Source organism: Oryctolagus cuniculus, chromosome X, assembly GCF_964237555.1.
Source record: "Oryctolagus cuniculus chromosome X, mOryCun1.1, whole genome shotgun sequence".
Lineage (NCBI taxonomy): Eukaryota > Metazoa > Chordata > Mammalia > Lagomorpha > Leporidae > Oryctolagus > Oryctolagus cuniculus.
Genome location: NC_091453.1, coordinates 24196367 through 24318262, shown reverse-complemented (window position 1 = coordinate 24318262; position 121896 = coordinate 24196367). Strand labels below are relative to the sequence as shown.

The 121896-nt window shown below is 44.0% G+C and overlaps 2 protein-coding genes and 1 pseudogene across 7 annotated transcripts in view; 1 reads left to right on the top strand and 2 right to left on the bottom strand.

The window, feature by feature from the left end:
• Positions 1 to 290: 290 nt before the first annotated feature.
• LOC100339095 (exosome complex component RRP40-like) lies at positions 291 to 14397 on the bottom strand (annotated as a pseudogene).
• On the top strand, positions 14243 to 103237 carry SRPX (sushi repeat containing protein X-linked). 2 transcript variants are annotated; one of them, XM_070066532.1, is made up of 10 exons: positions 14243 to 14501; positions 67262 to 67321; positions 73041 to 73232; positions 75794 to 75970; positions 87411 to 87537; positions 92672 to 92793; positions 93267 to 93446; positions 95524 to 95657; positions 98826 to 98947; positions 102699 to 103237. In XM_070066532.1, exons 1-10 carry the CDS (start codon positions 14396 to 14398, stop codon positions 102880 to 102882), a joined length of 1404 nt encoding a protein of 467 aa, XP_069922633.1. In that variant the 5' UTR covers positions 14243 to 14395; the 3' UTR covers positions 102883 to 103237. The 2 variants fall into 2 exon arrangements, with proteins under 2 accessions (XP_069922633.1, XP_069922634.1); XM_070066533.1 differs by lacking the exon at positions 67262 to 67321 and having other exon boundaries at positions 14263 to 14501.
• An 18650-nt stretch (positions 103238 to 121887) lies between these two features.
• SYTL5 (synaptotagmin like 5) overlaps positions 121888 to 121896 on the bottom strand; it is a 323995-nt gene continuing 323986 nt past the window's right edge. For all 5 annotated transcript variants that reach the window (XM_051827009.2, XM_051827010.2, XM_070066530.1 and 2 more), the window contains one exon: positions 121888 to 121896. This exon is cut by the window's right edge and continues 3228 nt beyond it. The gene's annotated coding sequence lies outside the window, so the exon portion shown is untranslated.

Sequence of the window (121896 nt, the reverse complement as noted above, 5' to 3'; positions counted from 1 at the left end):
CTATTAACACATCTGAGTCCTCCCATTCCCTCCTCCCGGAGATGGAAGCCCTAACATCTGTTAGTGGGAACTGGGCTGCTTCATGCTGAAAAGGGGCATCTTTGGGAAAGGGAGTCAAGACAGGGTTGCAGCAAGAGGTGGCTTCTCCAGGGGGATGCAGTGCTTCCATCAGAGGGGATGCAGAAACTGCTTCCATCAGAGGTTTCATGTGCATGGCCACCTAGAATTTTAAGTTTTTAAGTCCAGAGAAAACGAATCTAACAAGCAGTTTACACTCACAGGATCTAAAATCACAAGATCTAAAACAGAAGACAGAGTCATTATTAGAGGTCCTAAAAAAAGTGTCTAAACCATGAACAAGCTTTTTCATTGAGAGGCAAATACAAACTGACAGAAAGGGCTTGAAAATAATTAGGTGGGTTTAAGGCCTTGTCAGTTATGAGACTCAGACCTATCTAAATTTCTTTACATGTGTACATCATAAGGGAGGTACCCTGTTGACTTGTATTACCTAGCTGGCCTGGAGGAAAGCTGGCTTGGAGAGAAGGTAGGTGGCATTTCTTTTTTATTTTTCCAAAAATTTATTTATTTGTTTGAAAGTCAGAGTTACAAGAGAGAGAGAAAGAGAGGCAGAGAGAAGTCTTCCATCTGCTGGTTCACTCCCCAGATGGCTGCAACAGCTGGAGCTGTGCTGATCCGAAGCCAGGAGCCAGGAGCTTCTTCCAGGTTTCCCACATGGGTGCAGGGGCCCAAGGACCTGGGCCATCCTCCACTGCTTTGCCAGGCCATAGCAGAGAGGTGGATTGGAAGTGGAGCAGCCGGGGTTCGAACCGGCGCCCATATGGGATGCTGGCACTGCAGGCAGCAGCTCTATCCACTACGCCACAGTGGGTAGGTGGCATTTCTAAAAGGAAAACATTTATTAGTTAATACACAGTTCTGCCTGTAATGTTGTTGACCCTACTTGGCCATCCCCTCGACAGCAGTGGTTACTTTGGAAGCTGGGGCGAGCAAAGGGCTTTTCAGCTTAGAGCAAACAAGGTCTGTGCATGCCAATTTTATGCTTAAAAAAATACCCTCAGTGGATGCCCATATATCAGATTATGGATCATTTATATCTTTTTGTTTTACTTTTTTCTTTCTCCAACCCACCCAGAAAACAACAGATGCACGTAAGGAGGAGAAGGGCACCCAGGCAGGATAGGGAAATCAGGCTATCCAAAACCATGTGTTTTTGACAACCCCAGGATGACATACTGCATTCTCAGTGTGAATCACTTATCTGTAGGCTCTAGGGTTAAGTGGACTTTAGCCTGCTCCTCACAGACCCAGGTAACACAGCTCTGGTTTCCCTATGCAGCTGCTTCTCCCACTGTTCCCCACATGACTCTTCTGTTCTATCTTATTTCCCTTACACACATCTACTTTCCTGCTTCTGGTCATGTTACTCCCTGTGCCTCCATTCTTTAAAATCTGCTTTAAGGTTCACCCCCTCCATAATGGCTTTCCTGACCACTCCAGCCCACTTCTCATTGACCTTACCACAAATTGTGTCACCCATCAGGTTCTCAGCAGTAACACAAACCTTCTAAACTGCTAGCTAAGAGGTCAAATGTAGTTATTTCTATATGTGTACCTAAGCGCATTTTGATCATCAAGTCATTCCTGGATGTGACTACACATCACGTTGATATCCAAAAAGACACAGAAGGGGCCAGCACTGGGACATAGCAGGTGAAGCTGCCGCCTGCAGTGCTGGGACGCCATATGGGTTCTGGTTCAAGTCCCGGCTGCTCCACTTCCAATCCAGCTCTCTGCTATGGCCTAGGAAAGCAGTGGAAGACTGCCCAAGTCCTTGGGCTCCTGTACCCCTGTGGGAGACCTGGAGGAAGCACCTGGCTCCTGGCTTCAGATTGGTGCAGCGCGCCGGCCGTAGCAGCCATTTAGGGGGTGAACCAATGGAAGGAAGACCTTTCTCTCTGTCTCTCTCTGTCACTATTTAACTCTGCCTGTCAAAAATAAAAAAGTGTCTTTGCTCATGGTCTACAAATATTTGGAAAATAAATGTTAAATCATCATTCACTATGCTTTGAGTCAATAATTTTTTAGTGAGACATGTCATCTCAAACATGCATTAAATAGTTCCACAATTAGATATATCGTTAGATATATTGAAGTGTTTATTCAATACTTCATGTAGGAAAGTTTTAAAAACTTGTTCCAAAACACTAGGAATTCATTCATTTATTAATTTTTTTAAAGATTTGCTTATTTCATTTGAAAGGCAGAGTGATAAAGATGAGAGAGAGGGAGAGAGAGATCTTCTCTCTACTGGTTCACTCCCCAAATGGCCACAACAGCTGCGGTTGGGCCAGGCCAAAGCTAGGAGCCTGGAACTGCATTCTAGGTCTCCCACGCAGGTGGCAGGGACCCCAAGCACTGAGGTCATCTTTCACTGCTTTCCCAGGCACATTAGCAGGGATCTGGAGCAGTAGTAGAGCAGCTGGGACTTGAACTGACATTCATATGTGATGCCGGCATTGCAGGCAGTGGCTTAACCCGCTGCCCTACAATGCTAGTCCCTTGACTGATTAATTACTAAAAATGTTTTTGAGTACTTATAATGTGCTCTTTGTTAGTGCTATAAATACAATAATGAGCAAATAAGACACTGTATCAAATAAATTATGTAATCTATCCAGGAATTCACATATTATTCAAATGCTTTACACAAATAGACAAATACTATGATGAGTTCAATTTGTACAAATGGATACTTGCCATGCTATGAAGCACATGTTTCAGTTCTATATTGCTGTAAAAATAATCATCGCAAAATTTATTGGCTTAAAAGAACTATCATTTATCATTTATTGGGTTAACTTGGCTCAGCTAAGCAGTTCTTGCTCAAGGTCTCATGCAGCTGTAGTTTTTTTTTTTTTTTACTTTTTAGTAAACTTTATTTACAGAACAAAAAAGTTACAATTTTATAGTTATTTTCACACCCACATAGCATGAGTAAAAACCAGTAAGTTTCTTACAAAAATATTTAGAACTAATAATTAGACAATGTACATTTACATCTCCTGAAGATTTGATAGGGAGAGGTTTACCTGAGAAAAGTTTCCAGTAAACCCACAGTCTCTTGGCTCAGCTGACTCATTAAGAAAGTCCACATACATCAACTTTCTGCAAATCTGGCTAATACTTGTTGTTATATGTTCACAAGCTTCTAAAATGTTTGCTAAAATTAACATCTGCTGCATGGTCTTTGCCTTAACCCATATTCTTCCATTCATTCCAAATATCTCCAGGGGATAGAGTTTTCCCATTTCCTGTATGATCTCACAATCTGGAGCTAACAGCTTTCTTTCTTTCTTTCTTTCTTTCTTTCTTTCTTTCTTTCTTTCTTTCTTTCTTTCTTTTTTATTTGACAGGTAGAGTTATAGACAATGAGAGAGAGAGACAGAGAGAAAGGTCTTCCTTCCGTTGGTTCACTCCCCTAATGGCCACTACGGCGAAGCCAGGAGCCAGATGCTTCCTCCTGGTCTCCCATGCCGGTGCAGGGACCCAAGCGCCTGGGCCATCCTCCACTGCCCTCCCGGGCCACAGCAGAGAGCTGGACTGGAAGAGGAGCAACCGGGACCAGTACCCAGAGCCCCAACTGGGACTAGAACTCTGGGGTGCTGGCGCCGCAGGCGGAGGATTAGCCAAGTGAGCCACGGTACCAGCCAGAGCTAACAGCTTTCTAATTCAACTCAAAGTCACTTTATAAAGCAGCCCATCTTGTCCAATCACACTCATCTCATTGGCTCATCCACAGCTGTCAATGCAGACCATCTCTGGTTTCATGTCTTTGTAAGCATCCACAAACTGGATTTAGATGAGGTCGCCAACCTGTACCTTAGGTCGGTTTCTTTTACTTGCACGTTCACATGCCAAGAAAGACAAGCTGGCTCACTCCTTCCAGCATCAACTTTGACTATATCTCCAGATTTAGCTGTCACTATGCCAATCACATGGTCTCCTTTCACTGGAACGTACTGCTTCTGCTGCGAGTCCAGCCAGTCAACACCACCGCCACGGCCGCTGCTGGCCTCCTGTGGCCGAGGCGGCCGCACTTGGTGGCCAATCAGGCGGTCCCCAGAGCGGCAGCAAGCCCGGGCCGCACACCACGCGGAGGAGCGAGCTCACTCCAGCATTCAGGCCTACCGGTCGCTCCCCGGCACTGCCAGTGCCTTCTGCGTCCTCCTGTTCCGGCAGCAGCAGCTCCTCTCCTGGCAGCACCACCTGGTTCAGAACCGTGCGCGCCACCCACGCCCTGCCGCCCGCGAGAGACTGAGCTGTGACGGGCTGCAGCTGTAGTCTGACAGTGACTGAGGTTATTACAGTCTTGAAGGCTTCCTCGCTGCCATGTCTGGCAGCTGATTCTAAGTGCCAACTGGGATCTCAGTAACTCCTCCGTGCAGCCTCCTCACAGCATGGCTGCTGGCTTCCCAGAGGAGCTAAAAAAAAAAAAAAAAAAAAAAAAAAAAAAAAAAAAAAAGACCAGGCGAAAGCAGCATCACCTTTTGAACCCTAGCCTTTCTGACATAGTTCACAGAACCATCTTGATTCAAGGGGATGGAACAAAGAACCCCCTCGACAGAAGGAGTAGCGGTGTGACACTGTAAGAGAAGTAAAAGGTTTAGGAGCTATTGTTACAGCCATCTTGCAGAATACGTGACACATAAGACGGACAACCTTGTCTGCTAGGGAGTCAAGAAAAGCTTTCCTAAGGAAGTGTCATTTAAGGTAAGATCTGAAAATCAGGAGATGTTACCTAGACTGAGGAGTAGCAAAAGCAAGCAGGCAGAGGAGTATGTGCAACGACTCAGACAAGGAAAGGGACAGAGCAGATACTGAAAGAAGGTCAGTGTGACTGCAGTACAAAGAGTGAGGGGAAGGGTGGTGAGAGTCGAGGCTCAATAGATAGACAGGGTCCAAATCTAACAGGACAGAGTCTTATTTTTTAATTGACAAATACCAGTAACTTATCAAAGGGTTTTAAACTGGTGATGGTTTTCTCTGACTGCAGCAAGTGGAAATTATACTGAGATCGTAGGAGAGACAGGAGTGGCACTTGAAAAGTGATGGGATATAGCACTAAGTGGGTTGTAGTGAAGTTGGGGAGACGAGGCTGGGTTGAAGTATCAGAAGGCGGAAAATCGGCCGGCGCCGTGGCTCACTAGGCTAATCCTCCGCCTTGCGGCACCGGCACACCGGGTTCTAGTCCCGGTCGGGGCGCCGGATTCTGTCCCGGTTGCCCCTCTTCCAGGCCAGCTCTCTGCTGTGGCCAGGGAGTGCAGTGGAGGGTGGCCCAGGTGCTTGGGCCCTGCACCCCATGGGAGACCAGGAGAAGCACCTGGCTCCTGCCATCGGATCAGCGCGGTGCACCGGCCGCGGCGGCCATTGGAGGGTGAACCAATGGCAAAGGAAGACCTTTCTCTCTGTCTCTCTCTCTCTCACTGTCTACTCTGCCTGTCAAAAAAAAAAAGGGGGGGGGCGGAAAATCAACAGGACTTAGGAATGGGTTGAGTGGGATGGGGTGTGGGCAAGAAAGGAGATATGGATGAATAGTGGGGTCAGCCATGGAGACACAGAGGAACAACTTGGTTTGCAGAGAAGAGGTCCTGGAATTTGTTCTATATGTGTGGAGTTGGAGATGCATTTGAACTATCAAAATAAGATATATGTATGTGTATGCATCACACACACACACACACAAAAGGAGTTTCAGAATATTCTTGGAAAAAAAAAAGAAATAAAAAGATAACCCAAAATTTCCATGCACTTTTTTAAGCCCTCTCATATAATAAGATCAGGAACACGGAGCAGAGCCTGAAGCTACAGATCTATGAGTTCTCAGTGTTTAGCTGGTAATTAAAGCCATAAGTGTGGATGACATCACCAAAGGAGAGATTATAGAAATTCTTGTGGATCCAATTCTTGATGGTTGCCTAGAGACTGATAGGCTGCCAAAAAGACTAAGAAGCATCCAGAAATGTTGGAGGTAGGATGATATGGAGCCCTGGAAGTTAAAAGTGTTTAGTGTTACTAGAAATGAGAAGTGGTTATTAGTGTTGAATGCTTCTGGGAGGTGTATACAGATGAGTACTAAAACATGTCTATTGGTGCCAAGAACATGCAGATCATGACAGCAAGAATTATTTCAGAGCAACAAGGTGGGAAGACACTTTTGCAGTGGAGTGATGGAAGCAGAGTTTAGACTGCTTATTTTCGAAAGAGAAAGAGAGAGTTGTGGGGAAGCTATATAATATGACTACTATGGAATAACAGTCATTTGAGAATTAAAATGTACTAAAGGTTCAGTTTCACATGTAGATCATACACTCAAGAGCCAAAATCGCTGTGTTCTCCTCTTCAGAGAAGGAAGCACCAGGCACATGGGGGATGTTCTATCTCCTACATGTTTCTAGATGAGTAGAACTTGGACCCTCTTCACCAGAAAAAAGGAGAAAGAGGGAGAGGGAGAGGGAGATAGAGAAAAGCCTCAAGGGCCGGCACCGCAGCTCACTAGGCTAATCCTCCACCTAGTGGCGCCGGCACACCGGGTTCTAGTCCCGGTCGGGGCGCCGGATTCTGTCCCCGTTGCCCCTCTTCCAGGCCAGCTCTCTGCTGTGGCCAGGGAGTGCAGTGGAGGATGGCCCAAGTACTTGGGCCCTGCACCGCATGGGAGACCAGGATAAGTACCTGGCTCCTGCCATCAGATCAGCGCTGTGCGCCGGCCGCAGCGCGCCAGCCGTGGCGGCCATTGGAGGGTGAACCAACAGCAAAAGGAGGACCTTTCTCTCTGTCTCTCTCTCTCTCACTATCCACTCTGCCTGTCCAAAAAAAAAAAAAAAAAAAAAGCCTCAAGAAGCCGAAGAGAAAAGGAGAGCAGAGCAGTAGGCGAAAGCTTCAAGAATCCTAAAGCCGGTAGGTCAGAATCTTTATTCAGCTGGGGTGTGTTCAGCTCTTATGGGTCTTTATGCAAATCTTGTAACTTTTCCACGCATCAACTTTTCTTTGGCTGTTTAGTAGGGTCAGAGAAATATTAATCCTTGGAAAGCATTAGGAACAAAACGTTCAACAGGACTTGACTAAATGAAACATTTGATTAGTTATCACTAACAGGATGATGCAACCCAGGAAAGACTATTAACTCATTGTTACTAAACTTGGCTTGTGTTTTGTACTTGGCTCCAGCTCTCAGAGCTCTGGCCAAACATCAGGATTTCTGCATGTGCTCTGGCCTCCCGGAGGACCTCACAATGATCCAGAAACTCTCAGCATCCAAGAGAGATCTTTAGAAAAAGGAGGAGAAAGGGCATGGGTACTGCCTCAAAGGAGAGGCAGGCTATACTGAGTACACACTTGGAGGCAGTGAGGAGGGTGGGGTAAAACAAGAGATGCACTTTAGCTGTTCTTGGAGCTGGAAGCCATTCTCTAACCTCCCGGACTAATTTTCCAGTCTAAGTGCTGGCAGTGATGCTGACCATTGGTTGATTACAAGAAAGTAAATGAAAAGTTTTCCCTCTCGTCCAACACATCCTTCTTTGACTTGTAACATGTGACAAAGCTGTTACCTCGAGCCAACGGTTTCTGGATGAATCAGCATTCTGAAAGACCGATGCTCTAGGATGTGCCAAAGTATCACAGACTCGGCATGGGGTGAGAAGGGAGAGGGGAGAGACCGTTCTCTGGATGTGCGCTGGCCTCCTGAGGACCTCACAATGATCCAGCAACTCTCAGCACCCATGAGAGGTCTTTAGAAGCAGGAGGAGAAAGGGCATGGGCACTGCCTCAAAGGAGAGGCAGGCTATTCTGGGTACACACTTGGAGGCAGTGGGGAGGGTGGAGTAAGACCATCCTCAAAGTTGGCAGCACAGGAGTCTTGTTGGAAATAAAAATTGTGTGAAAGGGTCAGGACATCCTCAGCAGGACCCGGAGCAGACCCTGAGTGGGCCTTGGACTGGGTCTTTTTCAGAAATCAATATCATAATTGTTGGATGGAGATGTATAGATAATGTATACTATTTATGCAAAAGAGTTCTGTCCACACCAGTTGCACTGTTTTAAAACATATAGCCTGGTGGAACGAATTGCTTCCTCATTACCACATTGCAGTACTCCTGCCTCAGAAGCTTCCTGCTTCTCTGCTCCACTACTAGGCAGTGAAAGTAATGCCACAACGCACATTGCAACCTAAGCGAAGGGCTTTGCATTTGTGGGGATCATCCTCATAGGAAAAGGACTTAGCCCCCCAAAATAACTATGTTTCCTCACTCTGTCCCATTTTCTTTCCACCTCTAGTCCTGGGTAATGGTCCCTTGTTTATATGCCCTTAGGTCCTGTTTGGGGCGGAAAAAGTCCTTCCCCCTTAGCACTCAGGTATCTCCAATCAAGATCCAGACACTGCTGCTTTCTATGGCTTCCTTCACTCTCTGGTCTTCAAGTTGCCTGTCTTCTTTCCTCATTACTTCCTTTTCCTCCAGTGTCCTCAAGGATCTCATCTATTGCAGTTACTTCAGCTTTTACCTCCATGCAAGCATTTCAAACACACACCGCCTCCTCATTCATCTCTCCTACTGAATTGCAAATGGTCTTACTTTTAACAACATTGTTGTTCCACTTGCGATGCTATCTTCACATGTTCACAACCAAACTCAATTTCTTCCCACCCTGGCTCCTCACCTGTTTGAGTCCAAGATCACCTGGAGAAGCAGAAGCAGAGAATACATGAGTACGTTGCACAAGGCCAACCTGGGTTTGTTACAGGGAATTGCCTTTATGCAACTGTGGAGCTGGTGTAGCAGTCTGTGTATGGCTGTTGTCTCTGTCTTTTGCTAGAGCTTGATGCTCATGGGGCAGAGGAGGGGTGAGATGTTTAAAGTGAGGGAGATCAAAAACAGGCTGAAACCAACAAGCAAAAGCTACAACTCCATGAAGAAGAATTGAAATCCACGTTCTTGTTGCCTCTGACCTTGGTGATGAAAACATCCAATAAAAGTGGGAGGCTCTGTTTAATGTTTGCTGTAGCTGTTGGTGCCAGAGGCTTCACATACCTCTAGTGTCTTTGTTTTGGCCTTCCATGTTGACTTTGGGCTTCCCTAATACTCCTCCTCAGAGGGAGTCTGCATTTTGCTGCTCCCTTGGCTGAAATCCACCAGCATTGTATGAGGGTCCGGTTGGTGCCATCAGAAGATGTCAGGGAGGAAAAGCAGGCTACAAACTTATGATGAAATCCTACTCTTTTAATGGGTCTGCATCTTTGGGCTATGACTTTCACAGGTGCTTCCTGGCTCTATTTTTCCTTTCTTCAGTGAGAGAGAAGGCTTCCTCAATGTGGAATACGGTTCTGGTGAAGTATTTCCCCTTGAAGAATACTCCTTTCAGATGGAGCAGTCTCTGAGCATATTTCAAATGATTAATCTTCCCCTCGTGCCACCAGAGTAGGAAGGCCCTTTCTTAGATCTTCATCATGAAAGAAGCCTGGTAGAGAACGTGGAGGTAGAGGCCACAACAGCGTGGGGGGTCCTCATTATGACTTCAGCGCCCACAAGTCTCTGACTCTTCTAGTAGATCATACTCAGCTCATAGCAATTTTTCTAAATTACCATTTAAGTTCATGGTTCTAGCATGTCCTCTGTCCCAGGTGAGCAAATCTCTGCTGTGACTATCTGAACTTGCCTGTATTTCCAGATGGAAACAACTGTATTTCCAGTTGCAATTTACCCTGCAACTCGGTTCTCTGTTGAGCTCATGACAAGTCATGGGGTGTTCACTCTGCCCAGCGTTTTATTGTTGTAAAGATAAGAATGATGGCTTCCAAGCATGTGGTACCTGAAACTGAATCACATTCATTTCTTTTTTTTATCTCTGCATTCTTATATTTCTTTTTTGTATTTAAAAGCAAGGTTTATTTAAGTCAGAGACCTCCAACCAGAAACATGGGACAATGGGACAATGATTGCTTTGGCTTCTTCAAGCTGAGTAGGGGCGGAATAAGGAGCAGTAGTCACGACAGGGTTCCAGCAGGAGGTGGCCTCTCAAGGGGGATGCAGTGCCAGTTTGCAGAAACCGCTTCCATACAAGGTTTCACGTACGGCCATCTAGAATTTCACTGTTTCAAATCTGGAGAAAATGAATCGAACAAGCAGATCAAATACATAGGGTCTAAAACGAAGGACAGTCATTATTAGAGGACCTAAGAAAGGTGTAGTCCAAGCCATGAGGAAGTTTTCCCATTGAGAGGAAAATAGAAACTGACGGGAGGGGCCTGATAACAATCAGATGGGTGTTAAGGCCTGGCCAGGTATGAGATCCAGATCTATCTATCGCTTCACATGGGGTGCTGGAAGAGACATCATAAGGGAGGTGTGAACCTCCTTAGGGAAGGCACCCTGCTGACTTCCGTTTCCTAGGTGGCCTGGGAGGAGAGCTGTCCTGAATAGAAGGTGGGTGGCATCTCTACAAGGAAATTTACAGTTTCGCCGTACTGACCCCATTTGGCCATCCCCTCAACAGTGGCGGTTACTTTGGAAGCTGGGTTGAGTGAAGGGCTTTTTCAGCTCAGAGCCAATAGGGTCTCTGGTTCTGACCAGGGAGTCCTTTGACTCCAGCGCAGGTCCATTTCCATTGACCCAGCTCTTGGCTGGCAGAGCTGCCAGGGCTCTTCATAAACTGACCTCTGTGTTCAATCTGAAGCCCTGGCTTTCCACATGTCCTTAATGTGTTGTACTATGAGAATTAACGGTAAAACTTGTCTTCAAACAGTACTGTATACTTTGTGTGTCTGTGTGGGTGCAAATTGTAGAAGTCTTAGTATAGAGCTGGTCTTCTGTATATAAAGATAATTAAGGCCGGCGCCGCGGCTCACTAGGCTAATCCTCCACCTTGCGGCGCTGGCACACCGGGTTCTAGTCCCGGTCAGGGCGCCGGATTCTGTCCCGGTTGCCCCTCTTCCAGGCCAGCTCTCTGCTGTGGCCAGGGAGTGCAGTGGAGGATGGCCCAAGTCCTTGGGCCCTGCACCCCATGGGAGACCAGGAGAAGCACCTGGCTCCCGCCTTCGGATCAGCGCGGTGGGCCGGCCGCAGCGCGCTGGCCGCGGCGGCCATTGGAGGGTGAACCAACGGCAAAGGAAGACCTTTCTGTCTCTCTCTCTGTCCACTCTGCCTGTCAAAAAAAAAAAAAAAAAAAAAAAAAAAAAAAAGATAATTAAAAATGAATCTTAATGAAGAATGGAATGGGAGAGGGAGTAGGAGGTGGGATGGGAGTGGGGGTGGGAGAGCAGGTATGGGGGAAAGAACCACTATATCCCTAAGGCGGTACCTATGAAATTTATATTTATTAAATAAAAACTTTCTTTAAAAAAGTGAGCATTAAAAAAAAGACAACCAATGCCATTTGGGGTGTCCTGGCCTGTTGGGGCTCCTTGATGGCAGACTGCTCTGTAAAGCCTTACATTGCTCCCGCTGTCTAGCTTGCTCCTTTTCCTACTGCTTTCTGAGAAAGTAGACCACGGAGGCAGCCTTTCATGTTGGCCAAGAGGACGCTCAGTCCCATCCCTAATCTTTGGTGGGCTTTCTTATATTTTTTGATTCTTCATATGACTCCCTATTCCTATTTTATAAAAGTATTTTCCTTCTATCTTTTGCTGAAAAAATTCTTAAAAAAGATTTCTTATTTGAATAGTTTATTTTTTATAACAGAGGCTTGTTTTCCTATGAATATTTAGAGTAAAAATGTTCCCTTTTCCTTGTGCTGCAGATTTTTTCAACTGCTAGAGCTTGTGTTGTTTCACTCTGAGTATTTATCTTAGAAAGAGACAAAAAAGTCTTTAAACCAAGGGATTATAATCAGATACTATTTTTGGATAGTTCTTTGCTTCTTTGATCTTGAACTTGAGCATTCTCACTTTAACCCTCTCAGAGCTTGATTTTTAATAGACAGTTATGAGGAAAAATTACCACCCCAACTTATACCACTCATCTGGCATTCATTGAGCATGAGTCTGTTAGACTTGGGCCAAAATCACCTTATGCTTCCATTCTTGCATTCTCGCAAAGTCTGATGCAGTACGTAATTTATACAGGTGCAGTATGAGAAAGACTAAATCCACTGTAACTAGGCTACTCAAAGTGTGGTCCCTAGACTGATGCTGCTCACTGAACTGCTTGGTACTGGTGTGCAGTGAGCTCAGTACAGACATGGAGCATAAGATATGAGAAACTGGTCCAGAAATTGCATAGGATAACCTGATATCTGTGCAATCTAAGAATAAAAACCTGGGCCTTCATTTTGTATGTCTTGACTTTACAAAAGTGAGGATCCATGATGGATTGGAAATTTAAAAAATAGTCCCTTGCCACACATAGTTTGAGATGCACTGCCCTAGAGTACATCTCTCCTCCGTGTCCCCTTGACTTTTACTTTACTAGCATTCACTTTCTCAAGGAACGGTGAGCCACTAACTGTCCCCTGAAACTTCCATCCCTTTATTGTGAAAGAACATGGAAAGAGAACTGATTTGAGAGGGTAGATTAATAAGATAAGGGAAGATGGGAGGGACACGGAGGGGATTTTTTTTTAAATCCCTCTCTTGCAGTTGATGGGTTATCTTTGAAGGTTTCTTGTCAATTCACAGTTCTTGACTACAGATATGTCTGGAACCTTTCTCTTGCCCTCTTGTCATGTCTCACACCAGAAATGTCTTTTTCTAGTTCATTAACAATAACATCAGGCAGGAAAGGAATGAGATCAAAGCTGGTTTGACAGTTTGCAGAGTGACTTAACTACCTTATTGTGCACCTAGACGTTGTGAGATGAGCTGATAGCCTCTTCCATCCACCTTTCCTCTGCCTCCATCCTTTCTATGAGAGAGAGGCTTGGAATGATCATAATAAAAGTCCAGTTTAAATTTTCTCTATGGTAGCCAAGAGAGCAACTCTAATAGCTGACATGGTGTTTCTTGTGATGGAGCCAGAATCAGGCGATGTGAGCGACCAGATGTTCCTTCTCAGCCCAGCAATAGCCTGTGTGTTGGTGTTTGGGAGGAAACGAAGGCAGCTGCACAGGCTAACTTGGACCTGGAATGTGAGGTCTTTATTAACCTTCGTTCATGGTCCTAGAGCAGTGGTTTTAACTGGGGCAGGGGGAGGATTCCTGACCCCGGGGGACATCTGGCAATATCTAGAGACTTTTTTTGGTGGTCTCAACTGGGGAGTGAGGAATTGCTTCTGGTATCTGGTGCAAGCAGGCCAATGATGCTGCTAAAAACCCTTCAATACTTAGAGCAGCCCCCTCCCCCAACAGCCAGCCCCAATAGTTGTCCAGCTCTCATGTGGAATTACTCCACTTTAAAACTTGTACCGCTGAACAAGGAGGAACAAAGATATGTATCTGGTCAGACCCCAAGTCACGTCCCTAAAGATTCTGATTTCACTGGTCTGGGGTAGAGGCTGGGCGCGGCATTTGCAAAAAGCTCTCCTGGTGAACTGTGTGAGGACAGGATACAGAATTGTTTTCGGGAGAGTCTGGTCCAATGGCAGCCACAGAAGAGCCTAACTCTATTTTCATTTGGATGACCATTGTTTTCGCCCTGAAGCGGTAGCAGCAATGGTGAAAGTCACAGGCGATGGACAGGAGTCCCCCAAAGCGCTGGAGAGGTTAAGAGGGCAGTTCAAGCCTGGGGCTAAAGCCCTGTCCTGTGGATTTTGGCGCCGGCAGTACCACACTACTAAATCCTAAGCCCCGTTGCGTCCTACACAGAGCGGAACCCGGGGCAAGTTTCTAAGTGTCGGTTTCTTCTTGGTGGAGTGGGCATGGTGCTCGTGAACTTAGGGCATGAGAGTGAGGCTGAAACCAGCGAACTGGCCACAGTAATGCAGCAGCAACGGGCACCTCTGGACCCCTTCGGTTGCCCCTCATCTTTCTGTGAGACTCGCCAGCATCGTGCTGGGGGCCTGCATCTGTGAGCCAGTGGAGGCACCCGTGTCTGTATTTAGGGTGTGGGAGGGTACGCAAATGTTGCAGAGCAAGATACTCCAGGGTATCTTTCGGTTTGCTAGGGTACGTCCCTAACAAAGAACACACACCGGCTCAAAAGGAGAGACTGGTGGGTGGGAGCTTCGAAAGGCTCCCTGTTCCGCGGGAGGCGGAGAGAGGAGGGCAGGCCCCAGGCTGGAGGGAGGGAGGGAGGGAGGGAGACGAGAGAGAAGGCGAGAGGAGGAGTTTTTCCGCCCTACCCTCGCCAGCCCTCAGCGCAGCCCCTGGGTCTCCTAGGTCTCCTTGGCCGCCGCCCGCCCCCGGGAAGCGCGCTGCGCTACGCAGCCCCGCGAAGCGCCGGCTCGCCATGGGGAGCCCCGCACTCTGGCCCGCGCCCTTCCCGCGGCCGCCGCCGCCGCTGTTGCTGCTGTTGCTGCTGCTGCTGCGAGTCCCGCCGAGCCGCGGCTTCCCAGGTAGGAACCCGAAGTGGGGCTGCCTCTCGGACTCCTGGCTCTGGACCGAGGGAGGTGTGGGGGCGCCCTTTGTTTGCGCCGAACTCGACTTTCGCTGCCGGAGGGAAGGAATGACGTGGAACAGGGCTCGCGTCTGGGCACGTGGAGGAGAGAGCGCACTGTCCCATGGCCAGACGCGGGGCGTCCTCGTGGCGCCGGGAGCCCGAGCACTCTCTGCAGGATTCCAGGGTTCTAGTCGAATCCATGTTGGCCTAGGAAGCTAAGGAGAGAGAGATTGGCCACGAGTTAGTTGCTTAACAAGCGGACTGTTGCCTCTCACACTGCCAGGACCCGCGGGGCTGGCAGCTTGTCTTGGAAGGAGCCCTTACCCCACTCCCGCTTGAAGTCCCAGGCCACCCCTGGAGGTGCAGGGCACGAGCCAAGGTAAAGCGACTCTTGTGGACAGCATGGGTGGGGCCTCCCCGGCATCCCCTAACCTCCTCTCCCCACACCGCCCCCGCTGAGGATTCCGAGAAAGTCTGAGCCTCTTGGGGGAGAGTTGCCAGCTGAGAGTGGTGACATGTGGCATGCACTTGGTTAGCCCCAGGGCAAGCGGGAGACGTGCAGCGCAGGGCTCTGCTGAGCAGAGCTGTGCAGCTACTTATTGCCAGAAGGCAAGCGCTATGGCACCTAAGGCGATCCTAGTGTTTACGGGGGGTGCCCTTCATGGTGTGGACAAAATCCGCTTTGAAGATGCCCTTTTAAAACTTCCAGCCAGCTTCTTCACCCCCAATTCTTGTGTTGGGCAATAGCTTTGGGGGAGCAGGGCAACGTGCCATGCCCCCGTGGCCTCGGAATGCAGAGAAAATCCGTGGATGCGATATAATTCAGTGCTAATGGGGAAGTGGGTAACATGGACTGTAAGGCGTGCGAATATTTGGCTTTGCGCTCAACAACACTGTAGGTTGTTTAAACCGAGGGTCTGAGAAACCAGAGTTCTTGTAGGAAGGACTGGTCTGTGTTTGGCAGAGGTAGGAGGATGGGGGAGGGGTGGAGGGTGTGGGTGGGTAGGTGGGTGATGGAATTCCCAGATGGCTTAAAAGATGTAGGGATGCCTGCTGGAAATCCTCAGCTGAATGAATGGATAGAGCAAATGTGTAAACTAATAAACAGGAACAGTTGTGTTTTGAACTGACTCTTGTGAGTTTTGAGCTGTCTGGTAGGAACTGACTCAGCACGGAGTGGAAAGGAGACTTTATCCTCAGTGCCAGGCAACTGGCATTCCCATGGTGTGCTACTGCCACCCCCTTTAGCAGGAGTCAGGTTCCAGTGAACCAGGAGGGGGAAGGAAGTTTGGAAGCGGACAAGGTGCCGCTTTGCGGGAGCAAGGGCAGACGCTCAGAGGCTGGAGGCAGCTTTGCGCACTGCGAGGCGCCCGAGTGGTGGGATCTCAGCTTCTAGTTGAGCCTTTCTCAGGCGAGGGGCTCCTTCTGCTGTCTAGCTGGCCTCTCTCCCCTGTCCTGGCTCTCGGCTCCTACTCTTCTATGGTGTGGCTTGCCGCCAGGGCCCAGCCAGCCACACAGTCACGGGCTTCCCACTGCCTCTCCTAACTCCTTGCCGCCACTGATTCCCAAGCTGCCCTCTGGCTCTGTTTGCACCTCAGATGAGCTCAGGCTGATAGGAGCGGTTAGAGACGCTCTCCTTTTGAACGTCACTTGGCACCTCTCAATGGAGAGTCTCAGGAAGCGTGCCCTGCTGGGGCTGTCAAGTCCAGAGGCGGGGATTTCAGTCCAAGCCGGTGGTTTTGGATGGCTGTGGAGGGAGCCTCTAGGCCCATGGGTGTGAAGGCAAATCACATCAGCTGGGTTCACCCTAAGTGCCAGGTGGCAGATTTTAAAGATCATTTCAGGAGCACATTCTTCACAAGTGGAAATCATGAAGTTAAGAGGCCTTGAAACTGCAAGAGCAGGGAAGGTACAAAGCCTGAATTGCAGTGGGTGCCGCTGGCATCCCATATCGGAGTGTGAGTTCAAATCCCAGCTACTCCGCTTCTGCTGCAGCTTCCTGCAATGCACCTGGGAATGCAGCAGCAGATGGCCCAAGTGCTTGCATCCCTACCACCCACATGGGAGACCTGGTGGAGCGCCTGCCTTCAGCCTGGCCTCGCCCCAGCCATTGCAGCCATCTGGGGAGTGAATCAGCAGCTGAAAGATATCTCTCTCTTTCAAATAAATAACTCTTTTTAAGATGCCTTGAATCTGGAACATCTAGAAGAATGAGATGGGGACCTGGGGCCTCATCAGCATCCCCATTTGCTATAAAAGCTCAGATAAACGTCTTTTATAGCAAATCTTGCTTTTCTAGAGAATTTGTCAGCGTGAGAGTAAATCAATCCCATTCCCACTTTGCCACTCCTAGAAGGCCTCTGGAGTTCTTCCATCTTCTAATTCGATGCAGCTTTTCTGGCCCTCTAATTGATTCTTTGCACTCTAGCAAAGATGTAATGTCTAAAAAGCCACATGAAGAGAATGGAAAGTTCATCATGAACTTGTCTATGATTGTGTTTGGATGGTTATAAGGCGATAGGAGTTTTGATTCTGTTCCTAAAAGAACTCATGAAACCTATTGACACCTGAGGATTTTTGAAGGTCCTCTTCACTTCCTTCTGCAGCAAGGCTGGAGATGGAGCATGCGTGTGGTGGCCGCTCAGAAAAGCTTCATGAATCTTTTTACATGTGGGGAAAACTGGTGCTGTAGTGGTTTCGCCAGTTAGGGAAACCAAGCGAGGTCTGCTGAAAGCCAGAGAAGACCTTGTCAGCCAAAGAAGTATTCTGGAATACCACGTTTGGAGATAAGCATTAGGGCCTGAGCACCTGGCTCCGGATATACAATTAAGGTCTCACCAGAAGCAGGCTAGAAATTTCTATTTGGATTGGAAACATGTAATCGAGTGACAAAAATCACTGTGCAATAGAAAAGGAGACATGCAGGGGAGAGCAGGACGTTTGTGTCTGGCATTGTCTTCATTAGTAACACTTCCTGTGCAAGGTCACCACTTCTCATTTCACAGGCTTGTGCGCTGCGTGGCACACTTGCGTTCCTACCTGGTCAGCCCTCACCCTGTAACTGCAGCTCAGCCTTTCTCTTCTGGATAATTACTATAACATCCTCACTTTGAGTCTCTCACTCTGATGCATTCTACTTTCTCTGGTCTTTTAAGTATATTTATTTTGTACTTGTTTAATCACAGCACTCCCTTGCCCGCAAAGTTAGAACAACAGCCCCCCTTTGTTCTCTCTTGAGTTAAGTAGAAAGTTCTCAGTTGATTTCAGGGGGCTACACAGTTTGCTTCCAGCTTAATTTTCCAGTTTGTCTTCCCTGGTTTCCTAAAATCTAACCAAAATAGACTACGTGTCCTTATACAACTTGGGTCACGTTTTCCTTCTTCTTGGCAGGTGCTTCTTTCTGAACCTCGAATGCTTCCCCTCAGGCACTTCTCTGTCCAAATTCGGCCCCACGTGGAGTGATGACCTCATTTTGATGAAACCTTTCCTTCTTCTTCACATGGGAAAGCCTTCTGCCTTCTTTGAATACCCACAGCTCTTCACTCTCTCATGTGGTGTAAATTTATGCTCTCCTCTTGGACTCTGAGCCTTTGAAGGCAGAAGTCATGCTGTGTCTTACTCTTATTTGTATTTCCCACAGGGCCTAGCAGAGTACCTTGTGCCGTGCAGGTATTTGTGTTGTTGACTTAACAATTCCCTGTAATGCCAATGTTGGGCCATAGGACTGGAAAGGAGCTGAGAGAAACATGTGCACAGGTAAATAGGGCTTTGTGCCTCCATGAGTCTACATGCATGGAAACTGTGGCCTGCTGGTGACAGAGGTTGCTTTTCTATCCACGAACATCCTCTGTTTAAGCAATAACCTCCTCTGTTGGGGGCTGTGAGATGAGAGCCTGACTGCAGCCACAAGCTGGAGTTTGCATTTATTATTTTTGTTGGCCACTTTGCTCTGGGCCCTTCCAAAGTAGTTGAATGGTTTCCTCAGTAAACGCAAATATGCATGCTACATCCATTCCCCTTTCAGAGAGCACAACTGAAATTGGTAATTGAAAGTGAAGAGGGAGTTTAAAAAGAAGGTGTACTTTTGCCAGGCGATAGCATAGTATGAAACTTGTAGCTTCCAAGTAATGATTAATGCCCAGGTTAAAGATTACCTTCCAAAATGGCAGTGTGAATAATAACCTCTCCCAGGTTTCTGTTCATAGTGACTTTCTCTAGCCAGCACCTTGGTTCTTGATTGTGTGACTTTTTTGACTGCTAGCTTTTATGTGCTGTTCGATTTTTGGAGAAGGTGGTTTATTTTATTATTTTAAAATAGATTTTATTAATTTATATGAGAGGCAGAATTGCAGACAGAGGAAGAGGCAGAGAGAAAGATCTTCCGTCTGCTGGTTCACTCCCCAGATAGCCACAATGGCAGAGCTGTACCAATCCAAAGCCAGGAGCCTGGAGCTTCCTCCAGGTCTCCTACGTGGGTGCAGGGGCCCAGGCACTTGGGCCAACTTCCACTGCTTTCCTAGGCACATTAACCAGGAGCTGGATCAGAAGAGGAATAGCAGGGACATGAATTGGCACCCATATGGGATGCCGGTGCCACAGGCAGAGTCTTAGCCTACAACGCCACAGCCCTGCCCTGAGGATGGTCTTTTAAACCTGGTCTTTCTCTGGGAAAATTAGATTTAGTTCTGTCATTTCTAATGATTCCTGAGCTCTACCTAGAAACTTACTTTTTAAAATGGATGCTTTGGGGCCAGCGCTGTGGTGCAGCAGATTAATGCCCTGGCCTGAAATGCTGGCATCCCATATGGGCGCTGGTTCTAGTCCCGGCTGCTCCTCTTCCGATCCAGCTCTCTGCTGTGGCCTGGGAAAGCAGTAGAAGATGGCCCAAGTCCTCAGGCCCCTGCATCCGTCTGGAAGAAGCTCCTGACTCCTGGCTTCGGACTGGGTCAGCTCTGGCAGTTGCAGCCAATTGGGGAGTGAACCAGTGGATGGAAGACCTCTCTCTCTCTCTGCTTCTCCTCTCTCTGTGTAACTCTGACTTTCAAATAAATAAATAAATCTTTAGAAAAATAAATGGATGCTTAATATAAGATAGTTTTAGAGAGTTTTCAAAAAATTCACAGAAGATGCATATTATGAAAAATGCACAGATTTCAATTTTTGCACCTGAATCTTTTGATTTAATTTTTCCACAGACTTTCATAAGTGCTCTTATATACTTGAAATACAAGGATGAAGAGTGTATATAATTATTTTTCAAATATTTATTTATTTATTTGAAAGGAGATAGAAAGAGAGGGAGAGATGTCTTCCATCCAATGGTTTACTTTCCAGATAGCCATAATGGCTGGGGCTGGGCCAGGCTAAAGCCAGAAGCCTGGAATTCCATCCAGGTTTTTCACTTGGGTGTCAGGGGTCCGAATACCTGTTGCTTTCCCAGTGACATTAGCAGGAATCTGGATCAGAAGTGGAGCAGCCAGGATTGGAACTGGTGCTCTGATATGGGCTGTTGGTATCACAAGCAGCAGGTTCACCCACTACCACAGCTCCGGTCCCAGAAGGTATGTAATTCTGTCTCTCCAGGACTTTTCTGTCTTGTGGGGAAATAGACACAGAGGTATCTCAGTTGGTAAATGTTATAATACAAATAGGTCAACAGACCGTGGGAGCGCAGAGAGGAACCACGCAGGAACACTGTGCCTGGATGTTGAACGATGAAGCTGAGAAATGGCGATGCTGAGAAGGTGATGCTAAATGTCTAAGGAACATGCAGGTAGAAGATCGGTGGGCTTAGGAAAGAACATTCTGAAGTGGGCAACAAAAGTCTAGGGGAGGGTCCTTTTTCTGGGCGAAGGCCCTACCCCAATTCAAAACACTTCTCACTCCATTATCTTCATGAGTTTGGTGAAAAAGTGTGCACTTAATGGACACAAAAATCAACATACAGAGTAAGATGAAATTCACAGGGTGGGCAAACTGAACCAGTAAGCAGCCTGCCTTTCCATTTATAGTCTGCTGACAGTTTTCCAGTTCAGCTCATTTAAAAAGCAGCACCAAACAAGACAGCTGCCATCATAGATTATCGTTGCCTTCAGGCCTCGGCTGGCAACTTGTTGCACCCTCCATGTAGCACAGTGTCTGGGACCTGGGGGAAGACCTTCAGTCACCATTTGTAGATGGATAGTTTGATTGAAATAATCACAGCAGGGCATTAAGCCATTCTATTTCAAATATCCCTGTGAGATTTAATCACATTTTCCGAGATAATACTTCCCAAAGAAAAAGAAATGCAAGATAACAAAATGTCAGAGGAAATTTGCAGTTCTCAGAACAAGAGATCCATTCGGACAGGCAACAAGTCAGGGCCTAGTTAATTGCTAAGGATCTTGGCTGTCAAATCACCCCAGGACACTGTTCTAAGAGATTTAGAAACTCTAAGGAGTTATGGCAGCAGGATTTTCAGATCAGGATTTAAGGGAAAAGTGTGTGCTAGAGAAGTCATTGGTAGCACTGCTAAGCTCCCAAGTTTGCCAGATGGTAATTGATTGCACCTGGATGTTACCGGAGTATGGCACACTCTGGCCTCAGAGACCTCTGGAGCACTCATTCCCGAACTGAATGATTCACTCGCCCGTAATCCTTAGCTCATGCTGGATGCCTCTTTACGCATTGTTCTCCAAGGAGAAGATAAATGGATTTGGACATAATGACTTGGATTATCCCAGAGATTTGGGGTTGTAAATTGCATAGACTGGTTTTAAAACTTTTTTTATGAGTAATAGATAGATCCAAACATAGAATTTAGGGGCAGACTTTCTGCCTTAGCCTTGAAATATTGCTAGGGCAGCTTGTGGTGCAGTGGGTTCGGCCTGCACGCCTGCATCCCATAATGCAATGCCAGCTATTCTGCTTCCAATCCAGCTGACTCCTTAAGGATCTTGGGTGGCAGCAGATGATGGCCCAAGTACTTGGGTTCCTGCTACCCCTGGGGGTGACCCGGATGGAGTTCTGGGCTCTTGACTTCAGCCTGGCCCAGCCCTGACTATTGCAGGCGTTTAACAAGTGAATCAGTGGATGGAAGGTCTCTCCATCTTTCTGTCATTCTGCCTTTCAAGAGGATAGAAATAAACATTTTTTATAAAAGGAAATATCATTGCAATATTTATTCTGTGCTGTTCTTACATTTTCCTGTAGTGTGATGGGTGTGACTTGTTTCTTCTTCTGTCACTGTCTGCAGTGTCCATCTAGTTGTACTTATTGAGTATCTCTTCAATGTTGATTTCATCCCAGGATCTTCTAGCAGAAGACCCTGACCTGTCACTCATTGTGTGGGTGGCTGAGATGAATGGCCTTGCCAGTTGCAAGGATCCAAGAATATTCAACACCACTGGTTAAATTAGGGCCACAGGATGAGACTTGAGCCAAGGTTTGGCAGGCCCATTGTGAAGTGGTGAGGAAGTGGTGGTGTGGCCACATCCCCCACCTACAGAAACTCTGCCCCAGAGCGGCTATTCCTTATAGGAACACCACCAGACACTGACTCAGCGTTTGTCAGACCAAGGCTCCGATTCCTTTCAATACCCAATGTTGAAATTCTGTTTCCACTTAGATGTTAACTCAGCTTTCTAAAGGATAGGATCTTATCCTATCACCATTAGCTATTCATGGATCCAGTGCCCTCAGCCACAAGAGTAGGTGGTGGGGTCTTACTTATTTTTATATCCTTGTGCCCTAGCAAGGGATTGGTGGGAGGCTCTCTGTGGGTCTGGTTAATGACATCTCCCATCTTCTGATTCATGCCCCAAATGACCATAATGGCCGGAATTATGCCAGGCTGAAGCCAGGAGCCAGGAGCTTCTTTTGGGTCTCCCACATGGGTGCAGGGGCCCAAGCACTTGGGCCATCTGCTGCTGCTTTCTCAGGCGCATTAGCAGGGAGCTGGATTGGAAGTGGAGCAACCGGATCTCCAACCAGTACCATATAGGATGCTGGTGTAAGGCAGTGGCTTAACCCACTGCGCCACAAAGCCAGTGCTGCTATCTGGATTTTTGCAAGAGTTTCCTCTCATCCAGTCCCCTGCATGGACTGTCTAATTCATGGAACCTCAGACTAGGAGGACCCCTGAGATGGTAACTGCCTGCATTTCAGGGAGCAGCTTGTGAGGCTCAGTGAGTTTGAGAGGATTTATCTGGGGTCACACAGGAGTTAAAAGTAGAGCTGGAATTACAGCTCAGTCCTAGACTCTGGAATTCCCTTCACTATATCACAGGCATGTATTGAATTCAGTGCTTGAGTGGCCACCACATGTCAGGCACCATGCCAGGCCCCAGTGATAGGCGGGCAAGAATAAATAGCACCAGGGCACTCGGCAAGTCCTTGTGCAGGATTTTGCTCAGCATTGCAGTCTGCGGTGACACTTGGCTGCCCTCTGAGAGTCTCATGTCTGGGGCTGCTTGCATGCTACTCAGGAGTCCTGAGAAGTTGCTGCCCCAAGGCCAGTTCTTGGTCACTTTGGAAGGTACTGGGGTCCCAAAGGCTTCCCTGTCTACATCACTTGCTTTGTACTCCTTACCTGATTTGTGATGACGTTTTAAACAGATTTATTGAGATATAATTCATATACCATACAGCTCATGCATTTAAACTATAAAACTCAGTAGTGCTCATATTCAGAGTTGTAAATTTATCACCACAATCAATTTTAGAATAGTCTCTCATTACTCCTAAAAGAAATCCTATGTCCCTTAGCCATCACTCCCCAGTTCCCCTCTCTCCAGCCTTAGGCAACCTCTAGTTTTCTTTTTTTTTTTTTTTCTGTCTCTATAGATTTTCCTATTCTTGACATTCCATAGAAATAAAATACTTGTCTACATAAAGTACAAAATTTTCCTTTTGTGTGTGTCTTCTTTCCCATAAGCACAGTGTTTTCATGGTTCATCCATGTAGCATGCATCAGTACTTGATTCTTTTTTATAAGGTCAAGTACTGTTCCATTGTGTGGGTATACAACATTTTATGTAACCATCTGTCAGTGGGCATTTGACTTGTTTGTACTTTAAGGCTATTAGAGACAGTGCTGCAGTGAGCATTTGTATACACATTTGTGTGTGGTCATATGTTTGTATTTCTCCTGGGTAGATACCTAGGAATGGAACTGTTGGGTCATATGGTAACTCTATGTTAAGCCATCAGCAGCAGTACCAGACTATTTTCCAAAGTGACTGCATCCTTTTACCTGCCCACTAGCAGAGTGCGCTAATTCTAGCATCTCTGTATCCTTGCCGACCCAATTGTCTGTCTTTTTAATTAAGTGAAATCATTTTATCTCGGCTCATTAACAATTCTACGCAGGGGCTCAGTGACAAAGCCGTGTCTGTCCTGCCAGCCATGGTAAGATACTAGCAAGGGTCAGCCAGTGGTGCCTGCTACCCTCTCACTGCTCACTGCACGACCATTACAAGTGTGTAAATTGCCTTTCAGTGAATTAGGAAAAGGCACCCTGTCTGGTTACATATAGTTCCTTGGACCCAGGGCTTGGTCACAAGACAGACTTTGGGCTAATCAGGAAAAATCCCCGGACTCAAGACTTGGAGAGTGATGGGCAGGCTGGATTTGAGGGCCCACTTGCTCTTTTGGTGAGTGTGACAGTGGTGTAGGAATTGCCGGCCAACCATATATGCAGTCCTGGATGTCAGTGGCTTAGCTCTGAGTGAGAGCGAGCTCTGGGCCTCGTGTTCTCTTATGGTTATTTAAAAGGAGAACAAAACAGAAAGCTGTGCTTGCGTGTCAGCAGCATCCTTACATCCCTAGGTTTCCTGGAACCAAGTCAGAAATGCAAACTTTGGAACCCATCCAAGACCAACTGAATCCGCCTCTGCATTTTAGCAAACGTGCTCAGGTGACTCTTAAACGCACTGAAATTTGAGAAGCACTTGTCCGAAGAATGAGTGCAACCCTTTGCCAAGACAGGGTGGCTTACCTGTTTGTAACTGCCACGTGGTAGCTCGCTTTCCCTCTCCCTTTTCTTTCTCACTGAATCCTCTGAACTCCCTTTCCTAAGTCCCTGACATTCCTGAGATAAGCATGTGGGGCCTTTAGGTTTCTACTCCCTTCTCTAACTGAAAAACAAACCCAACCCTTTGGGGGCCCTTAACTTAATCTCCTTTTAGGTCTTCTTGCCAGGAGTGCGGCTCTTGTAACGTGGGCCTTCGATGGCTAGTCCCTAAAGTTAAGGTGTACCTCATGGGGGCTGGCATTGTGGCACAACCTGCAAAGCCGGGATCCCATATCAGGCTGCTCGCTCAAGTCCCAGCTGTTCCACCTCTGACCCAGCTCCCTGCTAATGCACCTGGGAAAGCAGTGGAAGATGGCCCAAGTGCTTGGTCTGAGGGAGACTGAGATGAAGTTCCAGGCTCCTGTCTTCCACCTGGCCCAGCCCTGGCCTTTGTGGTCATTAAAGGATTGAACCAGTGGGTGGAAGAGCTCTCTGAATGTCTCTCCCTCTCTGTCACTCTGCCTTTCAAATACTTGTTTTTAAAACATGTACCTTGGAAGAACTCCAGCTCCTTAAGGAAACCAGGCTCGTTTGATAAGGGCTGCACTGCCTCTCCCATAAGACCTTGTCCTGAGGCTGAGAATTCCTGGAATTGACCATTCCTGAAGACATGGGGGACTACCTATCTTTGTACCAGAAATCAGTGCTACTGGACTTAGGGTTGGGAAGAATGTCCCACCTTAGAGGGTAGGTGAGAGTAAAACCAGCGGGAAGGTCAGCAGAGCACACCCAGACCCCCATGTTAAGTCCTCCAGCCTACAAGTTGTGCAGGTCAGGAAGGCTAAATTGTTAACAGCACTTAAAGGGGGCCTCTTACCTTTTCAGGAAGCTGGGTGGGTAAGTGGTTCCCACTGATAGGTGGACAAACTGAAGATTACCTGGGGAGCCTGATGAAATGAGATTTCCGGCCCCATCTCTGTGTGTTTTGATTTGGTAAATCTGGGGTAAGGACCAGGAATCTGGGGTGGGGCAGGAGTTGCTCTGCACACTAAGTGCGAGCGGACCAATTTGGCCCACTGCCTGTTTTAATATGATTGCTTGAGGTAAGGATGATTTTAAATACCTTAAATGGTTGAGAAGAGTAAAAGGAAGATATTTATATATATAAATATATTTAAAGATTTATTTATTTATTTGAAAGGCAGAGTTAGGGAGAGACAGAGCGAGAGAGAGACTTTCCATATGCTGATTCACTCCCCAAATAGCTGCAATAACTGGGGTTGGGCCAGGCTGAAGCCAGGAGCCAGGAGCTTCATCCAAGTCTCCCATGTGGGTGCAGGGGCCCAAGCACTTCAGCCATATTCTGCTGCTTTCCCACGTGCATTAGCAGGGAGCTGGTTTGGAAGTGGAGCAGCCAGGACTCTAACTAGTACCCATACCGGATGTGTCATAGCAGGCAGTGGCTTCACCCATTATGCCACAACCCAGGAAAATAATATTTTATGGCATATATAAGTAATAAAAAATTGAAATTTCCATGTCACTGGAACAAAGCCATATTCATTCATCTGGGTATTATCTATGTTTACTTGGTGCTACAATGGCGGAGTTGAGTGGTTGTGATAGAAAACATAGGGTCCTCAAAGTTGAAAAACTATCTTTTATGGAAAAAGTTTGCCAACTCCTAACCCAGCCCTTGTCATTCAAAGTGTGTGGTTCAAGGACCAACCTCACCTGAGAGCTTTATAGAAATGTAGCTGTTCTTAAATGCCATCTCAGACTTAAGTCAAAAGTTACTTTTTAACGGGAGCCTAGGTATTTAGGGCTGCTTCCTGCCTACCCTGAGGCTCAACTCAGAATTCCCTGTGAAGGTCTAGGCCAGCATGCTGTAACTACCATTTTAGACCATGCTGTTCATTTGTCTGATCCATGACTGGGTATCTCATTCTTTAAATGCTGACGCTTGATAACCTCTGAATCTTTTAGATGCTTAAGAAACTGTCTCTGTTTTATTCTCACTAATTCTTCTCTAAGAACCAACTTCCTAATCCAATGCCAGAGGTGGCCTGGCCTTTGCTACTTACTGACAGACTTCCTTGCTAACTGCCAGGATTTCTGGGAAGCAGGCTTAGATGTCTCCAGTTCTGCTGCTCTGCCCGGATCCTGCCGTGTGCTCTGCCCTACAGCTCTCCATAGCCTCCTACACCTTCTCTGCTTCCCAGAGAGGCTCTCAGATGTGCTATGGGCAGTAGGATGCATGGTAGCTCAGTTGTAAGTGATGGATGCTATGGTTTGTCCTCTCTGAACTTAAGTTGAAACTTGATTGCCACTGTGATGGTGTTGAGGGTGGGATCTTTGAGAGATGATTCACTTGTTAAGAGGGATCAGTGTCTTTCTCACCAGAGTGAGTGCTTACTCTTCTGGGACTGTATTGGCTTTTTCAAGAGTGGGTTATTTTTTGAGATTTTCATTTGTTTATTTGATAGGCAGAACAACAGTGAGAGAGAAAGAGAGACAGAGACAGATCTGGGCCAGGCTGAAGTGAGAAGCCAGAAACTCCATTCTGGTCTCCCACATGAGTGACAGAGGGCCAAGTTCTTGGGCCGTCTTCCACTGCATCTGGTTCCGAAGCAGAGTAGCCGGGACTTGAACTGGCACTCTGGTATGGGATGCAGGCCTTGCAAGTGGCAGCTTAACCCACTGCACAACGATGCTGGCCAAGGGTGGGTTATTATTAAAGCAAGGCTGTCTCTCTTGTCCTGCCTCTTTGCACGTGCCCACTTGCCCTTACCCTCATTGTCGTGCAATGAAGCAGGACAAAGCCCTTACCTGGTGTAACCACCCCATCTTGGACTTCCCAACCTCTAGAAATGAGCCAAAATAAATCTCTTTTCTTTGTAAATCATCCAGTCTCAGGTGTTGTGTTATAGGAAGAGAAAATGGACAGAGGCACTGGTTTAAGTAAGTTTCTTTATGGAAGGACTGCCCAGGGTTATTCCTGTGCTTAGATACCTTATTACCCTGCAAGAGAAGACGCAGAGGAACAGCAAAATCTCACAGAATCTCGAAGTGTGATCCTCAGAGCAGGAGCAGTAGTAGCAACACCTGGGAACTTACTAGATGTATAAATTCTTAACCAACACCCCCCCCCCCCAAGCTACACAATCAGGAGCTCAGCGTGGGAGAAGTGGAGCCCAGCAGTCTGTTTTAATAGGCTCTCCCAGTAGTTCGCATGCATGCTCAAGTGTGTGAACCACTTGTGTGGACATTTCCAAATTATTTTCTCAGAGCATCTCATTAGACTAATGTTCCACATTTGTACGTTTGTTGTTTTTCATAAGAACTCTGCTTTTGGTTTCAGCACAGGGCATTTGGGAACATGACATTGAGTTCCATGAAGCATTTACTTGTGGCGGTGACCACTGCAGGCTTGGTGGGAACGAGAAAACTTTGGGCAGCATCATCTGTCCCACATCTGTCCCCCTAAGCATTTATGTGCATACTTGGTCAAAGGATGTTTCCTCAAGTTGAAAGCCATCTACTTTTGATTGCTGCAAACATGTGTTCTTTAAACTGTGTTTTTGTGTATTAAAATGTGAAGGGGACTGGGGAACAGCATGTGAGCTATTTCTCTTCCTCTGTACACTGTTTCCTTTCAGAATTCTCCCTTCTTCTCTTGTGAAGAATTTCCTCATCCAAGTCCCAAAGCCATCTTTCTTGGCCAGCCAAGTCCAAATGTCACCAGTGCACTACTTGGCAGCGCAGGGCCCTTCTGTCCCTGGAAGACCTCAGGATGGAGGCTGCACTGTCCCTAGGCAGTGACTCTTAGCCAGGGTGGCTGAGCTGCCCTTCTCAGAGCTCAACTCACTTCCTCTCGGTCTAGGACTTCTTCCTTTGCCATTCTCTATCATGGCCAGTGGTGACAAAGCCTTGGGCCTTCATCGAACACTTTTCTTTATTTGCCGTCAGATGGTTTGTAACTTAGTTTAAAAGTCTCAGTGACCCGGGGGCTTGCAGATGAGGTGAGAGGAACCACTAAGTGATTGGACTTCCTCTGTGGGTTGGCTGCTGAGGACAACAGAGGGGAGTGAGTGATGGGAGAGCCACCCAGACCTTGATTTTCAGAAAAAATATGAGACAACTGACAACTTCCATTTCTTTTTAAAATTTTAATTGACATATAATTGTACTTATTTTTGGGGTATACTATTATAATTTAATATATGTATGTAATGTGTAATAATCAAGTCAGGGTAGTAAGCACTTCCATCTCCTCAAATATCATTGGTTGCCTGTGTTGTGAACCTTCAAAGTCTTCTCCTCAAGTTATTTTGAAATGCATAATTATTTCTAGACTTCCTTTGGGAGCAGAAAATAGAACTCTTATGTTATAGTTTACTTTTCTGGGCCTGGTGGTCAGAGTTGCTATGCCTGTCTTTAAATTTGCCCATTTGATGTTAAAGGTAAGCTGATACGCTCTTCTGATGGAAATGCTTTTTTTTAAAGGGATTTTTTTTTTTATTTGACAGATAGAGTTACAGACAGTAAGAGAGACAGGCAGAGAGAAAGGTCTTCCTTCCATTGGTTCACTCCCCAAATGGCTGTTGCAGCTGGCGCTGCGCCGATCTGAAGCTGGGAGCCAGGTGTTTCTTCCTGGTCTCCCATGCGGGTGCAGAGGCCCAAGCACCTGGGCCATCCTCCACTGCCTTCCCGGGCCACAGCAGAGAGCTGGACTGGAAGAGGAGCAACCAGGACTAGAACCCGGCGCCCATACGGGATGCTGGCGCCACAAGCGGAGGATTAACCAAGCGAGGCACGGCGCCGGCCCCGGAAATGCTTTTTAAAATGATAAAAGTTGGGGCACAGTAGTTAGGATACTTCTTGGGATGCCTGTATCCCATATTAGAGTGCCTGGGTTTGACTTCTGCTCTGCTCTGATCCAGCTTCTTTTTAATACACACCCTGGGAGGCAGCAGATGATGGCTCAAGTGGTTGGATCCTTGCCACCTATGTGCGAGACCCAGATTGAGTTCCTGGCTCCTGGCTTCAGCCTGGCCTAGCCGCAGCTGTTGCAGGTGTTGTGGGGATTGAACTAGTAGGTGGAAAATCTCTCTTTCTCTCTGTCTTGCTCTGTCTTTTAAATTAAAATAAGTAAATTTTTAAAATTATGAAGGTAAAACATGTTCCTTGTGAAAATATTCAAATATAGGGCTGGTGCTCAATAGGCTAATCCTCCACCTGCGGCGCCGGCACCCTGGGTTCTAGTCCTGGTTGGGGCGCCGGATTCTGTCCCAGTTGCCCCTCTTCCAGTCCAGCTCTCTGCTGTGGCCTGGGAGTGCAGTGGAGGATGGCCCAAGTGCTTGGGCCCTGCACCCCATGGGAGACCAGGAGAAGCACCTGGCTCCTGGCTTCGGATCAGCGCGATGCGCTGGCCACAGCGTGCTGGCCGCAGTGGCCATTGGATGGTGAATCAACGGAAGGAAGACCTTTCTCTCTGTCTCTCTCTCACTGTCCACTCTGCCTGTCAAAAAATAAATAAATAAATAAAAGAAGATATTCAAATACAGGCCTCAAAAGATGAAGGTAGGCCCACCCCTCATTTTCTTTCTTACTACTTTATTTCTTCTTCTCCAGTTGCCACTTTTAATCGTTTCTTAGAAGCTTCTAGACCTTTCTCTATGCATGTGATTTTTAAAGAAACAAAAACAGGTGAGCAAAAATGTACTGCCAAATACAGCAACAGGGATGACTCTCACAGACATAATGTTGAGTGAAAAAAACCAGACACGCACAAAAAATACATGACTATTCCATTTATGTGAAGTTCAACAACAATGTGCAACACTAGTGTGTGGTATTAGAAGTAAGCATAGCAGTTGTCTTTGGGGGTAGCAACTTGGAGGGGCCACAAGGGAGTCTTCTAAGATGCTGGGACTGTTCTGTATCTTGATTTAGATAGTAGTTTCATGAGTACCTATGTATATAAACATGTATCGAGCATGGGGTGGGTATTGTGGTGCTGTGGGTCAAGCCACCAATTGGGGTGCCTGCATCCCATGTCAGAATGCCAGGTTCTAATCTTGGCTACTCTGCCCTCTACCCAGCTTCCTGCTAATGTGATCCTGGGAGGCAGCAGGTGATGGCTCAAGTGGTTGAGTCTCTGAGTTGAAAGACTCAGTGTGTGGACTTTTGAGAACCTGGCTTCGGCCTGGCCAGCCCTGGCTGTTGTGATCATTTGGGAATTGAACTGGCAGATGGAAGATCTCTCTCTCTCTCTCTCTCTCTCTCTCTCTTTCTCTCTTTCTCTCTTTCTCTCTTTCTCTCTTTCTCTCTCTCTCTCTGTAACAAATACAAATAATAAACAAGCTTTAAAAATGTAATGAGCTGTATATACTTATGATTCAGGCATTTTACTGCATATGTTTAATTCAGCCATAAACAATACCCACATAGGTATGCGTGGATAGGACACAAATGCATTTAAGAAAGTTCTGCAACTTACTTTTTCACTGAAAAAATATGTCATGGTTATACTTCCATGTCATCACCTCAGAGGGCATTTGGAAATACACGTTGCAATTTTCACTGTCACGGTGGAGGGGAAGGAGCCCTACTGGCATTCAGTGGGCACAGGCTACGAGTCTTCAACACCTTTGAACGTGTAGAACAGAGCTGCACAATAAGGAACTAGCCCCCTTGAAATGTCCATATCTACCACATTGGGACATACTGTTTTGAATGTTTGCAGAGTGTTCTATGGTGCAGGTGTTCTTAACAGGCACACCTTGAAAGAGTTTGGTTTAGATCTTTGCTCTGTCTTTAAGAGCTGATGTCGATGCATGAGTTCTTGATTTTTTTTTTTTTTTTGGTTTTCTGAACAAAGTTGTAAAGGCTTTTCATTTACTAGGAAAGAGAAGCAATTTGATGACCCCAAATGCCAATGTGATGCAAGAGAGGGCTCTTTCTCAGCTCAGAGTCTCCCTGCACTGCTCTGTAGCTCTTGGATACCACGTGGCCTCAGCCAGTGCTTTGGTCTGGGATCTTCTGCTTCAGGCCTGGCTGCAGCTACCCTTCCTGTCCTGCGTTTCTACTGTGTCCTGACTGTCCTCTGTGGAAGGCAGTTAAGCCTTTCAAGGAACATGTGCCACATCACAAATTGATTTTGTTTGGATGTCTGGTTTTACTTTAAAAGCGAGCCCTCTTTTTTGTCTGTCTGTGTTGAATGGAGACAGACTGCATGGCTTTGGGAATGCCCCTGGATAGGAACAGGAGTTGGCATGTGTTGAGGACCCCTGCTTTGGGCTGACCTCCTCAGATGTAGGCGCCTGTCTTTTCCAAAAGCATTCCTCTACTATCCTAGCTCTAGGCAGTGGGCACAGACACACTTTGGCTCCTCATAATAGTAAACAATAGAAGGAGACTAAATTGGAAAAAAGATTGTTTTTTCACTTGGAACAGAGTAATGCTTTGATTTATAAAATTACCCTTTTAACTTTCTTTTGGTAAGCTCTGTAAAATATGGCTGCAGTTAATTTTCACAGGCCACGTGCTATCTTCATTGTCTTTGCTAATTAGAGACAGATTGCCTAGGGACTGAGGGTCCATTGATTCTACCTAGAGTCTTGCTTTCGAGGTCTTGTGTGGAAGAGTTAGAATAAAGGACAGAGCATTTTCCCACGTGAAACAGCTGTAGAAGCAAGGCTGTGTCTTAGAGCTCCTGTCTGTCAGGGATCGCTCTCTTACCAGCCACCAATTCTGCTATTCCATTTTTCTAGATGAAATGAAGTTAAAGTGGACATTTAAGAATAGCCTTAATGAGGCAAAAAGTGACATAGAGGTGATATTTGGGTGCAGGAGAGGGAGAAAGAGTCCCAGGTAGGGTGGAGCTCCCCTTGTCCATAGTGGTGAGCCACAGCAGTTGCCTGGTTAGCGGAATCCTTACTCTCTGGCTGGCTGTCCTCTCTCTGTCTCTCTCTTCCAGTCTTATTGTGCTTCCTGTGATCTCTTCCCAAATGAACCTCTTGTACTTTGTCTTTGAGCCTGGTTTTGGAGGATCTCACCCAGACAGTGACTAAGCTGCAATGTAAGCCAGGATTTTGGTGTCTGATCCAAAGTTCTTTCTACTGCTGAATTGGTCTCTGCTGAATACAGCTACCTAGGTCAGTGACTGGACTGTAAGGGAGGCATCTGTGATTGAAACGTGGAAATTGTGTCACTTATCTATTGCAGTGTAAGCAACCAGTATAGCACTTGGAATTTAAATCAGCAACAGCTATTTATTTGCTTATGATTCCGCAGTTGGGGAAGGGCTCAGGGAGATGGCTCATCTCGTGTGGCTCATCTAGGGCCGGAGGACCCAAGATGGCTCCACTCACATGTGTGGCACTTTGTCTGGGACGACTGAAATGACTGAGATGGTTGGGCCTCTCTCTTTATTTCCTGGCATTCCTGCATTGTCTAGGTCTTCTCTACCTCTGTGTGCTGGCTTTCTTTTTTTTTTTTTAAGATTTTTATTTATTTGAAAGTCAGAGATACATACACACACACACACACACACACACAGATAGAGAGAGAGAGAGAGGTCTTCCATCCACTGGTTCACTCCCCAATTGACTGCAATGGCCAGAGCTGCACCAATCTGAAGCCAGGAGCCAGGAGCTTCCTCCACGTCTCTCACACAGGTGCAGGGGCCCAAGGACTTCGGCCATCTTCCACTGCTTTCCCAGGCCACAGCAGAGAGCTGGATCAGAAGTGGAGCATCCGGGACTCGAACCAGCACCCATATGGGATGCTGGCATTGCAGGTGGCAGCTTTACCCGCTATGCAACAGCGCCGGCCCCAGTAATTGCACTTCTTTACATGCCACTAGCTTCTTAGTGGATGAAATTCAAAACTTCCAGGATGCCTAAGGCATGGGTCCAGAACTATCGTAGCATCACTTCTGTCCCATTGTATTAGTTAAAATAGATCACAAGGCAGGCCCAGATGTGGGCTGGTGGTGACAGTATATAGACTCCTACACAAGTACAAAGTGGAAGGAATTCTTGGCAGCAGACTTTGCAGGCAAACCACTGCAGAGCTGGTTGGGGTGGACATTGTAGAGATGTGACTTTGATTTTCCAGCAAGTTTACTGGGTGCATTTTCATTAAGTGCTAGACCCTAGGTTTGCTGTTTAAGTATATTAAGCTATTTAGCAACAGAATTTGGCATGCCTAGGTTCACTGAGAGTTCATAGAACTGAATAAGTCTGTAGCACTTGGAATGCCCAAGGTTCATTCCCCAAAGGCTGCTGGTACTAGCACCGCCTCCCTCCCTCAGTCCCCCAGAGTTTTCTTTGCCTTTCATCAGAGGTAAAGACTTTAGTAAACAAACATTGACTCAAAATAGATCATGATCCTAAATATGAAACCTGTAAGTATAAAACTTCTTGACAATAATATGGGAGAAAATCTTTGAACTTGAGTTAGGCAAATATTTCTTAGATATGACATCAAAAGCATGTTCTATGAAAGGTATGATTAATAACTTATACTTCATCCAGATTTAGAACTTCAGTTCTTCAAAAGACACTGTTAAAAGAATGAAAAGACAGACCACAGACTGGGTGAAAATATTCACAAATGACATATCTGATAAAGAACTTTTATCCAGAATACATAAAAAATTCTTTAAACTCAATAGCAAGAAAACAAGCAATTTGGTTTTTAAAATGGGTAAAATATTTGAACAGAAACTTAGAGAAGATATATGGGAAGCTGTTCAACATTATTATCCATCAGTTAACTGAATGAACTTGGCCAACTTCTGCTTGCATCTGCTAAACGTAAACAAAACCACCTGCTCTCCTAGGAAGGTGATTTGTGATGTACATTGCAAATATAAAGAATGGATACAATTCCCCCAAAACAACTTGCATGTATTTCTGTTCCTTGTAGCGGCTGACTAGCTATTTTCTCTGTGTCTCTCTCACTGGTCTTTATGTGACACACCCACAAATTGCTAGCTGTGACCATTAAGTGACCACTGGCCACCAGCAATTTGAAGCAGATCATTTACTGTAAGCCCAAGTGGTCGTGGGTGTCTGCCACCATGTTTTTCTAAGCCAGTCTGGTTCGTAGGGCTCCCTAAAAAATCTTTCACTGCCTGCTTGTTCTCCCCTCAAGTATCCTAATGTCCTTTCATTTCAAGGAACTTGCATCATTTGGGCTCCGTAACAAAGGACACTGGTGTTCCTCAGTACTGTTAATACATAAGAGGTTTCCTTTGGTATTGATTGTTTCTTCAAATTCATTTGTAATCAGTGATAAAGTCTGAAATATATTATGTTATATTATCATTTATTATTTTCCACCGGGACCTAATGTTAAATTTAATGCTGCATGCTTAATAAGAACACTGAATATGTGAACAAAACATTTTCCTTTTAGTTTCTAAGTTTGGGAAAAGAAGCTTGGATGAACAGCTGCAATGTCCCAAATAATCTTCCATTTCTGGGAATACAAAAGGCCCCTTTTCACGCATTTAACATTCCTGAAATGCCTGGAATTAAAAAAAAAAAACTGTGAGAAGAACCTACAAGCGTTTTTAAAAGCAGCTTTATATTTGACGTATACGTGGTACAAAACGAACTCCACTGAATTACTTTTGTACTCTTTTTCAAAAGTTAATTGATATGGCCAGCGCTGCGGCTCAATAGGCTAATCCTCCTCCGCCTGTGGCAGCAGCACCCCAGGTTCTAGTCCCGGTTGGGGCGCCGGATTCTGTCCCGGTTGCTCCTCTTCCAGGCCAGCTCTCTGCTGTGGCCAGGGAGTGCAGTGGAGGATGGCCCAAGTGCTTGGGGCCTGCACCCCATGGGAGACCAGGAGAAGCACCTGGCTCCTGGCTTTGGATCAGTGCAGCGCGCCAGCCGCAGCGGCCATTGAGGGGGTGAATCAACGGCAAAGGAAGACCTTTCTCTCTGTCTCTCTCTCTCACTGTCCACTCTGCCTGTCAAAAAAAAAGTTAATTGATAATGTTTGTGCAGATCTGTTTCTGGGTCCTTTAGTCCATTGATCTATATGCCCATACCTTCACAACCACCAGTACTGTCCTGATAACTGTAGCTTTGTAATATATCTTAAAATAGGATAATGTGATAGCTCCAATTGGTCTCCTTTTCCAAACTTGTTTTGGCTATTAATTCTATATAAATTTAAGAATTGGGGTGAGAATTTAGTGAAGTGGTCAAGGCACTGCATGAGACACCCACATCCCACATCAGAGTACCTGGATTTGAGTCTTCACCCCACTTTCAATCCAGCTTCCTGCTAATATGCACCCCTGGAAGAAGTGGGTGATGGCTTATGTACTTGGGTCCTTGCCATTCACAAGGAAGACTCAGATTGAGTTCTGGGCTCCTGGCTGTTCTGTGCATTTGGGGAGAGAGCCACTGGATGAAAGAACTCTCTCTCTCTCCCTCTCTCTCCATGTGTGCCTTTCCACTTTAAAAAAATTAAGAATCATTTTGTCTATAAGAACAAACCTGGGATGAGTGTTATGGTACAGTAGGTTAAGCCACTGTTTGTGATGTTGGCATCCCATATCAGCTGCTCCACTTCTGATCCAACTTCCTGCTAATGTGTCTGAGAAGGCAGCAGATGATGGTCCAAGTGCTTGGGCCCCTGTCACCCATGTGGGAGACTAGGAAGGAGTTCCTGGCTCCTGGCTTCAGCCTGGCCCAGAATTGGCTGTTATGGGCATTGTTAAGAGTGAACCAGCAGATGGAAAAATCTCCCTCTCTTTCTGTCACTCTGCCTTTTAAATAAATAAATAAATAAACAAATAAATAAATCTTAAAAACAAATGAACCTGCTCACATTCTGATCAGAATTCTGCTAAATCTGGGGCTGCTGTTCTGGCATGGGTAAAGCTGCCGCCTGTGATGCTGGCATCCCGTATGGGCACGGGCTCGTGTCCTGGCTGCTTCACTTCCAATTCAACTCCCAGCTAATAGCCTGAGAAAAACAGCAGAAGATACTTCAGGTGTTTGGGCTCCTGTCAGCCATGTGGGAGACCTGGATGAGGCTTTTGGCTCCTGGTTTTGGCCTGGCCCAGCACTGGCCATGGCCATTGTGGCCATCTAGGGAGTGAACCAGTGGATGGAAGATCTCTCTCTCTCTCTCTCCTTCAAAATAAATAAATAAATATTTTTAAAAGGATTGTGATAAATCTATTGATCAATTTGAAGAGATGACATCTTTGCTATTTAAATCTTTCACTCTATTAACACAATGTATCTCTCCATTTATTAGCTTTTATTTGATTTCCTTAATCAACATTTTGTAGTTTGCAGTTTGTTGATACAATGTATGTTTTGTTAGCTTTATCACTGTTTCATTTTCTAGTGTTATTGAGAATTTTAAAAAATTTTTTCTGATTTGTTATTTTGAAGATTTTGAAGGATTTCCTATGTAGATAATTTTGTCATCTATGATTAGGGACATGTTTATTTCCTTCTTTCCAATCTTCATGTCTTCTGTGTCTTTCTTTTCTTATCAAACTGGCAAGGACTACCTGTATAAGGCTGAATAGGAGTAGTGCGAGTGGAGTTCACTGTGGTGTTCCCAGTCTTATGGGGCCAGCACCTCAGTCTTTTGCCATCAAATATGATGTTAATTATATGCCTTCTGTGTTTCCCCTCCATCAAGTTGAGGAAATTCTCTTCCTAGTTTACTGCAAGCTTGTAAGCATGAATAAATGTTAAATTTTGTTAAATGCATTTTCTTTCTTTTTTTAAGATTTTTTTTTATTTGTTTATTTGAGAGAGAGAGTTACAGACAGTGAGAGGGAGAGACAGAGAGAAGGTCTTCCTTCCATTGGTTCACCCCCCAAATGTCCGCTACGGCCGGAGCTACGCTGATCCAAAGCCAGGAGCCAGGAGTTCCTCCTGGTCTCCCATGCGGGTGCAGGGCCCAAGGACTTGGGCCATCCTCCACTGCCCTCCCGGGCCACAGCAGAGAGCTGGACTGGAAGAGGAGCAACCGGGACTAGAACCCGGCGCTCATATGGGATTCCAGCGCCGTATGTGGAGGATTAGCCAAGTGAGGCACGGCGCCGGCCCCCAAATGCATTTTCTTTATCAACTGTACAGACATATGGCTTTTTTTTTAATTTAAGCTATTAAAATAGTGGATTACATTGATTGATTTTTAAATGCTAAGCTGGCTTTACATTCTCAGAATTTATGTCGTTTGATGTTGGCAATTATTCTTTTTACGCATCAGTAGGCTTTATTTGTTAATGTTTTCTCAAGGGTTTTTACATATGTGTTCATGACAGATACTGTTCTGTAGTTTTATTTTCATTTAATACCTTTCTCCTCTCTTGGCAGCAGAGTAATGCTGGTCTTACAAAATGAGTTGGAAGATAGCCTCTCTACTTCTAGTGTGTGAAAGAGAATTTTTAGAATTGCTGCTCTTTCTTTTTAAAATTGTTGGTATATTACCAATAAAACCATCTGGGCTTGAGGATTTCTTTTTAGGACTATTATCTGTTTCATCTCGGGTGAGTTTTGATAGTTGGTGATTTTTGAAAAATTGGCTGATTTCTTCTAATTTTCTTTGTCCATCTTGCTATAGTTTTGTTGAATACTTTCAAAGAAACAGGCTTTGGTTTGGTTTGGTACATATTTCTCTCACATATTCTCTGCGTTGGTTCACTGATTTCTGCTTTTACTTTTCTCATTTCCTCCTGCTTACTTTGGCTTTATTTAATTCTTATTTTCTTAAAGTGGAAGCCGAGAATGTTGTTTCCAGGCCTTTTCGCTTTTCTAATGTAAGCATCTGATGCTATAAGTTTCCCTCTGAGCACTGCTTTAGCTGAATCCCATTGCATTCTTTCTGCTCTCCTTCTTGAACTCTAATGACTTGAATGTTAGACCCTTTGATCATTTCCCACAAGGTCTCTGAGCAACTGACAGAGGAAAAAGAATTAAAAAAAATAAACAAACTGAGCTATAGAATACAGTGAAAACAAAAATGTGGAGCAGGCAGGAAGGGCTGCCTACTTCCTGCAGACCACATCTTTCCCAGAGAGAAAGATTCCCCTTTGCTGGAGTTTTAGGTATCTCCAGGCCCCTACTGCAACTGTTAGAACAGCTACTGCTGTCACTTCTGCCCATTGCATGGGGACTGGGTTATAATAGAATGGAGAACACAAATGTGAAAGAAAACCTTGGATTTTCCCCCATTCTCTCTGAAACATTAGAAATTCCCTTTCCCACTCCTAGAGTTAGAGTCTAGTTCATAAAGAATACTGGAGGAAAAGTGGGAAAGTCACCCTCAGTTCAGTGCTATTTCCAAACTCAGTCTTTCTGTTAACTCTGTATGCTAATGTTCTCTTTTCAGAGTCCTCAAATAGCTGTTCGATGACTTATTCATACTTTCTTAGCTGGTTTGTCAGGAAAGATGGAGTGGCATGTGATGACTCCATTTTACCCAGAACTGGAATGTTGGAACCTTATGTAATTTTTTTATTATCTTTTCCATGGTAGCTGAAAAAGTTATTTTCTTCTTCCATTCTGTTTCTTTCTCTCCTTTGTTCCTTTTTTTTCTTTCCTCCTCTTAACTGTGGTGCCAAATATATTGTTAGACCTTGACAAGACTTCTGACTTATCTTTGTTGCTTATGGTGAAAAGCCTCTTGCTTGATATTTTATAAATATCACAGTTTAGAGAAATGATTGGAATGCTTATCAATGGAAAACACTTGCTGATTTCTAAAGATAATCTAGTACGATGAGAGAAGGAAAAATCACAATCTAAAACTGGAGAATTGTGGGGCTGGTGCTGTGGCACAGTGGGCTAATCCTCCAACTGCAGTGCTGGTATCCCATAAGAGTGCTGGTTTGAGTCCCAACTGCTCCACTTCCCATCCAGCTCTCTGCTGTGGCCTGGGGAGGCAGTAGAAGATGACCCAAGTCCTTGGGCCCCTGCTCCCATGTGAGAGAACCAGAAGAAGCTCCTGGCTCCTGGCTTCAGATCGGCCCAGCTCCAGCTGTTAACGTCCATTTGGGGAGTGAACCAGTAGATTTATGACCTCTCTCTCTCTCTGCCTCTGTGTAACTCTGCCTTTCAAGCACATAAATAAGTAAACCTTTAAAAAAAATTGGAGAGTAGTGGTCCAATAGAGTCACCCTGAAAGGATGATACTATATCTGCACCTGTTAAATTTGTTCATTTAAGTAAACCCAGTGCTATCTAATGCCTTTTTCTCATGAAGTAATACCAATAAATAAATACATGTTGTTAAAAACAAAAGGGAAGACCTTTCTCTCTCTCTCTCTCTCTCTCACTGTCCACTCTGCCTGTCAAAAAAAAAAAAAAAAAAGGAACATAACCATGAAGAAGGATTATGCATCAAATGCTATCTTCCCTTCTGCTTTATGAGATGGGCAATCCTATCAGAGAAATAGAATTGTGGTATTGGGAGAGATTCAGTAAAAGATGGTCTTTCATACAGAGAAGGCTTCTGCTTAACTTTTCGATTCCTTGCTTTGTATTTTGCCCTATTATTAGTCTCATAAAACATTAAACGGCGTTAAAAGATGAATGAAATCTTAGTCATTCATGGATGAATGAGTGAACTGGGAGGAGCTGTGTGGTTTCTTTCGCAGCGCACTCAGGTGACTCCACTTCTGCAGCAGACCCACGAGCTGAGAAAGTCGTGCGAGAGGTAGCCCTTGCTCAGGTCTTGCCGTCAGCATCCTGCTCCAGCCAAGCTACTTTCAATCACGGTTGGTTTAACTAGCCCCACTTCCTCATTTTGAGCAGACATCTGAAGTTGACTTCAGTTTAATTTCAGTCACAGCTGATGTTTGCAAAACAGCATGTGTGTTAACATCTAAGTTCTGTTCAAACGTCAACCAAAGTCAAATCCTCAATTTAATAAGCTCTTTTGATCCAACAGTGTTGACATATAATTCATTTACTCATAAAAACCCTTCAGGAATATAAATTACAATTGAAGTCTAAAATACAGTCATGCTGCTTCCAACTAGAGTTCTCAATCCTGGTATCTGAGACCTTATCTTTTCTCCAGCCCCTCTGTCATTTTATCAATCCCATGTCCCTCCTCACATAATACTTCTGCTCACACTCTAGAAGCCAAGGCTTTCCATCTGCTATAACTCTTGTGTCTTTTTTTAAAAAAGATTTTATTTATTTATTTGAGAGGCAGAATTACAGACAGGGAGAGGGAGAGACAGAGAGAGAGGTCTCACACCTGCTGGTTCACTCCCTAATGGCCACAAAGGCCAGAGCTGAGCCGATCCGAAGCCAGGAGCCAGGAGCTTCTTCTGGGTCTCCCACACTGGTGCAGGGGCCCAAACACTTGGGACATCTTCCACTGCTTTCGCAGGCCACAGCAGAAAGCTGGATCAGAAGAAGAGCAGCTAGGACTAGAACCTGCGCCCATAAAGGATGGCGTTGCCACAGGTGGAGGCATATCCCACTATGCCACAGTGCTGGCCCCTCATGTGTTAATTTTTAAAATCTGCAATAGAATACAATTACACATTTAAAGAAGCAGAAACTAAGGCTCCTGAGACTCGATGGTGCTGGATAAAGTCTTGTTACTAGCTAGTAGCAGAGCTAGGTGAAGATTCGTACCATCTCAGTCCATCCTACTCCTACGCTTCTAGAAAGACTGTGCTATTACCAGATTCTCACCTTTTTGAAAATCCCATGCTGAGTTTTCAATCTACTCCCAACTTTCAATACTTTAGAAGCATGTGCAAGAAAACAACTCATGTTAAAAGTCGGGATAGTGGCGGAATCCTGGTCATCTTCTGCTTGATCTTAGCTGTTACGTGGACAAGATCAGTTTGTGTCAATTCACTGAACTGTGTACTACTTCTTTTTTGTTATAAAAACATTTATAAAATGAGTAAAAAAAAGGGGGAAACTTCAGTGGTGGACATATTGGGGAAAATGCCCTAGAGGAGACCAGTGGCTTATGGCACGGTCCCTGATTTTTGCTTGGGCCCAAGAACTTAATGTTCTACTAATGACATTAATTATGCTACAAGTTGCCACCCTCTTCAATCTTAAAAATTCCTTTTCTTCTTAAGACCCCTTTTTGCTTCTCTCCACGGTACTTTTGCTTCCTGATGCCTGCGTAATGTTTATACCTTCAGTGCTGCAGAGTCCTTCAAAAGAGGCCTTTGCCACAGTGCAGAATTTGCCACAGTGATAATCAAGGAGTGATATTGGCTTTCACCCCAGGGTGTGTGCTTGTTTAATATTTGCTGTTTCCCTAACAAGCCAGGGCACATCAGGATTCATAGTTGGCCTTACATCTGCGCGTCAAGGCTCCAACAGTATGTGTGATAAAGAGTCTGTAATCTGTTTTCTTAATGACAGCCCTGAAACCTCTTGGTTTTCTCTTTTTTTACATTGGATTAGAGACACATAAAATTAGCATTCTCTGAGAAGCCTCTTCTCCTCTCACTTTTACAGCAGGGGAAGGGGCAGCCCAAGTTTATAACCAGCAATGAACTGAAAGCCATAGATCCTTCCCTCCTCCCCCTGGCTGAGGAGATGAGCTTTTGTGGGTGTTCATCGCTCTGCCTTTTTATTATTTCCCTCTCTTATTTTCAGAGTTTTGTTTCATCTGTCCTTTCGTTTTTCTGTTCTCCGTCTCCAAAGATTGCTTTTCCATGACATGAAAATCAATATGGGGGTCCCCAGCACTGTGGCGTAGCAGTAAAGTCACTGCCTGCAGTGCCGGCATCCTATATGGGTGCCAATTTGAGTCCTGGCTGCTCTACTTCTGATCCAGCTCCCTGCTAATGCTCCTGGGAAAGCAGAGGAAGATGGCCCAGGTGCTTGGGCCCCTGCACCCATGTGGGAGACCTGAAAGAAGCTCTAGGCTCCTGGCTTCAGATCGGCCCAGCTCTGGCCTTTGTGGCCATTTGGGGAGTGAATCAGCAGATGGAAGACCTCTCTCTCTATGGCCTCTGCCTCTGCTTCTCTGTAAGTCTGCCTTTAAAATAAACAAATAATCTTTTAAACAAAATCAGTATGGGAACTGATAGTCCCCAGTGCAGGAATGCCCCCAACTTCCCCTTCTTACTAGCCTTCTCTAGCCTTGTGGGAAAACATCCAGGTTCAGTAAGCTTTTGGAGATGTCTCAAGACAATCTTGGAGCTATAGAAAAATCCTGCCTCACACCTGGCTGAAACCATCTCTGTATAACTGTTAGCTGTTGTCCCTGTTTCTCAATTTTGGAGCTACACAGAGTAAGAAGTCTCTCTCTATAAGTGGTCTTCCTAAAGTTCATGGAGGGGAGGGCATTTGGTGTAGCAGTTAAAATACTTCTTAGGATACTTGCATCCAAAGTAAGGATGCTTGGGTTTAAGTCCTGGCTCTGCTCTCAATTCCAGCTTCCTGCTAATGTGCACCCTGGGAGGCAGCAGGTGATGGCTCAAGTACTTGGGTCCCTGCCACCCACATGGGAGACCCAGATTGATTTCCTGACTCCTGGCTTCAGGTTGGCTCAGTCCCAGCTGTTGTGAGCATTTGGAGAATGAACCAATGAATGAGAGATCTCTGTATCTCTCATGTCTCTCTCAGACAAATAAAATAAATAATTTTTAAAGTCCATGGAAAATGCATATTATGAAAAAAATGCATGATTTCAAAATTTTTATACCAAAATAAACTTATCTTTTGATTTTTTCCATGAATTTTCTGAAGTACCCTCATTTTTATTCATGTGAGGGCCATTAAGAAATCGGAACAGGGACAGGTGTTGTGGCACTGTGGGTTAAGCTGCCATAATGCCAGCTTTTCGTATGAACAGCAGCTCAAGTCCCAGTTGCTCCACTTTCCAATTCAGTTTCCTGCTAAGGCACCTGAGAAAGCAGCAGAAGATGGTCCAAATGCCTGGGCCCCTGCCACCCACACGGGAGACCTGGAAGGAGTTCCAGGCTTCTGGCTCTGGCCTGGCCTAGTCACAGTTGTTGTGGCCATTTGGGGAGTGAACCAATGGTTGGAAGATTTCTCTCTGTGTCTTCCTCCCTCTGTATAATGCTGTCTTTCAAATAAATAAATAAAAAAGAAATCAGAACAGAGACATTCTATATTCCTTAGGTATAATTTTCTTCAGAGTACAAATGTCAAGTTTCTTTACTATTTAATAAACTTTAAAAAATTTGTTTACTTATTTGTTATGAAAGCTAGACCATATCGATGACCTTCTGGTTTTCTTTCTAGCATCTTCCAGTGTGATTTTGTCCTTTTGCAAAATATGGTCCCAAGTACTGGCCTAAATGACCTGGTACTCTAGTGTGGTTAGTTCAGTCCAGGATGAACTAGACGTCAGTGGGTTAGCCTCTGACCTCTTGTAGGCTACTGTTGCCGTCTCTTTGTTAGAAGCTACTGTACCTGTTGGCTCACAACCTGAGATGCTCTGTAAGTCTGCCAGGGTGTATAGCTTAGTGTGGGAAGAGAAATACAAGTCTTCATGTTTATAATCTCTATGAAGTTCCTCCTTGGAGATTTCAAGCCAGCCACTGCCAATAATGATTGCTTCATTTGTCATTTTTGGCCATCTATAGCCAGTGCTGCTAATGCCCTGTGCCATCTCCCTTCAGCTCACCTCTGCACGCATGGGCTACTGAGATGGATGTGTCCCTAGATGCTGACAGCTTCTCTCCTGAGATGGCCACGTGGCTCAGAAGCTTTGCCTTCAGGTGGGAGCTGGCTCAGCAGGAATATCTGGAGGAGTTAAACTTTGACAGCCCTGAGGCCAGCCCTCAGCCAAGAAGGGGCAGGAGTCAGTGGATAAATAACTCTGCTTCCATGTTCCTGGGTTGCGTGTAACTGTTCATTAGCTCACTTCAATGGCATTTCTCCTGTTTCCTCTCTCTCTCCTTCTCGAGTAAGCCAAAGAAAGGTTACTTTGGTTTGACTTGTTCTTTTTGACCAATGCGGAGTCTAAATGATCATCTTTCTAAAAAAGTTCTGCTTAATCTTGTCAATAATATCTTCTAAAATAAAGCTTATGTTAGAATTGAAAATTTTCACATCTTTAGTTTCCACATTCCATGCTTTGGGCAGTTTGAAAACTGCATCTATAGTCTTTGACACTCCTTTGGTTTTCCATCTCTTTTTACTTAAACTTTTAGTTATTCAGTTTTTATTTTGTTTGGAATGGGGAGGGGAGGGAGGGAGGGAGAGGAAGAGGGACAGAGAGAGAGAGAGAGAGAGAGAGAGAGAGAGAGAGAATTTCCATCTGCTGGTTTGTTCTGTAAATGTCCACAATAGCCAAGGCTGTGCCAGGTTTAGGGCAGGAGCCCAGAACTCAATCCAGGTCTTCCATGTGAGTGGCAGAGGTCCAAACACTTGAGCCATCATTTGCTGCCTCCCAGGGTACACATTACCAGGAAGCTGAAATCAGGAGTGGAGCCGAGAGTCGAACCCAGGCCCTCTAATATGGGATGTGGGCATCCCAAGCAGCATCTTAACTGTTGTGCCAAATGCCCATACCACGGTTTCCCTTCATTTTCAAGTGATTAAGCATAATTCCATTCCTTCAGGCCCTGCGATTTCTAGCCCCTGGAGCTAGAAATTTGAGCTCAGCAAGCTGGAGGCTCACTGCTCTTGAGTTTCTTCTGAGTTCATGGCTTTCTCTATCATACACATTACAGCAAGAAAAAATTTAAGTAGAATTTAAGGAAGATCTTCTGACAGTCCTAGAGGTAAATGTTCAGAGCAGCTTAAGAGTAAATTGGGTGTCTGTGTTTCCCAACTGAGTTTTCACTGAAACACTCTGAGTCCTTGAGGCTGGTGCCTGCATCAAATTATCTCCCACGAACTTTTCCAGATCTAAGACACTCTCATTTTATTGGCAAAGCATGCCTTTTAGTTGGAGGCCCAAATGACCATTCTTAGGAACTTCTAGAATAAACAAGTTCTTATAATTGCAAACAAATGAGAAATAAATCTAACAAACTCTTTGCTCCAAAGACATTTTAATTGCTCTGGTTTCTTTCTTTCTTTCTTTCTTTCTTTCTTTCTTTCTTTCTTTCTTTCTTTCTTTCTTTCTTTCTTTCTTTCTTTCTTTCTTTCTTTCTAGTTAAACACTGAGTAGAACAAAAGAATATTTATATAATATGGATGCCATTGAAAAACTCCAACACCTCTGTATTTGCCAATCAGTTTAATAAAAAGACCATTACTGTAAAGCGAACATGAATATTACCTTTCAATCTTTGCTGTTCTCCTGGATTCCAACCCTTTCCCTATCTCCTCAGAGGTAATCACTATACTAAATCCTGTGTTTACCATTCCTCTGATTATAGTGTTATTGCCTCTGGTTTTATCTCTAACAATGTATTATTTACTTTTGCATTCATTTGACTTGTGTAAAGGGACTCATACTGAATGTGTTCTCTACGACTTGCTTTTATTCACTCAACATTAGAGTCTTGTGATTTGTTCATAATATTGTATGTGATTGTGGATTGATTGTTCATTCAAATTCCTGTATAGTACTCCATTGTATAAATATGCTAGAGTTTATCTGGGCATTTGGGTTGTTCGTAGCTCTTACATATAGTATTGTTGGAAAGATTCTTGTCCATTTCCCAGGAACAATGTGCAGAAATTTCTCCAGAATGAAGAGCTAGGAGTGAAATTGATAGATCAAAGTTCATGTGTACCTTTGACTTCATTCAGTAATACCAAATTGTTTGCTAAAGAGCGTATACCAACTCAAATTTCTATCAGCATATTTCTGTTGCCCAATGTCCTTGTCAACACTTGATCTTTTTTTTTTAAAGATTTATTTATTTATTTGAAAGGCAGAGTTACAGAAAGGCAGAGGCAGAGAGTGAGAAAGGTCTTCCATCAGTTGGTTCACTCCTCAGATGGCCATAATGGCCGGAGCTGCACTAATCCAAAACCAGGAGCTTCTTCCAGGTCTCCCACGAGGGTACAGGGGCCCAAGGACTTGGGTCATCTTCCACTGCTTTCTCAGGCCATAGCAGAGAGCTGGATTGGAAGTGGAGCAACCAGGACTCGAACTGGCGCCTGTATGGGATGTAAGCACTGCAGGCAGCAGTTTTACCCGCTATGCCACAGCGCTGGTCCCCAGCACTTGATATTTTTAAGAAAATTTTTCAACTTTTTCAAAACTAATGATTGTGAAATGGTATCATGGTAATTTTAATTAGTATTAATGAGATTTTAATAACAATATAATAGTAATAATAATATTCTCATGAATTCTTTTTTTTTTTCTTTTTCTACTCAGTGCCAGGGTACAAGATAAGAACTTTTCTTTGTAGTCCTCATACATAGGATGACTTATTTTTAGTTCACTCTTCACACACTGAGTGTGTGGGGTATTTGTGTATTGTCTTTCTGGGAGGGGTAAGAGGAAGTGGAAGGGCTCCTGTAAAACTGCTGACCTTGAGTGGTCCTTGGAGTTTGTCTTCTTTATATAACCCAGACCAATCCCTGGAAATCAAAGCTTGGTTTGGGCACTTGTCTTCAGAATGAAAGGTACGCCTCGATATTTGCTTACCTGACCAGGCTCCCACTTTTGCAGAGGTTTTGGACTTTGCTATCCCTTACTTTCTTGCAAACTCAAAGTGAATCTCAAAATTTTTGTTTGTTTGTTTTAATCTTTTAAAAAATTCCTTCTAGAATTTTTAGTTGATTTTTATGTGAGCAGTCAGGATACCTGAAATGGAATCCTCTTTGCTTTACTTTGAAATTGATTATTTTGTCAACTTATAGTTAGTTTAAAATGCATTTCCTGGAATGGGCCAGAGCAATCTGCTACTTTGATAGGTTGACAGACACATATACCTGCTCGAATTGCCTTCCTCATATTCAGGCTAGAAAATTCTTAGTGGGGATGGCTAACCCATCACGTGTTTGAGATTTTACAACACAACAAAAAGTTTCCACATGCTAACATTTGAGAGTTTTGTGTGTGTGTTCACTAAGGGAAGAGAGGGAATACCTACCTAGGGTAACCTGCTTTAATTTTTCAGTTGCAATTCCTTGTTCCCTGTTTCATCAAAGAGAGATAGTTCTAGGAGACATGAGCACTTATTTTTAAAAAATGTTTATGTATTAAATTTTCTGGTGCATCCTTAACAATAAAGAAGATTCCATACCAGATTTGATTATGCTGTGTAAAATTTGGATATGTGATGACTACCCCACAACCAAGAAAAACATTCAGACTCATGCAAATAACACAATTGCTGACTTTTTTTTGTAATGGAGGCAAAATAATGTGTTTGCATTTTTCCCTTCTTTTTGGATAGGTTTCATGTGAATGTGGTGAAATTACATGATTTATGTAAATCACCCAGGGTAATGTCTGGAGTAGTATCTGTTTACTAAATAGTACAAAGTTTCTTTAAAAAGTTCATGGGGAATGTGTATTTAAAAAAAAAAACTATGCATGAATTTCACAATTTTTGCAGCAAAATAAACTTTCTCTTTTTTTAAAAAAAGAGATTTATTTTATTTATTTGAAAGGTAGAGTGACAGACAGACAGAGACAGAGACAGAGAGAGAAAGAGATCTATTTTCTGCTTCACTCCCCAAATGGCCACAGCAGTCAGGGCTGGGTCAGGCTGAAGCCAGGGGCCTGGAACTCCTTCCAGGTCTCCCATGTGGGTGGCAGGGGCCCAAACATTTGGACCATCTTCTGCTGCTTTCCCAGACACGTTAGCAGGGAGCTGAATTGGAAGTGGTACTCAGATCAGCACTCTGATATGGGATGCTGACATTGCAAGTGGCAACTTAACCTGCTGCACCATGCCAGCCCCGAAACTTATCCTTTAATTCTATTTTTTCATGAAGTTTTTGAAGCCCACTCATAAGTCCTTCTGTACAAATAGAAACACCAGTAAGGCTGAACAAAGTGTGCTGTACAAAATTCTTCCTATATAGTGAAAGACTATAGGGATAGTTGCTACTTTGGTTCATTTGCCTTTTATTTGGCTGTTTCCTTCTTACTCTGAACTTGAACCTGCTCACTAGGATGCTGGAAAGTTGCTCTGAAAGACATGTCTCAGGCAAAGTTCCCTTAAATGCATAGGCTGCCTTTTTCATTGGTGCCCTTGTTTCTGAGAGTTGGCCTTGTCACTGAAAATGGAGACTTCACCAACCCCACTAGTCCCCTCCCTACAGTCTTGCCTTGACCCTGCAGCTTTCTGATGACGTGAGGTGCTGCAGGAAGTACAAAGGGAGCTTGTCACTGCAGGCTCATCTCCCATAAGGCACTGCAAAGGAGCCAGTGTGCCCGCAGGCTTCTGTATTGACAAGTTGCTGCACCCTTGAGAGCAGCCAAGAAATGAAAATTGTAATTTGTGTTTACATCTGGAATTTCTGAGCTTTGAAATCTTGGCCATAAGACTCTGAGTAAGAGAAACCAGGACACACATGTACATACCCGTATCATATTAGCCTCTTTGTTAGGTTCTAGATCAGCAGATCCAGACTGATAGCTAGCAGGATGATTTACAGGAAATAGGATGAACCCGAATGCTGTGTCCCAGGGCTGGGCAGCATGTCTGGGAGGCAGCAGGCATGAGTGGAAGGACATGGGCACCAAGCCATCTAGAGTTGGACTACATTATAGCTTAAAGCAGTGCCTGTGGACTTCCCTGGGGACCTGATCACCACTGATAATATGATTTCCAAGGGAAATCCAAATTCAAGTTACAAGCAAATGATTTTAATGCTGGCATTCAAGTTCAGGCCCCAGCTGCTCCACTTCGTGATCCAGCTCCCTGCTAATGTGCTTGGGAAGGCAGCGGATAATGGCCCAAGTACCTGGGTCTCTGCCACCCATGTGGGAGACCAGGCTCTTGTTTTCAGCCTGGCCCAGCCCCAGCCGTTGCAGCCATTTGGGGGGTGAACCAGCAGATGGAAGATTTCTCTCTCTCCTTCTCTTTCTGTCACTCTTTCAAAATAATTTGTTTTGAAAGAAAATTTATTTACAGAGAGAAGGAGAGGGAGAGTTGGGAGGGTGAGGGTGAGGGTGAGGTTGAGAAATCTTCCATCTGTTGGTTCACTCCCTAAGTAGCTGCAATGGCCAGGCTGGGCCAGGCCGAAGCCAGGATCCAGGAACTCCATCTAGGTCTCCCACATGGGTGCAGGGGCCCAAGCACTTGGGCCATCATCTACTGCTTTCCCAGGCACATTAGTAGGGAGATGATCAGAAGTGGAGCAGCTGGGACAGGAAACGGTGCCCATATGGAATGCCAGCATCCCAGGTGATAGCTTAAGCCACTGTGACACAACACTGGCCCCCAAAAATCTTTTTTAAAAAAATTTAAAAGTGCATTTTACAACATAATCCAGAATGCATGCATGCATACACATAGCATATCATTAAATTAAGATGCCATCAGTTATCAGAGTCACCATTATTTTAGGTATCACTAAAAAAGAGAGACTGAGGTCAGTTAAATTATGCCATGCCATTGATTATATAAGTAATTCTGAGTTCAGGAAATTCAGATGTTTCTAAAAAATGCTTTTATAGTTCATGAAATATGGGGTAGATATATGCATATTATACAACTGAAGCAAAAGTTTCATGGAACAATATGAGCATTGTTTTGTTATTTAAAAGGTCAATGCATGAGTGAAGTATGTACAGTGTGTGAGTGTTTACCGTTTTTTCCTCTTCCAATCTAATGTATTTTATTAAAAGTAAAACTAGTTCCACTAAATTTATGGAACAGCTCACTAATGTGTTTTAAATCTGAGTTACAGTTTTGAAATAGGGAATTGGTGGTGATACACTGAGACTGATTTTTTATCCTAAACCAGATGTCATGCCATATGTTTTAGTCATTCATTTCATTCAAATGGGAATTGATGGTCCACTATTAAAGTCAGAACTCTTGATGGCATATGACAGGAAAAAGATCTTGAATTAGCTTTTGGAAAGGGGGGAGTATTGTTTTATGGCAGGCGTATGCTACGAAGCCAAGGAGTACTAGAATTTAAGGATCCAAATACTGGGGGATCTCTCCTCTCTTCCCTACCTCCCCAGTTTTTCACTTTTGTCTCTGCTTTTCTCTGATGATCTCATCCTCCCAGATTGGCATTCTCTCTGAGACTTAACCTTTGCCACTGGCAACTTCACAATTCACATTTTCCTTATATTACCACAAGGAAAAAAATCCTCCTAAGGATCTGATTTTCCCAGCTTGGTTCATGTGATCATTCCTGTGGTCAAGGATAGGATAAACTCATACACTAGAACCACATGGGTAGCATGGGGAATAATGTAGTTCTCTAAAAGAAGGGCACTGTTTCTCTGGGACCGTCACACCTTGAATGTGGCAGCACCAGGGTTGGCATTTTGGCCTAAATACATGGGCCCCTCCAACCCATGTGGGAGACCAGAATGGAGTTCCTGGCTCCTGACTTCACCTGAGCCAGCCCTGGCCGCTGTAGCCATTTGGGGAATGAACCAGTGGATAGAAGATTCTCTCTCTCTTTCTCTACCTCCCCACCCTCACCCTTTCTGTCTCTCCATCTCTCTGTGTAACTCTGCCTTTCAAGTAAGTAAATAAATAAATAAATCCTTTAAAAATAAAAAAGAAAGCGGTAGCACTGGGCATTATGTGCTGAAGTTCAGCCTCCCTCAACAGGTGTTGCACACGACCAGAAGATTATTATTTTGAAAACCAGAATTGCCCTCAGTTTAGGTCCACATTATTTTTCCCCCAGAGCTTGTGTCTCCCAGTGAAGATAATAATACCCGACAGTAGCTATTGTGTGACAGTCACTTTCGGACCACTGAATGCAGAATGAAAGCTTTCAAGAAAGAAATTACTCAGAAAGTAAACCATTCTGTCTCCCACCACAAGCAAAGCTGGCTAAAGAAATCCTTTCCTGAAAGATTTCAAGTGAAGTCCATATTTTCACCCTTTGGTTCTGGTGTTCTGTCCTGCTGGGGAACCAGAAAATGTTCTAGAAGGAGCAAACCTTAGGTTTCAGCCTGCCAGACCTGTCGCTTACAGACATTCTCATGATACTCATTTCAGAGTTATTTTTCTAGAAGTATCTTTATTCAAAGTCTCTTCCTTTTCTCCCTGCCATTTAATCTACTGCATTGAAATATTCTATAGCTGGCAATGAAAGACCTGCTGCCTACCATTCTCAGGATACATTGCAATGATTTCATTTTATTTTCTTAGTACTTTTCTTCCCTGAATACAGTTATTCTCAGTTTTGCCATAATGTGCCAGAATTTTGTAAATTATACCACTGGTTTACTGCCAAGAACTATATACCAGTCACAGCTTTATTTGGGCAGCTTTCCTGAACCTTAAATACAGTATCTGTTTCTGTAAGTACAACCTTCACTGAGGGATAGGGGTGTCTCATTTTGTTGCTAGCAGGACAGCTTTAGAGGATCAGTACCACAGGGTGTAGGGTCTCAAGGGAAGAACCCTTTTGAGTGGCTCTGGGTGAGAGGGGTAGATCCTTTGTTAGTTTCCTCAGGGGGCAATAAGAGAACGCAAATGCCAACCATCTTCCCTGAGGCGTTTAATATCTAGCTGGAAAGACAGAACCTACACAAATCTGCGGTGACTGCTGGAGATCTAGACAACCGGAGGTCAGCACTGATTCCAAGAGTAACAGAGAACATGAATGGAATGGCATTTGAAGTCATGATTTCAAAAGACAAACTGGACGAGGTAGGTAGGCTTTGAAGTAGCTTTTAAAACGGGAAAAGGACTGAGAGGAGGGGAAAGGCTTTTAGGTGGGTCACACAAAGCCATGAAGACAGCAACAAATATCTGAGGTTATGGAATTGCATAATAATTAGGTCAGAAGAGTTCAATCCTTACTTCCTGTGTGATTCATAGTTACTTCATTATTTGAACAGAGAATACAGCCATGAACAAGGTAGCAAAGGGTTGCTACCTTCCCCAGGCTTATGTTTTAGTCATTGAATGATACCAACTTCATGAGGTTACACTGAGGACCTAAAAGAGGCAAAGGAAATGAATGACTCTGGGAAGTTTCAAATCGAAACACCATGCTAATCGTTTATTGCTATCCGCAGAAGGAGGTGGGTACTATAGTTTGGACATGGTTTGTCCTGAAGAGTTCATGTGTTAGAAGCTTAGTCCTCAAAATGGTGGCATTAGGAGGTTGTGTAGAGCCTATATGACATAGAGCCAAGTGAGGAGACATTGGGGGCTCTGCCCTTGGAAGGGATTAAGGGAGTTCTCATGAGACCCTTGAGCTAGTTCTTCCGAGAGAGAGTTGTAATAAAAGAGCAAGCCTTGCTCCTTCTCATGCTCTGGCTTCCTGTGTTGCCATTCTCCCTCTCCCTCTCACACACAGTTCTGTCATGATGCCATGCACCATGAGCTGCTGGAGTCAAGGGAAGCCCTCACCAGAAACAGCACCCTTCTGTTTGGACTTTCCACCTCCAGAACTGATCTCAGTAAACCACTGTTCTTTAGAAAGTACCCAGCCTCAGGCATTTCATTATAGTAACAGAAAATGGACTAATACAGAGGGCAAGTTGATTTGCTTGACAGAAGTTATCCCAACTAAAGTTTGAAGATAGGTGTATGCTAGGGGAACACAATTTGAAACGTGTATTCTACTCTTCTACCCAATGCTGTCATCCCATTTTACAGATGGGAAAACTAAGTGGCTTCTCAGTCAAGGCATATAGTTGTTGGTGGAGACAGAACATAATGCCAGGGCTCTTTCAATTGCATCTTGTAAGAAAGGATAGCCATGAGCAGTTGCGGAAACTCAGTACCTGTTTGGTATTTCATGGGACATAGCATCTATGTCCTAAACAAATCAAGGCAAAGCAAAGACTTTTCAAAGTGGTCTGAATAACTGATGTTCTCATTCTTTTGGCCAAGACTCATGGGAAGAACTATATTCTGCTGTGACCTATTGGAAAGTTTTGAGTGTGAAAGGGAGGGAGTGCTTTTAATCATAAAGCTAGACAGTATCCAAGTGAGATGGTAGTGTGTTAATTAGTTTGCTAGCGGTCATTATTTCACAATGTATACTTATATCAGAATTTCATTTTGGACCCCTTAAATATCTACAGCTTTTGCTGATTATACCTCAAGAAAGCTGTAAAAGGTAATAATTTAGAAACAATAGGCATAAGATGGAACAGTGCTATATAAACTGAGAACACCCTACCACACATACATCTGTGTAATTGAAGCAAATTTGCAGAGTAGTACTTATTCATTGTATGTTCAGAGCACCCTGACATCTTAATTCTGTTCTGTTTCACTACAGAAATACTAAGCATGATCCCGTAAATGGGGTCAACACTTTGAAATGTACTACTCCAGTTCATTGTTGGTATTATGTGAGGGGATTCGGACGATTGTTGAGAAAATAGGGAGATAAGGGGAGATGACTGATAGATCCTATAAACTTGTCCCAAATGAACATCCTAGTAAATCTTATCCCCTGATAAAGAGACTAGTAAAAAACATTTCCTGCAATCTATTCACTGTGAATAGCAAACGATTCAGATCAATATTTTTGAATCCCATTTTCCCACCTGGATCAGGGATCTTTCTTTGTCTCCTTTCCCTCCTTTTCTTACTCTTAAGTTTTCATCTACTACTGACTTAGAGAAGGAAGGTGTCCAAGAAAAAATGTCTCATTTATAGTTTCTAATAACTGATGCTCTGAAAAGCTCAATTTTCCACTCTGCCCCCCTCCTTCAAATTCATGCACATTTACACAAAGTTCCTAGACACCTACCCTCTGAGTCGAAACTTTGCCAAGACACAACAAAGCATGTTTTGTCTTCTAGTCAAGCATGTGGAACTCACACCTGGGGTTTTTCAAAGGACTCCTAAATTTTAAGACTTTCCAGCTAAGAGGTCCCTGCAGATTGACTCATGGGGGTGATAATGGTTACCACTCTACCTATTATCCACACAGTTTGTGGACAGGTCTTTCCTTGGGGTTTCCAGAAATGTGTGTATATCCACATGTGTTAGAGCCATGAGAATACAAAAGACTTGGCAATAATGCTTTTCAGCAGTAACATAATCCTCGGTGGGTCCTATTTCATAAATGTTTTTAAGTCACGAAAGCACAAGGAACCACAGGGTTTTTACTGTCTCAAATGATAAACAATGATAATATCTAGAACCTGAAAATCATTTTTTCCTAAAGCAAATTTTATCAACTGATCATTTGAATTCATAGACTAAGTTTGATAACATTTCTTTTTCCTAGAGAAGATAGAGTATGTGACTTTCCTAGTGGTTATTAAGTTGAATATGTATATTTTTCTAAAGATTTTATATAAAGATTTATCATAAATCATGCAAGATAGTTTAGATCAAGGACTTTTAAAGCACGAAAAACTTTGGTAACACTGATATTTTTAACACATTCTTATTTAATGCTTAAAAACTCTTTAAAATATATCATGCCAGATATAAGTTTTTCATATTTTTATCAGAAGCTCATTTACATGCACAGCAGCTCAAAGTAGTAGAGGCCCTCAATACACTCATTGAATTAAATAGAAAGTGCAACTATGAGCCATCAAATTAGAGGAGTATGAAACAATCTGGATAGTGGCCATTATTTAATTCTAACATAGTATTTTTAAAGCATACATATTATGCCATTTAATTTACAGCAATCCTATGAGGCATGACTCATTGGGGCATTTATTTGAGGCTTAAGGAAAGTCAATGGCTGCCTTAACTTGGTTTCTTAAAAAAAGAGCTTGTGATTCATTGAGGGAAGGCTCTCAGGAAGAAATCTATAAATGAAGAAGGGAAGGAAAAAAGAGCCTTGCAAGGATAGTCTCAGGTAAGGCTGAGCGTGTATATCATGCAGGGTTGTACTCGCATCCCTCGCTTGGAGGCAAAGAGGCTGATCTTCTGGTCTTCCATATCAATCAAATATTGGCTGCCTCCAGGAAGTGGGTGAGCTGGGTAAAGTGGCTTTTTTCAGCTGAGGACAGTTCTCTGGAAAAGGGGGAAGATGTGAGCCATTAGCAATCAAAGGCTTGCAGCAGCTGGAAGTTGGGCATTTCACGCTGGGTAGTGAGGATTTGGGTGGAGCATAAGCATTATTTACTTTGGTGGCCTAAGAGAAGGCTACTAAATCAAGGATGAAAAATATATCAAAATCTTCTCACTTTAAGCCAAAATGCCCTTTATTCTTTCCTTCTTCTTCCTTCTCCTCTATCTGTTCTTCCTCCATTTGTTTTTAAAACAAATACCATTTATTATATAAAAATTTTATAAGTCAGGATCTGGGCTTGGCTTAGCTGTCTCAAGGTCTCTCATGAGTTTGCAATCAAGTTTTTGGCCTAAGGTTGCATCTAAAGGCTCAACTTGTGTGTATTATGTGTGGAGGGCAGGAGTGAGGATCTTCATCCAACCTTACTCATATAATTGTTGGCAGGCTTTGGTCCCTTACCACATAGGCCTTTCCATGGGGCTCTCTCATGATCTGGCAGCCAGCTTGACCCGTGATGAGTGATCCAAGAAAGAGAATATCCAAGAGGGAAATCAGTCTTTTTTATGACTTAACCTCATAGGAAGTATGGCATCTCTTGGGGCAGGCATTTGGCACATCCGTTAACATACCTCTTGGGATGCCTGCATCTCCTATCACAGTGCCCGAGTGTGAGTTCCAGCTCAGTTTCCAATTCCAGCTTTCTGCTAATGCATGCCTCAGGTGACAGTGGTGATGACTGATTTCCTTGGGTTCCTGTCAAGCATGTGGAGGACCAGATTGAGTTGTAGGCCCCTGACTTTGGCCTGGCCCAGCTCCAGCTGTTGAAGGCATTTGGTGAGTGAACCAGTGGGTGGAAGGCCTCTCCCCACCCCCTTTCAACGTAAATAAGTAAATGATTTTTAAAAGAGGTGTGGCATCTCTTCTTCTATGATCTGTTCACCAGAAATGTGAGCCCGTTTCACATTCAAAGAGGGGAACTCTGCAAGGATGTGAATTAGGAGACAAAGATAACTGGGGGCCATCTTAGAGGCTGCCTATCACAATACACTGGCTGACAGACATGATTCATTTCCCTCTCCCATGCAAAATACACTGACCCTCTACTAGCATCCCGAACAATCTCATTTCATTACAGCGTTCACTCAAAATCCAGAATCTCATCATTAAACGAAGTCCATGTGGGAATGAGGCTCCTCTATCTATAGACCTGTAAAATGGAAGATTAATTGCTGCACACAAATACACACACACACAATGTTGGGATAGGCAGATAACACACCTGCAGTGAGATTAGTGTGCCACAGTGCCAGCCCCAAACATCAAATTTCTGCAGTATTTTCACAGTTCAAATTTATATATTGAAGCAGTACTGTTTAGGATAAAACCATTCCAAGCATATGAGCATAAGGACATATGATTTATATGTCATAAGAAGCTTAAAGCATATTTTCCTCCAACATTTGCTGTTAATTCTGAATCATATGCTAGGTATACATGGTAAATCAGATGTGGCTCCTACCACTGAGCAACTTAAAGAAATGATTTATTTTAAAAAATACGTCTAGACCTGTGCTGTCAAGTATGATAGCTACTAACTACATGTGGCTATTTAAATGTAAACTAAAATGAATTAAAATTAAATGAAATAAAAAATATTTACTTCCTCAGGGCCAGTGCCGCAGCTCACTAGGCTAATCCTCCGCCTGCGGCGCCAGCACCCCGGGTTCTAGTCCTGGTTGGGGCGCCAGTTCTGTCCTGGTTGTTGCTCCTCTTCCAGTCCAGCTCTCTGCTGTGGTGCGGGAGTGCAGTGGAGGATGGTCCAAGTGCTTGGGCCCCTGCACCCGCGTGGGAGACTGTCGCTCCCCCTCTCGCGGAGGAATGACACCGGACCCTGCACTGTTCTTTTTGTCTGGCTCTTCCCGGGTTAGCTGCAGGTCCTTCCCGGGTTTGCTAACGCCCCCCCCCCCCCCCAGCCTCCGCGGAGGGGCGGCACCCCTGCCACTTTCCCCGCTTCTGCGGAGGAACGGCACACCGCCGGCCGGCTCTCTCAGGGGCTGCTCAGATGTTCCTCAGATGTTGCTGGTGCATGTTGTCTCTCTCCTCCTTTATAGTCCTCTTCCACCAATCCCAACTCTGCTACCCACACGCCGCTGCTCTCCTCCAATCAGGAGCAGCTCCTGCTGTTTATTGGTTGAACTGGAGGCAGCTGTGTAGAAGCTGTTTCTCCCTTCTCAGCGCCATATTGTGGGAGAGCAGATGCATAGAATTAGTCTTAGTTCCAGTAACTTAGTCTAGTCTCAGTTGCTCCCCACAGGAGACCAGGAGGAAGCACCCGGCTCCTGGCTTTGTATCGGTGCAGCGCACTGGCCGTAGCAGCCATTTAAGGGGTGAACCAACGGAAGGAAGACCTTTCTCTGTCTCTCTTTCACTATCTATAACTCTCTCTCTCTGTCTCTCTCTCACTAACTCTGCCTGTCAAAAAAAAAAAAACATATTTACTTCCTCAGGCATACTCTCCACACTTAACTGCTTAATAACCACATGTGGCTGGTGACTATCCTATTGGACACTACAGATAAAGGTTCCATTGGGTAATGATAATCTAGAAGAAGCCAGTATGACCTAATAAAGATATTTATTCTTGCTTTCAATATATTGTTCTCTTGGGGTGGCACCGTGGCATTTTGTGTTAAGGCTCTGCCTGTGGTACTGGCATTCCATATGGGCACCAGCTAGAGTTCTGGCTGCTCCACTTTCGATCCAGCTCTCTGCTGTGGCCTGGGAAAGCAGTGGAAGATGGCCCAAGTCCTTGGGCCCCTGCACCCACGTAGGAGACCTGGAAGAAGCTCCTGGCTCCTGGCTCCTGATTGGCCCAGCTCTGGCCATTGCAGCCATTTGGGGAGTGAACCAGCAGATGGAAGACCTCTTTCTCTGTCTCTACCTCTCTTTATTTATTTGAGAGGTAGAGTTATAGATAAATAAATAAATAAATCAAATCTTTTAAAAAATATATTGTTCTCTCTTCTTCCATACAAGCAAAAGTCAGATATCAAGGACATGCTGTATATTTCTTCAGGAAATGTTTTAACATGCTTCATACAATAGAATGCTATAAAACAATGAGTCCATTTTTTTCTAGATCACAGTCACTTACTAAAATCTACTGAAAGCTAGCAACTTCTCTCCCAGGAGAGTGTATTCGTGTACCAAAAGCCATAATCAATTGCATGTGTTCGTGGAGCCCCTGAAGCCCTCTCGTTGACTTGATAGTGCTCTAGGTACTCAGGTTAAGAATCCTTACTGCGGCCGGCGCCGCGGCTCACTAGGCTAATCCTCCGCCTTGCGGTGCCGGCACACCGGGTTCTAGTCCCGGTTGGGGCGCCGGATTCTGTCCCGGTTGTCCCTCTTCCAGGCCAGCTCTCTGCTGTGGCCAGGGAGTGCAGTGGAGGATGGCCCAGGTGCTTGGGTCCTGCACCCCATGGGAGACCAGGAGAAGCACCTGGCTCCTGGCTCCTGCCATCGGATCAGTGCGGTGCGCCGGCCGCAGCGCGCCGGCCGCGGCGGCCATTGGAGGGTGAACCAGCGGCAAAGGAAGACCTTTCTCTCTGTCTCTCTCTCTCACTGTCCACTCTGCCTGTCAAAAAAAAAAATCCTTACTGCAAAATGAAGTTTCTTTCCCTATTGACTTTCAGTATAAACTTATGATGCAGTTTATTATTTTTAAAATATTTATTCATTGGAAGTCAGAGGGAGAGAAGAGGTAGACACACACACACACACACACACACACAGAGAGAAAGAAAGAGAAAAGTCCTCCATCCTCTGGTTCACTCTCCAAGTGGCCACAATGTCCTGGGCTGAGCCAGGCCAAAGTCAGGAGCCAGGAAATTCTTCCAGGTCTCCCACATGGGTGGCAGGAGCCCAAGAACTTGGACCATTTTCTGATGTTTTTCCCAGGCCATGAATATGGAACGGGATCAGAAATGGAGCAGCCAGGACATGAACTGGCACCAATATGGAATTCTGGAGTCACAGACAGTGGCTTTACTCTTTACACCACAACTCCAGCCCTGCAATTTGTTATTAAATATGTTGATTTCTGATATGATTAAAATTGTGTTTAAAATAATGACAATTCAGGGAAAACTAAAACTTTCTGACAAAATATTAGTACTTCAGAACTGTCTTCAAAATAACTAAAAACTAAACCCAACCCCTAGGGCTAAAACTATAATAGAACCAGCAAATCTGCCTATTTGGGATATGTATTACAATCAATAAAGAGATATATAGTTTTAGCAAAGTTTTCCATTTGTTTCAAAAAGCTCTCCTCTGCCCCACCTTACAATGAGAAACGTTATGAGGTGATGGAAGGGACACTCTAGTAGCCTTGCAGAATCTAGATTTCTGATTTATTTTCAATCCATGTCGCAGACACTACTTAAGAGTTACTTTGGTGCCTCAGTGATCTTATCCACCTAGACATTTAGAATGGAAGGGTGACATTCCGTAGTCCAGGAAGACAATTCTTCAGAATCTGGAAAAAAGCATGGCTATTTCTTTTTAAATATGTGAATTATAAGATGTTTCTTCAAGGGGCTGGTGCTGTGGCGCAGTGGGTTAATGCACTGGCCTAAAGCACCAGCATCCCATATGGGCGCCGGTTCGAAACCCGGCTGCTTCACTTCTGATCCAGCTCTCTGCTATGTCCTGGGAAAGCAGTAGAAGATGGCCCAAATCCTTGGGCCTCTGCACCCACGTGGGAGACCCGGAAGAAGCTTCTGGCTCCTGGCTTCAGATTGGCACAGCTCCAGCCATTGCGGCCATCTGGGGAGTGAACCAGCAGATGGAAGACCTCTCTCTCTGTCTCTCCTCTCTCTGTGTAACTCTGACTTTCAAATGAATAAAATAAATCTTCAAAAAAAAAAAAAAAGAACCAGAAGTTTCTTCAAGGAAAGCAGAATTATAAGTGGAATTGCTCCAGGTATGACTGAGGGACAGAATTCTACATGGCTCTGAGTTTCTGATTTCTGGGCCAACATAAAATTTGTATTTGTGTAAAAGAAGTACCCAAGCATTCTTTCCAAAGAGTGATAATCAGAACCATATGCAGAGTGATTAATGTTTTGTTACAACAAAGCCTCAATTAATAGAATTCTAAAGGGATGGTCTGTTGTAAATAAAGAGGAGTTTACTAGGAAACTTGCCTTCTTCATTCCCCCTACTCTATTATTTCCCATTCTAAACCTGTAGAAAACTTTCTGTCATGATACATGAATCTCCGTTGCTGCTTTAGTAAATACAGTCTGGTGAACATAAATGAGTCTGTCTTTGATCTTACTGTATTGTGCAGGGTGTCCAATTTGTAGACTGGTTATCATACTTTTCTAAAGTTGATGTAAAGGTTCTGGATGGATATAAACAGGGAATTTTCTAGTACTTCTTTATATTTCTTATCAGTGCTAGGCAGGAGAGTTTTCATCTGTTTATAAATCCACTTGGATGCATTCAGCAGCAAGTAACAAAAACGCTACTTACAGTGGCTTAAACCCAAGAGGATATTTATCGTTGACCCAACAAGAAGTATGGAGGGAAGGTGTCTAAAGGTCATTTAACCCCGTGAGGACGTCAAAGACTTCAGGTCCTTGTTGTTTGTTCACTCTTCCCATCTGAGTTGAAAATTTTGGTTCCTGAGACATCTAACCTCAGGGTTGAAAATGAGCTGCTGCAGCTTCAGACGGTCAGCCTGACTGGTAGCCTCTGAAACAGGAAGGGCAGAAAGAGGCAAAGAGTCTTCTCCTTGTACTCTCTTTTCTCAGGGGGAAAAATCTTTCCCTTAAGTCCCCTCCCTCCAAACCAGGCTTCCCTTAAGTCCCCTCCCTCCAAACCAGGCTTCTTTTTACTTATCATTGCTCAATACGGACTTGCATGTCTGTATTGCTCCCTAGCCCTGGAGCAGTTATTGGCAGAAGGGAATGAATGTTTTATTGGGAATCATGGCTCATCCTCTGGGGAGGAGTACATTACTGATGAACACAACCTGCTGATTTTTTAGCAAAAAGGAAAGAGAGAGATGCCAGACGAGCAACCAGTAGCTTCTGTCACACAGACCCGTTATTTTGTTTTTTTGGGGGACTCACTCTTCCGTTGCATCCTTCTGACTGCAATTTCTGGTTTCCCATCAATGATTCCAAAGCCTGCTATCTCATTTGTTTGAAAATGCAGGAGCAGAAGGCAGTGAGACTTAAAGTAGAAAGGGTATGATAGATTTGGAAGTCAGGCAGACAGGATTTGAATTTCTGATTTACCATTTATTAGGTGCTTAACTTTGGTCAAGCAATGTAAGGCCTTTGAGGCTTAGCATTCGCTACTTGTGAATCTAAGATAATAATATTATCTTGCCGTGGTTATTGCATAGATTAAATGAGACAGTCCATAGAAATTGCCAAGCATGGTACATATCGTAAGTATTCAATATGTGTTGCTTCCTTGCTCCTGTGGATTCAGTTGCTCCGAAATCCTCTTGTATTTAACTTACGAGGTATTCCAATTAGAATAAAGAATCAACATTTTTACTCCAGTAGTTGTTTTTCTCCCTACTCATCCGTATCTGCATAAAAGTCTCCTTTGCCATCTTCAAAAGCTTGTAGGTGATAGTAGTGTGCCCCCTGTTAGGGTAATGTCCAGTTAATAAGAGAAAACTGCTAACCATACACTCATTTTTAATTGAGCTGCTTAAATATCTGTCAGGGTTTAATGTAGAAAAGAGAATTCCACCTAGGTATTTTAGACAAAATGAATTTAATTCAAGAAATAAGATAAAAAATCAGAAGGACTGGAGAAGTGGCAGACAGAAAGTCTGCATTAAAGTCAAACGGTACCACAGTTTCAATCCAGAAGCCAGAAACTACTCCTGCCACCCAAAGATTAGAAGCTACTCATAGTATGACTACCACTATTGCCAAGATCACTTGTTCTGTACCCTACAAGGTATGGGGGGGGGTAGTGGTTATGGTAGCCCACAGCTGCCAATGCTCACATCCACTGAAACCCACTTTCTGCGTACACAACTGTGAAAAAAATAATTCTTTCTCTTTCATTTTCTAAATCTCTGAAGTAGGCACATCCACAACAGAGGGCTAAGGGAGGCTAGGAGCTGTACTGTTTGCCCTTTCAGCATCTGAAGGACAGAGAAGCGAACATATGGAAGAAGCTGCAACTGAGTATGACGAGGCAGTGTTCAGCATAGCTTGTTCATGCATATTTACATATACGATACTTTATTCCACAAAGAATCTGGTAGAAAGCTTCTCATTATATTTTCTTGAAACACCTATTTGGGATTTCCTATTCTAAGCTTTGAACAGTGGGTCGTATTATTTGAACACCTACAAATGCATACATGAGAAAATGTCTTTCTCTCAAGACTATGAACGTCTAGTTCAGCTAGGATATTGTGCATAGGCACCAAGAAATGATAACTGCTGATGGCAGATAGTTAATACTGAGTGCTGTGGACAGTGATGCTAACGCATGTGGGGGGAGACGAGATTGCTGGGGAATGAGACTGCTTTGCTCGGCATTCCCAGGCAGACTGGGAACTATGAATCTTGGCTTGTTGGTCACTCTGTTTAATGTAGAAAAGGTCAATCCCGTGGGCCCTCTTTGAACAGGAGACATACTCTTGCAAGACTGCGCAAGGCAGCTGCCTGTGCTGTGCATCCTACCCCAGGACCTGTGGGAATGGCTGTCTTCTTCAAGCCCAGCACGGGATCTCAGGTGTGGGGAACTGAAGGAAACTAAGGAGAGGAATAGCCCCCTTCTAAATAGCTTGGGATTTACTATTTAGTCAAAGTGCATGTTCATTTTCATTGTGCCTCAGAGCCACTTGAAATATCTTCTATTTCTCATAAAACTAGTTTTCAAGGAGATGATACTTCAAATAATTACCACATATTTATACTACTCCTAATCGAGCAGGATGCTGGAGGTTGTGTGAGTACAGCCTAAGTGTAATTCACCAAGTACCAATGTAGTGAAAGAAGTTCGGAGAAGGGTGGGTTCCAGTCTGTTCTCCATCTCTGGGGAGTTTAGTACAGTGATTTATTTTAAAGAAATTAATTTTAAATTTTCGAATAGTTTTAGATTGACAGAAAAGTTGAGAGGATAGTGCAGAGTTCCTAGACATCCCAGAACTTTTCTCATCTGTTATTATTATCTATATTGTAAGACACATTATCACCACTGATGCTCTGATATTGATATAACAGTATTCAGGTTTTGTTTTAATTGATAGCATCATGACAGGTTTATAAAATGTTTCAGTGCTTTTAATTTATAGTTTCTTATTTTTGAGTTTGAACATTTTTTCGTTGTTTTAGTCCATTTGTACCTGATGTGTTTTCTCATTTGTGTGTTGAAAGCTTTTTTTTTTTTTTAATTGTCGTAAGCTGTAATGGTTGTGGGTCAGGAAAGGTGTCATGGAAATGATACTTGAGACAAGGGTTTTGCCAAGCAGAGGTGAAAGAATAGGACATTCTGAGGGAAGAGTATGGAGCAGCGGCTCAGAAATTCTGAAGTCATGGAAGTGTTTGGAGAGCAAGTCTGCATAGATTGCAGCCAGACTGAGTGTACCTTAAATAAGATATCAAGGCCTGTAGATTTAACTATGGAAACTTGGGCAAACATGTTTGTCTGTACAAGTGAATATGATTTTTCTTTGAAAGTCTAACTCCTGGAGCAGGCTTTTGGCCTAGCAGTTAAGAAGTTTGTATCCCATATTGCAATGCCTGGACCTGATTCCCAGCTCTGGCTCCTGACTCCAGCTTCCTGCTAATGCAGACCCAGGAAGGCAGCAGTGATGGCTCAAATAATTGGGTTCTTGCCATTCTGATAGGAGATTTCGGTTGAGTTCTTGGCTTCTGGTCATTGTGGGTATTTGGGAAATGAATTAACTTGCTCTCTTTCTCCCTTTCCCTCTCAAACAACAACAGCAAAGGAAACAGAAAACTAACGCCCAAGGTAATTTCGAGGATATCTTGCTTTTTAGGAAAGAGAAGGGGAAACTGGGAGTGTGAACAGAGACTGGTAATGACAGATGGGGTAGGAGGGTATTGCAAAGGTTTTGTCAAGTCTTTTGGCCTGAGTTTTTAACTGACAAATGCAGTTGAAATGCAGAGTTGGGCATAAATTTGAGAACAACTTCTAGAGTCAATTTGAAAGATTTGGTAGATGAGGAAGACAAAATAAAAGGCTGAAACTTGGGGGCAGCACTGTGGCGTAGCAGCTAAAGCCACTGCCTGTAGTGCCAGCAGCCCATGTGGGTGCTGGTTCGAGTCCCGGCTGCTCCATTTCCCATCCAGCTCTCTGCTATGGCCTGGGAAAGCAGTGCAAGATGGCCCTGCACCCGTGTGGGAGACCTGGAAGAAGCTCCTGGCTCCTGGCTTTGGATCTTCCCAGCTCCAGCCATTGCGGCCATCTGGGGAGTGAACCAGCGGGTGGAAGACCTCTCTCTCTCCTTGCCTCTGCCTCTCTGTGACTCTGCCTTTCAAATAAATAAATAAACCTTTTTTTAAAAAAAGTTCAAATCTTTCAATGTGGCAGACTAGCTGGAAAGTGATGTTATTTGCTAAAATGGGTAATACTGGGGGATTCACGGATATGATAGAAAAAGAATCTGGTTTTGAATGGGTTATGTGTGAGCATGGAAATATCCAGAAAACTGTTGAAAAGTCTAGAGTTTTGGAAAAGTTGATTACTGGGAATAATGGATTTGTCATCACTTCGTGGTGAATGGTTTGAGTCAAATACGTGAGATGGCCCAGAAATAGTCAGGAGTATATATTGAGACTGGACCCCTGAAAAACTGTCTAAATAGGAGGCTGGTGAAGAGGTGCTATCCAGAGAGTACTCATACAGAAAGGAATTGTCATTTGAACAACATGGAATGAATGAGTAGTCATTTATAATAAATACTATATACAGATTAATCAGGATGATCACTGTGGGGAAAAGATGTGTGTATATGTGTGTAAGTGTGTGAATATGTACGTGTGTGTATGACTAAGGGGTTTGGGGAGTTTGCTGCTCTTGGATCTGCTTGTTTTGTTTTTATTTTTGTTTAATTCAGGTGATTGAAGATTCACATGTAGTTATATTATTTCCATGATTGGATCAAGGGGTTTGATTCATGTTGTTGCATTGTTTTCATGTTCAGTTTTTGATATGGAGCAATGACTGGTTTGTAACTCTGTACAGATTTGGGTAGCCTGAGACCAAGTGCAGGAATCTGCAACGAGGTAGAACACAGACCTGGACTTTTCTGGTGGGAATTGGAGTCTTTTCCAAATGGACACATTCCAGCTATCGTGGCCTCCTCACCTTTCACTTTTTTTTTTAGATTTATTTATTTTATTTGGAAGCCAGAGTTACAGAGAGGCTGAGGCAGGGAGAGAGAGAGAGAGGTCTTCCATCCCATGGTTCACTCCCCAGTTGGCTGCAATGGTCGGAGCTGTGCCGATCCAAAGCCAGGAGCCAGGAGCTTCTTCTGGGTCTCCCACGTGGGTGCAGGGCCCCAAGGACTTGGGCCATCTTCTACTGCTTTCCCAGGCCATAGCAGAGAGCTGGATCAGAAGAGGAGCAGCCAGGACTAGAACCAGCGCCCATATGGGATGCCGGCGCTTCAGGCGGTGACTCTACCCGCTGTGTCACAGCGCCGGCCCCAGCCTCCCCACTTTCAGCTTCCCTACTCTGTATCTCTCATGTGGAATACTGGTGGAACAGCTCATTCTGCATGAAAATTTGAATAACTTTATAGTACAGTGTGTCCTTGTCTGTCATGGTTGCTGGTACCTGCAGGTGAATGTGTGACCAAGGTAGTGCTAACTCAAGGATCAGGGACCAGACTGTGAAGTCTAGAGGTAAGTCTGGGATCTGCTACCACTTCAAGAATTAAGGATCCACCACTCAGTGGAATTCATTATGTAATATTCTAAAAACAATTCAAATGCAACATCTAAATGAGTTCAATTTGAAAATAATAATCAGACTTTCTGTCTGACGCTGTGGCTTTTATGAGTATGAAGATCTATTTTTTAAAATTTTCTTAAGCCATGACTTGGTGAGAAATTCTACATAAACATTCAGATCTCCAGATTGCCTGTTTCAGCACTCATTTTCTACAAATGTATCAAGCAGTTTTGCATGTCTTTTGTCATTAACATAAGACATGTCATTTGCCTCCTTTTCCTCCACCGAAATCCATTCCATAAGATAGACCAGTTTGAGGTGCCATAAACACCCGCTTCTTTTGGGGTTTTCTTTGACTGCTGGAGAAACTATGGTCTGTGTCTGAGTCACACACATTTTACTGCGTTTTCCCTGGCACGAGATTCGTATACATTGGCATCTTCTCAGAGTGAAGTTGACTCTCTCTCCCTTTCCCTATTCCAGAATTGCACTTGGCTTATGGTGATTCCAAAACATTTTGAGGCTCATTTTGATTGGCTCTGGCAGTCTCAGCCCAGCCAGGTTCACTCTGAGAGGTGCCGTGTCCCTTCATGAATGGCCACGGAAGCTTTTGCTCTTGGAGCTGCATTCTAATAGCATCTCTTGCATGGACTGCGCCAAACCAGTGCTTTGAAATGTGCATCCCTGTCATGTGGCTTTTCTTGCTGCAGTTTCTGTTCTTTTTTATTGTAGGATCGGGAGACTCACCGCTAGAAGATGATGAAGCCGGGTATCCCCACACTAGATATAAAGGTGAATGCTTTGCTTACATGCTAACGAGGACCTGCTCATGCCAGGAGAACTCTCCCTTTTGCCCTATGGAGCAGACTGTAATAAAGTGACCAACAACACATTTAAATTCTAGTTGCCCATCAAGGAAAGGAAAGCATATTAATATATATATATGTGTATATATATATATGTATATATATATATGTGTGTGTGTGTGTATATATATATATATATGTTCCCATTCAAAAACAAAAAGAAACAAAAGGAAAAACAAATGAAAGTGAACAAAAAGCATTTGGAAACCTCTGAAGTGCTGTCTTTCAGCGCCCCATGGTCATTTTATTCTCAGAAGTTTCTTTGCTGTCCTGACTTCTGCAAAGGCAAGCTGTAGCAGATGAAAGTGAAAATCAAGCTGTGAGTTCTGCCTGATTGATACATTACGGCCACAATCGTCCAGAGTAAACAATCCAAGGTCAAATCTGGACCCAGTGCTGCTAATGTACTGAGATGAATGAGAAAGCTTGATTTTCGTAAGCTTATTTCATCGTGCTGTTTCCGAGCCTAGAATGACTCCTGAAATGAAAAGTAAAGTGTGTTGCTCAATTGAAACTTACTTAACTTGATGATAAATAACTCCATCTCTACACATTTCCAGCCATCTTTCCTTCCACACCAGCCTGTAGGTATAAAAAGCCTAATCAAGAAGCTTCTATGCAGGCTCAGGTAAGTATGTCCATACATATTTCTACTGATGGTAGATTTTCTGAAGCTTAGGAAATCCTGGGAAAGATGAAGCTAAATTTAGATGCTTTCTCTCTGAATCTGGTTCTTCTTACAGTGAAGAAACACTTTGAAGAAAATTGGTTAATGAAGTTTCACGGTGACATTTTGCCCAGGAAATTTGTCCACATTCTTACAGAAGGACACTGCCCAGGCCTGTTGTGGTGTGTCTGAGCTCTAGGAAACTCAGGGTTGTACTGGTCAGCCTTTGGCTGCCGAGTGTTCTCCAGCTGTGTTTCACTCAATTGAATCATCTTTCTAATATAATCTGGTGCCTATATTCAGATGTGTTTCCCACTAAGCACCACATTTGCTTGTGATTTCTGAATGTAAATACTCATTCCTACCTGCAGATCCTATCTTCATAACCTCAGGAGTTAATCAAGCAAAGCACAAACTTGTCAGATATTTAGGATAAGGAGATATTCTGATTCATAAAACTTTTTAACAAATCCAGGGCTTAAAAAAAACCTTGTTTTTTTTTTTTTCCTCTTTGAGTCCTTTGTTCAAAAATCTTCCTATAGCACATGCACGTAGAGGTGACCCTTTATATCTACAGCAGGTGGTACCCAGTGTCCTTGCGTCATTGTTCCCATCCTCAATTCACAGCATTACAAGGTGGAAAGTAGACCAGATGGCTCCAATATGGGCTTTCCCTAAAAGTCTGAATGACTTCTCCTTAGGAAATTGTTTCTGCTGTCAGTTAAGTTGCTTACCTGTGGTTATTTCACAATGTATGTATGTTTCAAAACATGTGTACACCTTAAGTTTATGCAATTAAAAAGTGTTTGAAGTTTCTTGGTTTTAAAAGTTAGAGGCAAACAATTATTTTTTTTAAACTTAAAAGTTCTTTATTATTGCTTTGGGATTTTTTTAAACTTTTATTTAGTAAATATAAATTTCCAAAGTACAGTTTATGGATTACAATGGCTTCCCCCCCCCCAATAACTTCCCTCCCACACGCACCCCTCCCATCTCCTGCTCCCTCTCCCATTCCATTCACATCAAGATTCATTTTCAATTATCTTTATGTACAGAAGATCGATTTAGTATATATTAAGTAAAGATTTCATCAGTTTGCACCCACCCACACAGAACATAAAGTGTAAAATACTGTTTCAGTACTAGTTATAGCATTAATTCACATTGGACAGCACATTAAGGACAGAGATCCTACATGAGGAGTAAGTACACAGTGACTCCTGTTGTTGACTTAACAATTTGACACTCTTGTTTATGGCATCAGTAATCTCCCTAGGCTCTAGTCATGAGTAGAAGCAAACTATTATTAAGAAAGTGTTTAGCTCTAGATTCGCTTAGCATCTGGCAGAGTATGCAAAGTGTTCCTAAATTAAATTAAGTAAAAAAAGAAAGCAAGTGAAACTTAGCTACCATTTATTGTGCTCCCAGTTTATGGCAGGCATCATGTTTTATTCTTTTCCTTGGAATACCATAATGTAGTCACACTAATTGGCAGAAGGGAGAAAGCATGTAGAGATATGTCAGTATTGTCCCCTGTTTATGGATCAAAGGACTAAGGATTATGGATGGTAGGTTCTCTTGTTCAGAGTCACATAACTAGCAGATGTTAGCCTTGGGTCTAAGCAGGTGTTTTGGCTCATACCCAGAATTTGCTAAGTGACATCTCATTAGTCTGCTGCATGAGTTCCCTACCCCAGGAACTCCATTTAACTGCAATGCTTACCACATTGGCCCAAGGAGATGAAAAGACTTTCTTAAGTAATCAATTTAGATTTCTCCTTAGTAAGTCCTATATTAACAGAAGTGGCACAAGAACTTCCTATTTCTAAACCTTTATGTTAAACTTTTTGTTAATTCACTTTAACTTATGGTGCATGCATGCCCTTTAAATTCCACTTACCCACCGACATTTTAATTATGATCACTGCAGAGCAGTTAAACCGTCAAAATGTCTTCCAAAGATTTGTCTTGGGAAGTAATCAAAAAGAATTCCTTTTGCAAACAAATGAAAACAAGATTCACCTCCCCTGTCCCATGCTGACAACAGCACTGCTTTTGGGTGTGTGGCCAGCACTGCTAGAATTAGAAGACTTAAAATATGGGGCAAAATCTGCTAATTGCATTGGGTACATTTCTGGAGACAAAAGAGATAGGAGATAGTATGTGCTAAGAATTATGGGCATGCTGCTTCATACTAGTTCACCCTAAAATTTCATCCCTCCTCAATTTATGGCAAAGTCCTGAAGCTGGAGGGTGTGGGTGTTTTTCAACATGTGAGTGATAAACAACTGGAGAGTTGGACATTCTTCCAGCTTTCATACCAGTAAAATTGTCATCAGGACCCAGAATGCAAAAAGGATTTGCCTTCAGCTGGAAGGATCATGAAAGACTGCCCAAGTTATCACTCAAAAGAAGGTATAAGGAGGTGGGCATGATATTGAACTGGAGTGGAATGAGACAAAGTTTGAATCCTACAGCTTGAAAGCTAGATGGGATCTTGACAATCATTTAATCCACTCCTATGTTATAGATAAAGTACCTGGATTCCCCCCACATTTACACAATTACTCAGGGTTACTAGGAGAAGATGGAGTTGGAATGTATGCCCAGTTGAATCTCTACCCAGTATTGTGTGTAGCATAGTCTACCGCCTCACTATGTTTTCATCAACACTCAGGGTTGCCCGTGTTCACTCACACTTCATTATCCTTCTTCCACCTCAAATGGGGAGAATTTCATTTTTTCTTCCTGAAATGTACTCAGTCCTCAGTCAAGGGTCCCACAGTTTGGCCTGTGAGTTGATGGGGAAATAGGCAGTAACATGGACCCAACTGGCAAGATGGAAGGAAGACTAGAGACTGAAAAGCACAGAAGCATTGTGGTCTAGAAGGGGAACAAGGGTGACGGGAAAACTAGGAGGAAAGCAGTCAGCGGGGCAGGTGGAATGAAGGGGGTAAGGGGTGTTGAAGGTGAAGCAGTAAATTAATCTTTCCTGTTACAAGGGCACAAAGAGAGAGGGAGGGAGAGAAATTTCCTCTAAGAGTCACAGAAACCAGTAGGTTCCAATTCCCACTTTTGCTTGAGTGGTACACGTCTGTGGCTCTTTCCAGAATTTAAGGTAAAGATTTTTGATTATAAAGAAATATGCTCAGCTTGGCAGTACTAAGCAAACATACCCCAAGGGCTTCTCACTTACATGTAAATCTTGAAATTTTTTAGTTTCATAATTTATCTGGAGACATCACCAAAAAAAAAAAAAAACTAAACAAAACATTTAAAATTGGCTCAAGAATTCTTTTCCACTTATAAGAGAATGAGGGAGATGTGTATGTTCTTTAGTATCTTACTTCGGGTCCAACTTTATCTCATTTAAAAGTCTTAGTAAGGGGGCTGGCATTGTGACTTAGCAGGTTAAGCCACTGCTTGTGATGCCGGCATCTCATATCAGAGCACTGATTTGAGTCCTGACTGCCTTACTTCTGATCCAGTTCCCTTCTAATGGGCCTGGGAAGGCAGTGGAGATGACTCAAGTACTTGGGGCCCTGATACCATGTGTCAGGATGGAGTTCCTGGCTCATAGCTTCAGCCTGCCCCAGCACGGTCCACTGTGGCCATTTCTTGAGCACACCAGTAGATGGAAGATCTCTCTGTCTCTCAAATAAATAAATGTTAGTACGAGTGTATACAAGCTGTGTGTGTAAACCCTTAGAGGAAGGAACATTTTTTTCAAGCAAGGTCTATAGGCCTGATGTGAACTCCTGCAAGTCTATATCCATATGAGTGAATTTAATTAACTTTAGGTTAAGCCATCAGGATATCACCTTTATCCAAAATGACTAAGGCATTGTAGTTGAGTCCTGGTTTTAGGACCCACTTGCAGTCATCCTCAGATATTTTACAAAGAAAGTATTAGCTAACATGAACGTGAAATCACACAATTTTAAAAACAGAAGGCAGTGTATCCACGAGACCTGGACATGACAGTTTTCATGACTGAGAAGAACATCCTCAAAAAAATTCCTCCAACAGTACAATAGGGTGTGTCCTCCTCGCTGGCCACATGATGGCGCACTTATCCCACTCACTGACAGCACCGATGGCGTGAGGAGCCAGGCAGCAGGAAGGAAATGGCTCTTGCTCAGAGGATTGAGAGCCTGGCAGGCTTGAAGGAGTTGTCAGTGGTCCCCATCTCTTGTTGGACATTGGTGCAGTGGCCACTGTAGGAGCTTTCCCCTTCAAGGAGCTAATCATACCCAGCTATTTGTGGATCTGAGAGAGTACCTGCCAAAGGCACAGCAGAGGAGAGGCTCTGATTGATTAGTGCCATCATAGATGAGTTCCGGGCAACTATGAAGCCACAAACAAAACAGCCCGCAAGTGTGCCGGGTGGGCAGTGTGTCCCTCTCCAAATGAGGAATGGTTGGGAGCATCTGAACATGGAGAGACTGCTTCCCTGTGGAGAGCAATGGTTCTAAGCAATTATTGACACTACCACTGTGTATGAATGGCTAGGGCTTGGGTTCACAACATTATCATAATTATTATCATAATCAGTTGCCCTCCAGAGAGTAATATGCATCTAGTTATAGGAAATACTTCAAAAAAACAAGCATTTATTGGACAGGTACTGTGTTAAGCACTGTGTAAGGTCCTTGATATGCATTTTTTTATTGTTGTTTTGTCCTCACTTGTATAATGGCCTTCTGGCATAAGTATAGGTATTTGACTCACAGAAGTTAGGTAACTTGTCCAACATCACACAGCTACTTTTAGAGGATCTCAGATTCATATTCAGCTGTGTCTGACATCTAGTCCATGACCATGACTTTCCTATCCAGAGAGACCTGGAAGAACATGAGCATGATTTGGAGGTCTAACATGTGGAACGCAGCTGGCCTGGGGCTGAGAGAGTAAGAGCATGCATTATCTGCACATGTCACATCCTGGTTTTCCTCTCCTTTGTTTCTGCTGCCTGTAGACACCCCCTGGTGCTCCCCCCTCAAGGTGAAGTACGGGGATGTGTACTGCAGGGCCCCTCAAGGAGGATACTACAAAACAGCCCTGGGCTCCAGATGCGACATTCGCTGCCGGAAGGGCTACGAGCTGCATGGCTCTTCCCAGCTGATCTGCCAGTCCAACAAGCGGTGGTCCGACAAGGTCATCTGCAAACGTGAGTAGCACAGCCTTGTGTTGGGTTCTCAGGGACAGTCGGGGCCAGAGTTCTTTGGCTCAGAGATCTGGGCCTTTCACTGAACATTGCAGAAAAGCGCCAGCGTGCGGTGGGTGTGTGAGGGCTCTTTCAGGGAGAAGGGTGTGGTCAGCTGTTTGGGAAAAGGGGAAAGATGGGATTTGCTCAGCAAATGGCTGATGTCTGTGCAGGAAGTGCTGCATCCTGAAGAGGTGCTGGGGATTTAGAAACAGATGGCACGCACAGGTTCTGTGTGAGGGGTGGGTTTCAGGAACAGCATCACAGAGAGGGGGGCAGGGGTGTGAACCTTACGGTAAGTACAAGGGAGGTCCTATGTCAGGGATTTGTAGCAGATTAAGGAAGTAAACTCTCCTCCAAAATAAACAACAAAAACAAATGAAAGAAATGTTCTACTAAGTAATGGAGCTTAGGGAGGAAGGAAACAGTCACTGAAGAAGTGCTGCTTATTCCATGAAAGGGAAGAAGATTAGAACATTTCAGGGGCAGGAGTTCTGCCCAGTGCTTAAGACTCCCCTCAAAATGCCCGAGTCTCATAATGCAGTACCTCGGTTCAACTCCTCCCTCTGGCTCCATTCCAGCTTCCTGCTAATGCAGACCCTGGGAGGCAGCAGTGATGGCTCAAGTAATTGAGTCCTTGCCACCCATGTGGGAGACCTGGATTGAGTTCCCGGCTCCTGGCTTCCCCAGCCATTGTGGGCATTTACAGATGAATCAGTGGACAAGAACATGTGTGCTCTCTCTCCCTCCCCCTCTCAAATAAATAATTTTTTTCAAAAAAAAAAAAAAGAGCATTTCAGGGGTTGATTTTTAGCCTAGTGACAAGTCATCCCTCTCAAATAAATAAATGACTTTTTTTTAAAGGAAGTAAAAAGCATTTCAAAGACTGATTTTTTAACCTCATGACAAGTAATATCTCATGTGAAAAATTGCAAGTGGTCCAGCATTGTCAAAGCGTGTTTTAGAGGCCTTTGTTTTTCAAAAACAGCCACCACTTATTAAGCACCTATTGTTTGCCAAGCATTTTGCACAACTCAACTTTGCTAAAGGCATTGATATGGTTGTCATTACTTTAACTTCATTTTGGGGGACACTGAGGCTTGGGACTGCAGTCACGTGACCCAGGCTAGGCACACTATGCAATGGGATGACGGTGGTGGACACCTTGTGCTTCACCTGTTTCCCTGGTACCCTTTTACCAGTTCTGTATATCATTTCCCCAGCTTCTGAGTACTTTGCTTTTGAACTTGTACCTTTAACCTTCTTAGAAGAAGGAAGTCTGCTCCTTCGGAAAACTGCTCTTTTTTTTTGTGACAAGGAAAAGCATCTCTTGTGAGCAGGCTGGAACTCTCCCAGGATTGATTGGTAAAGGATTATAAAAGCCCAGGTGGGGCTGGCACTGTGGCGTAGCGGGTAGAGCCACCACCTGCAGTGCGGGCATCCCATATCGGTGCTGGTTTGAGTCCCGGCTGCTCTACTTCCGATCCAGCTCTCTGCTGTGGCCTGGGAAAGTGGTAGAAGATGGCCCAAATGCTTGGGACCCTGCACCCACATGGGAGACCTGGAAGAAGCTCCTGGCTTCAGATCAGCACAGCTCTAGCTGTTGTGGCCAACTGGGGATTCTCTCTCTCTCTCTCTCTCTCTCTCTCTCTCTCTCTCTGCCTCTCCTCCTCTCTCTGTATAACTCTGACTTTCAAATAAATAAATAAATCTTAAAAAAAGAAAGTGCAGCTTCCTTGCCCAGAGGCAAGACAGACTCTGAACTGTCAGTCCTGCTCCAGGTTGCCCTGAGTGTGGAAGCGCACTGAGGCTGGCTTTGCCCGGGTCAATCCACTGATGCCACCTTGCTTGGCTTCCTTCCCTTCCCTATCCTGCTTCTTCCGTGCCCTCACTCCTTTGCCTGGAGTGGTTTCTTACTAAACCACCTGCACTCAAATCATTCTCTCAAGATCTGCTTCTGGGGAACATACCCAAACATAGTGGCCTAGCTGGGATGACAGTCCAAGCTTTGTGCCTCTTGTGTGTGACATATATACCCCATTGTTCCTCTAGTTCCACCTGTTATTGTTTTAAGATTTATTTATATATTTGAAAGGCAGAGTTACACAGAAGGAGAGAGAGAGAGAGGGAAAGAGAGAGAGAGATCGATCTTCAGTCTGCTGGTTCACTCCACAAATGGCCACAACAACCAGGGCTAGATCAGGTCAAAGCCATAAGCCTGGCACTCCATGCAGGTTCCCCACGTGGGTGCAGGGACCCAAGGGCTTGGGCCATCTTCTGCTGCTTTCCCAGGCCATAGCAGAGAGCTGGATCAGAAATGGAGCAGCCAGGACCAAAATTGCATCCATATGGGATGTCATTGTTGCAAGCAGTGGCTTAATCCGCTGTGCCACACCACCAGCCCCATCCATTTGTTTTATTTAAATTAACTTTTCACTTTATGTTTTCACAGTTTCTGGACTCCGAAACTCCATGGGTTTTAACAGCAACAGCAACAACCAAATTTGATTTTGTCTTTTTCACAGAAAAGCGATGTCCTACCCTTGCCATGCCAGCAAATGGAGGGTTTAAGTGTGTAGATGGAGCCTACTTTAATTCCCGTTGTGAGTATTACTGTTCACCAGGATACACACTGAAAGGGGAGAGGACAGTCACATGTATGGACAGCAAGGCCTGGAGTGGTCGACCAGCCTCCTGTGTGGGTAAGAAAATGCCCCAGCCCTTGGAAAGCGCCTACTTTGGAGGAGCAGGGGTGGGTGCTATAGTGGATTTTAAAGGCAGCCTCGGATTCCATGAAAAGCATAAGCTCCCAGCTTTGTTCTCAGTAGCTCTCTTCATCCCTGGGTCTCTGGCTCCGCTGGAGACCTGACCTCCTTCTCAGGGCTGCCTTCACTGCTCATGGCTTCCTCCTCATGGCTTGCTGTTGAGGCAGCTCTAGGCTGTCTGAGATATAGCACATGCCTGCCACTTCATTTCACGGCTCTGTCTTGTTCATCGAGAGGAGTTACATATGAAGGGTCTGTCCTGCAGAGAGCATCTATGTGTCTTTCAGCCAACGGACCTAGTTCCTTTGTCATTGACTCTGATGGTCAGCAAGCATTCAGTTTGCTTAGCTGGCAGGAGCTGGGATATTTTACCTTACTCTGGGTTTGTCGGGTAGTGAGTGGTTCTTACTGTGTGGTCCTGGGAGCAGAGCCACAGTATCTCTTGGGAACTCTTTGGAAATGAAAAGTATCAATCCCTCACCCCACACACCTGCTGAATCAGAAACTCTGGGGGGTGGGACCTGGCACCTTGCACTTGAATTCTGAAGCTGCTTTCGCGCACTGCTTCTCAAACTTTACCGTGCACAGGACTCATCTGGAGACCTGGGTGAAAATGCAGATTCTAATTCAGCAGATCTGGGTGAGGACCTGAACTTCTTATAGACGATGCTCTTGGGCAAAGTTTTTAAGCCTTGACACAATGGACATTTGGGGCCAGATAATTCTTTCTTTCTTTTTTCTTTTTTTGATAGTTCCTTGCACTGTCGGATGTTTAGCAGATTTCTCGGCTTTTATTTGCTAGGTGTCACTAACACTTGCTTGCAAACCCAGCTTCCCTCCAACCACCTTCCCACCCCATGTGACAACCAAAAATATCTCCAGATATCACCAGTGATATTGGAGGGTTAGCGGAGAAAAATCACATCCCATTGAGAACCAGTGGTTTAGGAGCTGTGGAGTCCCCACTTGAGCTACACACACAGAGAGAGGTTTTCCATCCACTGGTTCACTCCCCAAATGGCTGCAACAGCCTGGGCAGGGCCAGACCAAGGCCAGGAGCCAGGAGCTTCCTCTGGGTCTCCCACATGGGTGCAGGGGCCCAAGCTCCTGGGTCATCCTCCATTGCCTTCCCAGGCGCATTAGCAGGGAGCTGAATTGGAAGTGGAACAGCCAGGACCTGAACTGGCACCATTATGGGATGCTGGCATCACAGGCGGCGGCTTTACCTGCTATGCCACAAAGCTAGCCCCCCAGGTAGTTTTCATGCGTGATGAAAAGTGAGAACCAGACAATGGTTCTCAAATGTGGTCCCCCAAGAGCAGCAGCAGCATCTGAAAACTTGTTAGAAATTCAAATTGTCAGACATAAATGATTGGAAACTCTGGAGTGAGGCCTAGCAATCTGTGTTTTCTTATTTTTTATAAAAAGGTTTGTTTATTTATTTAAAAGGCAGAGTTAGAGATGCAGAGGCAGAGAGAGAGAGAGAGGGGTCTTCCATCTGTTGGTTCACTTCCCAAATGGCCTCAATGGCCGGAGCTGCGCTGATCTGAACTCAGGACCCAGGAGCTTTTAGGTCCCCCACATGGGTGCAGGGGCCCAAGGACTTGGGCCGTCTTCTACTGCTTTCCCAGCTAGATTGGAAGTGGAGCAGCCAGGACTTGAACTGGCACCCATATGGGATGCCAGCACTGCAGGCAGCAGCTTTACCCGCTATGCCACAGTGCTGGCACCAATCAGAGAGATTTAAAAGCAAGATTTATTAGAGTTGAAGACCTCCAGCCAGAGTGGCATGGAGTGGGGTTCCAAGAGAGGCTAAACCCGAAGGGGCCAGTGGTTTTTAAGCACAATTTTGGGGAGAAAAAACTTGACATTCAGGTGGAGACAAAACCCATTTGCAGTCTTTTACCCTGCTGGGCTTGCTCAGGATAAAACAAAAAGGGCCATCAGAGGGTGGGATACCTAATTTGCTTTGCAGTAAACTGGGAGCTCAGAAGGGATTGCCACTCCCTTGCTATTCTCATGATGACATTGGAAGCTTTCAAGGGTGGGCAGGCAGGCACTTTGACCTTGTTAAAGCTTTTGCACCCTCAGTTTCCACTGGGACCACCCTGACTGCCTATTAATGCATCTGGTTCCTCATAGGCACTGGATTTTTTTTTACAGCTCCCTAAGAGGTCCAAGAATCACTATCTTGAGGGATCATTTACTCAAAAACCTTTGGATAACATTCTGGTACAACTCACCATTTTGTAGATGATGCCTGAGAAGTTACCTGAGTGCCTGGGATTGCATACAGCCAGGCCTGGAGCTACATCTCTAGGCTCTCAGGCCTAAACTCTTTGACTCCAGGGATGGTTCCAGTCCTAAGATGCTAGGGCAGCAGATCACAGGAGCCTGGCTCCTGCCCTGCTTGCATTTGCCCATCTACCCGTTAGTCTGCTCATGTGCTTTCCCTCCAGGACTCTTTCTTCACTGCCAGTGTCTAGAGTGGATACTTCAACAACAAAGACTAAAATCTGTTGCTATCTTCTGGGAGGCAGATGTGAGACAGCACCTCTGGCTTCAAGCCTAGGGCTGGCTTCTTGAAGGCATCACCGCCTACTGTCTTCTCTGGCAGCATCAGCCATTATTATCACTCTGAACATAACTGGCAAATGAGCTATGGCCAAGGAACCAGACCGAAGATGCAATCAAATACCCTTTAATATCTGAATCGCCATACTGTATATCCTGTTGACAAAAGCAATAGGTCAAATAAACACTCAGATTTATTTTGAGCTTCTCTTCATTCATGTTGGTCAGTAATCAGGAAAATAGGAAGCATTCTATTTGAAACAGAGGGGAATTTATTTTTTTATTTTTTTTAACTTTTATTTAATGAATATAAATTTCCAAAGTACAGCTTATGGATTACAATGGCTTCCCCCCATAACTTCCCTCCCACCCGCAACCCTCCCCTTTCTCTCTCCTTCTCCCCTTCCATTCACATCGAGATTCATTTTCATTTCTCTTATATACAGAAGATCAGTTTAGTATATATTAAGTAAAGATTTCAACAGTTTGCACCCACATAGAAGCACAAAGTGAAAAATACGAAACAGAGGGGAATTTAATACAGGGAACTGATTACAGACCTACAGGGGGAGCTAGAGGAGCTAAAGAGGAAAAATGCTGTTGTTACCAGAATTTGGAAGCCGCTGCTGACCAAGGGCTGGAGAAGCCAAAGTGGGATTCACCCCAAAGCCCATGAGCCCACCCTGATGCTGACATTTCTGTAACTGCCACTGTTACTGAAGGAAGTCAGGAGGCCTTGAAACACTCATTGAATTCTACCTCCTTCCTGCCTTCCAGTCTCATAAGAGTGTCTCCATTGGCAAACCTATCTGGCGCCCAGCTGGTAAAGTGATCTATGGAAATGTAATTTTGAGGCTTTCAGTCCTGGCAGTAGAGGGGAGATTACACAAAAACTGAGAACCAACAACACATTTGGCACAGCAACCTTCTAGACTTCGCTTGAATCTCCGTGATGAAAAACACTGCAGAACAGTCCTGGTCAACCAGTGCAGGTAGAATGGTTCTGGGGGTAGGAGAGGACCCCAACATCCTTGTCTGTCTTTGAGGGTATGGCCTCACACTAGATGTTCAAATGGAAAGGGTACCTCAGGGTTGTTGCTTTCAGCATCCCCCCTGTGATTTGGTATGTGCAGGCCAGCTCTTTAAATTAACCCAAAATAAAAATGAAATCTCTACTCTCTCATATTGAAAGGGACAAAGATGAGTGTGAGAGGAGAGGAGAAGCTCACATTTTTTTTCCTGCTAAGCAAGCTTGGCAGAACCTTCTAGGAATCATAATGTTCAGATTTCCAAATTGTGTGCGACAATGGAAATAAATTGCTAATTGTTCACAGAAAGCAGCAAGCATGTCTAAAGCTGGACCAGATGGGCCTGGTACCTTCCCAGAGGGAGAGAGAAAGAACTAAGAAATGAGCCCCAGTTTCAAAAGATTTAGCTTAAGAGTTTGCCAAAACAAATTTTAGGCATATCTGGGGGAAGGGGAATTATGAATGTAATTAGATGGGAGTGGCCAAAAGGGAGCTCATTTTTTTTTTTTAATTTTGGTTTTTGGTGACAGACAAGCTGGAATTTGTCCTCAGTGAATTTTATTGCAGGGGTATCATTTACCCTTTTGGCTTTAAATGTATTAAATAAGTTTAATAAATTTCCTTGTATGTTGGCAAAGCTTGGGGGTCCTTGAGCATAACTCAGAGCGCCAACCCTCCTATTTTAGGAGCAGACACATGGTGGCTGAGTAGTTCCCAGATTTCCACACAACCTTGGCCAGAGCTGTGCTGAGTGCTGAGAAAGTCATCCCAATTCTCTTCTAGACCAGGAGGGTCTAGAGAAGACTGGGCTTAATTTTGACTCCTGAGGTGGTCAGTTCTGTGGTCTGGCCAATTTGAAAGTAACTACCACGAGTTAAAAATTAATTCTCTTCTGCAGAACATACTCTGGCAGTTGAGTAAAGTTCATGGTTATTTCAGAAAAAAAAACCTATAAATTGCAGGAGGGTTGAATATTTAGAATTCTATAATTCCCATGATATATAAAAATAAACCTTAGAATGTAAACACTATTGTTTTTGGGAGCTATTTTTTCTTCCTTTCCATTTTTACTTATTTTTAGTTACATTGGCACTTACATAGAACAATGGGCAGTTGGAATTACAACAAGTCCTCATTTACAGAGCAGATTTTCAGTAGACACACAATCTCTTTTTTAAAGCAACACTTTTCCCAGGCCAAAACAGGAAAAAAAAATGGAAGCTAATTTAGACACCACAGAAAGTGAAAACCCAGCCAGTGTTTTTGACATGCCAAGAGTACCTATTTAATTGCTTTAACAAAGGACAATGTACAAACCAACTTGGGTGTTGTTTGGAATTGCTCTGTTATTATTTTACATTTCCTACAGAGTAGGGCAGATGGAGATTTATTAACACAAAATGAAATTCTGGAATTAAAAAAGAATCACTGGGAGCCGCCTCTGTGGCATAGTGGGTAAACCTTTTGCCTGCAGTGCCGGCATCCCATATGGGCAGCAGTTCGAGTCCTGGCTGCTCCACTTCTGACCCAGCTCTCTGCTGTGGCCTGGGAAAGCAGAAGATGGCCCAAGTCCTTGGGCCCCTGCACCTGTGTGGGAGGCCCAGAAGAAGCTCCTGGCTTTGGATTGACCCATCTCCAGCCATTGTAGCCATGTGGGGAGTGAACCAAAGGATGGAAGACCTCTTTGTCTTTCTGTCTGTCTTTCTCTCTGCCTCTGTCTCTCAAATAAATTAATTAAAAATTTTTTTTAAATCTCTGAAACTTAAAATATGCCAATCAATCACATACTTTTCTTGCTTCCCAACTGTCTGGCAGCTGGGTTGACCCAGTGACCCATAGGAATGTTTGCTGGGCTACATTGCATTATTCAGTGGATGATACAAACTTCACTGGGACTAAGGATAAATAAATCACTGCAATACTGCAGATCATCTTAAATCATGCTAAATTTTTCCTGGGTTGACAAAAATACATTCTTTTGAAAACTCGCAGGAAGCTAGCTTTAGCTTTAAAATGACTTGATTGATTGAAATATGGATCACTTTTTACTGCACATAATTTGCTAGTGAAAATTTAATAAGCTTTCAGCATCCTCTGTCACATAAACATATGATCAATACATTTTTTTCAGATTTATCTTATTTATTTGAAAGACAGAGTTACATAGAGAGGTAGAACCAGAGAGAGAGAGAGAGAGAGAGAGAGAGAGGTCTTCCATCTGTTGGTTCACTCTTCAAATGGCCTCAACAGCCAGAGCTAAGCTGATCCAAAGCCAGAGCCAAGAGCTTCTTCCGGGTCTCCTATGTGGGTACAGGGGCCCAAGGACTTGGGCCATCTTCCAGTGCTTTCCCAGGCCATAGCAGAGAGCTGGATGGGAAGAGGAGCAGCCAGGACAAGAACCGGTACCCATATGGGATGCCAATGCTGCAGGCGGAGGATTAACCTACTGTGCCACAGTGCCGGTCCCTGCATGAGTTTTCTATGGCCAGATTTGCTCTGTATTTGGCAGTCACTCACTGCCTAAGACCCCATGAAATAAATACTTCCTTCCTTATCACCAGCCTCAATTTTATATTTATATCAGTGATCTAATTACTACACACAGATCAGCCTAAATTTAGTGGCTTCAAACAACTGTGATATTGCTCAAATATTCCCTGGGTTGGAAATTTGGGTAACGCTCCTAGGAAGGCTCATCTCTGCTGCCTGTGGTAATAGCTGAGGTACTGGTGCTGGGAGATCCAAGATGGCCTCCCTCACATGTCTAACACCTCAGTTGGAGGAAACTGCATTGACTGTGGTCCTAGTCTTTCTCCCTCCTTCCCTCCCTCCTTCTCTCTCTCTCTCTCTTTCTCTCAATTTCTCATCCTCATTTCATGGACTTATCTGTCAGTTGGACTTTTTTTTTGACAGGCAGAGTTAGTGAGAAAGAGAGACAGAGAGAAAGGTCTTCCTTCCATTGGTTCACCCCCCAAATGGCCGCTACGGCCGGCGTGCTGCGCCGATCTGAAGCCAGGAGCCAGGTACTTCCTCCTGGTCTCCCATGCGGGTACAGGGCCCAAGCACTTGGGCCATCCTCCACTGCCTTCTGGGGCCACAGCAGAGAGCTGGACTGGAAGAGGGGCAACTGGGACAGAACTGGCGCCCTGACCAGGACTAGAACCCAGAGTACTGGCGCCACAGGCAGAGGATTAGCCTAGTGAGCCGTGGCGCCGGCTAGTTGGACTTCTTTAGATGACAACTGGTTTCCAAACTGGGAAAAGCAGAATGTTTGAGACTCTTTAAAGGCCTAAGTGTAGAACTGGCATCGAGTCGCTTCCCTTAACATTTTAATGTGACCTATTGGCCAAGACATTATCCTTTTGAACATCTTCCTTATTTCCACTACCTTCCTGGATAGCTATGTTAAGGACTCCCAACTCAATAATATGTTTCTCATATTTTGTATTTAGGGAGGAAAGTAGAGCACAAAGAAGAGACAGTTTGTCAGATGTCCCCATGAGTGGGGCAGAGGGCAGAGGCCAAGATTTTCACTGAGAGTTTCCGAATTTCCACACAATAACTGGCTCTGCAGGGAAGCTGACTCAAGAGGAAACAGTAATTATGTTTCTATAGTAACTTTGTTCATTTCATTGATGGAGGTTTGTCATAACTTATAAAGAGCCGTGGTGGTCATGGCTGGGGAATAATAGCCTTATGGCTCCAGAGTATTTGCAAAGGGCAGGCCACCTGGTCTCATCAATTGAGGGAGAGGGCAGCTGCTCAAGGATGCATCCGAATCAGTTCCTGCTGCTGCTCTTCAAGGATTTATGGGGAAGCTGGGGCAGGCAGTCAGCAAAGAATATGTGTGCAAAGGTTGGAGGGAAGCAACAGGCAGCAGTTTGCAGCAGGCAGATACAGAGAAACATTTGGTTTATCACAACCATTGAAAAACACGTGATGGTCTCTTACATCCCAGACCACAAAGAAATTCCAAAAAAGAGGAGATACTTCCCAGTCTATAAATGGTGATGCTAATAACACTACTTAGTCTAATAGGTGGTTGTGAATTCAGTGAAATAATGCAGGGACAGTGCTCCGCGTGGGGTGGCCACATACAAAGGTTCAGTAAATACTAGCTATTATTTGTAGTGATTTCTTTCTTCTTTCTGCTTTGGAAGAGCACTGTGTCTGAAAAGCTGGGCAAGTTTTGTCTCATCATTGTTAGCTGGACACGAGCAGGCTTTTAGAAAACCCTGAGACTCTCTTCCCAGATAACCTACTTTGGAGTTTGTATATGATCAGGGCATCTAGCTGATACAAAAAAAAAGACCACTGTTACCCCAGTGTTCTGTTTACCTGACAGAGGCTGAGTCTCTCTTCACTCTAACAATGTTGCTCCAAGACAATATACACAATGTAATTTTACATTTAGATTGTATCCTCTCCATCTAAAAATAGATACATCAAACTTATTTAAAGTATCTTCCATTTCATCATAATGCTTATATGCTTTATTTTGTCAATGGTAAGAAGCACTTTTTCACATTTTAATATCACTGGAGTTGTGATGCATCTCCCAATTGATAGTGATTTAGAGTCAATAAAATGTGATCATTACTCAATTTAAGATTAGCATATTAAGGCTGTAAATTCACACTCCATTAAAAGGTGACATAGAATGTGATGGAACAAAGACAGAAGCCTCAGCCATTCTTGCTCACTGCCCAAGAGACCGATAAACATTGCAATATAATCCTTGCCCCTGAATCTCAGTTGGGTCACACACCCTATTGCCTTCATGCCCCACCCTCATTCTTTTCCTGGTTCCCAAGGCCCCGCCCAGTTCCAGGAAATCCCCTCCACCTGCTGCCCCCCACCCCCACCCCTACCCCTAGCCCTCCTAAGATATAAAAAGGCCGGGCCCCTGGGGGTCAGGGCCTTCTGCCCCGTGTTCCTTCAATGTGCACGTGGGCAGTTGGTCACCCACCTGTAGGGATTTATTTTCTCTGAATAAATTCGGTCTGGCTGTCAATTCGTACTCTGCCTCCTCTCTATTCCACGCTTCTTTCCCTAACATTTATGGTGCCCCGTGTGAGGCGGCACCAATCTGCAACTCTTTTTGCTAACTGAATGAATATGAAGTTAAATATTTGAAGGCAAAATTGTTTAACAAATTATTAATAATTTCTTACCCTAAATAAAATGAGAAGTTATTAGAGAAGAGAAAATAAATGAAGAATTTTACGTGATACATTTATTGTCTCAAGATGCTTCTGATTCAGAGCTGGCATTGTGGTGTAGCACGCATGGCAATTCGGGGGTCTGTTGCTCTGCTTTGGATCCAACTCCCTGCTAATGCACCACGGGAGACCCAGATGGAGTTCTGGGCTCCTGGCTTCAGCCTGGCCCAACCCTGGCCAATCCAGCTGTTGTGGCCAATTGTGGAGTGAACCAGCAGATAGAAGATCTCTCTTTCTCTCCCTCTCTCTCTGTAACTCCACCTTTCAAATAAATAATCTTTTTAAAATATGTTTGTGAGTCTATGTTGAAAGGACATTTAGGGGTGGGCATTGTGGCACATGGATTAAGCCACCTATTAGGATACCTGCATCCCATATGTAAGTACCTGGTATCAAGTCCAGCCTCTGCTCCCAATCCAGCTTCCTGCTAATGTGCCTTGGAAGCAGCAGAGGATGGTTCAAGTGCTCGAGTTAGTGCTACTCACATGGGAGACCTGGATGGAGTTCCTGGATCCTGGCTCACCCTGGCTCAGTCCCAGCAGTTGCAGGCATTTGGGGAGTAAATAAGCAGATAGAAGATTTCTCTCTCTCTCTCTCTCTGTCACTTTGCATTTCAAAAAAATGAATAAATTTTTAAAAGGAAAAACAGTATATTTAATCTTCATTCCACATTTAATAACATTTAAATAATTCTTAGTACATATGTAAATCAATGCAAAGCTGAGTGCTATTAAGTTTTTATCTCTTTTAAAATGTATTCTATACCTGCTCAGAATCAAAGTAAAATCTGCAAAAATTTAAACTTACTCTTTTTTTAAAATTAATTAATTAATTATTTTTTTTAGAGAGATACAGAGAGAAGGGTCTTCCTTTTCCGTTGGTTCACCCCCCAAATGGCTGCCACAGCCAGTGCGCTGCGCCGATCCGAAGCCAGGAGCCAGGTGCCTCCTCCTGGTCTCCCATGGGGTGCAGGGCCCAAGCACTTGGGCCATCCTCCACTGCACTCCCTGGCCACAGCAGAGAGCTGGACTGGAAGAGGAGCAACCGGGACAGAATCCGGTGCCCTGACCGGGACTAGAACCCGGTGTGCTGGTGCCGCAAGGTGGAGGATTAGCCAAGTGAGCCACGGCGCCGGCCTAAACTTACTCTTTGGATTTCATTTCAGCTGTGATAAGATGAAATACAAGCAAGTGTAGGACTGATATAATTTATTTCTAGCCCCCATTATCAATCCATCTTGATAGTGAGGAGGCAGAACTTCTCCTATCAGATAGAGAAGCAACTTGGGGAAACTGGGGAGGTCTTTGGAGAGCCAGAACCAGAGCAAAACTGCTGTCCCCAAACACAAAGCCACAAGTCCAATGGCAGTTCAGTGAGAGAGTGGACCCAGACAGATCATTGCCTCTTTTAAGATATTGAACTGTTTGTTAGGAAGAAATATAGCAGGAAGAGAAAGAGTTTGTTCCCAGTGGTAAGTGCTGACTTTGCTTACAATTCACACTGCCACTATCTACATGTGTGGTCTTTTTTTTTTAATGATTTAGGTAGTATCTTCAATTTAAAAACAAAGATTTATTTATTTATTTGAAAGTCAGAGTCACACACACACAGAGAGAAGGAGAGGCAGAGAGAGAGAGAGGTCTTCCATCTGCTGGTTCACTTCCCAATTGGCTGCAACAGCTGGAGCTGTGCCCATCCAAAGCCAGGAGCCAGGAGTCTCTTCCGGGTCTCTCACGTGGATGCAGGGGCCCAAGGACTTGGGAAATCTTCCACTGCTTCCCCAGGCCATAGTGGAGAGCTGGATCAGGAGTGGAGCAGCTGGGACTCGAACTGGTGCCCGTATTGGATGCAGGCACAGTGCTAGCCTCCCATGTATGGTCTTAAATAAATCACTTAAGCTCTCTGAGCCTCATTTAAATATTATAAAATGAGAGAGACAAGTGGCTCCTTTATACCTCCACGTTTTTACCTTGCTTGGGGCAATGCCATTTTCTACCTGGTGTTACATTTCATGTGTGGTGACTGTAAGCTCTTTGAAAAGTCAGGAGTAAAGGATTCTGTTGCCTCTGTGCACCCCGAACCATCACAATTGGAATGCAGCCTTGCTAAGAGAAGCACTCACGGAAGTTTTGCCGCCTTGAGTTGAGTCAGTGTAGGTGATGGGTATGGTACCTTTCGGTAATATTCTTTGATGCTATCTTTCCAGAAGGAGGATCTCACCAAAGCTGAATGCTTTCTAGCTTCAGCTGGTAGGTGCCAGTGTGCCGGTTCAGGCGGCAGAGTTTGGAAGCCCATGGGGGAATGAGCTATACCTGTTACCCCACAGGACACCTAGTGAGGCCAGTTGATTGCAGGTTTAGCTCTGTGCGCGAGTACTCCAGCCATCTTCAAAACTCAACAGGAGACAGAGGGGAAAGTGAAGGGAAAGACGAGAAATAGAGAGGACACAGTCTTTTAGCATTGGGGGCTGTCTAGACATTTGGGTATGTCAAACTTTGGGTGTTGAGCCCCAACTTCTTGGTGATGGAGAGAATGTTTTGATTGTACTTTCAGACATGGAACCTCCTAGAATCAAGTGCCCAAGTGTGAAGGAACGCATTGCCGAACCCAATAAGCTAACAGTCCGGGTATCCTGGGAGACCCCTGAAGGAAGAGACACAGCAGATGGCATTCTCACCGAGTAAGTGCAGCTGGCAGCTGCAGTGACGCTGTGTCCTCACGCGAGGCGTTTACTCCCCAGTGTGGGAGTGTGTTCGTGCTGCTCTGCTTATGCGTTCGTGCGATCCCCTGGTCATCATCTAACATGCTACATACTCGCTTCTGTATTGGTTTACTGTCTGTCTCCTTTACTGTGTGGCCGTGTCCATATCACTAATGCCCAGAACTGTGCCAAGCACATCATTAGCACTCAGGAAATAGTTGTTGAAGGAAAGAAGTTGAGATAAGGGGTTGGGGGAAGAATGGTAGAGAAAGAGGAAATTAACTGGTTAATTCATGGATAGACTACCCCTGTTGCCTGCCTAGGTGTGTGTGTGGTGGTGGTGGCGGCTGCGGTGGGGCTCCTACTTATGCCCATAGGCCTTATTGAGCCATTACCTCCACTGGGAAACCCTGTGTGTCTCCCAGGTGGGGCTAATTGCTACACTCCTTGTGCTCTGAGAGTACAGTTTAGTGCCAAACTTTTTCACCCCTTGTTTTTTTTATTGCATCTGTTTCTTTCAGAAATTCTGATTTGTCACTTAGCTTTACAAATTATGACCACATCACTGACAGAAGATTATATAAAAAGAGATGAGGTGGCTTTTGCCTTCTTCCTCACCTCTACCCCATTCTCCAGGACCACTTGCATTTATAGTTGGATGTACACCAGAGAAGCTTTTACAAATGGGTGCTCCCCTTTGGTGAAGTTCACCTACGTATTATGCTAAATCCAGCATTTTGGCCTGTACCCCTGCAGCTGCTGGCCTTTATTTTCTGGAGACTACTACATCATGTCAGGATATTCAAACCTGTGCCTTAAAGTTCATGGCCCCATTAGACCTCCCTATTGAGTTTCCATCTGTGGACAAAAGGCTGCCTTTAGCCTATGCCCTGGCGAACCATACAACATGGGAAGACTTTCTAGAGTCCTACCAACCCAGGCTGTACAAACCAAAACCTTCTTAGACAATTATTAACAATAGCAGAACATCTCCCTCTAAGAAGAGGTTGAATCTCTCCTCCCTAGCAGGACACTTTGTTCCTACATCCTGATAATCTTCCTCAAGTACATTATCCAGTTTAAATCATATTACTGTTTGTATTCTTCCTTGTAGCTTCTTAAAGATTGATCATTTAAAAATTATTCACTGTCACATACATATGACACAAACCCCTGAGGAGAAACTTTGGGTGAGTGGGATTAAAAAGTATATCACAGTTGACATGATCAGAGATTGGGTTTTATTTATCTTTGATGCTTCAGGGTTTAGTACAGTCCCTGGCCCAGCCCCTAACACTCAGTAGGTTCTTGGATTTTTGCAACTATGATTGTTGTTGAAAGCCCACCTAATAAACTCAAAATATCAAGTCACTAGATGATTCTGTTTGTCTAAAAGATTTTGTGAGGATACTCACCTTGGCATTTTTGTGGGTAACCTGTGCATTATGGTAAGAAATGTGACATTTGAAAAGGGCATCTCAGTAGTCCCCTGCTGCTCCGTTAAGAGCAGCTTTCTGCTCGCAGAGTTCTCCAGCCCAGAGCCTGCGATGCCTCGGAGCAGGATGCCATGGGGAGCACACTCCAGCGGGGTGAGGAGCTGAGAGAAGGCTACCTGGTCTCCTTTTCAGCTCCCACTTGGGATCCTTGGTTCCCTGGCATTTTTCCTGTGACCTGTTCCTCACGTCTTATCCAAGTGATATAGGCAGTGATGGAAGGTTTTAGTGTCAAGCTCTGAGACAAGTACTTCCCGTGAGTGCCTTCACTGACCCCTTCAGACTGTCATTTGCATGCCACAGATGAATGGAGCCTCAGCAAGGTTAGCAGCCATTCATGTTGGAAGGTTTATCTGCATTTGCATTGTGCTTCCCAAGGAACTTAGAGTATCTAAAGCCAAAGGCGACATGTCTGTAAGTGGTTGGATTTCTGCCACTTTCCCAAGACCCCTCACTGCATACCTTGTTTTTTTTTTTTTTTATCTTTTATTTAATGAATATAAATTTCCAAAGTACGACTCATGGGTTACAATGGCTTTCCCCCCCATACCGTCCCTCCCACCCACAACCCTCCCCTTTCCCACTCCCTCTCCCCTTCCATTCACATCAAGATTCATTTTCGATTATCTTAATATACAGAAGATCAGCTTAGTATACCTTAAGTAAGGATTTCAACAGTTTGCTCCCACACAGAAACATAAAGTGAAAAATAATAGATGATTTTTTTTTAAATGATGATGAAATCAGATCAGACCTATTGTCATGTTTAATCCCAGTGAGAGTCAAGTTGGGAATTGATAATTTCTTTTTTTTTTTTTTTTTTTTTACAGAAGATCAGTTTAGTGTACATTAAGTAAAGATTTCAATCGTTTGCACCCCCATAGAAACACAAAGTGAAATATACTGTTTGAGTACTCGTTATAGCATTAAGCCTCAGTGTACAGCACATTAAGGACAGAGATCCTACATGAGGAGTAAGTGCACAGTGACTCCTGTTGTTGACTTTACAAATTGACACTCCTGTTTATGGCATCAGTAATCTCCCTATGCACCAGTCATGAGTTTCCAAGGCTATGGAAGCCCCTTGAGTTCTCCGACTCTTATCTTGTTTAGACAAGGTCATAGTCAAAGTGGAGGTTCTCTCCTCCCTTCAGAGAAAGGCACCTCCCTCTTTGAAGACCTGTTCTTTCCACTGGGATCTCACTCACAGAGATCTTTTTGCCAGAGTGCCTTGGCTTTCCATGCCTGAAATACTCTCATGGGCTTTTCAGCCAGATCCGAGTGCCTTTAGGGCTGATTCTGAGGCCAGAGTGCTATTTAGGACATCCGCCATTCTATGAGTCTGCTGAGTATCTCACTTCCCATGTTGGATCACTCTCCCCTTTATTTATTCTATCGGTTAGTGTTAGCAGATACTAGACTTGTTTATGTGCTCCCTTTGACTCTTAGTCCTTTCATTATGATCAATTGTGAACTGAAATTGATCACTTGGAATAGTGAGATGGCATTGGCACATGCCACCTTGATGGGATTGAATTGGAATCCCCTGGTATGTTTCCAACTCTACCAATTGGGGCAAGTCAGCCCGAGCATGCCCCAAATTATACATCTCTTCCCTCTCTTATTCCCACTTTTATGTTTAACAGGGATCACATTTCAGTTAATTTTCAACACTTAAGAATAACTGTGTGATAATTACAGAATTAAACCAGTCATATTAAGTAGAACAGACAAAAAAAAACTACTAAGAGGGATAATGTATTAAGTTGTTCATTAACAGTCAGGGCTATGCTGATCAAGTCACCGTTTCTCATAGTGTCCATTTCACTTCAGGAGGTTTCCTTTTTGGTGTTCAGTCAGTTGTCACCGATCAGGGAGAACATATGGTATTTGTCCCTTTGGGACTGGCTTACTTCACTCAGCATGATGTGTTCCAGATTCCTCCATTTTGTTGCAAATGACTGGATTTCGTTGTTTCTTACTGCGGTATAGTATTCTAAAGAATGCATATCCCATAATTTCTTTATCCAATCTACCATTGATGGGCATTTAGGTTGGTTCCAGGTCTTGGCTATTGTGAATTGTGCTGCAATAAACATTAGGGTGCAGACCGCTTTTTTGTTTATCAATTTAAACTCCTTTGGGTAAATTCCAAGGAGTGGGATGGCTGGGTCGAACGGTAGGGTTATATTCAGGTTTCTGAGGAATCTCCAGACTGACTTCCATAGTGGCTTGACCAGTTTGCATTCCCACCAACAGTGGGTTAGTGTCCCTTTTTCCCCACATCCTCGCCAGCATCTGTTGTTGGTAGATTTCTGTATGTGAGCCATTCTAACCGGGGTGAGGTGAAACCTCATTGCCTCACTGCATACCTTGTAAACAGCCGCCACGCTCACATATGTGCAAGACTCTCCTCAATGATGATGGTGATGCCTCCACGTGTCCATTATGAGCAAATATTCTCATCATTCCCAAGAATGATACAGAGAAGAGGAATTCGCTATATACTGAAAGCCAAACAAAGTTTGGCATTTGGTCATGCTCTACCTATTGGTGTTCTTATTATACAGCCAAGAAGAAAGATACTGGAGTCACTATAGCTGTGTGATCGTGGACAACTGCTTTACACTTTTGAAAAAAGATTATTTATTTGAGAGGTAGAGTTACAGAGAGAGAGAGAGAGAGAGAGGAAGAGACAGAGAGAGGTCTTCCATCTGCTGATTCACTCCCCAAATGGCCACAATGACAAGGGCTGGGCCAGGCAGAAGCCAGAAGCCAGGAGCCTCTTTGGGTCTCCCACATGGGTGACAGGGACCCAAGCACTTGGGCCATCTTTTGCTGCTTCCCCAAGCACACTAGCAGGGAGCTGGATCAGAAGTGGAGCAGCCAGGACTTGAACATGAGATGCCAGTGTTGCCATGCCACAGTGGTGGCCACCTCGTTAAACTTTTTGTGCTTCAGTTTCCTCACCTGTGAAACGGAGATCATACTACCTACCTAACAGAATTGTTGTGAGGATTAAAGAAATGGATATATATGTAAAGTGCTTAGAACCATGCCTGACATAGTGTAACGTTTATGGAAATGCAAAGAATAATAATAATAATTATTATTGTATTATTAGGATAATCAAGAAATCACAGAGAATTTGCCTTTTGCTCTGGAAAGGCCTCCACTGGCCCAGTTAGAAAAAGCAGAGAAAGTTCTAGCACCTCCTATAGGCTCAAATTTTCCATGACTGCTAGGACTGTATGTTCAAATGATTTTCCTCGCAAAAAATTCCCCTGTCCTCTTGATAGTGAGGCAATTCAGGTGCCCCCCTGGAACAAGGGTGGAACCAGAGGATGACAAGCCTTGGCCTCTCAGTCTCCCCCCATACCACTTTTCCACCCTCTAGCAAGAAAAAAACACATCTCAACTTCCCAGTCACTGGGCCCTCCCATTTTCTGGTCTCAAACTGCTGTTCTAAAACAGAAAAGCTCAGGAGTTTCTGTTCTTGAAGATGTCTTTGCTCTGGTCGGACTGGCTGCCCTTTAGGATCCCCACCTCCTGTGCAGACTCGGGGCTCAACAACTGCCTGTTCAGTCCATAATGTTTCTGTATGTTTTGTTTTCTCTAAGTGTTATTCTAAAAGGCCTCCCCCCAGGCTCGCATTTTCCAGAAGGAGACCACAGGATCCAGTATACTGTCTATGACAGAGCTGAGAACAAGGGTACTTGCAAATTTCGAGTTAAAGTAAGAGGTAAGACAGCTGCTTCTTGGCCTTTCGCCCTTTTAGTAAGGCCAAGGGATGCAGGCCCGCAGCAAGCTTTCTCTGGGTGCCCACTCCCATAGAGACTGACGAGATGTGGGTCAAGTGTCCCGTCTTAGTGCCAGAATTTTCCAGTGCAGGTTCAAATGGGGTTCAGTGCTGACTGATTAGGAAAGAAGTTCCCCAGGACTAGTCTCATCAGAGCTGGCCCAGTGGGACACAGTTTGGTGACATTTCCATCCCTGAGCTAGGGTGACCAGCTAAAGCTGCAAGTCCTGCTGTAACCAGGGCAATTGGCAGTGACTAGTCCAAGGCTTCTCCCACTGACTAAATAATCATCACGCATTGCACAGTGTGACGTAGAAGCCTGATGGCAAAGCCGGTGCCCCTGAGTCCTTACCCTCTCTGCTTGCTCTGTGCAAGGAGCTCAGCGCTGAGATCCCTCTGGGCTTGTGTCCTTACAGTCAGACGCTGTGGCAAACTCAACGCTCCAGAAAATGGTTACATGAAGTGCTCCAGTGACGGCGATAATTATGGAGCCACTTGTGAGTTCTCCTGCATCGGTGGCTACGAGCTCCAGGGTAGCCCTGCCCGAGTATGTCAGTCCAACCTGGCGTGGTCTGGCACAGAGCCCACCTGCGCAGGTATGTGTGCAACTGTCTCTGCAGCCAGTGGAAGAATCTAAAGACCCCTTAGTTCTGGATCCCGGCACAGGGAAAGAAGGTTTTGTTTCATGTGCTTTGAAAAGTTCATTGCCATCATTCTTCATCTGAGTGGGTAAACCTAATCCCTAGTTCTCTGCTGCAACTCATCTCCTTTGCCTCTTCCTGTCCTCTGATTTCCATTTTATGTCCTCTAAGGAAGAAACTGGAAATGGGAACCCAGAGCCAGACTTTGACATTAGGAACCAGCGAAGGTGTCATTAGTTACTCTGCCCCTCTCCTGCAAACGGAAGGAGCTTGTTTACAAATCCAGAACACGGTCAGGTGTAGACAACGTAATGCCTGCTTTGCAGCACTGGCTTGAAAATCATGCAGACGTTGGGCATTTGGAGGCTTTCTTTCTACATAAAATGAGGAAAGTAATTCCTTGCCTACCTGCTGAGTTGTTGTGAGGATTCAAAGAGGTTATCCACTGAACAGTGGATTAAGCAGTACCTGCTACAGGGTAAGCATTCTATATACTCCAGCTATTCTTACTGATGAACAAAAAGCAGCCTGGAGAGTGAAAACGCTGAGAGATTTGGACGAGTCAGAAAATTCTGGATGTATAACTTATTTGTATACTTCTCCCTCTCTGTTTCTCTCTCTCTCTCTGTCTCTCTCTCTCTCTTTACATTTTCTGGTACCTCTTTATCCTTTCTCTTTAATCCCAGATATTAAGAGTTAGGTGGGAGAGAGACATACACACCATCAGCTTAAAGACATACACACCATCAGCTTAAGTGCCTGAGGTTCTATTTCAAACACTAAACCAGAAAGAACATGTCTGTCCCCAACTCTCCATCTGAGGACTTCATATCCATTGAGAGTCCTGGAGTGCTGTGACAAGTAAGTTTCTAGGCCTGCATAGTTCAATATCTAAGCCATTAGCCATGTGTGGCTCTTGAACACTTGAAATGAAGCGAGTTTGAATTGACATGTGCTGTAAGTATAAATAAAATACACACCAACTTCAGAGTCATAGTACAAAAATATAGACTATCTCCATTTTTATATTGGTTACATATTGAAATGAAATTGTATATGTTAGGTTTAATAAAATATAGTTATTTCGCCTCATTCTTTGTCCTTTTAATGAGATTACTAGAAAATTTAAAATTATATACTGTCTTCTATTATATTTCTATTGACCAGGACTATCCTATATATCAGAATTTAAAAATTTTATTTAGTTTCATTTAGTTTGAAAGGCATAGAAAAAGGGAGAGAGGGTCTGGCACTGTGGTGTGGTAGGTAAACCTGCCACCTGCGGTGCCAGCAAACATGTGGGCACCTGTTCAAATGCTGGCTGCTCTATTTCCAATCCAGCTCTCTACTATGGCCTGGGAAAGCAGTGGAAGATGGCCCAAGTCCTTGGGCCCCTGCACCCACGTGGGAGACCGGGAAGAAGCTCCAGGATCCTGGATTTGGATCAGCCCAGCTCTGGCTGCTGTGGCCATCTGGGGAGTGAACCAGTGGGTGGAAGACCTCTCCCTCTCTGCCACTCTGCCTTTCAAATAAATAAATAATTCTTTAAGAGACACACACACACACACACACAGAGTGAGTGAGTTAGTTTCCCTCTACTGGTTAACTCCTCAAATGACCACAATAGCCCTGGAGAAATGGGCCAGGAGCCAAGGTGACCTCCAGCTGTTGAAAAAGGCAAGGGAATACATCCTCCTCTAGAACATCTGCAGGGACGCACAGGCTGTCAATATCTTGGTTTTAGCCCAGTGAAACCCTTATAGGACTTCTGGCCTCCAGGACTAAAGAGAACAAATTTGTGTTATGTTAAGCCACTAAGTTCGTGATGACTTGTTAAGCAACAAGAGGAAACCAATATAGATCCCCACTCCCTATAAGTATTTCTTGGGACAACCTCCCAAATAAAGTACTTACAGTCCAGTCTTATCTGAGGATATACTTATGTATTTTGTTGTATGTGTCATCGCAGGCTATTTTGGCATTGAGCCAAAATAATTAGAGGGTTTCTGACCCATGTGGCCATTATTTACAGCCATGAATGTCAATGTGGGTGTCAGAACAGCAGCTGCACTTCTGGATCAGTTTTATGAAAAAAGAAGACTCCTCATTGTGTCTACACCCACAGCGCGGAACCTCCTCTACCGGCTGCAGCTGGGAATGCTACAGGTAAGTCCTTGGGGCAGGGGCAGGGGCAGGGGCAGGGGCAGGGGCAGGGGCAGGGGCAGGGGTAGGGTGGGAGGAAAACCTGTTACAGGAAGGGGTCTGAGCATTTCACTAAAAGCAAAGGCCAGATCCAGTGTTAAATCCATTTATTGTGAGCTTCAGAAACCAGCACTTTAGAGCTACCACCATGCGTTTCTGGTACTGCAGCATAATCTGATTAACATTGACTCCTCAGAACAAACCCAATTTAACAAGGTTTGTCTGCTTTCACTAATACACTTAATTGACATGCTGTCCAGACCCAGCCAAAGAACAATTGTCTTTGTTGAACCCATCCAGGACATGCCTGGGCTGGAGGTGATCAATCAGTTGTCTGCCCAAAAGGCTGGCCCAAGGGATGAGGGCTATCCAGGAGCCTCCAGGCTCCACATCTTCCCCAAGGAATTTCCCTGCCTCTCATAGAGCTCCACAGAGTGGCAGCCATCTTTGTGGACAGTGGTTTTCAAAGTGTGGTCCATGGACCAACAGCGGTAGCCACACTTGGGAGCTTGTTAGAAATGGACATTCTCTGGGCCTGGCATTGTGACACAGGAGGTTTAGCTGCAGCTTGCAACACTGGCATCCTGGTTTGCGTCTTGGTTGCTCCATTTCTAATCCAGATCCCTGCTAATGTTCCTAGGAAGACAGAGGAAGATGGTCCAAGTGCGTGGGCCCCTGCCACCTATGTGGGAGACCCAGAAGAAGCTCCTGGCTTCTGCCTGGCCCAGCACTGGCTGTTGTGGCCATTTGGGGAACAAGCCAGCAGATACAAGAGATTTCTATCTCTTGCTCTCGCTCCTACCCTTCCTTTCATATAAATTTTTTTAAAAAAGAAATGCACATTCTCAGACCCTTTCTAGACCTACAGTATTGGAAGCTACATCTTAATGACTTTAACAAGAACTCCAGGTGGTTCCTAAGCCCTTTAAAACTTAAAGAGCATTTTTTTCTAGGAAATGTGCTCCTCTCAGCTGTGTACATTTCGTAGCTACTAAATAAGGCAACCAGCAGGACAGAGGTACGGGATAGGGGCCTAGAAACTGTAAGGATCAAATTCGTCACTTGATGTTGTCCTGAAACCAGTTTGCAGTTAAGGGTGGTCCAGCCAGCTGGATGCCATAAAGACAGGGAGTCCGCTGTGTCATGAACACAGTGCTGCACCAAATGGTTTTTGATTTTCATTCATTTAATTTCTTTATTAAAATGAATAGAACTAAGTGTCTTGAGTAATCTTGGTTTAATCAAAGGCTACAATTTACTTCCTATGGTAGTATTAGTACAATGAATAATGATATCTTTCTTCCCCCTTCCCTGTACTTACACGACAGCCCATGAAGTCTGAAGAGCCATATACAAAATTTAGCTCCTTGATGATGACCAAATTCATTACATTTTTACCCCAGTCTCTGCTGCCTACCCCCTCCCCTTATGTCCCCTTGTCCCAGATAGGAGCTTGCTCTTCAGAAAACACAAGCTTACAGCTCTCTATTTTTGTGCAAAATTGGCATTGCAAGCTATACTCCGTGATTATACATTTCCTGACTTAGTATTCCATGGAAAAATGAATAAGCCAAACAACTTGATTTTTCTCTGTTTGGCAAACTATGGCCCATGGGGCAAATGGGGTCCATTGCCAATGTCTGTAAGTTAAATTTTATTGTACACAATTGCCTTCATTCCTTTGTGCATTGTCTATGACTGCTTTTGTACTACAACAGCTGAATTGAGTAGTTAGGGCTGAGGCCATGCGGCTCTGAAAGCCTCAAACGCATTCAGCCCTCTGTACCTGTGGGTTCATCCTCCGGGGATTCAACCAAACTGGGATCAAAATGATTTGGAAAAAAAATTGCGTCTGTTCTGCATATACACAGAATTTTTCTTGTCATAACTCCCTAAACATATAGTATGGAAACTATTTCCAAAGCATTTATATTGTATCAGGTATTATAAATAACCTTGAGATGATTTAAAGTATACAGTAGGGTATGTATAGGTTCTATTCAAACACGATTTTATGTAAGGAACTTGAGCAGCCACAGATTGTGGATACTGAGGGGCGATATTATTTACTCTCTGGCCCTTTACAGAAAAAGTTGCTCCCCACTCCTACTCTTCCATCTGCTGGTTCACTCCCCAAATGGCCACAATAGCCAGAGCTGAGTTGAAGGCACCTGGAGCTTCCTCTGGGTCTCCCATGTAGGCACAGGGGCCCAAGCACTTGGCCCATCTTCCACTGCTTTCCCAGACCATAAGCAGAGAGCTGGATTGCAAAAGGAGCAGCTAGGACATGAACTGGTGCCCATATGGGATGCCGGCACTGCAGGCGGAGGCCTAACCTACGACGGCACAGCACCAGCCCCATGTATCGATATGTTTATATATGACCTCCTCCCGTGAACATCCTTACACTTATGTTTTAACCAGAGCCTTCAAAGAAATGTTAGGTTGACTTAGGCATTGCAGTTAGAATAATAGTAAAGAATATTTCTAACTCTTGTACCAATTCTGTCACTTCATATAGCAATGTTTCAGTGGAATTGTGGTAAAAATCATTTGGTGTTTTCATAGTTTAGGAATTTTAAATTTCTTTTTCTACTTAGCCAGGTTCCTCTTATGAAACTTTCTTGTTCCCTTGGTGCCATCACTGCTTCTGAAGAAATCTCCTGGCACATGGTTGACTGGGCCACATTCCCGAGGCTTTTGCTAAGAATCAGCTCAGAGGACTGGACTTTTTGTCCTTGTTTTCTCCTGGGTTTGGCTGTGGGGGTCATACGGTAGGGCAAAGAAGGGGTCTCTGGAAATACTCTTCTCTCCTTCCAAAGACAAAGTTAGAATTGTCTGGGGGTGGTCTTGGGCACTTTTTAGGAAATTTGTCTCCTGCAAGGTCTCACCCAGTCTAGCCTAGCATTTTGCTTAGGTTTCCAAAGTCCTGTTGCCAAGCCATTTCTGAGTACTGTTCTAGGAAGTATAGTCACTGGTTTATCCCTGCTATCTTAACTATTTTCTGCACAATTTGGAGTGGGCAATAAGCTTCCAAAAACAGACCACTACTGCCTCTGTGAGTTGGTAGTTTGGCATGAAAGTCACCTTTAGCCATGTTAACACCTCCCCTGTTGTGTTTTTCCCATCCAGCAATCCCAGTGTGGCCTGGATCTCCGACACATCACCGTGGTAGAACTGGTAGGCGTGTTCCCGACCCTTATCGGCAGGATAGGAACAAAGATTATGCCTCCAGCCCTAGCTCTGCAGCTCAGGTATGGGGAAAGTCTGTCCTGAAATTGAACCCCCTTGGAATGCACTTTATCATAACCATGCTGACATGTTGCTGCTTGTCCAAATAACTCATGCAGTGAGTAATTACTAGTGTTCTCTCTTCTTCCCCCCTCCAATCAAAGATTTTTGGTGTGTGTGTGTGTGTTGGCCTGTCGGGGAGCCAGAGTGAGGCACTGAACCTAGGTACATCTGATATGAGATGCAGGCGTCTTAACCATTAGGCCAAATGCTTGTCCCAGCATTTGTATTTTTTTTAAGTGCTACTGCATTTTTATCTAGCACCCCTCTAGAGCATAGCACTAGTACTTTTGAGGCCACCTCTAGCACTTTTGAGGCCAGTACCAATACTTTCAGATATTTGCTACTCAGCACTTAGCACAGTACCCGGCATCGTGCTGGTGTTAAGTGACATAAATCGCTCTAAGTTTCACTGAAGCATCTTTATTATTCCCAGTAGTGACAGTAGCCTTTAAGGGTATATTTTCAATTCCAAGTACCTCAAGGTAAAGTCTGCAAAACTCAAGATAGGGGATTATGTTGCTATCTGAGAATTCATAATGATAATTTTCATAGTATCCACACACTCCGAGTAAATAATTTAATTTAAACACATTTGAGAAATATGTTGCAGAATTTATTGAATATTCATCTTTGGGATAAACATATTTCTGGGATACAATGTGATATTTCAATACATGTGTACAGATTTTTTTTAAATGCTAAGGAAATGGAGATTCTAACTACTCTGACTTGATTGTACATTGTATACATATATTGAACTATCACATGGTACTTCACAAAAATGAACAATAAAATTTTTTAAAAATGTGTTGCTGAACCGTACTCCTGCGGAATCTGATTTAGTAGGTCTGGGGTGGGGCCTGAGAATTTGCATTTCATGCAGATTCCCAGAGAACCGCACTGTGAGAACCACTGACCTAGTGTTATCAACAGTGTCAGAGTTTTGGCACTTTTTGGCAAGCAACCTTGAAGAAGAGGGTCAATCTTTATTGCATAGCCAGAAGACAGTGCAGGCGCTGTCAGTGCAGGTGATGACTCAGATGCATTACCTAATGGGTTTGGTGTCAGGTCACATGCTACCTTTATCAGAAATATTCATGAGGAAGAAAGAGCTTGGCAGATGGATGTTGTGTTCTTTTCCCCCTTGAATTCCACCCTAGAGTGTCATGTAAAGGAAAGAGGATGATGTAGGCAAAGAATGGAAAGCAGGAAAGAAGAGATGGAGAAGCAGGATGCTTAGATAATCTAAAGTTCACTTGTCTGGTTGCAGTGTTTTCCAGTAGCACTGAGGCCATGCTAAAACCATTGAGGGGAGTTGGTGGGAAGGGGAGACGGGTGCCTGGTGTTGCCAGGTCACCACCTGCCTCCTTCCCTGGCCTCATTTCCTTTAGATCTGCACCTATGGGCTAATTCATATTCCTTAGAGGAATTTTCTACTGATATCAAGGTATAGGATAGGGATACAGAAAGCCATACTTTTTATATCGACATTATTCTTGGAGTCTCTAGAGTTCTCTGGAAGATTCTCCAGGAAGGACCACTTCCAAACTGATGACAGACATTGCTGTAACTGATACATACTGCCAGCGCCACCCTCACCCACATTCTCAGGGGCGTCTGCTCATCCAGGCCCCAAATTTCTGTGGTTTCTTGGCCCCAGCAGGATGCATTTCTGTGGCTGTTGCTGACTTGTGGCTCTGACCACTCATTTCTTCCCATGTGGTTTTCCTTTTTTTTTTTTTTTAATATTTATTTGAAAGTCAGAGTTAGAGAGAGGCAGAGAGAAAGAGAGGTCTTCCATCCTCCCCAGATGGCTGCAATGGCCGGAGCTGTGCCAATCCAAAGCCAGGAGCTTCTTCCTGGTCTCCCACGTGGGCGCAGGGGCCCAAAGACTTGGGCCACCTTCTACTGCTTTCCCAGGCCATAGCAGAGAGCTGGATCAGAAGAGGAGCAGCTGGGACTCGAACCGGTGCCCATATGGGATGCCAGCACTGCAGGTGGCGGCTTTACCTGCTACACCACAGCAATGGCCCTGGTTTTCCCTTCTTTATATTCTATGTCAATGAAGGGACAGGGCGACCTTGAGCAATGTATGTGGTAACACCTGGTGGCACAGTGGAGGTGTTCCATCCTAACTTTATAAGCACTATAAAATTGAATGTTCCAATTTCTCAGCGGTCATTCTCGCCCCACAGGCTCCTGCCACCACATGGCTTGGCCCTCTTCTCCCTCCAGACCCACTTACTTTCTTGTTTCTCTGTTTCCTCCCCTTGCTAGAACTTCCCCTAGAGATTCAATAACCCCTTTCTTAAGGACACAAAGCACCTTAGCTCTCCATTCCCATCTGACTTACTTGCACTTTACCTACTTACAGGCCTACATACACGTGTTCCAAGATTCATTAATGCATGTCATTAAGTCATCTTCTCCTAAGCTCCTCTCTTTGCACTGCTGGAAGCCTGGCAGAGGCATAGTAATGTTGCCTTTCTTTTATTTCTAGTGAATTAGCAATTTAGCTTCCCACTGGGATAAAATAGAAATTATTCCCTTCTTACCTGTAATTTCTTGTCAAAAGGCAGAAAAAGGTGCCACCAGTTTGTGTTTTACGTAATGATTTTTTTTTAACCTTTATCCATTTGTATGACAAGGAAAATAGTTCATCTTAAATCCAGGTGGCAGTGCCTCTTGCACAATCTCAAGATACCCTCTCTGGAGAAGAGACTAAGAGGGCTCATACTTTCCTTCGGCTCAGCTCATCTCTTTGTTTGCTTTCTGCAGCTTTTCTCATCTGAATATGTTTGCATAGTAAAACAACTACACAGATTAAATTCTAGCGTAGTAGAGTAGAAACAACACCAGACACTTGAAATCACTTCAAGTTCTGTTTCTGGAATTAGTTGGGATACAAATTTGTGATTAATCAAGTCAGAATCCCTGGGGTGTAGACCAAGCCCAGTTCCTTCTGTCTGTGCAGTCCTGAGCTGGCCCTTGAATAGGTCATAACTATAATATTTGGAAAGTTATTCCAATCAGCTTTACCTAGTCTAGGATTTCTCAACTTTGGCACTATTGATATTTGGGGCTGAAAGAATGTTTGTTGGGGAGGGTTTCCTGGGCGTGGTAGGATATTTAGCAGCATTCCTGGCTCCTACCCCCTAGATGCCAGTAGCATTTCTACCCCCATTGTGATGGCCAAACATATCTCCAGACATGGCCAAATGTTCCCCGAGGTGGGGGTTGGGGGGGGCAGAGAAATCACTCCAGTTGGTGTATGGGTATGAGAAACTAGTCTGCAAACTTGGGTTGACTCCTATTTAATGCCAAAAGACAATCTGTTAGCCTTGTTGTATGCGCCTTTGCAGTAACTGCTGGTGTATGGTGCCATTGTGGGTCTGACACCCTCCTAACCACAGCCTAAAGCAGTGCTTCTCAACCTTGCATGTGCATACCAGCCTTCTGGAGATATTGCTAATAATGCAGATAGAAGTCTGATAATTTTGGTGTGGGGTGTGAGCATCTTTTCCAACAGGTTCCCTTGTGTTGCTGCTAGTCCAAGGTCCAGCCTTTTGAGTTGCAAGGATCTAATGGAAAATTCAGTCCTTCCTGAAATCAAGCCTTTCTCTGCACACAGTGTCACTCTAGGGCTCTGACTCCCAGAACCCTCCTGCATCAGGGTCTGACATACTCTTACCTTTTCTTTGCCTGCCCCAGGTTGTTACTTCGAATTCCACTCTATTCCTTCAGTATGGTGCTAGTGGACAAGCATGGCATGGACAAGGAGCGCTATGTCTCTCTGGTGACGCCCGTGACTCTCTTCAACCTGATTGACACTTTCCCCTTGAGAAAAGAAGAGATGGTCCTGCAAGCAGAAATGGGCCAGACCTGTAACACCTGACGCGATGTTCCTCCGTTGGTGGTTCCTTTTCTCTTTATATATGGTGCCACGTGCATGGGAAGGCCTTAAAATATCCTCGATGTACAGATTTTTATTTGTAATTTTTAAAGTCTATTTTATTATGAGCTTTCTTTGCACTTAAAAGTTAGCACAATGCTTTTTGTACTTCAAACTGTTTCAGAAGTTTTGATGAAGATATTTACTCTAACTCTTCACTCCAACATGACTGGTTCATTTTGTAGAAAAATTAGAAGTCACAATGATTCACATGCTTTCAACATTATTCAGTGTGAAACATAACTCTTTTCTATTTTGTTTATATAAAACTTTTATTAATAAAATATTTTGGAGCAAATTCATTGAAAGTCACGTTCTTTATCAAGCACTAGCCATAACTTGCTTGGTATGGTCCATGGTTTTAGGACTAATTCTTGGTGGTATTTTAGGAACGAAAACATGGGATTAGCCTTGTCAGGAGCGCAGCTGAACTGGGACAGTGCTGAGCTGTCAGCTGTCAGAGTAGCCAATTGAAGCAACAACTCAAAAATGAAAGTTAAGCCTTTAATCACCTGCATCAATGGGCTTAGTAAGAGGCCAGAACCAGAGACAGGGCTGCCTCCTGTTCCGTTTTCCTCCGGGGATCAGCATGTTTGCCAGGTGAATCCTGCAGAGCAGTGCAGAAGGGCAATCCTCTCCTTGTTGAGGGAGCTCAGGACAAAGGCACTGGCGGTTTTATGGACCCTTGAGACTGGTGGGGGACCAGGAGTAGCAAAGTACTGGGAACTGAGTCAGAGCAGGGAAAAGCAGCTTCAAGGTTTCTCCCATCTGCCCCGGATAGAAGGAGATCTCAGCAGAGACACCTGAAAAAGGCTCCTGTCCAAGGCTTCAGATAGAGAGACCTAGAAATGACGGCCCAGGACCGAAACTGTAAATACACTTGGACCTCCCTATCTGCAGCTTCTGCATCTGCAGATTCAACCAATCAGATTGAAAATACCCAGCTAGAAAAATCCATCTGTTCTGAACATGTACAGATGTTTTCCCTTATCATTATTTCCTAAACAATACAGTAGAACAACTATTTCTACAGTGTTGCCATTGTATTGTTAGGTGATTTAACACATTTGGTAGGATGTGCACATTATATGAACTACTATACCCCTTTACGTGAGGGACTTGAACATCTACAGATGTGGGTGTATCCAAGGGGGTCTTGAAACCAATCCCTGAAGACTGTATGAACAAGTATGATTGGGCAGGGCAACCTGAGCCCGTGACTGCAACTCCCCTTGGAGACCTCAATGCACTGGTTGTGCCCATGTCTGCTTGTGGGAAGGGCAGCTTTCCCCATGCGGCCTGCCTTTATAATTGCATATGGGCATGCAAGAAATCTCATACAACGTTTTTTAACCTGGAGACAGACACTTCATTCCCTCCATGTTTAGAGTATCAGTTTGGCTCACAATCTATTCATGAGCAAAGAAAGTGACTGCATTTATATGGAAAGTACAAATTTCAACATGTCAAGAAGTTTAAAATATGAAGTAGATTTGACACTTCATTTTTTTTTCAGGTTAGGTTAGCCATAGTGATCTCTAAACTGTAAATAAGCTTACACACTATTTAAAAATAAGATTTAGTTTACAAAGCATACTAGAAGCCACTCTTTGGTGCCTGTCTTCTTTAAATATATCAGATAAAGGTCAATGGTGTGGCTGGGGGAGGAATGTCAAACAGTGACTAGTTCAGAAGCCATAAAAAGTCCAAGAGATCATTTGCCACAATTAAGTAAGCATATATCTACCCCCGTTAAAGCTCTCTGGCCTTTGACAAACCAGCCTGTGCCCTCTGCCCAGTAGCCTGAAAGTCCGAGCCTTAAAGATGAATTGACATTTAAGGAACTGCTCTGATTTCTTCAAAAACAGTTGTCCTTTTGAATTTGGAATATTACGGACAGTTTGCTGTACAATACAAAGACTATTTGAAGCTTAATAAATACAGTTATTAAAAATGTATGGCTTATACTAAAATTTGGGCACATTCTTAAAGATTAGTAAGAAGTCTCTAGAGACCTGATTTCTCATTAGAAATCTCACAGTTCTGTTTGATCCCCAGTTCTGTTTGCTCACACTGATACGGAAGAAATCTCTCTCTCTCTCTCTCTCTCTCTCTCTCTCTGTGGGGGGGGGAAGGGGTAGGCAGTTAAGTTTTCTGCTAAGCACAAATGGAAAACTGTCTCCACTTTAATAGATGGCAGGTGAAATCTCAATTTGATTCTTTCTACCTTAGTTGGACTGTGTGGAATTTGCCCCTGCTCCCAGCCTGCACGTGCATGGTTCGGTGATAAGTCAGCGATTTAGACCACTTAAAAATAGAATCAGGGTCTCCGTCTCTGGCTATCTTCTTTCTGAGATCCTGTCCTCACTTTTCATTTGCCGTGGTTACCCTTGGTCTCTGCTCTAGCTCTTAACACCAGTAAGACTGCAGGTTTTCTAGCATCACTTAAGCCTCTCCCACGCTCAAGCACAGTGTGGTATATTCTACAAGACACCCTTTGACAAAATCCCCTTCAAAACTGATGCCTCAAGTTGATTGTCTGATTCCAAGTGATGATTGCTTTCTAGTATCCAACTGCTTTTTGGTCACTCTTCAGTGTCTTCAGATAGTTTTTAAAATATACATACAGTATATACATTTTGTCCTGATACAGGTGTCTGGGAGAGGATTGGCCCAATAGGAGTTTCTTAGCCATTATAAGAAAGCTAGTGAAGGGTGAACCAGAAATTGGATGAACCTAAGTCATTCCCAGAGAACTGCAGATTTCACCTCCACAAACCTTCAACCCTTGGGCTTAAGCTTAGATAACTGGGGAAGGGATGAAGGAGAAGAAAGGGAAGGGGGTCATCCAAAGTGCATCCAAGAAAGATCCCCCTCCTGCTTGTTCACTCCCCAAGTGGCCAGAACAGCCAGGGCTGGGCCAGGCCAAAGCCAGGGACTGGAACTCCATCCTGGTGACCCACATGGGTGACACAAGTGACAAAAGCCCAAGTGTTTTGGGCCATCATCCATTGACTTTTCAGGCACATTAACAGGGAGCTAGATCAAAAGAGGAGCAGCCAGGACTTGAACTGGTACTCCAATCCTGGGCGGCGATGTTGCTAGCATTTTCTTTAGATTGCTCCCGTTTCATGAGAAATGGAAATGACTAAGGAGCACTTTAATATTTCTGCTCTTTTGTAACGATGAGGATTCCTGGGCAAGGCCATGATCATCCTGTTCATCAGAAGAATCAAGCCTGAGAAAAAGCATCAAAATATTCAGATGGAAGTTTTTTGGAAGCAGTATTGATTTTGATTTTTGAAGTTCATTCTGAACAATGAATAACCTATCACACTAATACACCATACTCGTCTTTGAGATGAGCTGCACTGTGAATGCTAATGACTCATTGATTCATTTGTTCATCAGGAACATCGTGCTCAACTATCATAGTTCATTGATCCTAAGGTACATACTCTTTCACATTTTAATATCTCCTAAGTAGGGAATGTCTTAGAATTAATGACACCCTTTTCAGTCAAGGTCTTGATGGGAAACAGATGACAGATGCAAATAGGGGACTGAGGAGGAGGGCATAATGAGAATGGCTGTTTATCCTAACATGGGCATGGTCAAGGGAACTAAAGCAGCAAAGGTGGCAGTGCCATGGAACCCAGGGAGCCCTGTAGGTATAATCTTAGGGCAGAGCACTTGGGAAGAGCTGAGGAAGAGGAGCACAGCCTTTAACAACCTTCAGTCCATGGAGGGTAGAGTGTGGAAAACAAATATCATGGTATTTCTCTCCTGTCCTTTGATCCTCTGCTATTGGTTGCAGTTCGTCAAACCCAGTGGAAACCCAGAGAGCAAAGAAACAAAGCACAAAACAATTTGGAACATTTAGACTCTGCTGAGGTAAACAGTGAATACCCAGCACAGTTCATTCCTTCTAACCTGAGTACTGACTCTTTGCTTTAGCATAAAAAAAAAAATCTCATGTCCCGAGTACAAGAGACAATTTCCCCATAATCTACTTCAGAAGTCAGCAAACTGCAGATCACATGCTGGCCATCTGTTTTTTGCAAGTGAAGTTTTCATTGGCACACAGCCACACACATTCTTTTATGTATTGTTTATGGCTGCTTTTGTGCTACAGCAGCAGAGATGGGTAGTTGTGACAAAGACCATATGGCCTCTAGAGCCTGAACTATTTATGATTTAGCCCTTTAGGAAAAATTTCTGACGAGTATCACTGCAGAGTAGTATTAGTTCTGTCAGACTGTCATCCAAAACTCAGTACTTTAGCTACTACCAATTCTCGTCACACAGAGTTGGGAAAGAAAAAATTTGGAAGAAATAGTAAACCAACATAAAACATAGGTGCTTCAGCTCCACTTCTGGGGCTAGACATAGAATCTGAGTTGATAATTGTTTCAAATTCTTTTATACTCTGTCACCACTTCAACTAGATCGCTTTCTTTGCCTGGGAATTGACTCAACTCTTCATTTCTGTAGGATATGGCTCCATAGTAGCCCTGCTTTTATTGGTTCCTTCAGTTTCCTATTGGCCAGGATCATTGATCAAAGTAGTGGCCACTTTGACTCAGCATGGGGGAGTCAGGGGATATAGCTATCAATTTCACTTTCCTTTCACCATTCAGTCCCCTACTGGTACCTTTTGTCGCTCCCCGTCTTCGTGGAGGAACGACACAGGACCCTGCGCTGTTCTTTCGTCTGCTCGGCCCTCCCCGGGTTTGCTGCTGGTTCTTCCCGGGCGTCTCTCTCCTCCTTTATAGTCCTCCTCCGCCAATCCTAACTCGGCTGCCCACACGCCAAGTACGCTGCTCTCCAATCAGGAGCAAGTCCTACAGTTTATTGGTTGAACTGGAGGCAGCTGTGTAAAAGCTGTTTTCTTCTCTCCCAGCGACATATTGTGGGAGAGCAGATGCATAGAATAAGTCTTAATTCCAGTAACTTAGTCCAGTCCGAGCTGCTCCCCACACCTTTCTTTGTCCAAACTCAACCAAAATCCACAGAGTAGGAGAGCTCCATTGAAACAGTTCAGTAGAGTTCACTTCTTCAAGGCACAGAACAGTGTGAAGAAGAGTGAAGGGAAAATATGCAGAGACAGGTGTGGGATATTCAGAAAAACATCTTATAATGATAATTAGCAGCATTTTTTCTTCCTCGCTGGTGTGAGACAATACCAAAAAATTCATGGAAAAAAACAGAAAATAATGTGAATTTTCCATGAACTTTTTGAAGCCCCCTCATATACACACACACACGAAAAAAACATAAAATCACAAACAGTTGTACCAAAGAGTAAGCGAATTCCCACATGTGTTGCATCACAAAACTTGTAATGTTTGAGGGGAGCTTGAATATCTTTTAATTCAAGTCCCCCATTTTATACATGAGAAGTGTTTTATGAAAACTCCTCAGCAAGTAGCATAGCTGGGAGGGAGCTAGGTCTTCTTCTTCTTTGACAGGCAGAGTGGACAGTGAGAGAGAGAGACAGAGAGAAAGGTCTTCCTTTGCCGTTGGTTCACCTTCCAATGGTCACTGCGGCCAGCGTGCTGCAGCAGGTGCACCGCGCTGATCCAAAGGCAGGAGCCAGGTGCTTCTCCTGGTCTCCCATGGGGTGCAGGGCCCAAGCACTTGGGCCATCCTCCACTGCACTCCCGGGCCACAGCAGAGAGCTGGCCTGGAAGAGGGACAACCGGGACAGAATCCGGCACCCTGACCGGGACTAGAACCCAGTATGCCGGCACCGCAAAGTGGAGGATTAGCCTATTGAGCCATGGCGTTGGCCTGGAGCTAGGTCTCTTAATCTTCAACCAAGTGTTGTTTATAAATTCCTCTTTCAAGGCTGGGTTAACAAGCATATATTCCTCAGTCAGGCCTTGCAGTTTTCACTGGCTTAAGCCAAATTGGTAATTAAAGGCTTTTCTCTATAACTAGTCATCACCAGCAATGCAAATACCAAATCTTGACAGAAAAGAGAAGATACTACTTGGAAGATGTTTGATTAGTATATTTGGATAAAGCTTTCGGAGCTCCATTTCCTCAGGTTTAGAGGGGGTTGCATCTAGATTACTTACTGTACTCCGTGGGTTGGAAGAGTCATCTAAAATTTAAAAGAATCCAGGTCTTCCAATCTTAGAGCTGTGAAATAAGATCAGACTACATGTCTGGTGAATGTCTTCAGAACAGTTATGGGAGAACAACACACACACACACACACACACACACACACACACACACCATGTGTTTTTAAGGGAAGAAATCAAAACTGAAGAATAAAAGGGGCACAAGGAAAATATTGGCAAATAGGGTACCTTAGTTCACATCAACCACAACTGGAAATAGTCTTAAGTATCAAGATCAATTCTGCCACTCTCTCCACATTAATTCTTCTCATAATTCATGGTTCTTGGGAGCCAGCCAGGAAGCTTGCTGTAATGAGTATTCTGATTAGTGGGAGTGGGCTGGGATCCCACATCTCGGCATGCCTCACAAGTTTCCAGGTAATACTAGTACTGTTGGTTCATGAATAACACTATGAGAAGCACATATCCAGCACATGAGAAGCACAGAATTTCTATCTGGGTTGCAGTTTGGTGAAATGCAAAGAAAATGGGCATTGGGATCTGAACTGGGGAGCTCCACGTGGGGTGAAGTTCTGCTACATACTATCATTGTAACTCAGGCAAGTTACTAACCTCTTTCCTTGTCTTGGGCCTGTGATTATAAAGCAAATTGAAAGTATGTCATTGTAAAAATTCAAAGAAAAACAAGAAAAGAAAGAGGGCCGGTGGGAGTGAGGGAGGGTATGGTGGGAAGTATCATTATGCTCTTAGAAATATGTCTATGAAAATTGTTCCCTTTTCATTGATAAAAAATTTGTAAAAACCATAGCTAACATAGTAGGTAGCTACTTATAAAGCATTTGATACCTAACAAGTTCAACAAATGTCACTTCTGATTCCTTCCCTTCTCAGTATCCATGGTTTATTGATGGAAGGGCAAAAGCAGTAATGATATCATGAGTTCAGACTAACAGGAAGATAGGCGAGAAAAAAAAATCAAAATGAATGGAAGATTCCATAGCTGAGTACCAAGAGGAATTGTTCAACATCATTCTAGCTTTAAAAATGGAAGCCAGACACTCATGCAATCTCTGTGTGTCAATTCAGCTAATGTGTTTCTTCCAATAACTATTAAGTACAAAAACAGAAGGAACAAGTGGCATATAATCAGTCTTCAAGTACATACAATCCATCTTCAAAAACTGGGGAATAACTCATAATAGTACACATTAGAGGTATTAGGGAAATGAATTTAATGAAAAAGATATTACCATTTACAGCACATGCAGAGTGGCACAAAGCCTTGATTTGGGATATGTGTTCCATACAGCAGCTTGTAAGTAGGCAAGTTAAGCATTTAAGTATTGCTACTAATTTTTCACCAAAGATGGTAAAATGAGCAAATAAAAACAGTTGTCTGTAGCCAACAACAACTAGCAAAACAAATGTAGATGCCCATTATCTCCTGTTAAAAAAATAATTATTGCTTCCTCAGAGTTCTTCCATCTTTTTCTTTCTACCTAAAAATAAAGAATGTTATATTGTACACTTAAATGTATTAAGAACACAGATCTCATGTTAAGTGTTATTACTACAATCAAAAAGGAAATGAGCTATGAAGCCACAAAAAGACATGGGGGAACCTTAAAATGCCTTTATAAGTCAAAGAAGCCAGTCTGAAAAGGCAACATATTGTATATGATTTTAACTTTTTGATTTTTTTTTTTTTTTTGACAGAGAGAGAGGTCTTCCGCTGGTTCACCTCCCAAATGGCTGCCACGGCCTGTGCGCTGCACCGATCCGAAGCCAGGAGCCAGGTGCTTCCTCTTGGTCTCCCATGCGGGTGCAGGGCCCAAGCACTTGAGCCATCCTCCACTGCATTCCCAGGCCACAGCAGAGAGCTGGCCTGGAAGAGGGGCAACCGGGACAGAATCTGGCGCCCCAACTGGGACTAGAACCCAGGATGCCGGCACCATAGACGGAGGGAAAGCATTAACTATGGAAAGAGTAAAAAGAGAGGTGGCTTCTTGGGTTTGAGGCACAGGGGGATTTTAGGGCAGTGAAGGTATTCTGTAGGGTCATGTAATTGGATATATATGATATGCTTTTGTCAAAACCAATATAACCCACAAATAATAAACCCTAATGTAAGCTCCAGTTTTTAGTTAATAACAATATAACAATATTTATTCATCAATTATAATAAATTTACTACCTCAGGGAAAAGTATTAATAATAGGAGAAATTTGGTTTGAAGGGTGGGAACTCTAATTTCTGCTGTAAAGTATTCTGTAAACTGAATACTGCTCTGTGAAATAAAGTCTATTAATTTAAAACAAATTGGGGCAGGTGTTGTGGTACAGTGGGTTAGGTCACTGCTTGGGATGCTTGTCTCTCATATGGGAATGCAGGGTTTGAGTCCAGATTATTCTATGCTTCCGATCCAGCTTCCTGCTAATGCCTCTGGGAGGCAGCAGATGATCGACCAAGTACTTGGGAGACACAGAGTTCTTGGCTCCTGGCTGTGGCCTGGCCTAGCCCCAGCTGTTGTGGGCATTTGGGGAGTGACCAGTGGATGGAAGATTTCTCTTTCTCTCTCTCTCTTTCCTCTCTTCTCTTCTCTCTTTTTCTCCCTTTCAAATAAATAAGTAAATCTTTAAGCAAAGAAGCGAGACAAATTTATATCAGAGCAGGAGTTTAGGAAAGTACATTGGCAGCTAAAGCAGGAAGGTGCATGAGCAAAGCAGAATGAACATGTAAGTGCTGACATGAAGGTGACTCAGCTTATAGCAGAGTCTGGGAAATTAGCCCTGTTATTTTTTCAAAGGGCCAGCACCCATTCCAATGTTCCAGTGATCCAGTGAGTCTTAGATGTTCTTAAGATATCAAAAGTGCATCTTTCTCTAGCCCAACTAAGTCTCTTGTTTGGTCTTCAAGTTCCAGAGAAAAACTCAACCTGTTATTGACTGCTATGCTCAATCCAGGAATGGAGATCTAGTGTTTTCCAAAGCTGGGCCAATCCTTGGGCTGATGATTTAGTGCACTTCTCAGATGCTTATTAAATATCTGTACATTTATTTTGAGGTGCACCTACCTAATAGAAGAGATACAAAGCAAATCCCCAGTGAATGTAAACTCCTCTTTTTCCTTTGACCTAAAAGATCATGTCTGGCTCAAACTTGCATACTGTGTTCAGTAAAAACAAAGCCCTACCTCCAATTAGATCTGCCCCTAGAAGGCAATTTATCAACCATGAATTGCTCTTCATGTATGGGATCCCTACCTCATCTGTCTACTCAAGCAGATATTTCTTCTTGTTGACACTACATTCTTCATGAGAGTTTTCCACCTCGCTATATTTCTAGGAATGTTTAGTGTCCCTTATAATTTGGCACCTTGGAGAGCTGCCAGGACAAACTACCCCTCAACCTGGCTCCATACATTCAGACTTTGCAAGCAAGAAACTCTTAACAGAGCTGGGTTCTGGGGTAACAGGAAAGAGCTAAAAATGAGTAACAATACTTCCATAAGCCCATGTGGAGTCAAACATTAAGGGCATCCTCTAAAGTTCTGGAAGGCACCCCATCATCCTGAGGGACAAAGAAAGAAGGTATCTAGATATTTAAGGTGAACAATTAACCAAAGGCGGTGAGGAAAGTCAAAAGTAGGAATATTTCTTCACATCAACTGAAAGCCAATGACGTCTCCTCAAAAGTACCCATTTATGGTTGGCCTTTAGTCTAGTGGTTAAGAAGCTGGCTGGGATGCTTGTGTCTTATGTCAGAGTGCCTGGGTATGGCTCTGTTTCCCTTTCTAGCTTCCTGCTGATGCATGTCCTGGGAGGCAGGTGATGACTCAAGGATTTGGGTCCTTGCCATCCATGTGGGAAACCTGGATTGCATTCCTGGTTCCCAACTCTGGCCTGTCCCAGCTGGGGCCATTCTGAATATTTGAGGACTGAAACAGCAGATGAAATATCTGTCTCTCAGATGAAAATACATAAAAATTAATAAAATATTTATGAATGGTGATGGGAAAGAAAATGTATTCCTGACTCCCAATCATTCTAACTGTGGTTCAGCTATGAATGACGGATAGGACTTCTCTGTGATGGAATGGCTCCTTTCCTTGATTCCAAATGAGCAAGACTGAAAAATCAGTTTCACTGTTGGGATTCATCAATTCCTATGGACCTACACAAACAAATTTCAACTTCTGAAGAGGAACTGAACCATTGGCTAAGGAGGAAAAAATTCTTGGCATGAGCAATCAGATTCCTTCTCCAAAATAAGTGTATCTAACAATAAAGAGATTAAAATATTTAGATTTAAACACATATCTACTTCACTGTCCTCTTATAAGAAGACATCTTTCCCCTAGCAAATACAAATGACTTAAACCTTTGCTTTAGTTACTGGAATGAAATATTTGATTTACACGCTGTACTAGTTTCTGTCTCAGAAAAAAAAGGAAAGCAGAGGCATGTTTCCTCTTGTGCTGAAATACTGGAAGAGAAAAATATGATTCTACTCTGAGCGTCTTGCCATTTACTGGTGATACTAACAACACATTCTACTTCCCTTTTCCAAGTATGAAAGGATTCCTCCCATAGAATAGTTTGATGATTTCTAATGAGGTAAATGAGGTACAATTGATAGTCTTTGAAAACACTCTGCATTACTCACAGTGACAACAGCAGTTTGTGTTTCTATGGAATTTGTTTTGACAGAATAGTAAATTTCCTTTTGTAGAGAAAAAGCACGATTCTGAGCTACTTTCCTGTAAGGGAGGCATATTTCATCTCCCAGATGTGGAGGAGAGGGAATGGGCCATGCAAAGAGATGGCCATTACACTGAGAGAGAGTGGGGGAAGAATGATGATTTGCTTGTAGGTTCCATAATCTGTTGACAAACAAATCCTGACCAGTGTTTTCTCTCTATCAAATGAAATACTTTTCTGTAACATTAATGATTTAATCAAACAAAAATAAATGTATTACTATCATCCACAATAGGTATCCTAGTACCAAGTTAGGGTTTTTTGCATGTGTATTTGCTGTACATTGGAGACCACTTAGTTGTACATAGATGCTTAAGATCTAGCCCAGTGTCCAGAAAAAGAGGGCTATAAGAGATTATGAACAACAGAGTATTATAACTAGTTTACTAATAATGATCTTTTTTCTTTTACAGTGGCTTAAAATTTATAAAGCATAGTTACATACATTATTTCATGCACTATCTTCAGTTATTTCAAGGTAATTCAGTTAATCTTACTTAACAAATAGACAAAGATCTAGTTTGGATAATTAACTTGACTGAGTTGAATGGCTGGTTAGTAGTCAAGACTTGAGTTAATGTTCTTCAAGTACAAGGTTAAGCTCTGTCCACCTCATCATGGTTGCCTTGCAATTAGTAATTCAAAAGAGAAACTACTCTAAGACCAAATCCAAGCAGCCATTATGATAGTTAGTCTGAAAAACGTAATTGTGACCATCTGTCCTTGAATGCAGTGTTTCTAAAAATGTGATCCACTTGCATTAGAATCACCCAAGAGGCTTGATAAAATTGATGTGGATTTCTGGAAATTTGATTTAGTAGACTTAGAGCAATGCTCTGGAATCAAGGTATTAAATTCATACTCCAAAAGATAACGATAATTCATGGTAATCTTTCATGTGGCACAATTTCCCTGGGTATTGTTCAAAACTTGCCAGATCCAGCCGGCGCCGCGGCTCACTAGGCTAATCCTCCGCCTAGCGGCGCCGGCACACCGGGTTCTAGTCCCGGTTGGGGCGCCGGATTCTGTCCCGGTTGCCCCTCTTCCAGGCCAGCCCTCTGCTGTGGCCCGGGAGTGCAGTGGAGGATGGCCCAGGTGCTTGGGCCCTGCACCCCATGGGAGACCAGGAAAAGCACCTGGCTCCTGGCTCCTGCCATCGGATCAGCGCGGTGCGCTGGCCGCAGCGCGCCGGCCGCGGCGGCCATTGGAGGGTGAACCAACGGCAAAGGAAGACCTTTCTCTCTGTCTCTCTCTCTCACTGTCCACTCTGCCTGTCAAAAAAAAAATAAATAAATAAAAAAATAAAAATAAAAAAATAAAAAAAATAAAAAAAAAAAAAACAAAAAACAAAACTTGCCAGATCCAATTTTTGTTGTACCTTCACTATAAAAACTTCAGCCTACTATCCTTTTAGTTTTAGAGACCATAAATGATACTATGGTAGGAGGAAAGCCATTCTGCTAGCTTCTATAGGCAACATTCAGTTTAATGTAAAACATATACATGAAAAAAAAAACCAAAAACCAAAAAACAAGAAAACCAAACACTGATCACAGCCTAAAGCACTACAGGTTCTCACTCTCAGGTGTTTCTAGGACTTGAAAAGTAGGGTTTATCTTTATTTCATCCATGGCTTTCTCCCCTCCCCCCCATCAAGTATAAACCATACAGCAGCAGCTTATGATCAGACGAGTATTACTGTGAATCAGGGGCATTCAATTCACTCATTAGATACTGAAGTAGTTAATAACAACTAGTCACATACATATGTATATTTCTTAAGGAGAAGGATGCCATGAACATGAGTTTCATCAAGATGTCTTTTTTTTCTGGCATCTGGTGTTTTCATGACCTGGAAAACCTACATCCTGATGAGTAACAAGATAAATGAAAATGAGATGAGTGACTGACTCTTCCACATCCTGATGGTGGTATTTACATACAGTCTGGTTAAAGACAGGCTTTTAAGCTTGCCTGTGTCTCTTTACAACTTGTTTGAGTCATCCAAGGGAAAAGTGAGGTTGAGATTTCCAAATAAGGAGTAGGATGTCCCGGGCAAGGATGAGCAGCAGACATGCCGGGCTGGAGAGCACATTTAGTTTTTATGCCTAGAGAAACAGAAAGCAACCACCTATGGTTTTTACTATTGTAGTTCTAGAAAGGTTGCTTTGAGATTTTGTTTCATTTTTAAAAGATTTATTTATTTTTATTCATTTGAAAAGGGGAGAGAGTAAAAGAGGGAGGGAGAGAAAGAGAGAGAATGTGCAACTTCCATCCTCTGGTTCACTCTCCAAATGCCTGCAATATGCAGAGCTCTGGAAGAAGCCAGGAGCCAGAACTCCATTTAGATCTCCCACATCAGTGGGAGGACCCAAGTACACGGGCCGTTATCTAATGCTTTCTAGGTGTAGTAACAGGAAGCTGCATTAGAAGCAGAGGTGGGACTCGATCTCAAGCGCTCCAACAGGGGATGCAGGCATCCCAAGTAGTTGCTTAATCCACTGTGCCACAACTCGTGTTCCATATTTTATAATTTGACAAGTAATAATTGTATACATGCATTGGGTATATTGTGATGTTCCTATACATGTACACATTGTGGAATCATTCAACCGGGCAAGGTGGCATCTCTATAGCCTCAAATATTTAACATTTTTTTGTGGCAAGAACATTTAAAATCCTTTTAGCTATTTTGAAATATGCAACACATTATTAATTATAGTCACCATGATGTGCAATTGCACAGTTTTTTATTTTTTATTTTTGACAGGCAGAGTTAGACAGTGAGAGAGAGAGAGAGAGAGAGAGAGAGAGAGAGAGTCTTCCTTCTGTTGGTTCACCCCCCAAATGGCTGCTACAGCTGGTGCACTGCACCAATCCGAAGCCAGGAGCCAGGTGCTTCCTCCTGGTCTCCCATGCGGGTGCAGGGCCCAAGCACTTGGGCCATCCTCCACTGCCCTCCCAGGCCTTAGCAGAGAGCTGGACTGGAAGAGATGCAACCAGGACAGAATCCGGCGCCCCAACCAGGACTAGAACCCGGGGTGCTGGCACCGCAGGCGGAGGATTAGCCAAGTGAGCTGCGGTGCCGGCCTACAACTGCACAGTTTTGAAAAGACAAATCAGATAGCATGTTCTGAAATTTTTCTTGCTCTATGTGTATGTTAGTTCCCTTATCTGTTAATTTGGGGTTAGAAATGGGGGTCTCTATAGATGCCTATATTCTATAATCTTACAGTTTTCTTTCATTTTCACTTGTAACAAATATTTTTTGATTACTTACTCTGAGCTAAACACTGAGGATATAGCTGCGAAAAATGTAAATATTGTTTCTACCCTTATGAATCTTCTAGGGATAAGGCAGGACAGGAATAGATGCAAACATTAAATGACTCATTACATGAATAATTTATTATAATTGTGATGTGTGCAGTGAAGGGGAAACAGAGGCATATTGCTATGACCTATTTAGCAAAGAGGTGGTCAGAGAAGGTTCCCTGAGGATGTAACATTTAATATATGGATGATTAATGACACTCAAATGAAGAGAAGGACCAAGAGGATGCCTGGCAAAGGCCATGAGATGGGATAAAGGCTGAAACAATTGAGCAGAAGAAAAATGCCTGGTGTGGATGAAAAAAAGGAGAGGGGAGGCAAGGCTGACTGCAAGTTGAGGAGGAGGCAGGAGCCATCTCAAGCAGGGCCATGGGCAAGAATTCATACTTTATTCTCAGGATATTGGAAGCCATGCATGGTTTTAGAGATCATTTTGGGGATGGACAGATTTATGATGATAAGCAAGTATAGTCAAATGCTAATTGTAGAAGCTGGATTTTGTGTATATGGGTGTTTGCTATAAAATTCTTTGAACTTTTCTGTATGTTTAAAGTTTTTGCTAAAATTTTTGGACAAATTACTCTAGTTATAGTATGAAGAATAGATTGATGCAGGACAAAAGTGGCTTCATAGATAGAAGAGGGGAGACTTCTGCAATAGTTGTGGAGATCGGTGATGGTGGCTTGGACCAGGTGGTGTCACGGACATGGTGAAAACTGGAAAGTCTAGAGATATTTAGAAGACAGAATCAATGTGATATTCTTATTTATTTTGTCTCAGGGTAAGGAAGAAGGCAGAAATCAAGGATCACCACTAAGTGTCTGATTACTGTAATTGGGTAGATGATGGTACCAGATATGGAGAAAGGACACACTGGAGCAGGAAGCAATGGGTGTGAGGGAGAGGGTGCAACAAAGACTTCAGTTTTGAATATGTTGAAAGCATAAACTGTCCAAGTGGAGAGGTCATATAGGAAGTTTTATCTGGGTTGCCAAAGTCAAATAAAAATCTAAAGATGCATCTCCAAGAAAAAGGGTTTTATCTTGGAATAAGAGGGAAGATGGAATTGTAATTGAAATACACATGTGTGCACAGACTAAGGTAGCAGGGTTTTGTTGGAGAAAGAAGACATTATGAAAGTTGTTTTGGAAGCAAGTTCATTGGTACCACTGATGTCTTTTGGATGTCTAGCAAATTCTGATTGGTGAGTGAGGACAGTTGCTAGGTAATATCCTTCTTAATATCATACATGGTTATTTCCTTGAATTGGGCTTTCAAGATAGTCTCTGGAACAAGTGTTTGTGAAAGCTCTATTTGGGTGAGACAGGAATGAGTCCAATTCCTATAATCAGTTTTAAAGGGTCGGGGCATGAGAAGAAGGGTCTGAATTGGGGATGTAATTTTGAAATTTCTGAATGTATAAAACCATGAGAGTATACTATATGATAATGCTTGGGAGGCTGAGGATATGAGGAGAAAAGAAGGAATGAGGATTGGAGAATCCAATTTTCAACACTTGTGTACAGAAAGCAAAGACAAAAGAGAATAAACAACTAGGGCAAAAGAAAAATCAGGAGTATGTGATATTATAGGAGGGCTTTATTGATGGGCTTTTTGATTGTTTCCAATCCATTGAAACAAATACCCTTGTGTGTGTGTGTGTGTGTGTGTGTGTATTTTTACATGTGCCTCTATCTCTATAGGTTACAGACCTAGAAGCAATAAGATACATACTTAATTTCAAAGTGTTTTTAAAGAAAATATTTCTTATAAAAACCAATAAATAAAGATAGTTCACTTAAATATATTTAATCTGACATCTGATGGGACTGGTTAAACCAATATGATATATTCCTATAGTATAATACCCTGTAGTCATAAAAGAGTGAGGTTGTCAATATTTTCTGATATGGAGGTGGAGAGAGGAAGACTTACTTTTTACAATTTTTAGCTATTTGAATTCTACACCATTTACATGTACAAGGAGCTTTAAAACCTTTGTGGGAAAATGAATTTAAAGGATAATATGAATTTTGGGGGCTGGCGCTGTGGCATAGCTCATAAAATTGCTGCCTCCAGTGCCGGCATCCCATATGGATGCTGGTTTGAGACCCAGATGCTCCACTTCCGATCCAGCTCTCTGCTATGGCCTGGGAAAGCAGTGGAAGATGGCCCAAGGCCTTGAGCCCCTGCACCTTTGAGGAAGGCCCAGAAGGACCTCCTGGCTTTGGATCGGTGCAGCTCCGGCCATTGCAGCCAATTGGGGAGTGAACCAGCAAATGGAAGACCTCTCTCTCTTTTTGCCTCTCCTCTCTCTCTGTATAACTCTGACTTTCAAATAAATAAACAAATTTTTTTTTAAAAAAAGATAATATGAATTTTGTAAGAGTTTTTGGAAACCCCTTCATATTACCTATATTTAGAAGTACTATTTTGGGGCTGGCGCTGTGGTGTAGCGGGTAAAGCCACTGCCTGCAGTGCCGGCATCCCATATGAGCACTGGTTCAAGTCTCAGCTGCCCCACTTCTGATCCAGCTCTCTGCTGTGGCCTGGGAAAGCAGCAGAAGATGGCTCAAGTCCTTGGGCCCTTGTTCTCATGTGGGAGACCCGGAAGAAGCTCCTGGCTCCTGGCTTCAGATCGGCACAGCTCTGGCCGTTGCAGCCAACTGGGGATTGAAACAGCGGATGGAAGACCTCTCTTTCTCCCTCTCCCTCTCTCTCTGTGTAACTCTGACTTTCAAGTAAATAAATAAATATTTTTTAAAAAGAAGTTCTATTTTATACATCTACACTATAGTTATAGAGTGACCTAAAGATGAATTTGACTTTTATTTCCAAAAGCAACACCATCAGGTTTCTGATAAATTTGCATACCTAGGTTTTGCTTTACAGAAAGGGAGGGTAGGGTGGGAAGTATCATTATGCTTTTAAAATGTATATATGAGGGCCGGCACCGCGGCTCACTAGGCTAATCCTCCGCCTAGCGGCGCCAGCACACCGAGTTCTAGTCCTGGTTGGGGTGCCGGATTCTGTCCCAGTTGCCCCTCTTCCAGGCCAGCTCTCTGCTGTGGCCAGGGAGTGCAGTGGAGGATGGCCCAGGTGCTTGGGCCCTGCACCCCATGGGAGACCAGGAAAAGCACCTGGCTCCTGGCTCCTGCCATCGGATCAGCGCGGTGCGCCGGCCGCAGCGCGCCGGCCGCGGCGGCCATTGGAGGGTGAACCAACGGCAAAGGAAGACCTTTCTCTCTGTCTCTCTCTCTCACTGTCCACTCTGCCTGTCAAAAAAAATAAAAAATAATAAAAAAATGTGTATATGAGAGCATATTCCAAGACAGTGGATTAGGGAATGACATACCGTGCTAGGCTAGGAAAACAGTAAAAAAAAAAAAAAAAAAAAAGTGTAGGAAGTGCACTCACAGGGGAGACTTGGAGAGAAAACCACACTGGAAATCCCACAAGAGGAAGAGGGATGCCGTGGACTTGTGTGGAGGGTGTGCACTAGAAGCACGGACACAAACACCAGTGCAGCAGCAGAGAGCTGGAGTGGGCGACAGCTGGGAGATGGAGGTGAGACCGGACTGCAGCAGCCTGCAGTGATGCAGCCGGAGGGAGAGCCGGAGGCAGGTGAGTCCGGACTGGAGCCCTGGGGGCTAGCGGTTGCTAGCGGTTGCCCATGGATCCAGTGGAAGTAGAGGGGGCACACTTATCTATCCCCAACCTCCCCACAACAGCACCCAATGCCTGGCTGAGAAAGAGCAGACACCATTTTGGGTTTGGGTGGTAGCTGCAGAAGCCTTTTTGCCCAAGCATAGCAACAGGCTGACAGGACACCTTCTCAGCAGTCCTGGCAGTAGTGGTGGGCAGAGAGCAACATTCTGCCAGTGGCTCTGTGTACGCATGTGATCCAGAGATTCTAATGGAAGGAACAATCCGCAGTGCCCATTGACTTTGAGCCTCGCTGTGAGGTGGCTGGGCAACCATGTAGGATGGTGAGGCACCTGCAGACTCCCAGGATCAAGACACCTAGGTGGAGCTATCTTGGGGAACATCTGCCTCTCTGTGGACTGGTCAGGCTGGCAGGCCAAAGAGAAACCTCTGGACCCAGCAACTGTGGAAGCCTTTTGTGCTGAGACTATGGGGACTCAGGGGTTACATGAGAAGGTGCAGGGTGTAGCTGGGTAATGATATCTACCATGCCCAACCCAGGTGTTACCCTGGATATTCGCCCCACCCTGGAGAATTAACCAGAGCTCCCTGGCCACACCCGCAACACACCTCTTGGTATTCACTGAAAGTGCAGACATTCCCCTAAGCCATAGAAGCATAGCTCAAAGATATAGCCATCAGAGGAAAAAAAAAAAAAACAAAAAACCTCAAAATCAACTCCACAAAAGCCTAAAAACAAATGAAGTAATTCAAGAAACAAGAATAAGGAAGACAGCATGAACACATTTCAATATTAGAATGCAAAGATGAAGAGATTGAGGAAATGCTGGAAATGGAATTCAAAAATTAATCACAGGATTAGTCAAAAGTAATCAGAAGCAAATCCACCACTAAAGAAAACCATACATGACATGATGAAAAATTTTTCCATGAAATTGAGATTTTAAAGATAAATCAATGAAATATTAGAAATGAAGAATTCAATAGATCAAATAAGAAATGCAATGGAAAGCCTTAACAGCAACTTGGTGAGGCAGAAGAAAGAATATCTGAACTAGAAGACAAATCTCTGGAAATCTTACAGTCAGACCAAAAAAAAAAATAGAA

Bases quoted from the DNA above. Each gene is read 5' to 3' on its own strand.
- SRPX (XM_070066532.1), top strand. From the start codon at position 14,396: ATGGGGAGCCCCGCACTCTGGCCCGCGCCCTTCCCGCGGCCGCCGCCG. The intron at 14,502-67,261 runs GTAGGAACCCGA...TTTTTATTGTAG, and splicing joins GCCGAGCCGCGGCTTCCCAG to GATCGGGAGACTCACCGCTA. The intron at 87,538-92,671 runs GTAAGTGCAGCT...GTTTTCTCTAAG, and splicing joins GCAGATGGCATTCTCACCGA to TGTTATTCTAAAAGGCCTCC.